The 144,179-nt window shown below is 43.7% G+C and overlaps 2 protein-coding genes across 2 annotated transcripts; one reads left to right on the top strand and one right to left on the bottom strand.

Annotated features, from left to right (window-relative positions):
- Positions 1-28,143: 28,143 nt before the first annotated feature.
- Positions 28,144-30,226, bottom strand: LOC129813998 (relaxin-3 receptor 1-like). The gene has a single exon (XM_055866702.1). It carries the CDS (start codon positions 29,881-29,883, stop codon positions 28,621-28,623), a length of 1,263 nt encoding a protein of 420 aa, XP_055722677.1. The 5' UTR covers positions 29,884-30,226; the 3' UTR covers positions 28,144-28,620.
- Positions 30,227-52,768: 22,542 nt separating this feature from the next.
- LOC129813914 (ankycorbin-like) lies at positions 52,769-121,381 on the top strand. Its single transcript, XM_055866539.1, has 18 exons — positions 52,769-52,999; positions 53,550-53,629; positions 86,139-86,269; positions 91,498-91,586; positions 96,012-96,076; positions 97,259-97,316; positions 98,293-98,363; positions 111,189-111,295; positions 111,532-111,719; positions 112,116-112,144; positions 112,636-112,722; positions 113,175-113,264; positions 113,666-113,821; positions 114,179-114,280; positions 114,489-116,021; positions 116,673-116,834; positions 117,922-117,987; positions 118,087-121,381. Exons 2-18 carry the CDS (start codon positions 53,594-53,596, stop codon positions 118,171-118,173), a joined length of 3,057 nt encoding a protein of 1,018 aa, XP_055722514.1. The 5' UTR covers positions 52,769-52,999; positions 53,550-53,593; the 3' UTR covers positions 118,174-121,381.
- Positions 121,382-144,179: the final 22,798 nt, after the last annotated feature.

Genomic DNA, 144,179 nt, shown 5'->3' with positions numbered 1-144,179 from the left:
TCAGCTCTTCAAGTGTGGACAGCCCCTAGCCAGGCAGTGTTGCAGCTCGAGGTGGGATAGGCTGTAGGATTTTTAGTTCTTTATTTATTTATTTTTATTTCACCTTTATTTAACCAGGTAGGCTAGTTGAGAACAAGTTCTCATTTGCAACTGCAACCTGGCCAAGATAAAGCAAAGCAGTTCGACACATACAACAACACAGAGTTACACATGGAATAAACAAAACATACAGTCAATAATACAGTAGAAAAATAAGTCTATATACAATGTAAGCAAACTTTGACTTTGTGTGATTAATTTACCAAACATTGGAGCACCTTAAATACTGTAAACTGTTATGGTCAAACATATTTCTAAGATAGGGAGAGGTCTGTCCATAATAAAGCGCTGCTCTACTTTCTTGACTTTGCTATCAACAAAACAAGACCTACAGGCCATAGTTTTGTTGCACCCGGACTACTGTCCAGGCATATGGTCAAGTGCCACAAAGAGGGACATAGGCAAATTATAATTGGCCCTGAACAGAGCAGCACGGCTGATCCTTAAATGTACACGGAGAGCTAACATTAATAATATGCATGTCAATCTCTCCTGGCTCAAAGTGGATTTAGAAAAGGGTCTAAAAGGGCCTAGAATGGCCACTTTCAGCATGATTTTCCCAAACATTGTTTGTGTTACAAATATAAAAAGCAAGTTACACATCATTCCTCACAATGAAGTTTTTATGTGAGAACTGTCAGAACAATCTGTGATACCCAAAAATATTTTCAGGCCAAGCTGGCGGGTAAATTCCCTCTTCTTTGGAGGGTGATGGGTATTGATTTAGACAGTTTTGGAATAAACTCAAAAGAAATTAGGGTAAAAAGTAATTTGGCATAGATGATATTCAACTATTCCACGGACACCAACCTACACTGGGATTACATTTGCTATGTGAATTACAAGTGATTTATGACACTTTGGACAGAAACCAGAATATAGAGGCAATCAATAAAGAGAATTGGAAAGTACCTTTACACCTCCATCAAAAATAAAAGGGGAGTTCATCTCTCCACTGTGATAAATGACGTGATGAGCATTCAAGTTTAAAAGGGCAGCTGTGCGCATCACTCCATATTTGAGCTGCAGACAGGTGGTGGATGAGGTTTGCAAACTCTACACATTATTAGCTTTTAATATAAGCATTTACAGCTTCAGAATGCACAATCCACTGTCAGTTCCATGATAACTATCTGGAGGTGTTTGTCTGTTTGTGCAGTCTTGCCAACTCCTATGGTCATTGTAGTTGGACAAACACGTGGAACCAGGCTATATATATATGAGAGAGAGAGAGAGAGAGAGAGAGAGAGAGAGAGAGAGAGAGAGAGTGAGAGAGAGAGAGAGAGAGAGGAGAGAGAGAGAGAGAGAGAGAGAGAGAGAGAGAGAGAGAGAGAGAGAGAGGGAGAGGGAGAGAGAGAGAGAGAGAGAGAGAGAGAGAGAGAGAGAGAGAGAGAGAGAGAGAGAGAGAGAGAGAGAGAGAGAGAGAGAGAGAGAGAGAGAGAGAGAGAGAGAGAGAGAGGAGAGAGAGAGAGAGAGAGAGAGAGAGAGAGAGAGAGAGAGAGAGAGAGAGAGAGAGAGAGAGAGAGAGAGAGAGAGAGAGAGAGAGAGAGAGAGAGAGACTTTTTTGACTTTTGGTCTTTCTTTATTGAAACATTCTCATTTCATTTCATTTCAAACCGCCAATCCCCCCCCCCCCCCCCCTAAAATAAAAAAACTAAATATAGCCTGTACTGCATACATGTACCATACTCACCTTTCTATCTACCACATGATACAAATCACCATACACAAAAACAATACCCTCTCCTACAACCGTATATCCAGAACATCTTCCCCAGCTGTACAGACAGCCCCCCCAACACACCATATCTCCTCAAACATCTCCACACATTTTATCATTTTATAGAACTCAAACTCAACCCTAAGGCGCGCAGAGACCATCCCATTAAACAGTAGTAAAGAGTCTGTTATCCCCCCACCTTTGACCCTGTTTCTCCTTGTTAGCCAAATAGCTAACTTTGCCTGAGCAAACAGAAAATTCAACAACACACATTTCGCTTTCTCCTTACTCGAATACCTGTATCCCATTATAAACATCCCAACAGCAAAAACCACCCCCAATCTCTCACACAGACATTCCAACTGAGACATTAATGGCATTAACCTGGTGCACACAGAAAACACATGAATCACAGTTTCTTTCATTTGACAGAAAGGACACCCCTGCCCAATTCCCGGATCAACCCGTGCCAACCAGCTGTTAGTGGCCAGGGCTCCATGAAGAACCCTCCACTGTAGGTCCCCTGACCTCTTTGGTACTGGGGGTTTGTAGAGCGCCCTCCATCTAAAACCCACCATACTCTCCACCCCACATACCCCCTGCCACTGATGTGCCTTCACTCCTGTTAGGCTTCTAATGTTCCTAACCTTAACGCAGAGGTTGTAGAGGGCTTTACCTCCCACCCCCTCAAACTCCCCCAGGCTCGGAGTGTTAAAATCTAACAAGTCCTCCAGACCCCCTTGCCAGTCCCCAGTCTCTGCCGTCACCTGCAGTGGCGGAAACGTTGGTGGCCCCTCTCCCTTTGGCCTCTCAAACACCCCCCTTACCTGCTCAGACAGTGCCTCCTGGACCTCCTCCAGGAATCTCTCCAGCAGCCTAAGAGACGTTATTCCTGTTTGTTGAGCCAAGACCTCCGGGGTTTTCCACCCCTCCTCTCCCAGCATTCTCAGGTCACCTAGCCTTTGTACACCCCCTGCCATCAGTTGCCTCTGCAGGGTGGCAGACTGAACCGATCTCAAAGGGATGGCTGGGTTGTGGAAAATAGGCTCCTCCCACACCCACTGCCCAGGCTCCACACCCCCTTCTCGTGTGGGCCTTAATAGCTGCCAGGTCCTCAGCACCGCAGAGTAAAACTCTGAGAGACCTGCTGTACTCAGCCTCTCCAGCTTCATGAGGAACAGCTGCCGGTCCAACCCTAATCCGCCAGCTCTCCTCAGCAGTGCGCATGCTGGTTCCCTCCAGCCAACATCAGTATGGTACAGCAGTCTCTGCGCCGCCTTTAGCCGGAAAGCAGCCATCCTGCTCTCCAGTTCCACCAGGCCCTGTCCTCCTTCGTGGACGGTCATGTACAACACTGCTGCCTTCAGCCAGTGATGGCCCGACCAAAAGAAGTCCACCAGCTTGCGTTGCAGGTCTGCAAGCAGACCGGCGGGGGGGTTGAGGACAGCCAGTTTATGCCACAAGGAAGATGCCACCAGGTTGTTAATTATCAGCACCCTCCCTCTATATGACACTTGGGATAGGAGCCACCTCCACCTGGCCAGTCTTGACACCACTGCCTGTGACAGCCCCTCCCAGTTCTTCCTGACCCACCTCTCCGAGCCCAGGTACACCCCCAACACTTTAAGCCCTTCACAACCCCACTGCAAACCCCCTGGAAGCAGAGGAGGAGCCCTATCCCCCCATTCCCCACATAACAGAGCTTTGCTCTTTCCCCAGTTTACCTTAGCTGATGAAGCTCCCTCGTACACCTTCAGACTGGTCTCTAGTTCCTGCATATCTTGCCCATCCCTGACCATCACAGAAACATCGTCTGCATATGCTGAGACTGCTATTCCTGTCACCACACCCATGCCTGTCCAGCACACTCCCTGCAATCTCCTGCGTAGCAGTCCTAAAAAAGGCTCAATGGCTAGTGTGTATAGCTGCCCAGATAGAGGGCATCCTTGTCTAATGCCCCGTCTCACCCAGACTGGCCTACTGAGCCCCCCTCCCACCTTAACCATACATGACGCCCCAGCATACAACAGCTTCACACAGGTCACAAAACTCTTCCCAAACCCAAACACAGACATCACATTAAACAGATACTCATGATCCACTCTATCAAAGGCCTTCTCTTGATCTAAAGAGACCAGTCCAAAATTCACATTAGAACCTCTCGACAAGTCCAACATGTCCCTAATCAAGAACAAGTTGTCCGTGATTGAGCGTCCCGGTACACAATATGTCTGGTCCTTGTGTATTATAGAGTCCAGATGGGACTTCAGTCTGTTAGAGAGGACCTTGGCAAAAATCTTGTAGTCCGCACAGAGTAATGCCACAGGCCTCCAGTTCTTAAGTTCACACAAGTCCCCTTTTTTGGGCAGGAGAGTCAGAGCCGCCCGACGGCAGCTCATCGGCAACTCTCCTACCCCGATGCACTCACGCAAGACGCAAAAGAAGTCCTGTCCAATTATTCCCCAGAATTTTTTGTAAAACTCCACTGGAAGTCCATCGACCCCCGGTGCACGACCGGGGGACATCTGGGTTACGGCCTCTGCCAGTTCATGTGACAACAGAGGAATGTCCATTTCATCCCTCTGTGCCCGAGAGAGCTTAGGGAGTCCTGCGAACAAGACCTGAGCACACATAGGATCACACATTTCTGCCCTATACAATTCAGTATAAAACTCCACAGTCCGCTCCCGCATCTCCCCCACCACAGAGGTCACCCGCCCATCAGAGAGCCGTAAACAATGCATACCCTTGGCTTCACTGCTCTGTCTTTCCAAACCAAAGAAGAAGGAGCTGGGAGCATCCATCTCCTTGAGCATGGAGAACCTAGCTCTTACAAGTGCTCCCTTTGCTTTAACCTGGAAAAAACTGCCCAGGTCCCTACGTAATTCGGCTAAATTAGCCTGGAGGCCTACATTGCCTTGCCCCACCATCTCTACCTCCATCTCACTAATACACCGCTCTAGTTCCCCCAATACTCTCCTAGCCTCTGAGGATGAGAGAGCTGTGTACTGTTGACAGAAAAGCCGAATTTGCACTTTCCCCACATCCCACCATTGACCCAGAGACTCATACTCCTCTCTTCGCTGCCCCCACCTTTCCCAAAAAGTCTGGAAACCTGAGCAAAAAGTGGCATCTTGTAAGAGCTTTACATTGAACTTCCAGTAAGATGCCTGCCGGGGCCCTGGTGAAATAGACAGCCGAGCCATGGTTATGTGATGATCCGAAAACCCCACCGGGAGAATGGTAGCGCCCAGCAGCCTATTGCTCTGATTCCTGGACATGTAAAACCTATCAAGTCGGGCTGCACTCACCCTAGCCCCAAAAACCTTCACCCATGTATACTGTCTTGTGTTTGGATGTTTAGTTCTCCAAACATCCACTAGGTCAAACTGATTAATGATGTCCCTTAACACCCCCACTGACACTGAATGAGGCTCTTCCCCATTTCTATCTGTTGTAAAATCCATTGTACAGTTCCAGTCACCTCCGATCACCAGCATCTCCTCAGGCGCTACTTGTGAGAGTTCCTGTCTAAGACTCCCAAATAGAACCCCTCTTTCTCTCCCTGTGTTAGGCGCATACACATTTATAAAAACAAAACCCATGCTGTTAATTTCTGCTTTAACAACAAGCAACCTGCCCTTACACACCTCCTTTGAGGAGCAAATTTTTACAGACAGACCCGGTGCAAAAAGGACTGCCACCCCTGCACTAAGATTTGTCCCATGGCTCAACACACTTGCCCCTTTCCACCAGAGCCCCCAATCAACTTCATTCACCACATCACTATGCGTCTCCTGCAGAAACAACACATGTACTTTTTTTTGTTTTACATATTCACCCAACACACTCCTCTTTCCCGCATCTCTGGCGCCATTTATATTGAGCGAGCCTACCCGAAGAGTCTCCATAAGAAGTGGGAGAAAAGCCAGCAGAGAAATAGACCAATAGCAAAGCTCAAAAAGCCCCAGTGTCAGAAAGAAATTAACCATTTAAACAGTGTCTGAAGGTAACCCTTTACGCACTGTTGTGACCCACTTCCTCAACCTAAACCGTTTCCTGGGTGAGAGGACACCATGCCCCTCATTTCTCATAGCATGTTGTACTGATCTTACAAACTTTTTAGGATCAGGAAAAAAAGCCTCAAGATTAACTTTTTTCCCCTTAGTCTCATTCAGGAATCTTGTCAGTTCAATCAACGTGTACTTAGACCCCTCTGGTTGACTGGCTGTCAGCTCCGGGCCAATTGAAGAGGAGTCTGAAAAAAATAACTCCTCATCCTCTTCCTCAGACTCACTTTCCTCCTCTTCTCTATCTCCCACCCTGACCACCTGCTCTTTCTCTCTGGTTAGGGCCTCACCCACAGCAACAGGCAACATTTCCATGGTGCCTTTGTCCACACCCTTTTTCCTTTTCCGCTTGACACCCTCCTCCTCCCCCCCTAATCTCTTACACTTCCCCACTATACTCTCCTCATCCACGAGAATAACCTGACTAGACCCAGTATCATCTACACCACCCTCCATAGCATGACTAGGCCCAGCATCATCTACACCACCCTCCATAGCATGACTGGGGCCAGCCTCAGCTACCCCACCATCCATAGCCTGACTAGACTCAGCCTCTGCTATACCACCATCCATATCCTGCCTAGACCCAGCACCCTTTACACCACCCTCCATAGCATAACTAGGCCCAGCCTCAGCTACCCCACCATCTCTAGCCTGACTAGACCCTGCCTCTGCTTCCCCACCATCTCTAGCCTGACTAGACCCAGCCTCCACTATCCCACCATCTCTAGCCTTACTAGGCCCAGCCTCATCTACACCACCATCTCTAGCCTGACTAGGCCCAGCCTCTGCTGTCTGCATCTCCTTACCCCCTGCACTTTGACCTCGATTTCCCCCACTGGCGCTTGTACCCTCACCTTGTTTATGGCCTTTGTGTGGGCACGCAAAACTCTTGTGCCCCAAATCCCCACATTCAAAACACCGTAGACTATCTGTGCTGGCAAAACCTGCATAGAGCCCCTCCCCATGTCTCACTTTAAAGTGCACATTTAGCTGTTGCTCGTTGTTGTTCAGAAACATAAACACTTGCCTCCGGAACGAAACAACGTGTTTAACGGCATCTGCCTGAAATCCTGCTGACAGTACACGGAAACCGCTAGCAAACTTACCAAAACGACTCAGCTCTTTCCTAATTTGATCATCCGTAATAAACGGAGGCAAATTTGCCACTACAACTCTTGTTGAAGGGGTAGAGAGAGGTGAAATTGACACCAACACATCCCTTACAAATATTCCGCTAGCAATTAGCCTACCAACCAAATTAGCCCTTTTCATGAACACAACCACAGCTTTGTTCATTCTAGAAGCAGAATGTATAAACTCAGCTCCTACCTGTTCACCGACCGCGAGCAGAACCTCCTCCACCTTAACTCCGTTCTCAGGAACACACCTGAATCCATGCTGTATAGACAGCGTCTCCTCCGCGCTAGGCTGAGAAGCCATCGCGCACACCACACCTTCCAAACCCCAGGAAAGTTACTCTGTCCTCTTCCACCCTAACTTTGAAAAAAAACTTTGGATACCGCTAAAACAAAACTTGCATTAACCCTCCACCATAGAAAATAACATTTAAGAAAATAATCAAGAAAGTTAGTTAGGATAGAGCCCTCCACACCAAACACTCAAACTCCAAAAACACCCAGCATGCACTGCGAGAGAGAGAGAGAGAGAGAGAGAGAGAGAGAGAGAGAGAGAGAGAGAGAGAGAGAGAGAGAGAGAGAGAGAGAGAGAGAGAGAGAGAGAGAGAGAGAGAGAGAGAGAGAGAGAGAGAGAGAGAGAGAGAGAGAGAGAGAGAGAGAGAGAGAGAGAGAGAGAGAGAGAGTACTGACCTCCTCCTGCCGATGGTACTCTGAGATGAGGTTGAAGGGGATGGCGTACTAGGTGCTGGACATGACTCCGAAGACAGGACGAAGGTGGTGGTGATGTTGGGGATCAGGCTGATCAGACTGATGCCCAGACCAAACACAAAGTATCCCACGAAGTAGAGCCCCTTCAGATCAACGAAGGGCCGCAGCTGCTTCTGGACATCCGAAGACACATCAGACGTAGAAAGAGAGAAGGAAGAGAGGGAGGGAGATTTCATCTTTACACAGTATGTGGACTGGTACTACCAAGTAAGACTTATATACTACTGTATAAGGACACGCAACATGTCTAAGAAGACTGCAGGTATAACTAAATAGAGAAGTGATTTCTTACCCAAGGGCATAACGTAAATTCTATCTGCCTGGGATTTGAATAAGCCATTTCTTATCCCTCCATATCTATTATAGCAAACTGTTGCGATAGTGCTCCTAATTACTTTGCTAACCTTGTATCAAAAATGTGAACGCCACTGAATAAACAAACACGGCATCATTGGTAATTCAGTTACATGGGATGACGATGGCCTGCTGTTCTGCTTACTGGCATTGGATCTAATGCATGCAAATGTGTGTCACTATTCTCCATAGACAGAAGATCAATTTGGTTTGTTCTCCATGCTCTACTTTCAGTGATTGGAGTTTAAATATAAGACAAGTAAGTCTTACTTAATTAAATCAATTACCGAAAAATAATGAAATTATAAGCATCTGCTATGCACTTATGCAGTGACTGATTGAATACGTTCTGTGCTGTGACTTAGCTTAAGGGTATACATTATTACATCAGTGTGTGTCACACAACATATACCACAGTCGCCAAGCAGGTTCTTAGCAAACTTCTGTGGAAAGTTCCCTGTGTTGGTTGGACATGAGCAGACAAGATATGAACTCATAAGCTTGAGAATGAGGAGTGAAGCCTACAGAAAATCTCTTTACAACAAAACAAACATTCGCAAAGGATATTAGCTATGGCTCTATTGTGGACATTGGGTGACTACACGTATACCCTTGAGCTAAATCACGTTGTGGACATTGGATGACTACAATTACATTTTAGTCATTTAGTAGACATTCTTATCCAGAACAACATACAGGAGCAATTAGGGTTAAGTGCCTTGCTCAAGGGCACATCTCCATGCTCACCAAGTCAGCTTAGGGATTCAAACCAGCAACCTTTCAGTTACTGGCCCAATGCTCTTAACCACTAGGCTACCTGTCAATAATGTCTTACTTATGTATGCTGCGACACAACAGGAATAGAGAGCAGATGAGACAGAGTTGATGCAGAGACCCTAGCATCCAATCTCCACCCCCCTCTCATACCGCTCATAGGCTGTAGAATTATGGTCCGCATACGTGTTGCCCTTATACACAATCTGTCATCACACACAAATAACTCAACCAATATTACAAACACTTTATGACCAAGTATGATGATTATCATAATTATGATAATTACATGCACAATGGAGATAAAGTAACCACCACAGCTGAACATGAATTGAACTAGATACTTACATAAATGTGGTGTTTGATTCAATATGTCTCTCCAATCTCTACCCACTCCTCTGACATCTAATCAATAAGTGGTGGTATGGTGGTTGAGGGTGTGTTAGTGCCAGTGGTGATTTTAGCATCTAAATCTTGGTGGGGCAAACTCCCCAAAATGTTTTTTTTTGTGCATGCCAGCAAAGCCGCTACACAGCACTAAACAATACATTAATTGTACTAGAATGGTCACAAACGGTGCCCACCAACTGTTAGGGCCTACATAAAGCTATCCCACAGCAGAGCTTTCTTTTCAGCACCATGGAGTGAATCCTTACCACTGCTACACCTGGCTATCAGCAGAACCTTGTCTGGCAGCGAAACAGATCATTCAGCCTCATTTACCACCTTTGTAAAAAACATAGCTGATATGGCTTAAAGAAATGTGGTTTCTACTGACAATTGAGATGTACAAACTATGGAATAAGAGGATGACGAACGGATAAGAGGCAATCTGTAATTTTGACTAAGACATTAATGAGCGAGCTAGGAAGGACCTAGTCAATAGAACTATTTATTCTGGACTTTTGAAATGTACAGTGACAGAATTCAGAACACGGGCCATTCTTACAGTATTCTCCCTGTACACCAAGTCAGAACTGTAGGATAAATAAAGAGGCATATAAGCAGGCAATGAAAGCTCTCAAAATATTAAACGATTACATTTCTCTAACACAGGCTATAGGATGCATGTGCATCACCAAGTCAAAACAGTAGGCTAAGTGATGAGGGGGGGAAGATTATTAGAGTGAGGCACATGGGCTTCTAACACTTTACTAGACAACATACACTTAGTATTACTTTCTGTGCTACAGTATACATATCTCCCCGGTATATTACATAATTTATGCAGCCACATACAAGACATTTTTGGACTCACCTTGCTGTGCTCACTTGAGCAGGAAGGTGGAGCGGCGGTCCTTGTGGGCAAATTTTGTCATCAAAGTCTGGCATTCTCTGGGTTTAAAAAAACATGGTTGAATCATGACTTCAGTGATCTTCAGGTCGGAGATCTAGAAAGAGGACCGCGTTCCCGACTTGGAATTCCAAGTTGGATGACCATTCAAAATGTATGTCCCCAGTTGGAGCTCGTTCCCAGTTGTCTTGAACTCACTGAATTCTGAGATTTCCCAGTTCCAAGTTTCCAGTAGTTATGAATGCGGAGAAGTCATGCTGGATTGACAGCATGGCCAATGTATTCAACCTTTTCTGGCCCATGGTGTTGAATGCTTATCCTTTTAAGCCTGGGAAAGAGACCCTTAAACCCAACTTATACCACACACCCACTCCGCTGAATAGCAGGCTAGTGATTGCTTTGCAACACTTGCAGTTAGCCACTGATTCCTTCCAAAGAAACAAATTGTTGAATTTGCGATTTCCAACTTGTTGAGTATTGTTAAATGTCCCATGGCCATAGAGCATCGATACATTTTATATAGAATTTCTGTAATTTAAAAAAAAAACATTTTCCAGTAGATTGTCGACGTTATTCATGAAGATGACTGCTTGTCTAGCTTGCTAGCTAAGATTTTGAATGTATGACGTTGACATGATCAGTCCAATTAAAGCTACGGTAGATATAACGTGATTTGACTTCATTTTATCTGTGGCCAATGACCCTGAGCCTTCTTGGATGGGCACTTCTAATTTAACTCTATGGTAGCACCCAAGGGGTTTGACTTTTTGAGCTCTCCCTGTAGATTTTGCAGTGACATAGCGTCCCCATGAGTGACAGAACACTGAGCCAACCAATCAGAGCACAATTAGAGAACATTACCAACCCTTACGCTCCGTATTTTCTGCCCCATAACCACGGAAAGCACTGAGCTAGGCTGAAACACCTGCAGTTTGGAGCTGCCTTACTCAAGAAAGCAAAAAGGAAACCATGTTCATATGCGCCTTTACTAACTCAATGATTTTTTTTATTGTTTGCAAACTGATATGTGACATGTATTAATGGCAAAATAACTTCTTCTTAATAGGGGGGCGCTGTTTTCACTTTGGAAAAAATCGTGCCCAAATTAAACGGTCTCGTACTCTGTTCTAGATCATACAATATGCATATTATTATTACTATTGGATAGAAAACACTCTGAAGTTTCTAAAACCGTTTGAATTATATCTGTGAGTAAAACAGAACTCATTTGCAGCAAACTTCCATACAGGAAGTGAAAATTCTGAAAATGAGGCTCTGTGTCAGGGCCTGCCTATTCAACTGGCTTTTATTTATGGATCTGTATGCACTTCATACGCCTTCCACTAGATGTCAACAGGCAGTAGAAGGTTGAATGGGGTGTCTAGCTTGATGTGAGGCCGAACAAGAGCTTTTGGAGTGACAGGTCTGCTCTTTTGTCAGTTTTCATCTGCGCGCTGGGGAACCTCACATTGTCTTCTGAAAAGCGTTCGATATACACTACGATTTGCTCCGGCTCTGATTTTATTGTATACATATGAGAAGAACATCATAAAGTAGGATTTTCAACGGAGTTTGACCAGATTATTCAACGTTTATTGGGAATCTTGGAATTTTTCATTCCATGCGCCAAGAGATGATGGACACGTGCGCTCCACAATGCTAGCCAAAGTTGCTAATTCGACAGAAGAAATGGACATTCTAAAACCAAACAACGATTTATTCTGGACCTAGGACACCTTGCACAACATTCTGATGGAAGATCAGCAAAAGTAAGAGAATATTTATGATGTTATTTCGTATTTCTGTGTAATATGTTGGCTCCAACACGGCGGAGAATAGGTGAGCGCTGTCTCACAATAATGCATGCTGTATGTTGTAGTAAAGTTATTTAAAAAAATCTAACACAGCGGTTGCATTAAGAACCAGTGTATCTTTCATTTGCCATACAACAAGTATTTTTATGTAAAGTTTATGATGAGTTCTTTGGTTAGTTTAGGTGACTGTCCAAAATATCTCAGGAGATTTTGGTGAATTGTTGCTACGTATTCACAATGTATAACCACGATTTTCAGCTATAAATATGCACATTTACGAACAAAACATAAATGTATTGTATAACATGATGTTATAAGACTGTCATCTGATGAAGTTGTCCAAAGGTTAGTGATTCATTTTATCTCTATTGCTGTTTTTTGTGAAAGCTATGTTGGCGGTGAATAAATAGCTTTGTGTGTTTGGCTATTGTGGTAAGCTAATATAATTCTATATTGTGTTTTTGCTGTAAAACACTTAAAGAATTTGAAATATTGGCTGGATTCACAAGATGTTTATCTTTCATTTGCTGTACACCATGTATTTTTCATAAATGTTTTATGATGAGTATTTATGTATTTCACGTTGCTCTCTGTAATTATTCTGGCTGCTTTGGTGCTATTTGTGATGGTGGCTGCAATGTAAAACTACGATTTATACCTCAAATATGCACATTTTCGAACAAAACATAAATGTATTGTATAACATGATGTTATCAGACTGTCATCTGATGAAGTTGTTCAAGGTTAGTGATTCATTTTATCTCTATTTCTGTGTTTTGTGAAAGCTACCTATGCGGTGGAAACATGGTGAAAACATGCCGTTTTGTGTTTGGCTATTGTGGTTAGCTAATATAAATACATATTGTGTTTTCGCTGTAAAATATTTTAAAAATCGGAAATGATGGCTGGATTCACAAGATGTTTATCTTTCATTTGCTGTATTGGACTTGTGATTTCATGAAATTATATTATATGATATCCCTGTCCCGTTAGGCTAGGCTAGGCTATGCTAGTCAGCTTTTTTGATGAGGATGCTCCCGGATCCGGGATGGGTATCACTGAAAGGATAACATGCAAAACAGGCAAAAGAATAGAGATGTATTTCTTTCAGCTAATAGGTGGGGCTCAAAACAGGTAGGGCTCTGCCCTGAATGATGGATTACCACTTGTTAGTGCGGGTTTTCAGTGAATTTATATTTTTTCCGAAGCACATCTGCAGGACAATTCTCACCACCAAATTAAGATCCTACATACAGTATGTACAATTGTATGAACACAAAAGAGACATTTAAACACATACATGTATGTCTCACGCAGTGATGATACACTTTATTATGGATACAGACTATTCACAATGGTCCAAAGAGAGACACAGTGCGTTCAGAAAGTATTCACACCCCTTCACTTTTCCACATTTTGTTACGTTACAGCTTTAAAAAGGTTTTTCCTCAATCTACACACAATACTCCATAATGCCAAAGCAAAAACAGGTTGAGAATATTTTGCAAATGTATAAAAAAAAAACAGACCCTTTACTCAGTACTTTGTTGAAGCACCTTGGGCAGTGATTACAACCTTGAGTCTTATTGGGTATGACACTACAAGCTTGGAATACCTGTATTTATGGAGTATTTAGGGTATTTAGGGAGTTTCCTCTCTGCAGTTCCTCTCAAGCTCTGTCAGGTTGGATGGGGAGCATCGCTGAATGGCTATTTTCAGGTCTCTCCAGAGATGTTCGATCGTGTTCAAGTCCGGGCTCTGGCTGGGCCACTCAAGGACATTGAGACATGTCCCGAAGCAACTCCTGCGTTGTCTTGGCTGTGTGCTTAAGGTCGTTGTCCTGTTGGAAGGTGAACCTTCACGGTCCTGAAGCAGGTCCTGAAGCAGCCTTCACGGTCCTTTGCGGTCCTGAAGCAGCACTATGGAGCAGGTTTTCATCTAGGATCTCTCTGTAGTTTTCTCCGTTTATCTTTCCCTTAATCCTGACTAGTCTCCCAGTCCCTGGCACTAAAAAACATCCCCCCAGCATGACAATGCCACCACCATGATGCCACCGCCCTCCTGATTCCTGCTTACAAGCAAAAACTAAAGCAGGAAGTATCAGTGACTTGCTCAATACGGAAGTGGTGAGATGACGCGGATGCTACGCTACTGGAATGTTTTGCTAGCACAGACTGGAATATGTTCCAGGATTCATCCAATGGCATTGAGGAGTATACCACCTCAGTCACCGGCTTCATCAATAAGTGCATTGACAACGTCGTCCCCACAGTAAACGTACGTACATATCACAACCAGAAGCCATGGATTAAAGGCAACATCCGCAACGAGCTCAAGGCTAGAGCTATCGTTTTCAAGGACCTGGACACTAATCCATATGCTTATAAGGAATCCTGATATGCCCTCAGTTGAACCATCAAACAGGCAAAGCGTCAATACAAGATTAAGATTTAATCCTAAACACCGGCTCCGACGCTTGTCAGATGTGGCAGGGCTTGCAAATATTTTGGACTACAAAGGGAAACCCAGCCATGAGCTGCCCAGTGACGCAGGCTTAGCAGATGAGCTGAATGGCTTTTATGCTCGCTTCGAGGCAAGCAACACCGAAGCATGCATGAGAGCACCAGGTGTTCCGGATGACTGTGGGATCCCGCTCTCAGTAGCCGATGTGAGCAAGACCTTTAAACAGGTCAACGGATTACCAGGATGTGTATTTAGAGCATGTGCGGACCAACTTGCAAGTGTCTTCACTGACATTTTCAAACTCTCACTGACCAAGTCTGTAATACCTACATGTTTCAAGTGGACCACCATAGTCCCTGTGCCCAAGAAAGTGAAGGTAACCTGCCTAAATGACTACCTCCCCGTAGCACTCACATCGGTAGCCATGAAGTACTTTGAAAGACTGGCTATGACTAACATCAACACCATCATCCCGGAACCCTAGACCCAATTCGCATACCGCCCCAACAGAACCACAGATGACGCAATCTCAATCGCACTCCACACTGCCCTTTCCCACATGGACAAAAGGAACACTTATGTGAGAATGCTGGTCATTGACTACAGCTCAGAGTTCAACGCCATATCGCCCTCAAATGTTATTTAATTTTTTATTTAACCTTTATTTAACTAGGCAAGTCAGTTAAGAACAAATTCTTATTTTCAATGACGGCCTACACCGGCCAAACCTGGACGACGCTGGGCCAATTATGCCCTATGGGACTCCCAATCACAGCTGGTTTTGAAACAGCCTGGATTCAAACCAGGGTGTCTGTAGTGACACCTCAAGCACTGAGATGCAGTGCCTTAGACCGCTGCGCCACTCGAGAGCCCGTAATAACATTTCTGAGTGCATGATATTCAGTTTCACTGGCAGATACTGTAGTATGTTCTATAGATGGTCTTAATCTGCAGTAATTTATGTCTGAGATGATATGAACATGACTGGGCATTCAAAAATATCTGTATCCACTCATCATCATCAATAGTGTCTCCCAGGTCTTCCTCACATTTTTGTTTGACATGTTTTATGTTATCGGGAAAGCCTCTATGAACCTTAAATACAGTTCGGAAATCAACTTGAGGTTTGTCAGACTGCCTTAAAATAGTTTCAAATTTTTACGTTTCTGGCTTGTCCAGTGTTTTCTGCACTGAGAGAAAAAAGTGTTGTATCTGCAAAAGTTCACCTCAGCGACGTCACAGACTGGTCTTACCTGGTTGCTTGGCCCTGATGAGACCCCTGTCACCATCTGATCCTGCTCAAATGAGGCATGACAACGAATTACCTTGGTGTAAATTTATACATTGTTTTATCCAATAATAGAATAAATGGTTCTATAATTGAAATAAGCATTATTCCCAGATCCCAGACTGTAGCCCATCCATCAACTCAAGAAGGAACTTTATGCATTCATTGATTGTTATAATACACTGCAAAATTCACCTGTTCTCCGTAGACTGGTCTTCCCTGGCTGTCTGACCCTGCTGGGACACCTGTCACCATCTGATCCTGCTAAGACATGATGATAATAGTGTTATGTACTGACTGTGCACCATGACAGCATAGCCTGTAGAGCTGTTTATACCGTGCCAGTGTGAAAAGTAGGGAATTAGCTAGGGAAACTGAAAGATCAACAACATTACATTGCTTTACTGATTCCAATAAAAACTCACATTGCGTTGTCAAAAAAAGTCAGAATATCGGTCTTCAATCATTTGGCTGCTGGTTGCATTGTTTGATTCAGGTCTAGTGTGATTGAGGCAAAAATAATAGCTAAAGTTAGTAAGATAGCTAGCTAATGTTTGCCAACTTATTGCTAGCTCTAATGGTACATCAACTGACGAAAACTAGCCAAGTTAATTGCCTTCTGTTGAAACGGGACAAAAAGGATACGAAACATTTCCATACACACCACAGCTGTTAGATACTGCTACCAGACAGACAGCTCGAGCTGCACTGGCTGCGGTAGCTACTAACTAGATAGTTAGTTCATTCCCTTCAGACAGAACTTCAGTCGAGAAAGGATGAAACATCACCATAGCTAAAGTTACATGTCAGTTACACTACTAGTTCAGCAGTTACCTCGCCAGCTACATCAGTTAAATAAAGAGTAGCCAGTTTTTGCTCTGCACGCTTTTACAACTAAGAGAAAATGCTCAACACACACAGCGACAGCAGCTGCAGAGTGTCTTTCAGAAGCTTTGCCTTCACGCAGCCTATCTGCACGCTCTGTGGTGTCCGCATGGTACTAAATCTATCCAGCCTGCTGAAACCGCCAAACAGCCTACCCGACTGCTCTGACGCATCTGCATGGTCCTAAAGCACACCAATGGCGCTTCTGGTATCACAGTGCAATGAAAAATCTGGGGGAGACAAAAATGCAATTTTAAAATGTGGAGGGTCATGTCCCCCCCATCCCCTGTCCCCTGCCCCCCGTCCCCAGTGGAAGTTGCACCCCTGTTAACCTGTCTGGCCCAGGCGTTCTGCTAGCTGAACTCCTCCCACATTCCACTGAAAAGGCAGAGCGCGAAATTCAAAAAATATTTTTTAGAAATATTTAACTTTCACACATTAACAAGTCCAATACAGCAAATGAAAGATACACATCTTGTGAATTAAGTCAACATGTCCGATTTTTCAAATATTTTACAGCGAAAACAGCACGTATATTTATGTTAGCTCACCACCAAATACAAAGAAGGACAGACATTTTTCACAGCACAGGTAGCATGCACAAAGCCAACCTAACTAACCAAGAACCAACCAAACTAACCAAGAAACAACTTCATCAGATGACAGTCTTATAACATGTTACACAATAAATCTATGTTTTGTTCGAAAAATGTGCATATTTGAGGTATAAATCAGTTTTACATTGCAGCTACCATCACAGCTACCGTCAAAAATAGCACCGAAGCAGCCAGAGTAATTATAGAGACCAACGTGGAATACCTAAATACTCATCATAAAACATTTCTGAAAAATGCATCGTGTACAGCAAATGAAAGACAAGCATCTTGTGAATCCAGCCAATATTTCAGATTTTTTAAGTGTTTTACAGCGAAAACACAATATAGCATTATATTAGCTTACTACAATAGCCTACCACACTACCGCATTCATTCATCAAGGCACGTTAGCGATAGCAATAGGCACGTTAGCGTTAGCGAATAAACCAGCAAAAGATATTAATTTTCACTAACCTTCATAAACCTTCCTCAGATGACAGTCCTATAACATCAGGTTATACACTATACACTTATACACGTATGTTTTGTTCGAAAATGTGCATATTTAGAGCTGAAATCAGTGGTTATCCATTATGCTACCGTAGCTTCTTTTCCCCAGAATGTGCGGATATTTCTATTAGACTCTCACCTATTCTGACCAAATAGCTATTCATAAACATTACAAAAAAATACATGTTGTATAGGAAATGATAGATACACTAGTTCTTAATGCAATTGCAGTGTTAAAATTCTAAAAATATCTTCATTACGACATAAGGCTTATGTTATAGCGAGAGAGTGGCCAAAACCTGGGCGTAAAACTACTAGTATACAGTTAGACAGATATATGAAATAGCATCACAAAATGGGTCCTACTTTTGGTGATCTTCCATCAGAATGTTGGACAAGGGGTCCTTTGTCGGGAACAGTCGTTGTTTGGATTTAGAACATCGTTTTTCCCTCTTGAATTAGCAAGCACACTGGCCAAGTGGTGCGAAGCTCTCCTTTCTGAACAAAGGCACACAACGCAACACGCCTAACGTCCCGAATAAATTTCAAAAATCTAATAAAACTATATTGAAAAAACATACTTTACGATGATATTGTGACATGTATCAAATAAAATCAAAGCCGGAGATAGTAGTCGCCTATAACGACGGCTTTTCAGAAGGCAATTTCAGGTCCATCTTCGCGCTTTCCAGAAAACAGGAAATGGATGACTCGTCGTGCCAAGAGGATATATTCCACCTCAGACCAAGATAAACACTTCATTTAGGGGAAGGTGTATGACGTGCATGTATACTCATACGTATCATGCCCATTTATAGGCAGGCCCTTGAACAGAGCATCATTTTCAGACTTTCCACTTCCTGGTCAGAAAGTGTGCTGCCAAATGAGTTCTGTTTTACTCACAGACAAAATTCAAACGGTTTTAGAAACTAGAGAGTGTTTTCTATCCAATAGTAATAATAATATGCATATTGTACGAGCAAGAATAGAGTACGAGGCCGTTTAAATTGGGCACGATTTTCCCCCAAAGTGTAAATAGCGCCCTCTATCCTCAACAGGTTTTAACACTTTCGTGTCTTTGGCTATGCCGGATTAAGTGTTATGACATGCTATTCTATAAAATACTTTCTCCATAATTAATACTACCTGATTGAGCTAATCATGTAAATGTAATTAACTAGAGAGGTGGGGCACCACAAAATAATATTTCTAGAGCTGTTATCTTCCGAATAAACTCTTAAAGACCTAGTAATATTTTACATCAATAGCAGTCAATATTAATCGTCACCTTATTTCAGTCTCATCTGAAAGTTGTAAATTCTTGGTTATCTTCACGAACCCTGGCTAACAAGTTAAATCAGCAATACAAAATTGGGTTTAATTATTTATTTACTAAATACCTAACTAATCACACAGAATTACATATACATAGAATGAATCATACCTTGATTACAAATTACGTCATAAAGGAAAACGTCCCGAGCGGGCGGAACAGACATGACAGCTTGTTACTGTAACGGCTGTCTAATGCCTCCTCCTCGGATGAGGAGGAGGAGTAAGGGTCGGACCAAAACGCAGCGTTGTATGCAGACATAATGGAATTTATTAAAGAAAGACGAAACACGAAAACTCTTACACAAACTACAAAATAACAAACGACGTAGACAGACCTGAACTTGAGAACTTACATGTAGACACGAAGAACGCACGAACAGGGAAAACTAGCCAAACGAACGAACAAACGAAACAGTCCCGTGTGGTGCAACAGACACAGACACAGGAACAATCACCCACCAACAAACAGTGAGAACAGCCTACCTTAATATGGTTCTCAATCAGAGGAAACGTAAAACACCTGTCCCTGATTGAGAACCATATCAGGCCAATAGACAAATAACCTAAACATAGAAACACATAACATAGAATGCCCACCCCAACTCACGCCCTGACCAACTAAACACATACAAAAACAAGGAAAACAGGTCAGGAACGTGACAGAACCCCCCCTTCAAGGTGCGAACTCCGGGCGCACCACCTAAAGTCTAGGGGAGGGTCTGGGTGGGCATCTGTCCACGGTGGCGGCTCCGGCTCCGGACGTGGTCCCCACCCCACCATAGTCAAACCCCGCTTCCGTAGCCTCCTCCAAATGGCCACCCTCCAAATTAACCCCACTGGATCTAGGGGCAGCACCGGACTAAGGGGCAACACCGGAATGAGGGGCAGCTCCGGACTGAGAGGCGGAACCTGGCTGGCAGGCGGATCCTGGCTGGCTGGCTCTGGCGGATCCTGGCTGGCTGGCTCTGGCTGATCCTGGCTGGCTGGCGGCTCTGGCGGATCCTGGCTGACTGGCGGCTCTGGCGGATCCTGGCTGGCTGGCGGCTCTGGCTGCTCATGGCTGGCTGGCGGCTCTGGCTGCTCATGGCTGGCTGACGGCTCTGGCTGCTCATGGCTGGCTGACGGCTCTGGCTGCTCATGGCTGGCTGGCGGCTCTGGCTGCTCATGGCTGGCTGGCGGCTCTGGCTGCTCCTGGCTGGCGGAAGGCTCTGGCTGCTCCTGGCTGGCGGAAGGCTCTGGCTGCTCCTGGCTGGCGGAAGGCTCTAGCGGCTATTGTCTGGCGGAAGGCTCTAGCGGCTCCTGTCTGGCAGACGGCTCTGAAGGCTCAGGACAGACGGGGGGCTTTGAAGGCTCAGTACAGACGGGCGGCTTTGAAGGCTCAGTACAGACGGGCGGCTTTGAAGGCTCAGTACAGACGGGCGGCTTTGAAGGCTCAGGACAGACGGGCGGCTTTGAAGGCTCAGGACAGACAGGCAGTTCAGGCGGCGCTTGGCAGACGGACAGCTCAGACGGCGTTGGGCAGACGGGCAGTTCAGGCGCCGCTGGGCAGACGGAAGACTCTGGCCGGCCGAGGCGCACTGTAGGCCTGGTGCGTGGTGCCGGAACTGGAGGTACCGGGCTAAGGACACGCACCTTCAGGCTAGTGCGGGGAGTAGCAACAGGATGCACAGGACTCTGGACGCGCACAGGAGGCTTGGTGCGTGGTACCGGAACTGGAGGTACTGGGCTGGAGACACGCACCACAGGGCTAGTGCGTGGAGGAGGAACAGGGCTCTGGAGACGCACAGGAAGCCTGGTACGTGGTGTAAGCACTGGTGGTACTGGGCTGGGGCGGGGAGGTGGCGCCGGATATACCGGACTATGCAGGCGTACTGGCTCCCTTGAGCACCGAGCCTGCCCAACCTTACCTGGTTGTATGCACCCCGTAGCCCGACCAGTGCGGGGAGGTGGAATATCCCGCACTGGGCTATGTAGGCGAACCGGGGACACCATGCGTAAGGCTGGTGCCATGTATGCCGGCCCGAGGAGACGCACTGGAGGCCAGATGCGTTGGGCCGGCTTCATGACATCCGGCTCAATACTCAATCTAGCCCTGCCAGTGCGGGGAGGTGGAATAACCCGCACCGGACTATGCACACGTACAGGAGACACCGTGTGCTCTACTGCATAACACGGTGTCTGCCCGTACTCTCGCTAAGATCGGGAAGTTGGCGCAAGTCTCCTACCTGACTTCGCCATACTACCCTTTAGCCACCCCCCAAGACATTTTTGGGCTTGACTAACAGGCTTCCTACCGCGTCGTCGTGCTGCCTCCATTCGCCGGTATCACTCCTCACACTGCGCCAGAGAATCCCAGGCGGGCTCCGGCACTCTCCTTGGGTCGATCGTCCACCTGTCGATCTCCTCCCACGTAGTGTAGCCCAGATCCTTCTCCTGCTTCCGGGATAGCTCCTCAAAACGCCGCCTCTCTGCTTTTGCTGCCTCCAGCTCAGCTTTGGGGCGGCGATATTCTCCTGGCTGTGCCCATGGACCTTTACCGTCCAATATTTCCTCCCATGTCCAGAAATCCTGCGATCGCTGTTGCTTTCTCCCACGCCGCTTGGTCCTTGGTTGGTGGGTGATTCTGTAACGGCTGTCTAATGCCTCCTCCTCGGATGAGGAGGAGGAGTAAGGGTCGGACCAAAACGCAGCGTTGTATGCAGACATAATGGAATTTATTAAAGAAAGACGAAACATGAAAACTCTTACACAAACTACAAAACAACAAACGACGTAGACAGACCTGAACTTGAGAACTTACATATAGACACGTTGAACGCACGAACAGGAAAAACTAGCCAAACGAACGAACAAACGAAACAGTCCCGTGTGGTGCAACAGACACAGACACAGGAACAATCACCCACCAACAAACAGTGAGAACAGCCTACCTTAATATGGTTCTCAATCAGAGGAAACGTAAAACACCTGTCCCTGATTGAGAACCATATCAGGCCAATAGACAAATAACCTAAACATAGAAACACATAACATAGAATGCCCACCCCAACTCACGCCCTGACCAACTAAACACATACAAAAACAAGGAAAACAGGTCAGGAACGTGACAGTTACACAAAAGAAAAGGGTCTGGGTTTGAGTGAAAGAACGGGAAGACTGAGGAACAAAGGGCAAAGCTGTGCTATCGAAAATACAATATCTTATGCATTCTAAATTACCGCCCGTTTGGAAAAGGAAAATGTAATAAATATTTACTCTGAGCTGCGCTTCGATATGTTGGTGGTAGATGGAAGGCCGTGTTGCCCAACCGTGTCCTTTGTCCTTTGAAGAATGTGTCTGCTGCTGCTGGTAAATTGAATACGTTGTAGTAACGTCGTTGTGTGGTAGACGGGATACTCTGTCTGTCTTAATTTACATTTGCAGCTGCTGTTGCTAACTCAACGTCTAGGAGGTATCCCTTCTATAGGGGGGGTATCCCTTCTACGATGTTGGCTTCGTTCTGTAGTTATTATCTGAACCATTCTGACATCGGACCGTCGTCCTCACATCCTCGGAACAGGAAGTTAAATTTTCGTCAATGGCTTATATAGTGGATGGAGAAGGGTGTGTCTGAAAAGTTTATAACCCATGTCTCTTCACAGGGGCTGGCCACTGGTTGAGCAGAGCCCTAAACTTATGAAAACCCAAATCTCTCATTTGGAAGCTAAAATTACATTTCAACTCTTCACAAATACTTTCATATTCAAACATTTGAATTGAACAACAATTCCATGTGAATCCAATACCTCTAATGTGTAGACTTTCTACAGTAGAGTTTATGTCATTCTATCATTGATGAGAATGTGCCAGATGACAACCGAACTGACATAATATACCTTAAGTACCACCGCATATGTTCAATTGGTCGGATTACCAGAATATAGTTCATTTCCCCCCAACTTCTGATGTTCCCAGAATCTCTATGTTAACCAAGGGGTCTTCTAATGTCACAGGGAGAGGAAGAGGAAAGGGAGAGGAAAAAGGGGGGAAGAGGTATTTATGACTGTCATAAACCTACCCCCAGGCCAACGTCATGACAACACCCACCATCTCAGACTGTTCTGAAATCTTTCTGTTAGAAACAGATAGATTAGCATTCCTGCAACTCTATTTTTGTCACGGATAAATAGGAGTGGAAGGTAGGAGTCAGGTGCAGAGAGCAGAGGGTTCAAGAAAAAAAGGCACTTTTATTCCGGCACAAACGGTCATGCCCAAACACAGGGCGGAAAACACTGACCAACTCAAAACACAGGGGAAAAATGGTCCGGAGCACAAAACCACAGCCAACACTAAATGTGAACACAAAATAATCCCGCACAAACTAGAGTGGGCCTAACAAGCTTAAATAGGCTAGAAAATCAAGAAAACACAAATAGGAACAGGTGCAACTAATAAGACTAAACTAGCAGAAAAGGAAAAAGGGATCGGTGGCGGCTAGTAGGCCGGTGACGACGACCGCCGAGCACTGCCCGAACAGGCAGGGGAGCCAACTTCGGCGGGAAGTTGAGTTAGGAATGAGTTAGGAATCCAAAAAAATGATGAAAAGCCACCTACGGACACCCCACGCCAATCCTACCATAACAACCAGTATATAGTATCAGTTCTCTATGTCTGACAAGTATTATGGAGCTGCAGCTCAAAGTATTGTTTCTTCACCCTATGTAACATATTCTCAGTGAATTTGGTGATGTTTAGAGAAATGAGTAATGGAAGTTGTTAGGTTCATGTCCCCCCCCCCCCCCCCCCACATCCTGATATTACCAGGTTCTGACCAATATATGGTGGTGTTCCCTCTATTAGGTGACAATCGGATACTTTTGTTGGCCACTGTTTCAAATGTTGTTTCGCAAGTCAACTGTACATATAGTGCATTCGGAAGGTATTCAGAACCCTTGACTTTTTCCACATTTTGTTACGTTACAACCTTACTCTAAAATGGATTAAATACTTTCCCCCCCTCATCAATCTACACACAATACCCCATAATGACAAAGCAAAAACAGGTTTTTAAAATTTTTAGCAAATTTATTGAAAAATTTAATATCACATTTACATAAGTATTCAGACCCTTTACTCAGTACTTTGTTGAAGCACATTTGGCAGCGATTACAGACTCGAGTCTTCTTGGATATGACGCTACAAGCTTGGCACACCTAAATTAAATTTGGGGAGTTTCTCCCATTCTTCTCTGCAGATCCTCTCAAGCTCTGTCAGGTTAGATGGGGAGTGTCACTGCACAGCTATTTTCAAGTCTCTCCAGAGATGTTTGATTGGGTTCAATCCCGGGCTCTGACTGGGTCACTCAAGGACATTCAGAGACTTGTCCCAAAGCAACTCCTGCGTTGTCTTGGATCTGTGCTTAGGCTCGTAGTCCTGTTGGAAGGTGAATCTTTGCCCCAGTCTGAAGTCCTGAGCGCCCGGGAGCAGGTTTTCCTCAAGGATCTCTCTGTACTTTCCTCTGTTAATCTTTCCCTCAATCCTGACTAGTCTCCCAATCCCTGCCGCAGAAAAATATACCCACAGATTGATGGTGCCACCACCATGCTTCACCGTAGGGATGCTGCCAGGTTTCCTCCAGTCGTGACACTTGGCATTCAGGCCAAAGAGTTCAATCTTGGTTTCATCAGACCAGAGAATCTTGTTTCTTAAGGTCAGAGTCCTTTAGGTGGCTTTTGGCAAACTCCAAGCGGACTGTCATGTGTCTTTTAATGAGGAGTGGCTTCAGTATGGCCACTATACCATAAAGGCCTGATTAGTGGAGTGCTACAGAGATGGTTGTCCTTCTGGAAGGTTCTCCCATCTCCACAGGAACTCTGGACATCTCTCAGAGTGACCATCAGGTTCTTGGTCACCTCCCTTACTATGCCCTTCTCCCCCGATTGCTCAGTTTGGCCGGGTGTCCAGTTCTCGGAAGAGTCTTGGTGGTTCCAAACTTCTTCCATTTAAGAATGATGGAGGCCACTGTGTTCTTGGGGACCTTCAATGTTGCAGAATTGTTTTTGGTACCCTTCCCCAGATCTATGGCTCGACACAATCCTGTTTTACACAGATGTGTGCCTTTCCAAATCATGTCCAATCAATTGAATTTAACACAGGTGGACTCCAATCAAGTTGTAGAAACATCTCAAGGATGATCAATGGAAACTGGATGCACCTGAGCTAAATTTCGACTCTCATAGCAAAGGGTCTGAATACTTACGTAAGTAAGGTATTTCTGTTTAGATTTTTTATAAATTTGCTCAAATTCATAACCTGTTTTCGCTTTGCCATTAAGGGGCATTGTGTGTAGATTGATGAGGGGGAAAAAAAAATTGTATCCATTTTAGATTAAGGCTGTAATGTAACAATGTGGAAAAAGGGAAGGGGTCTGAATACTTTCTAAATGCACTGTATATTACTGTGTTCATGCTTCATAAACAAATCAGCAAAAAGTATTTAAAAATGTATTGTGTAACTCAATTGCGTTGCTTATAGATGATTTGGATATGAGGCACGAAAATGCTAATTTACAGTAGGTACAGTACCATTCACTTGCATTGGACTTGTGCCACGTAAGGAAACTTACATGTCATTTTGTAATTTGGGTGAACTATCCTTAATATTAGGATGTAGGATGGGACATAAACATAGTATCTTCAATTACTAATTTCTCTGAACAGAGGAAAACAAATCCCACAACTCACTGAGAATACAGGACATAGGATGAAGAAACAATACTGTTTGCCACAGCTCCATTCTACTTGTCAGACATAGCAAACTAATACTACACTGAAGAAAAATATAAACGCAACATGTAAAGTGTTGGTCCCATGTTTCATGAGCTAAAATATAAGGTTCCAGAAAAGTTCCATATGCACAAAAACTTATTTCTCTCAAATATCGTGCACACATTTGTTTACATCCCCGTTAGTGAGCATTTCGCCTTTGCCAAGATAATCCATCCACCTGACAGGTGTGACATATCAAAAAGCTAATTAAACAGCATGATCATTACACAGGTGTACCTTGTTCTGTGGGACAATAAAAGGCCACTGTAAAATGTGCAATTCTGTCACACAACACAACGCCACAGATGTCTCAAGTTTTGAGGGAGCTCGCAATTGACATGCTGACTGCAGGAATGTCCACCAGAGTTGTTGCCAGATAATTCGAAGACCCTTTAATCTGGTCTCCCTCTATTCTTTAAATCCTTTGAAGGGTTTTGTAAATGGCTTCAAATGCTGCATTATACAGTTGAATTCGGAAGTTTACGTACACCTTAGCCAACTACATTTAAACTCAGTTTTCACAATTCCTGACAATTAATCACAGTAAAAAAAACTGTTTTATGTCAGTTAGGATCACCACTTTAATTTAAGAATGTGAAATGTCAGAATAATAGTAGACATAATGATTTATTTCAGCTTAAATTTCCTTCGTCACATTCCCAATGGGTCTGGCTTTTTTATGGCGGTTATGGCGCAGTGGCTTCTTCCTTGCTGAGTGGCCTTTCAGGTTGTGTCGATATAGGACTTGTTTTACTGTGGATATAGATACTTTTGTAGCTGTTTCCATCAGCATCTTCACAAGGTCCTTTGCTGTTGTTCTGGGACTGATTTGCACTTTTCGCACCAAAGTACGTTTATCTCTAGGAGACCGAACCCGTCTCCTTCCTGAGCGGTATGACGGCTGCATGGTCCCATGGTGTTTAAACTTGCGTACTATTGTTTGTACAGATGAACGTGGTACCTTCAGCCGTTTGGAAATTGCTCCCGAGGATGAACCAGACTTGTGGAGGTCTACAATTTTTATTTGTTACAATTCCTTTTGATTTTCCTATGATGTCAAGCAAAGAGGCACTGAGTTTGAAGGTAGGCCTTGAAATACATTCACAGATACACCTCCAATTGACTCAAATGATGTCAATTAGCCTATCAGCAGGTTCTAAATCCATGACATAATTTTCTGCAATTTTCCAAGCTGTCTAAAGGCACAGTCAACTTAGTGTATGTAAACTCCTGACCCACTGGAATGTGATACAGTGAATTATAAGTGAAATAATCTGTCTTTTAAACAAATGTTGGAAAAATGACTTGTGTCATGAACAAAGTAGATGTCCTAACCGACTTGCCATAACTATAGTTTGTTAACAAGACATTTATGGAGTGGTTGAAAAACTTGTTTTAATGACTCCATCCTAAGTGTATGTAGACATCCGACTTCAACTGTATATGTTACTGAGCAAGGCAGAACTGTGTGCAGATCAATGATTTCCATTCCACCTCCCTCTCTTCCGGTGTAGATGTTCTCAAAAAGATCTTGATAAAAACATATGAGGCATTCTAATGTTGTGCCCTTAGGCAAGGCTTTTAACCTGATTACTCTCCAACATCAATCCATCTATTAAAGACTAAACCGTGAACCAAGTGGCTCCAGATGAATTCTGCCAAGCACATAAATCGAAATGTAATTAATAAAAATTAAGAAGTTTAACTCCTCTGAAAGAGATTTACACAGAAGCATGTTTTGTGCAGTTTATCGCGTGGTATGCATCCACAGAGATGCAGTATGTCATGCGGTCTGCCCTGAGGGTCTTTGTCAATGATGTGCCCCTTGCAGTGCGAGTGAGTAGGTGTGAGTAGGTGTCTGTCAACCCCCCACCTTTCATAAGCACCTTTACAGGTCACTGCACACCTCTGGCATGCCAATTTTTCCAAGAAGCAATTAGCTCAGAATAAAGGACTAACTGCTGGTGTATGCTCTTATAATAGTCATGATTACAAGTGATGTGAAATAACTATCTCACACACTGCACCTCTAAATTGAAAGACATTGAAGGACAGAATATTCAAATAAATGTGGGGGGAGAGAAGAGGCTAAGATAGCCCACTGTTTGTTTCCACTTCAATTACTCTTATAACATCTTTGCACAACTTAAATAGATTCTGCACAACTGAATACATTCACTACCGGTTAGATATATCACAGTAATTGTAAAAAGGCAGTGCAAGTCATGTAAAATCAAGGAGCATGTGTAAGATTTATTTACCACATCACAGTTGTAATCTATCAAGCTGTGTATGTCAAGATGATCCAGGTCTTTATTTTGATGTGCCACACATAGACATTAAAGCCCACAATTTACATAAGATTAACCGCCTGACTGGTTTTACACATGCATGATGTGCATCTATGAAACACATTTCAAAGAAGGAAATGCCCTTTATTCAGTTGTAACACTATTGATTGGCATTGGAAAAGGTCTCCACAACACATTTCTGAATCTGTCTAGGCAAGTTTTGGCTTCAATCAGTCCAGGGCATGTCACCTCTCACTGATGCGTAAAATTGACAAAAATAGTGTTGATAGAAATAAATAAATACATGTATACATATTTAATTAATAAATAAATCGATCAACACATGAATACATCCAAACAAATCGACTTGGCACCGTTGACAGCTTGGTAGGCTGCATGTATTATTAAGACAGGCTACGTACTGTTCGGGAGCATATCGTTTCTCCCATTGCAAATGACAACACCAGGTGGATAGAAAACCAAAGCTGGCTCTGCCGGACTTAACGGTACCAACGCATGTCCGTGCTCGTCTTGCTCTGGCTTGGTCGTCGCCGTAAATGGTCTCATGTTGGTCACGGATGAAGAAGTTATTTGCCCAAAAAGTTTTTTCAAAGCCTTTCTGAACTCTCTTCTCATTAGACAATACAATATGGGGTTTAGACAGCTGTTAGAGTGCGCCAAACAGACAGACACTGGGAATACGTATGCCTGCGTGGTGTAATATGCCCAACTGAAATGCACAACGTTGAGTTTTATGAGAATCCCCCACGCCGTTAGTGCCTGGTTCGGCAACCAACAGAGGAAGAATGACAGAACCACTATAGTCACAGATTTTGTCACTTTGGAGCGTCTCTTTGAGCTGGAGGTGTTCACATTCCTGGATGTGATGAAGCGCAAAAGCAGCAGGTAGCAGACGGAGATGATCCCCAGCGGTATTAGAAACCCGATCAGTACTTTTTGGCTATGGTAAAGTCCAAGCCAGAATTGTGCGTCAATAGTGTCTGGAAATTTAACAAGGCACAGTTCCTCGTTGGAGACAGTCGCCGTTGTGGAGAACACCGCATGGGGAAAAGCTGCGGACATAGCAGCAACCCATATGACAATGCTCATAAAGCGCGCGGAGCAGCAGCGGTGACGGCGCCGCCTGCTCTTGAGAGCCGATGCAACTGACCAGTACCGTGCCACACTCATAGCAGTCAGGAAAAACACACTTGCGTACATATTCATCGCTGTCACGTAAGACACTATCTTGCACATGGCTTTTCCAAAAAGCCAAGTGAAGTCCAAAGCGTTCTCCACTGCCCAAAAAGGAAGAGTTAATACAAACTGGAAATCAGTCAATGCTAAACTCGTCACGAAAAGGTTAATGGACGATTTCTTCCATACTTGTTTAGACTTCATGAGGTATAAGACAAGGATGTTTCCTATCAACCCCAAGGTACAGACCACAGAGTAAATCACAGAGATTATTATTCTCAGGACGGCGGATCCATCCCCGAATAAATCACCTTTCTCCAAATCAGACAAGTGAGCGTACTCTCCAAAGGACTGGTTCGTTTCATTAAACATGAAAGAGAAGTTCAAGTCAGCAACAGGATATAATCCTGAACCTTCCTCGGTTTGTTCCCCATGCATCTCTGACCTCAGCCCTGCACTGCTGCCGCTCAGAAAATCCATCTCATGCCCTGACAGTTGCCGTGGATGTTATGGGTATCCCAAGTGTTGAGACGCACCTGCTGCAGCTTGGTCTCTCTCACAATGTTATGGGTAGTGTTCTTGTTGCGTCTTGCTGAAACACACACAACAACCTGCTAGATGCCAAATCCGCTTTGAAATGGTCGAATCACGATCCCAGATGACAACTAACATAAAAGTAAAAGTGTTTTCATACATGTATCCATTATTAAGTTTTGAATAAAAAAACTAAATTATTCATTTTTTATCAATAAAACATAATGCGTAAAAGCATTAATATTGTGTGAACGGTTATATCATCATGAAGAAATGAAGGGACCCTTCCTCTGAGTGTTAAGTGGGGTATGACTAGAAATGATCCACCTGGGACGTGTCTTATTTAAACATCGCCGCAGGGGCAGGGGTCACTCTGGATAAGAGCGTCTGCTAAATGACTAAATTGATTGGACAATGTGCCTTTTTACGCATGTGCACTTATGGCGCTGTCCGCAGTGCTGGTTTTAGGTAGTTTGCTTACAAGAGCGACAATGGATCTATGCAAAGCAAATGGATCTATCCAAATCTCTTCTCCCCGCTGCAGTACATCTTTAATGGAACAAAAAGGGAGTCATAAACCATTTGAGCTCATGCATTATATCATAGACCCTGAGCTACAAACTAATATGACCCCACCATGGAAAGGGGAGATTCTCACGAACACGATGGTAGTCTCCTTCTGAAGGTAATCCATACAAAGGAATGGAAATATGGAGGTAGTTTTGTGCCAACAAAATAAAGGGTTAAATATGTGTCCAAGAAAACCAAAACATTTCCTAGATATAGGACAGACACTTCAAAACCTTATTCTTATTATTTATTTTTTGACTGTCTTTTTAGCCATTTATGAATTTGTTATTCAAGCGAAATTCTATATTTTGTTAAATAATTTGTTTAAAAAAAATGTTGATACCCGAAGGCTAAATTATCTATGGCATGTATTGAATTACAGACATTTTGCCGTGGCGTACATTTTCAAAAAAACTGTTTTTGCTTTGTCAATATGGGCTATTGTGTGTAGATTGCTTAGACATTTTTTTATTAATAAAACCCCCCGATTTAATCAATTTTAGAATAAGGCTGTAATGTAGCAAAATGTGCAAAAATGTAATGGGTCTGAATACTTCCTGAATGCACTTTAAATAGAGTCATTGAACACTGGTCACTTGAATAATGTTTACATACTGTTTAACCCACTGTTTATGAATATACTGAATTCTGTCATGGCTCATCCTATATAACTACTGCTGTACACACCTTTTCTATTCATATCTGTCCATATTGTCTATACAAACCATTTATATACGCTGAGTATACCAAACATTAGGAACACGTTCCTAATATTGACAAGGTGTCAAAGCGTTCTACAGGGATGCTGGCCCATGTTGACTCCAATGCTTTCCACAGTTGTGTCAAGTTGGCTGGATGTCCTTTGGGTGGTGGACCATTCTTGATACTCACTGGAAACAGTTGATTCATACCCCGTTAAAAAGCACTTAAGTATTTTGTCTTCCTCATTTACCCTCATTATTAATTTAATCAATTTTAGAATAAGGCTGTGATCTAACAAACTGTAGAACACGCTCCGAATGCACTGTATATATATTAAATATCACGATTTTTCAGGGGGTGCTGCAGCACCCTCAGCACCCCTACTTCCCGTGGCTATGGGTGGTTTGTCCTTTCTTTTGAGCAGTGATGAAAAGTAAGAGTTGAAAGAAAAAGAAAGCAGTTGTTTTTCAAATAAAAGAAATCGAAAGGTTAACTTATGGGTTAACAGAGAACTGTGCTTTGCTGGTAAAACCTTTGAGCAACACAGTGTGATTATATTCACCTCTGAATAAAAAGCTTTGATTTCGCCCCGGGGAGAAAAACATGCATGATACCTGCTCCTCGATGGTAGAAACACATGTCCAAAGGCCATATCAAGACCCTCACATCTCTCTTGCTTTCTCACACACACACTCACGCACGTACGCGAGCGCGCGCGCACACACACACACACACACACACTTTGTGTATTGTGTAGGTGTGAGTGTCTCACTTGAAGGCATGTTTGTTATCATTTACCATCTCCTCTTCAGAATGGCCTCTAACAATAGTTCACATCCAGCAATCCTCTTTCTATCACTGTCACCTGGCAACCTCTGTCACATACTCTTGAGGCATTGCAACTTAAAATAAGTCACTTTACTTCAATTGTACTAGCTTGCTTTAATACACATACTCAGTCGAATCAATTTGTATTCTGCTTAGTAGGACATCATTTTTATTTTCTTGTTTTACCACAATACTTATTGAGGGTCTCACATCACAGGACCCAGAATAAGGGCTTTGGCGCTCTTACTTGCATAAAGCCCCTTGTCACCTGTGGAGACATAAGGCCTTTACTGTGACACAAACTGTAAGTGTACTCAGGGTTGGGTAGGTTACTTTCTAAATGTAATCTGTTACAGTTACTAGTTACCTGTCCTAAATTGTAATCAATAACGTAACTTTTGGATTACCCAAACTCAGTAATGTAATTGCATTACTTTCCCCTTAAGAGGCATTAGAAGAAGACAACAATGTATGTTACCAATTGAATGTCATCTATTGCAGGATACATCAATGTTAAAGTTTACATAGCTGGCCATAAATGGATGTTACATTTTACTTTATGGGTTGGTTGTGTATAGTAGGCTGCTTCTAACCCATCGCTTTCTACTACATATAATAATACGATTAAATAATACGATTAATCTTTACATTAAAATCCAAAGTCTATCAGTATTCCAGTCCTTCCAATAAATGTTATACCCCTTGATCTTCAAGAATAGGACTTGGGAATATGGAAGTATAGATTAGCCAAATTGTTTTACATGAGCATGACCCCAAAACTAAGGACTTATTAGCCATCCTTACTCTGTTGTTTGTGATTTGGTTGTCATGGAGGACTGATTGGGCTCATTGATTCAAGTTGAAAAATGAATGCTGCGCTCATGGAATGGCATGCTTTGTGCACTACTGAAAAGTGCTATTTACATGTGAAAAAAGAATGCCAAATGCTGCATTTGCTAGAGGCCTATTGTTTACCTTTTTGTTGGTGACACTTTGATATATTGGTAATATGCAGCTGTTTAGAGGGCAAATCCAGAGATGAAACAATAACAAAACGGTTGTCCCGCCTCTGTTTCGGTAAAAAAGGTGAGGGATGGGCAGGAAGAAATGTAACCACTTTCAGATTAATAGGACTGACCATCCATGATATAAAAAGTATTGTTTTAACTATGTTATGGGCTATACAGTGCTTGTTTACATTTGTAATGTTTACAAACATTGGAATAAAACAAGCTTATATTTTGGGTTCTCATGTAGTGTGACAGTTGATCTAAGCTCAAGAGGTATATACAGTATGTAAGTTATATTCTTCAAGAATAAATGTATATATATATATATAATTTATAAGTCTAAAAATGTATGTAGCAATTATTGATTGCTCTTTTAAGTCTATCAAAAGTGTGCAGGTTTGAGTATGAGTCCATTAGGCTTATGGATTATTATTATTTTGATCAGCATGAATTAGATTGAGCATGAAAAGTCCCACTTTTATTACATAGGCTTGGAACCACACTATGCAGCTGTTGCAAGAGCCATTTTTTTCACTGGCTGTGTCACATTCCTGACCTATTTCTGTTAGTTTGTTATATGTGTTAGTTGGTCAGGACGTGAGTTTGGGTGGGCATTCTATGTTTTCTGTTTCTATGTTGGTTTATGGGTTGCCTGGTATGGCTCTTAATTAGAGGCAGGTGTTTGGCGTTCCTCTAATTAAGAGTCATATTTAGGTAGGTGTTTTCACAGTGTTCGTTGTGGGTGATTGTCTCCTGTGTTTGTGTATGTCCTTGCGCCACACGGGACTGGTTTCGGTTTGTTTGTTCAGTGTCATTTATGTGTAGGCTTTTTTCCCTGTTCGTGCGTTCTCGTGTTTTATGTGAGTCCGTCGTTCAGATCTGTCTACACCGTTTATTTGTTTTGTTAGTGTATTAGTCGAGTTCGTGTTTTTCGTTAATAAATAATGTCTACAAACTCAGCTGCATTTTGGTTCGATCCCTGCTCCTCCTCTTCTGATGAAGAGGAGGAGGAAAGCCGTTACAGGCTGTCCACTGGTGTCAAAAACAATGATTCACAAGCAGCTTAAACTTCTTGAATTCAACAATTATTGTGTCCAAAAACACATTTAGATTTGTGAACAGCCATCCACAACAACCACAATCAGTAAGGCGCAAATAGTTAAATGAGAGATTAGCAGTGTGATTCACATCAGTGCGCTACTGTATGTAGTCAGCTGCGGTTCTAGCTTGTATGGCTCCCTGAGCGATAGAAAACCGATTGCGCAAAATGTCAACATTACGTTTTTTTTTGTGCGGGGCCCCCGGCAAGATGCCGCCCCGGGTGACTGCCCATGTCGCCTATACCTAAATCCACCACTGGATATCAGTAAAACGTGATATCCGTATCGCCGTAGACTAAACCACTGCTTTCATCCTTATCTCCAAGCATTTATTCAAGTTGGATAATCTTTGGATGCTGACAGCAGTCGTACCATTGGAAGACATAGCTTGGACTGTAGGCTACAAAAGCCTTTTCCTGCGATCCATCAAACACACTTGGTGTGTCATCGTAGTGGTCTTTGACTTGTGGTCAGACTCGCTCAGGCGGAACAAACTTAAAATTGCCCTTTTTTTTCAATGCTGATTTGAATGTCATTGAGAACAGAGAAGTGTCAAAGATTTTTTCCTCAGACATCCTTTCTGAATTTAAAAGTAATCCTTGAAGTAATCATCTAGTTTTTCAAAAGTATCTGTAATCTGATTACAATATTTGTTGCTGGTAATGTAACGGATTACAGTTACTTTTTTGTAATCTGTTACTCCCCATCCCTGAGTGTACGTTATATACAAACATTTACAAAAATGCCTCAGGTGAAAGATTATAAAGTTCAGTTACACTTAAATTGAGTTCTGTCCTAATGCCAACCCAAGGTTATCATGAATATGATTTAGAACTTTACACTATGTATTACATTTATGACAATTTGATCCTAGTCTCTGTTATATCACCTCATGTTCCTCTATGCTGCACTCTCTTTAACACTTAAATTCTCAGGTGACATCGTACCTTCATCTTTAAATCAAATCAATGTTTATTGGTTGTGTTCATAGTTTAGCAGATGTTATAGCAGGTGCAGCGAAGTGCTTGTGTTACTAGCGCCTAATGCAGTAAAAATGTCAAACAAGTTTGTTTTTTATCCTTCAGACTGCATTATTTATTCAAGAGTATGTCATGACAGCGTGAGAATAATCAGTGAATTCTGCTACAGTGCTGAACACAGGGACATCTAAGAGCATGTTGTGGAGAGACACCCAGCTGAAATGTAAAATTGAAGATTTGCCAGTGTGCTTTTGCTCTACTCGCTATGCAAAATCAACCACAAGTCAATGGGTCTAGATATGAGCCCTGGGAAGATGACAGTTGGACACCACCATGTTTTGAAAATACTTTCAGTGAGAGACTTGGAAGAGGAGAAAAAGCAATATAACTTTTTCAGTTGAATAGAGTGCTTTCTCTGCTGTTCTTATTCAGGTGAGTACAGAAAACTACATTAATAATTTACACGATATGAATTACCTAGAGGCAAAATACAGTGTGTGAGGTTTGATTTACTATTTCACATCTAAACTATAATATTTCCATGGCAAAATTATACCCTAGAGATAGTTAGCTTGATCTTTTCCTATTATTTTTTATTTTTGTTCACTTTCCCCAATTTGTAATATTTCGTTAGCAATTAAGTAACGCATTTGGCAGTAGTGAAGAGAAAGCCTAAATGAATTTCAGGTGATACAACACAGGTTACAATAATTGCTTTTTTATTATTATTATTGTTCAACACACACACACACACACACACACACACACACACACACACACACACACACACACACACACACACACACACACACACACACACACACACACACACACACACCAATCCCAGTAGAAGGGTTTGAAGGACATTGTGTAGGTGTCTTACTTGAAAGCGTGCTTGTTATCATTTACCATCGCCTCCTCTTGAGAATGTGGCCTCTAAAAATTGTTCACATCCAGCAATATTATTTTCTGACACTGTCACCTGGCGACCTATGTCATATACTCTTGAGGCATTGCAACTTAAAATATGTCACATTGCTTCAATTGTTCCAGCTTGCTTTGAAAACAGCAGCTTGCTTTGAAAACAGATATTCAGCTGCCAATTTGTATTCTGCTTAGTAGTTTTTATACTGGACCAATTAAAATAATTGGTATTCTCAACAACAACAAAAAGAAAAAGAATACCCCCACCTCCCGAGGACTCTTGATCGACAGCCTGGTCAATTCATTCAGACTATTCTTCTTTCTTTTTTTTTACCTTGAGGCTAATGGATGGCCATGGTAATAGGGTCAGTCAGAGAAGGAGCTGTGTCCCATGGGCATTCAAATGTGTCTCTTATCTTCTTCTTCCAAACTTTGGACCTTCCTGTTCTCTCCTTAGGAAAAATTGCATATACCCCCCCCCCCCCACACTATTTTTAAATGTTTTATTTAACCTGGCAAGTCAGTTAAGAACAAATTCTTATTTACAATGACTAGCCTAGGAGCAGTGGGTTAACTGCCTTGTTCAGGGGCAGCACAACAGCTGTGACCTTGTCAGCTCAGGGATTCAATCTAGCAACCTTTCACTCACAGGCCCAATGCTCTAACCACTAGGCTACCTGCCTATTGGTGTATTGCTATCAGTTTCTTATGAGGTATAATGCCAGCTAGCCTCCCCGTGAGATTTTAATTGTACTGTTATTGTCATCAGATAAAACAGTGAGAGAAAGATACTGTGAATGTTTTGTACACTCTTAGTTTCTATGTGTCTGTCATCTTCAACTCAGAAGTTGGGAAGAGGGTTGATGACCACAAGTTACTCATACATACCACATAGTCCCTATACCTTGTTTGAACAGTTAACCTCACACTCTATACTGGTGGCAGGAAGCCTCGAGGTTAGATCGTTGGGCCAGTAACTGAAAGGTCGCTGGTTGAAATACTGGAGCTGACAATTTGAAAAATGTGTTGCTGTGCCCTTGAGCAAGGCACTTAACCCTAATTGATCCAGGGGTGCTGTACAATGGAGCCCCTGGGAGTTGAAATATGCAAAGAAAATGTTTCCATTACACACTTGTGTGTAACAGGACAAATATAAGCACCCCTCAGTTATTATTATCTTTGTCATATGGCATTTTTCTTGGTCCCAGGTCATCTGACATGTTTTTGTGTCTAACAGCAACTAACATTTGGCCCCTTCAATCGTTATAAAGGTTGTCTGCAGTACATTTCCTCTAGTGATGTTTCTTCGCCAACCATTGTTCATACACCCGGAGCATCTGTAGTTAAAGTAGAACAAAGACATACTGAACTGTAGTTGCTTAGTCTTTTCCTCGTCAATGAAGTGTGTGTGTGTTATTTGACCATGCTGGTAATTTATGAACATCTTGGCCACGTTCTGTTATAATCTCCACCCGGCACAGCCAGAAGAGGACTGGCCACCCCTCATAGCCTGGTTCCTCTCTAGGTTTCTTCCTAGGTTTAGCCCTTTCTAGGGAGTTTTTCCTAGCCACCGTGCTTCTACACCTGCATTGCTTGCTGTTTGGGGTTTTAGGCTGGGTTTCTGTACAGCACTTTGAGATATCAGAAGGGCTATTTAAATACATTTGATTTGATTTGTATGTGTGTGCCCGTGACTCATAGGACAGAAATTATATTTCTTATTGCACAAAAACAAAACAGTCCATATCTGTGTCTACAACTGGAAACATTTTCAAGGACAGTTGAGTTGACAATGTCTTAGATGTCAACTTTGAGTGACCAAGGAACCGGATTGGATGGTATGCTGTACATCTCTGACAGCATAAAGAAAAATCTGGTCATTAATTGTCTGTTTGCTTGTCTATGATAGAACTAATGGGGAAACAAAAATACAAGTGTCTTGAAGTTTAAAAGATCACCACAGAAAGTATAAAGATGAATATGTGTATAATCTGCAGGTATGAGGTAGGCCTAAAACAGTGACAAAGTTCATTAACAATGGATTAAGCAAGACACTTTTATCTCAGGCAGTGCAGCTGATAAGAGATTTGTATACTTCTTCGGGCTACTCTTCTTCAAAGAATTCTGAAATATGATGAAAGGTGATCTACTGGTGTACAAGACCCCTGTCTCTGAACTGATAGAAAGGTAACAACTCAGCCCTAGGTCTAAACTTAAGTTTGATTGTCAGTGTCAAAAACTTTTAAAAGTGCCACATTTTACAGTGTAAGAGTTGTGTCTTTAAATGTTAATATCTTGACACAGCGCTAACATTTCAAGAATGACAATGGATTAAGCAAGACAATATATTTAACATGACACATTAGAGATTTAGAAAAACCTCTGAGACAAATTCAAATCTTCAAACTCATACTGTCACGATCGTCCAAGGTGCAAACAGCAAACTGGTGAGAGTACCCCCTCCCCCCAAATCCTGAACCTATAGGGGAGGGTCTGGGTGGGCATTTCTCTGGTGCGGGATGTAGACTCCACTCCACCTCCGGCTTGGCCCACTTAGGTGGCACCTCTAGACTGGGACTGGGGACAATCTTTTCCAGCCAGGATCTCCTTCCACGTGTAGGATCCTTTGCCGTCCTGGATGTCCTCCCATGTCCAACTCTCCAAAAACCGCTGCTCCCTCTTACCACGCTGCTTGGTCCATTTTTGGTGGGTAGTTCTGTCACGATCGTCTAAGGTGGAAACAGTAGACCAAGGTGCAGCGTGGTGAGCGTACATACTTCTTTATTATAAGATGTCAGCTGCCTCTGATTGAGAACCACACCCGGCCAAACACAAAGAAATACAAATCATAGAAAAAGGAACTTAGAATGCCCACCCAAATCACACCCTGACCAAACCAAAATAGAGACATAAAAAGCTCTCTACGGTCAGGGCGTGACACATACTGCATTTTCTTGAAAATAGTACATTACTGTCTGTTATAAAAATTTAAATAAACATTGTGAGTGAACAGTGTTGACAGGAAGTATCTATGCTCTGCTGTGTCTGACTGAGAAGCAAGCACTGGGTTGAGTCCACTAGCTTCCATAGCCAAAAAGTCAGATTGCACAGCCAAAAAGTCAACATGTGCTTTTTGGTCTTAATTTAAGTTTAGGGTTAGGCCTAAGGTTAGCAGTGTGGTTAAGGTTAGGGTTAGGGTTAAGGTTAGAGTTAGGTTTAAAATAATATTTTAAGAGCATAAATTGTGGAAATGGGTGGGGTTTATTCCTTTGTGCACCGGGGAGAAAGCCCTTTTCTCAAAATGCTTTTAACACCTCTTAGATGTAAAGTTCCCTGTTTCGGCGACCTGCGTGATTCTGGTACCAGTTCAGACCGGCATTTCTGCTTATAAACCAATAAACTGATAAGCTTATAAACTGTGGACACCTTAGATCGAAATGGCTTGCATTGAGCGAAAGCCACCGTTCACATTTTTTGCACCTGTCTGATGTAGGATGTGAAATCTGAAACCACTTGATGCTGGGATGTCCCTCCTACCATTTAATTTTCTCTTACGACTGTACATCAACTCCTGACTGAACCAACTCAACCCTCCCCTAACTCTGACAACGCTGAGTCAATTGCGGGTTGTCAGGGAAATTGTAAGGAGTAAAACGTACATCATTTTCTTTAGGAATGTAGTGGAGTAAAACTAAAAGTTGTCAAAAAATATAATAGTAAAGTTAAGTACGGATACCCCAAAAAACTACTTAAGTATTTTTACTTAAGTACTTTACAGCACTGCGTAGATTACATTTTAGATTACATGTTGTTACATTTATTAAAATAACAGTGTTAAACCTTAAGTAACAGCCTTAGACAAGTGTTATTTCAGAAGATCCACCTTAAATCAAACTTTTATCAACTTATCATTTACACTATTTCAATTTGAGTCTGGTCTGAATGAGACAGTGCATTGGGAAAGTATTCAGATCCCTTGACTTTCCTCACATTTTGTTACATTACAGCCTTATTCTAAAATTAATTAAATGGTTTTCTACACACAATACCCCATAATGACAAAGCAAAAACTGGGTTTTAGAATTTTTTACAAATTTATGAAAAATAAAAACTGAAATATCACATTTATATAAGTATTCAGACCTTTTACTCTGTACTTTGTTGAAGCACCTATGGCAGCAATTACAGCCTCGAATCTTCTGGGGTAGGAAGATACAAAATTGGCACACCAGTATTTGGGGATTTTCTCCCATTCTTCTTGCAGATCCTCTCAAGCTCTGTCAAGTTGGATGGGGAGCGTCACTGTACAGCTATTTTCAGGTATCTCCAGAGATGTTTAGATCGGGTACAAGTCCGGGGTCTGGCTGGGCCACTCAAGGACGTGCCTTTTATTGAGGAGTGACTTCCATCTGGCCACTCTACCATAAAGGCCTGATTGGTGAAGTGCTACAGAGATGGTTGTACTTCTGGAAGATTCTCCCATCTCCACAGAGGAACTCTGTCAGAGTGATCATTGGGTTCTTGGTCACCTCCCTGACCAAGGCCCTTCTCCACAGATTGCTTAGTTTGGCCAGGCGGCCACCTCTAGGAAGAGTTTAGGTGGTTCCAAACTTCTTCCACTAAGAATGATGGAGGTCACTGTGTTCTTGGGGACCTTCAATGCTGCAGAAATGTTTTGCTACCCTTCTACAGATCTGTAATGCAACACAATCCTGTCTAGGATCTCTACGGACAATTCCTTCAACCTCATGGCTTGGTTTTTGTTCTGACATGCACTGTCATCTGTGGGACCTTATATAGACTGGTGTGTGTCTTTCCAAATCATGTCCAATCAATTGGATTTACCACAGGTGGACTCCAAACAAGTTGTAGAAACATCTCAAGGATGATCAATGGAAACAGGATGCACCTGAGCTCAATTTCGAGTCTCATAGCAAAGGGTCTGAATACTTATGTAAATAAGGTGTTTCTGTTTTTATTTGAAACAATTTGGAAAAAATTCTACAAACCTGTTTTCTCTTTTCACTATGGGGTAGTGTGTGTATTTTTTTTTTAGAATAAGGCTGTAACGTAACACAATGTGGAAAAAGTCAAGGGGTCTGAATACTTTCCGAATGCATTGCATACACTGCACTCTGTAATTTTTGGGACAGTGAAGAACGTTTTCTTCTTTAGGCTCTATACTCCAAAAGTTTGGAATTTAAATCAAACAAGGACTCTGAGGTTAAAGTGTAGACTGTCAGCTTTAATTTGTGGGTATTTTCATCCATACCCGGGAACCGTTTAGAAATTAAAACACTTTTTGTACAATCATGTTTCAGATGATTTGGTTCGCAATAGAAACTAAATAAGGGATAATCAAAGAGGGGCTATGTGTTTGTTCCTTGGAAAATAATGAAAAACGTGGAAGGTGTGTAACTGACCTTCCACGGAGTTGCATTATTTTCTACCATGGCTATAATTTAACACATTTGCCACTAGAAATGTGTTCAGTTGCTGGTAGAAATGTGTTCAACATCCACTGAAGTAGCTAGCATGTTTACTAGATAGCTACAGTAGTTGCCGTGGTAACCATAGACTTACTAGTTTGGCTTACCAAACCGTCAGTCCTAGCTTGCTATTATGAAAATCAAATTCAACAATACCAATACTGTTTTCAATTTGACTTTTGATTTTAAAAGCAGCTCAAACAAAACATGTAAAAATGAACTATAGCCATTGAATTCTACCATGCAAATACACTGTGCGTTATAGGGAAATAATACATGTTCTAGAATGGCAATCAGAAAGGAGTATTCAACAATGCCATTGTATAATTAGGGCAATAATTCCCGAGGTGGTATGGCTAAGGGGTGGTCTTATGAACGATGCAACGTGGAGTGCCTGTTTAGAAACATTTAAAAGTGACCACGTGGACAGGTCTGGTAGTCAGCGTCTTGACAAGTTGTTATCTATGTATTTGTGCGTCTGTATCTTTCTCACTCATCATTTTTCACAATTCATTCAGGACTTTCCCTAGTCATGGCAGCATCCACATTCATGTAGAAGTGTTTAGAAACATATTCTATTCTTATTTACAATAAAAGTGACTACAAAATGACACAATACATTATTTATCCATTAATTTCTATTGGGCACAAAATAATCTGAAAGAAACCCAACCAAAACAAACAGTAAATGCATCCAACAAGTTTGTAGAGTCACAAGCTTGATTTATGGGAATATAGGAATATGGGACCAAATACTAAACTTTTGAATACTTGAAAAAACATATAAGTGAATTTGCCACAATACTTTTTGTCCCCTGAAATGGGGGGACTATGTACAGAAAGTTCTGTCATTTCTAAACAGTTCACACAATATGCATGAAAATACTCTCAACGTAAAGCTGACACTCTGCAGTTTAACCTTGTAGTCATTGTATAATTTAAAATACAAAATGCTGGAGTACAGAGCTAAAATAATAAAAAATGCTTCACTGTCCCAGTAATTACGGAGGGCACTGTAAATACTTTAGGTGCTAAAACACATGACACATTTCTCCAGCTCAAGTTCACACATTTTGCAAGCGGCGTAACAGTTGGAAAGAGACCAGAAACACAGTCTTAAGAAAACATCTTTCAAGTCAAAGGTGTCAAAACCAAGGCATTGTCTGCAGGTGGTGTGAACAGCATATTGGCTATGTGTTTGTATTTTCCAAACTTGAAAATCAAAACCACAAGTGAAAAAAAATAACCACGGCAAAAGCAGAGCCCTATCTCATCTCAGCCCCCTCACCCCTCCTGCTGAACTCTCATACAAGGTGCCTTCTTCCATGGACTCAGTGGGCTGCTCTACCAGGCCACAGGATGGAGAGATTCAGCAGAATCATACATTTTGGGGAACACTAGTGCAAACCACCCTCTTGATTGCCTCTGTTTGGAAATTAGCAAGTAGTTACCTTTATGTCCATCTTTCAATATGTCCGTGGCTGTCACGTTGTGTTACTCTAAAGCACTGTGCTGTACTGTATCTACTGTGACACATTGTGATGATGATGATGTCTTCTCTCAGCTTGCTCTGAGGTTACCATCGTGGGAGGACATGACGTCAAGCCTCACTCCAAGCCATGGATGGTGTCCCTTCAGGTCTATAATGAGGTCTATAAAGATGGTGTCCCTTCAGGTCTATAATGAGGTCTATAAAGATGGTATCCCTTCAGGTCTATAATGAGGTCTATAAAGATGGTGTCCCTTCAGGTCTATAATGAGGTCTATAAAGATGGTGTCCCTTCAGGTCTATAATGAGGTCTATAAAGATGGTGTCCCTTCAGGTCTATAATGAGGTCTATAAAGATGGTGTCCCTTCAGGTCTATAATGAGGTCTATAAAGATGGTGTCCCTTCAGGTCTATAATGAGGTCTATAAAGATGGTGTCCCTTCAGGTCTATAATGAGGTCTATAAAGATGGTGTCCCTTCAGGTCGATATAGTCACGTTTGTGGAGGGACTCTGATCCAAGACCAGTGGGTCCTAACAGCAGCTCAAATCAAATCAAATCAAATTGTGTTGGTCACATACGCATATTTAGCAGATTCTATTGCGGGTGTAGCGAAATGCTTGTGTTCCTAGCTCCAACAGTGCAGTAGTATCTAACAATTCACAACAATACACACAAATATAAAAGTAAAATAATGGAATTAAGTAATGTATAAGTATGAGGACGAGCAATGTCGAAGTGGCATTGACAAAAATACAGTAGAATAGAATACAGTATATACATATGAAATGAGTAAAGCAGTATGTAAACATTAATGAATTTACTAGTGTTCCATTATTAAAGTGACCAGTGATTCCATGTCTATGTATGTAGGGCAGCAGCCTCTAAGGTGCAGGGTTGAATAAATGGGTGGTAGCCGGCTAGTGATGGCTATATAACAGTCTGATGGCCTTGAGATATAAGCTGTTTTTCAGTCTCTCGGTCCCAGCTTTGATGCATCCGTACTGACCTCGCCTTCTGGATGGTAGCGGGGTGAACAGGCCGTGGCTCGGATGGTAATGTCCTTGATGATATCTTTGGCTTTCCTGTGACATCGGGTGCTGTAGGTGTCCTGGAGGGGAGGCAGTGTGCCCCCAGTGATGCGTTGTGCAGACCGCACCACCCTCTGGAGATCCCAGCAGTTGCTGGCGGTGCAGTTGCCGTACCAGGCGGTGATACTGTAAGGGGTAGGTTAATTGACTGATAGCCTGTATTAACACCATGGTAATACAGTATCTTATTTACAGAGTTCAGGCAAGGACACCAGGGCGGCAGGGTAGCCTAGTGGTTAGAGCGTTGGACTAGTAACCGCAAGGTTGCAAGTTCAAATCCCGGAGCTGACAAGGTACAAATCTGTCGTTCTGCCCCTGAACAGGCAGTTAACCCACTGTTCCTAGGCCGTCATTGAAAATAAGAATGTGTTCTTAACTGACATGCGTAGTTAAATAAAGGTAAAAAAAAAAAAATAATACACCGTACTGTAAAAATAATAGTATTTTTGCTTTCATTTATATTGTGTGTGATTATAGTATTTAGAAATGGCCAGTTCAGAGGAAAGTATACTGCATAATGTGAATAAGAAAAACTATTCTATGCATTCTCAAGCTGACTTGAAACTTAGGTAAGCTACATGGATGAGGTGAGGTAAAAATTAAGCATTGGGCTGGGCAGTACATGCTAGTCGCTGCCTTTGTTCACACAGATTTTGGATGCCTACAGCACATATTGACATCATGCAAAGATGTGAAGATTCACAGGGCAAGAATGAACTGCAAAGACCACAGCACAGCGAAGACCACAGCAAGGACAAGCACAATAATAACTTTTAACTTTTGTTTTGTTTGCAAAATATATTTCATTATGCAGTAAAACAGATCCTGTCACTTAATAATTTACAAAATCCATAAAACAAGAAAAGCAGCTAGTTTGAAGGATTTATTTTCTCCAACAATAGCACTATTCTCAGTCTACCATTATTTCTAAAACGAATATAGTGCTATTCTTGCATTTCCAAATATTACAACACCAACATCAGACTAAGGATGGATGAAAAGGACTAAACTATTAAGGAGAAGAGAGACTCATGGGAGCAGAATTCTCGTTGCTTGTCACGCGGGACTAGGTGAGCGAAAAACCAGACGCAGAGAGAGAGCCGCTTGGGAAAAATATTCCTTATTTTTACTTATAACAACAAACTGAATAAGCCCGAAAAATCCAGGGCGCAGTGAAAACACTTGCCAAACACCCAACATACACACACGTAACAAAACAATCCCGCACAAAACAAGGGCGGGTCAAACTCCTAATTATAGGGAAGCTCATAAAGAAACAAAAACAACAGGTGCAACTAATAAGACAAAACGAACAGACAAACGAAAAAGGGATCGGTGGCGGCTAGTAGGACGGTGACGACGACCGCCGAGCACCACCCGAACAGGCAGGGGAGTCAACTTCGGCGGGAGTCGTGACAGTACCCCCCTCCTGACGCGCGGCTCCCGCAGCGCGCCGCCACCGGCCTCGAGGACGACCCGGAGGGCGAGGTGCCGGGCGATCCGGGTGGAGACGGTGGAAGTCTCTCAGTACAGTAGGATCTCAAATGTCCCCCACCGGAACCCAGCATCTCTCCTCCGGACCGTACCCCTCCCAGTCCACGAGGTACTGTAGGCCCCTCACCCGGCGTCTCGAGTCCAGAATGGCACGTACTGTGTACGCCGGGGACCCCTCGATCTCCAGAGGGGGTGGAGGGACCTCAGGCACCTCACCTTCTTGCAGGGGACCAGCCACCACCGGCCTGAGGAGAGACACATGAAACGAGGGGTTAATACGGTAATACCTAGGGAGTTGTAACCTATAACACACCTTGTTTATTCTCCTCAGGACTTTAAACGGCCCCACACACTGCGGCCCCAGCTTCCGACAGGGCAGGCGGAGAGGCAGGTTTCGGGTCGAGAGCCAGACCCTGTCCCCCGGTGTGAACACGGGGGCCTCACTGCGGTGCTGGTCAGCGCTCCTCTTCTGCCGTTGTCCTGCTAACTTTAGCGATTCCTGGACGGCTTTCCAGGTGTCCTTGGAGCGCTGTACCCATTCCTCTACCGCAGGAGCCTCGGTCTGACTCTGGTGCCATGGGGCCAGGACCGGCTGGTAACCTAACACACACTCAAACGGGGACATGTTCGTTGAGGAGTGGCGGAGGGAGTTCTGAGCGAGCTCAGCCCAAGGAACATACCTCGCCCACTCACCAGGCCGGTCCTGGCAATATGACCGCAGAAAGTTGCCCACATCCTGGTTTACGCGCTCCACCTGCCCATTACTCTCGGGGTGAAAACCCGAGGTCAAGCTGACCGAGACCCCCAGTCTTTCCATAAACGCCCTCCAAACTCTGGACGTGAATTGGGGGCCCCGATCAGAAACGATGTCCTCAGGCACCCCATAGTGCCGGAAGACATGGGTAAACAAGGCTTCCGCAGTCTGCAGGGCCGTAGGGAGACCGGGCAACGGGATGAGACGTCAGGACTTAGAAAACCGATCCACAACGACCAAAATCGTAGTACTTCCCTGGGACGGGGGAAGATCGGTAAGAAAGTCCACCGATAAATGTGTCCACGGCCGTTGTGGAACGGGGAGGGGCTGTAACTTCCCTCTAGGCAAGTGCCGAGGAGCCTTGCTCTGAGCGCACACCGAGCAGGAGGAGACATAAAATCTCACGTCCTTAGCCAACGTGGGCCATGTCAATAAGTTCGTCCAGCGTGAGTGTGGTGTCCCGACACGCTAGCTCCCTGCGGACGTCCTCCCTAAGGCTACATCGAAAATGGTCTATTAAGGCCCTGTCGTTCCACCCTGCTCCTGCAGCCAAGGTCCTGAACTCCAGGGCAAAGTCCTGTATGCTCCTCGTCTCCTGACGCAGGTGGAACAGCCGTTCACCCGCCACACAACCCTCTGGTGGGTGGTCAAACACAGCTCGGAATCGGCGGGTGAACTCAGGGTAATGATCCCTCGCCGAGTCTGGGCCATTCCACACTGCGTTGGCCCACTCAAGAGCTTGTCCAGTCAAACAGGAGACGAGGGCGCTCACGTTCTCCTCTCCGGAAGGAGTAGGACGAACGGTCACCAGGTAAAGCTCCAGCTGGAGAAGAAACCCCTGACACCCGGCCGCCGTTCCATCATACTCCCGTGGGAGCGCCAGCCGAAGAGCCCCGGAGCCAGATGCTGTAACAGGAACAGGAGGTGTTGGAGGAGGGGGTGCTGGAGATGAGGTGGGAAGGCCACTCCTCTCCCATCGATCCATCCTCTCCATCATTTGGTCCATAGCCGACCCAATTCTGTGGAGAACACTGGTGTGATGGAGGACCCTTTCCTCCATCGATGGGAGAGGAGACGCGGCTGCTCCTGCTGGTTCCATTGTTCGGGTGCGGGATTCTGTCACGCGGGACTAGGTGGGCGAAAAACCAGACGCAGAGAGAGAGAGCCGCTTGGGAAAAATATTCCTTATTTTTTACTTATAACAACAAACTGAATAAGCCCGAAAAATCCAGGGCGCAGTGAAAACACTTGCCAAATACCCAACATACACACACGTAACAAAACAATCCCGCACAAACAAGGGCGGGTCAAACTCCTAATTATAGGGAAGCTCATAAAGAAACAAAAACAACAGGTGCAACTAATAAGACAAAACGAACAGACAAACGAAAAAGGGATCGGTGGCGGCTAGTAGGACGGTGACGACGACCGCCGAGCACCGCCTGAACAGGCAGGGGAGTCAACTTCGGCGGAAGTCGTGACATTGCTGGAGGACTGCAGCAGGACTTTCAGTACAAATCTTATTCCCAAAACACCTGTGGAAATTGGTGGAAAATATTAAAATAAACATACAAAATGTTGAAATATGACTGCTGTGCTGTCATGAGATACTTTTTTGTGGATGTGTCATGTCAAAGTAATGCTCGCCGAAAAGGCTTCAATCAATGTAAGAGCTGACAGTTTATTAAATCCAAAAGTAGAAGCCTAAAGGTGCGTTCAGGCACTATGACAGAAAAGGCTATATGGACACTCCTGACCTGCAAACCAACATTTTATTAGCGAATTGGTTCAAATTAAATTAAAGTTAGGATTAGGGTTAGGTTTAGGTTTAGGGTTAAGGTTAGGTTTAGGGGTTTGGTTAAGGCTATGGTTAAGGTAAGGGTCCGTTTTAGATGTTGTTTAGTCGTTTTACAAGTCAGGAGTTTCTTTTTAGTCTCCCCACTATGACCGAGCCAAGCAATCTCATCTCTAGGCCAAGAGAGGCCAGAGAGTGGCCATCTAATAGCCAGATAGGCAGGCATCGAGGCATTCAGTTGCTCTTAGATGGGACGTTAACATGGGCAGAACGGGTGACCGAAGTGACTTTGAGCGTGATATGATCGTCAGTTCCAGGCGCGCCGGTTTCAGTATCTCAGAAATGGACGGCCTCCTGGGCTTTTCACACACAAGGGTGTCTAGGGTTTACCGATAATAGTGCGACAAACAAAAAAACATCCAGTCAGAGTCTGTCCTGTGGGCAAAAACAGCTTGTTGATGAGAGAAGTCAAACGAGAATGTTAAGTATCGTGCAAGCTAACAGGTGAGCCACAGACAGGTAAATAACAGCGCAGGTCAACAGTGGTGTGCAGACTGGCATCTCGGAACACACAACTCGTTGGTCTTTGTCATGGGTGGGCAATTGCAGCAGACGACCACACCGGGTTCCAGTCCTATCAGCTTAAAACAAGAAGCTGCTCCAGTGGGCACGCGATCACCAACACTGGACAATTGAGGAGTGGGAAAATAATGCCTGGTCCAACAAATCCCAGTTCCTGTTGCCTCAGGATTTGGCATAAGCAGCATGAGTCCATGGCCCCAATCTGCCTGGTGTCAACGGTACAGGCTGGTGGCGGTGGTGTAATGATGTGGGGCATTTTTTCCTGGCACACATTAGGTCCCTTGATACCAATTGAGCAACATTTGAACGCCACAGCGTATCTGTAGCTGTTCTGGAGGCAATGACCCGGTATTAGATGAGTGTTCCTAATAAACTGTCCACTGAGTGTATATATCTCTAGAGACAGAGCATCTTGCACTTTACAGCCCACATGCCCCTACACGATCTCAGCACCATAGTGGGAATGAATGAGTAGAGAGGAAGTTACAGAGCATTACCACCATCTACTGGACAGATTTATAGAAAGCACTTCCCATAGTGTAACAGCACCAACAGTGTAATCCCTGCAGAGCGTGCAGCATTGATGCAATCTCACTCCGGGTATTATGTAGTCCTGACTACAAAGCCCACATAGAAGGAGGGTTTTGGTGCAGTAATTGCCCATCTCTGTTAACAGTCAAACAGAATGGAAAAAAAGGTGTAGACGATACTATTCAATCCCTTTTTGCTCATGCCCCTTGTCAATTGCTAAAGTCTTGCCATAAAACTCTCAGTGGATGATATTTCACTGCTATTACATCATGAATGAGACTGGAGCAATGATGCTCCTTTAATCTCCAGGGTAGAGTTAGCTCAATATCCAACATGCTGAGGCAAAGTTGAGGTCAGACTGGGAGAGGCTGTTCTTCAGTACTGGTCGTTGTGTTGAGACCTATAGGGTGTGCATGTTTTTGTTCCAGCCCAGTATTGTAGGCAGGGCCGGCCCTAGCCTTTTTGGGCCCTGAGCGAGATCTACCTTGCGTGCAAAACATTTTAGTGTCCCTCCTGTTGATGACAGAGAGAGAAAAAAAATGTTTTAAAGAAATTGTCCTTCAATTTTACAATTTTACACCTTTTGCCATGGGACGTAGAGAAAGTGTTGCAGTTTTAAAGCAAGCTTTCTGCAGTTCTACACAATTTGCCATGGGGCAGAGAGATCATTTTGCAGTTTTATAACAAATTTCATGCAATTCTACTCATTTTGCCATGGGGGAGAGAGATTTTTTTTTGCAATTTTACAGCTAATGTCTTGCAATTCTACACATTTTGCCAGGACTAATGCCATATTGAAGATATCTGAGTGAGAGTGACAAAAATCAATCGGAGACAACTGGAAGTCCCCTGTGCACATGACTTCCGTGCCCAGTTGGAATTCGTCCATGATTACTACAAGTTTAGATAGCTGGTTTGACTAATTTACCAATCTAAAATTGTTAGCTGACATACTGTAGCTTATTGAGTGACTGTCAGTGACTGACATAACAAGAGAAAAACTGCTGATGAACAACCAAATTCCAACCTTGCACTAGTCTACTGTTCTAACTATCAACAGTAAGTTGAGAGCTAACTGAGTTCCTATATATATACACTGCTCAAAAAAATAAAGGGAACACTTAAACAACACAATGTAACTCCAAGTCAATCACACTTCTGTGAAATCAAACTGTCCACTTAGGAAGCAACACTGATTGACAATAAATTTCACATGCTGTTGTGCAAATGGAATAGACAAAAGGTGGAAATTATAGGCAATTAGCAAGACACCCCCAATAAAGGAGTGGTTCTGCAGGTGGTGACCACAGACCACTTCTCAGTTCCTATGCTTCCTGGCTGATGTTTTGGTCACTTTTGAATGCTGGCGGTGCTTTCACTCTAGTGGTAGCATGAGACGGAGTCTACAACCCACACAAGTGGCTCAGGTAGTGCAGCTCATCCAGGATGGCACATCAATGCGAGCTGTGGCAAGAAGGTTTGCTGTGTCTGTCAGCGTAGTGTCCAGAGCATGGAGGCGCTACCAGGAGACAGGCCAGTACATCAGGAGACGTGGAGGAGGCCGTAGGAGGGCAACAACCCAGCAGCAGGACCGTTACCTCCGCCTTTGTGCAAGGAGGAGCACTGCCAGAGCCCTGCAAAATGACCTCCAGCAGGCCACAAATGTGCATGTGTCAGCATATGGTCTCACAAGGGGTCTGAGGATCTCATCTCGGTACCTAATGGCAGTCAGGCTACCTCTGGCGAGCACATGGAGGGCTGAGCGGCCCCACAAAGAAATGCCACCCCACACCATGACTGACCCACCGCCAAACCGGTCATGCTGGAGGATGTTGCAGGCAGCAGAACGTTCTCCACGGCGTCTCCAGACTCTGTCACATCTGTCACATGTGCTCATGTGCTCAGTGTGAACCTGCTTTCATCTGTGAAGAGCACAGGGCGCCAGTGGCGAGTTTGCCAATCTTGGTGTTCTCTGGCAAATGCCAAACGTCCTGCACGGTGTTGGGCTGTAAGCACAACCCCCACCTGTGGACGTCGGGCCCTCATACCACCCTCATGGAGTCTGTTTCTGACCGTTTGAGCAGACACATGCACATTTGTGGCCTGCTGGAGGTCATTTTGCAGGGCTCTGGCAGTGCTCCACCTTGCACAAAGGCAGAGGTAGCGGTCCTGCTGCTGGGTTGTTGCCCTCCTACGGCCTCCTCCACGTCTCCTGATGTACTGGCCTGTCTCCTGGTAGCGCCTCCATGCTCTGGACACTACGCTGACAGACACAGCAAACCTTCTTGCCACAGCTCGCATTGATGTGCCATCCTGGATGAGCTGCACTACCTGAGCCACTTGTGTGGGTTGTAGACTCCGTCTCATGCTACCACTAGAGTGAAAGCACCGCCAGCATTCAAAAGTGACCAAAACATCAGTCAGGAAGCATAGGAACTGAGAAGTGGTCTGTGGTCACCACCTGCAGAACCACTCCTTTATTGGGGGTGTCTTGCTAATTGCCTATAATTTCCACCTTTTGTCTATTCCATTTGCACAACAGCATGTGAAATTTATTGTCAATCAGTGTTGCTTCCTAAGTGGACAGTTTGATTTCACAGAAGTGTGATTGACTTGGAGTTACATTGTGTTGTTTAAGTGTTCCCTTTATTTTTTTGAGCAGTGTATATATTATTAAATATATTTATTTTCAAATTGGTCTGGGGCCTCCTATTGGCCAGGGGCTCTAATAATCGACCGCTTAAATCGCTTATGTCTGGGGGCCTTGACTGCAGGACAAAAATCTAACCAGGCTGGTGAAAGCCTTTATGGCAATGTGGATTAGATGGACAGATGTAGGCTGCCACTCTCCGAGGCAGCTTTTGTTGTTTCATTAATCCAGCCAAATGTCTTTGTAACATGGCTTCATGCATGATTCAAATGCTGTACGTCTACCATGAAATAGCCTATATATCTGGTGAGGCTAGATTGCACTGATGTATGGTTTCTAAATGTTTGTATAGCATTGAAGATCAAGAGCCTGATGATATCACAGATGTTCACATGGGATAGACAGAGCATTAAAGCAGACAGAAACCATCTCAGAAGTAAACAATTAATGTTAACAGAAATAGAATAGATTTGCACTGAAGAAAATATGAAAAATAGACAGAAGGGCAGACCACTGTCCATTTCTAGCTTATACAGTAGTGTTGTTATTTTTGCGCATACCTATGGGGTGCAGCCTTTAGGAGAAATTGAATTCGCAGAAATGTAGTGTGCTTTTGCGTGTATGCTATTGCTGTCTACCTATTAGAGAAGTGTGATCAGTCACGTTGGTGTTGTAAACAGTGTTTACCTGTTGTAATTGTTGTCAAATATTACAATAAACACAAGACTATAATTCAATTGCACATTTAGCCTACAAAATGTTTATTCATGATTGGGAATATGCAGAAATATTTGGTCACGGGGGAGGAATGACGTCACCATTTCAACTCGAGTAACACTCAGAGTGAGCTATCTTCCGAGCAAAGCGATAGGCACTTGAATAGTCCAACTTTTAATGTATTCAGCCTGAACCTAGCCAGCATAGCCTATCCAGGCGGGCTATTTGTTGACACTAGCTATTCCTTTTCTGTTTGTTGATTCTATTTTAATATATTTCTACCGACTGACAATTTAGTCAACTCTGTAACGTTAGGCTGTCGAACAGAATATTACTGTGAGTCCCAACTTTTAAAGGGTAAGTGTGCAGTGTGTTCATACATTATTTAAAGTTGATGCTAGACTGAATTGTTAGCTTGCTAGCTGTTCCTATCTTTCGCTAACGAGCAAGCGTGGTTGAATGATACAAATGTATCGGAGTAAAAATAAAATATGTTGCCGTTGAACGTTGTGCACTAATTGGAGCAATTATATACATACATCTATTGCTACAGGCTAACGTTACCGTAACCACCTGAAAATAACCTCAAACCGTGCCATGGGACTCGCAATGGATACTTTGTATCAGCCTATACGTTCTGTCCCATAGTTTGTTTTTATTCATTAGTGCTGGGTAGGCTATTGCGCGGATGAGTGCAAGACACGTTTATATTGCAAATGGTTAATATTACACAGTTACACATGCATAATAACAAGGGCCAACTCTCAAATAAGTTACCATGAAATCAGAGAAAAGTGTTACATTTGTACATGTTGCCTCTCCCTGTTGCACTTTAGAGACTAACTTAATTTTCAGCAGTTAGACTTATTAAAAGTTTAAGATGTGTAACTCATTTTTTTTGTTTCAGAGGCTCACCTGGACAAGTGGGAAACTGTATGGACCAGGCCTAAGATGAAGAGCTTTAAAGCAAAGTTTAGGAAGAGCGATGTAAGAACATGCATTACTTTACAATGGGGTTTTGCGGTGGTGGGTGTATGTTCTTGCCTGACAGAATGTTTTCATTCATTCATCGATCCGTATGGCTCTGTGACTGTCATAGCAATGAAGCCCTCTGCCATAACGTTATTTCAGTAACAGCCTCCATGGGTAGTTGCTCCATAGTTGTGACTGAATCATTTGGGAGTGACTTTTCCAGACTGTGTATCCTAAAGATCCTACAGGGAGTGACTAACTTCCACTGAGTGTGACTCATCAGAAGTCACAGTTAAATAGTTGCCTACTTAAATAAAGTTTAAATAAAAAATTAAAACAGAGACTATAATCAGACGGCATCAGTGCCAGAGAGGAAGTGTGGCTATGAAGGGGGTGATTTAAACACTTTAAATTGGTACATCCGTCATCTTAGATGAGTACGTACCTAATCTGGAAGCTGGGGATAAACCAAAAGTCAGGCAACTAGAGTTTGTTTTCTTTGAACACATTACATTTCATAAATCAATGTACATTTCAGAACTGTTCCAATGTTATTGACAGATGGATTTTTGAGGCAGAATACCTTCACTGAAATATGTAGGAGTTGAAGATTCCTTCTGAGTCACTGGAATACTAGAGTTTTCAAGATGCCCAAAGCAGTTTTGGGGTGTGATTGTCTATTGGAAAAGTACTCTGTGTTTAGTACTATTAATGTGCCTATATGACATACGGAAGATAAGACATACGTAGATTATAAACCTAGAAACCTTTATTAGCTTGTAATGATAAAAGTGAGAGACTATATGCAAATATTATTTCCACAAATAACAGGGTATTGTATCTGATGCTGTTGTTTTAAAACATAACCATTGCTTATGGCTGACTAATGTATTTTAACAGTGGGAGTTGCAACCCGTGGGTGTTTTTCACATTTAGGTTGCTTAGGAACAGTCCGTCTGTATCTCTGTAACCATCTACTTTGATAGTTCACACCCACATAACCACTTCTCACACTTGCTTTGCTATTAAAAAAAAATAATTTTCTGTCCACAAGGTTGGCTACAGTTTACTGTTTCCACTGGTGGCCTTAGTGTTAGTAGATAGAAAATGACCTAAACTGTGATCCGATAGTCTACTCTCATTCTCCCCGGCAAAACATGTCATTGGCGGTTGTGGAAGAGTCTTGGACTGAATACATTAAAACGCACTTTCCAAAGTGTTCAATGGATTTATTATCTTTTGGTTGAATTCTGGTTTTGCATAGAATTCACCCCATCATATGAATTTACTAGTTTTGAGAAGTGCCTCATTAGAGGTTTTCAAGTTGAGCTATTGGCCCTTACATATTCTATGTGGCCTATAGATGGACAGCCTTAGTCAATACCATACCCAATGTGTCATTTGTCTATTGACTGAGAAAACCCTCCGCATATACTGTAGTAGTGGGATTACTGTGGATTACCTAGCTCCACAGACCACGTTCATTTTGCTTTCAGCAATACCACATAATGTGCTTTTTAAAAAGAGCTCATCAAGAGCAATAGAAACAAAATATCCTGATTCTTTTAGGGCTATGTGTCATCCTGACCTTGCAGTGGAATTCATTCCGGGGGCCAGACATTCATTCTTTTCACAAACAAGGAGATCTGGAATGCAAGTATAAATAGTTTTATGAAGACAGCCATTTGCCAAATAGCCCTTGTAATATAATAGTTATTTTATCCAAGGACTACCACAATGTTAGTGTCAAATCAATGCTAAAAGTCTTTCAGGATCCCTTTAATCTACAACGATCTACCTGCAATAGGGATTCAAGTTAATGAACAACTCAGCTGAGAATTTTTAATTTAATTTACATTTATTTTTTATTTCACCTTTATTTTACCAGGTAGGCTAGTTGAGAACAAGTTCTCATTTACAACTGTGACCTGGCCAAGATAAAGCAAAGCAGTGTGACACAAAACAACACAGAGTTACACATGGAATAAACAAACATACTTGATCAAGAATGATAAGGAATTAAGTGGAGTTGTGTCTACAGTAATTAAAAAGTCTTGCTCAGCGCTTCCAGCTGTGTCTTTATAGTTCATACAGTACATCCTAGTCCCAGTTACCCTTCCCTCTGCACCTCCTCCCCGCCCCCCTGTTTCTCACGGCCCAAGTGCATCTTTTTATGTTTTGAAATAGGAGACAGACCAGACAGTAATCCTCTAAAGGCATGTCCTCACCTGACACCTCCAGTCTGTTACAGGTTAGCCTATGTTGCTGCAACTTTATCTTACTGGTTAGGCTAGATCCTGTTGCAACTGTTTCATACAGGTTAGACAGTGTTGCATTGACCTGAGGCTGTTATGAAATGCAAGCGCCTTCAAAACCCAAATTGGAACTGGATCATTTATTGTAGACATGTATTGACAGGGCCAGTTGGTGTAAATGTACTCTCCCAGTTTAATATTAAACACATTTAATATTGCATGAAGGAAACTGTTATATCAGGAAGCAAGCCATGTCTAAAAAGAAGTTTCACCGGTAAAGAAAAAACAACAAAAAACAGTAGCAGGTGTCTTACAGTTCCTAGATATACAAGGTCATACTAAAGGAGAAGAGCTCATGCATTTTTTTGTGTCTGTGAATACATTGTTAGCATTTTAGTCTAAGCCTATTTGGCGACAGCAACAAAAGTGAGAGCCCTGTTTTTCTGTCTCAGTAAGTCCGTCTGTGGTTAATGGCCAAGCACATTCCCAGAAACCAGGTTATATCCAGGCTGCTCCATCCTAGGCACCAATCACAAATCCATAGCTGCATCTTGACCACAGAGCCAATCAGGAGAGAACTTGAGACCTGGCCAAACTGCAGGTGACCAGTCATAGAATCTGTTATTGGTTCAGCAAAAGGAATGAGACTGGCTGGGTGCATCAAGCCTTTTGAAGTACTACGATATTAGAGTCCTTGTAGAGCCCTATTCCTGTTCCAGCTAGCTCCCTTCTGGTCTGGCTAAGTTATCATGCACCACACACCTACACATTTCACAATATTCCTCATTTGAAATAATAGTGAAATATAAATCTTGGGAGCGTAGTCAAGGTCGTTCCATTAATTAATATGAGTATCGTGCTTTTCCATCTAGACTTACCCCCACACCAGGGTATCGCCAGTGTTTTATGTTAATCTGAGCTCTAGTGTTATTGTGATTCCTAAAGACTTGTGGTGAGCAGTATCAACAACCTCTGCATCACTCAAGACTGTTGCTTTGTGAGGAGGTGTTAAAGTTCATAGTTCATTGTTATGTAAATGACAGCTGGAAAGTACCCAGGGCCTTGCCTTGGCTCCAAGTCAGAGCAGGTTGTCGTCTTGGCCAGTGAGACACGGGTGCCGGTCCACGTAGATGGAAACAGAAAAGTCACTTAAAAACACCATGGTAAATCCTTAGTGGAAATGTCCCATAGAGTGTTCTTACACTACCCTTCTCCTTCCCAGACAGACTCTTTAGCTTACTACCATACTCCTACAGTACAGTTTATACGTTACACTGCTCCCAGCTGCCCTGCATTGGCTGCTCAGAGGGATTAAGTAAGGCTTGTCCCAACACACTGCCCCCTCCAACCCTCTCCAGCCTCCAAACTGTGCCTAATTCATGTGTGTGGTGGATTATGCATCCTCGACTCACCAAACACAGCTGTCTGAATGGCTTAGAATGATCTCAGAGCAGACTGTTTCTTATCTCTGTCATCTCACTGAAAGGCCTCTTAATGGGGGACAATGACAGTAAACCAGTGTAGTATGGCATTAATCTGGGCTGCCTGAAGGGGTGTGGGGGGGATGGACCCTGGAGGCTTGTCTTAGGGGGGTCCCAGAGACAGCCCAAACACTGCCATTGAGTCTATTAAAAATAGGACCATGCGATTTCTTTATCTGTTATTTACAGAAGCAGAGAGACAGTAGGGGAACTTCTTGTCAACAACAGATGGCTTGACTCTAATTGTAGGTTGAGCTGACTCTGACCTTGAGCATGGTATAGAATCACTCTGTGGATGTTGGAGATGTTTAGTGTGGCACTAATTCTGTCTCTGTTTGAACACAATAATGGAAAAAAAATGTTAATAAATCAAATGTTCCTTGCCTCCCTGGGCTCAGGCTGGTGTCGGTTACTTTATCGCCAGGAACGAGGTAATGGTACATGCCAATGATCACAGGTACTAGAGCAGAGGAAGAGAGAATTGTAAGCAGTGGGGAGCAGAGAAGTCAAGGAAGGCCTCACTTTAACGTTAACTTGGAGCATATTGTGTTACTGGATCCATGGCAAGTGAACTGAAAGAGTTCAGGTGAAAAGTTTGGCGTGAGATCAATGACAAGGTCATACTGCTCTCTGTAAAGATTTGGCAACCTTGTGTTCATTTGTTGTTCTCATAACCTCAGTCATCTGATTTAGCTGGTATAAGAAGAAGAAGAAAATGCCTTACAGTAACCATGTTACATGTATGAATGTGTGTCTGTGAGTGAGAGGTGTTTTTTCCACAACCCCAATTTCTGAACAGGCATTCAGTCTTTTCAGAAATGTTTATTTATAGAACAGGCTATTTTTGTTAAAGGAAGTGTAGTACTCTGGCTATTTTTTATATAGGCTTCAAAAGTGACAGTTAGGCCTCTGCTCTGGGACGTAAATGTAAGGAAACTCCTGCACAATGAACCTCACTCCGCTAACTGCAATGGTTCAGAAAACCAACATCTTCACCAAGATCACATATGAGGGAAAACATGATGTTGTTCATACTCTTCAACATAGATACATATGCCACGTTATGTCTGTGACTTTGTGTTGTTTGGCTCTGCGCTCTCTCTGACTCAGCGCTCCGTCCAACAACAGTCCCTTGTCTGTACTCTGCCATGGCCTACTCAGCACCTTCACAATAAGTGAAGGCCATCTAGCCAAGCTCAGAGTCAGCTCTGTGGTGATGGGGAGGGAACAACTGGGGGACTTGAGGCAAAAGGAAATGTTGAAATTATAATATATAGCAGCTGTTGATGCCATGGCAATACTGTGTACAGTAGAGTGTGTTTGCATGATTTTAATACTCCACATGTTTATACGCTAAAGTTAATTTGACTAATTGTGCGGGTGTGCATTCAAGCACATTTTAGATGTTTAATACCCATGAGGTGATATATGGGAAAATGTATCATTATGTATGAAAAAAGAACACTGTTGTGCTGTAGTATCTGAGAGTGGAAGTCTGTCTGAAACTTATCATATGGTCTTTGTTTAGCCATGATTTCTCTGTGGTTTCCAGTCCCTTATGTTGGTTAGAGTTTCAGTCATGTAAACGGCTCAAGTCTATTTGAGACTGCTTAAGCAGTTTCAGCTGTTATTTAGTAGAACGGAGGCATTGTTTGGGGACATTGTGCATATGCTTTGTATTAGGAAGTGCTTGAAATGAACATTTAATTGATTGTGTATCGTAAGGCTGTAGATACTATACTTGCCACACTTTCTACACAAACATGCATCGTTGTGGTGGTAGACAGACAATACCCATAGGGACACATTGGAATTGGTGTCAGAACTCCGGTCATCAGCTGTTCCTCCGATCATTGTTTTGTACAGTTTTCTTTGCTGAGACTGAGAGACATACGGCATTGCCTGTAGCAAGCTTTTGCTCCAGTATAAAACTTAACTCACATTTCAATTATGAAAAGCGTACTCTACATAGTCTACATACAATAAGGCATACACTAGATCATGGCTCTGGGGTTTCGGTTGTCTTTGGGGGTCCAGAGCAGAGAAAGAGAGAGTGACTTTTACAGTTGCTGTCTGTCTGCACTTACTGGTATCAGTATAAATCTAGGCTGATGATTTCACCAGCAGGCCATAGTGGAAGTCGTTCAGACCAGACCCCAGTTCTGGATGCTACTGTAGTATAGTGAGAATACCAGAAGCAGCAGGTATGTCTTACAGTATGTTGCTCTTATTGTGTGGAGAAGTAATCATTGAAGAATTGGCACGGTCCAGTAAATCAAATCAAATTTTATTTGTCACATACACATGGTTAGCAGATGTTAATGCGAGTTTAGCGAAATGCTTGTGCTTCTAGTTCCGACAATGCAGTAATAACCAACGAGTAATCTAACCTAACAATTCACAACAACTACCTTATACACACAAGTGTAAAGGGATGAAGAATATGTACATAAAAATATATGAATGAGTGATGGTACAGAACGGCATAGGCGAGATGCAGTAGATGGTATCGAGTACAGTATATACATATGAGATGAGTAAAGTAGGGTATGTAAACATTATATTAAGTGGCATTTTTTAAGTGGCTAGTGATACATTTTTTACATTTTTCCATTATTAAAGTGGCTGGAGTTGTCAGTATGTTGGCAGCAGCCACTCAATGTTGTGGTGTCTGTTTAACAGTCGGATGGCCTTGATATAGAAGCTGTTTTTCAGTCTCTCGGTCCCTGCTTTGATGCACCTGTACTGACCTCGCCTTCTGGATGATAGCGGGGTGAACAGGCAGTGCCTCGGGTGGTTGTTGTCCTTGATGATTTTTTTGGCCTTCCTGTGACATCGGGTGGTGTAGGTGTCCTGAAGTGCAGGTAGTTTGCCCCCGGTGATGCATTGTGCAGACCTCCCTACCCTTTGGAGAGCCTTTGTTGTGGGCGGAGCAGTTGCCGTACCAGGCGATGATACATCCCGACAGTATGCTCTCGATTGTGCATCTGTAGAAGTTTGTGAGTGCTTTTGGTGACAAGACACATTTCTTCAGCCTCCTGAGGTTGAAGAGACGCTGCTGCACCTTTTTCACAATGCTGTCTGTGTGGGTGGACCAATTCAGTTTGTCCGTGATGTGTACGCCGAGGAACTCAAAACTTACTACCCTCTCCACTACTGTCCCGTCGATGTGGATAAGGGGGTGCTCCCTCTGCTGTTTCCTGAAGTCCACGATCATCTCCTTTGTTTTGTTGACATTGAGTGTACGGTTATTTTCCTGACACCACACTCCGAGGGCCCTCACCTCCTCCCTGTAGGCTGTCTCATCGTTGTTGGTAATCAAGCCTACCACCGTAGTGTCGTCTGCAAACTTGATGATTGAGTTGGAGGCATGCATGGCCACGCAGTCGTGGGTGAAGAGGGAGTACAGGAGATGGCTCAGAACGCACCCTTGTGGGGCACCAGTGTTGAGGATCAGCGGGGTGGAGATGTTGTTAACTACCCTCACAACCTGGGGGCGGCCCGTCAACAAGTCCAGTACACAGTTGCACAGGGCGGGGTCGAGACCCAGGGTCTCGAGCTTGATGACGAGTTTGGAGGGTACTATGGTGTTAAATGCTGAGCTGTAGTCGATGAACAGCATTCTCACATAGGTATTCCTCTTGTCCAGATGGGTTAGGGCAGTGTGCAGTGTGGTTGCGATTGCGTCGTCTGTGGACTTATTGGGGCGGTAAGCAAATTGGAGTGGGTCTAGGGTGTCAGGTAGGGTGGAGGTGATATGGTCTTTGACTAGTCTCTCAAAGCACTTCATGATGACGGAAGTGAGTGCTACGGGGCGGTAGTCGTTTAGCTCAGTTACCTTAGCTTTCTTGGGAACAGGAACAATGGTGGCCCTCTTGAAGCATGTGGGAACAGCAGACTGGGATAAGGATTGATTGAATATGTCTGTAAACATACCAGCCAGCTGGTCTACGCATGCTCTGAGGACGCGGCTGAGGATGCCGTCTGGGCCTGCAGCCTTGCGAGGGTTAACACGTTTAAATGTTTTACTCACGTCGGCTGCAGTGAAGGAGAGTCCGCAGGTTTTGGTAGCGGGCCGTGTCAGTGGCACTGTATTGTCCTCAAAGCGGGCAAAGAAGTTGTTTAGTCTGTCTGGGAGCAAGACATCCTGGTCCGCGACGGGGCTGATTTTCTTTTTGTAATCCGTGATTGACTTTAGACCCTGCCACATACCTCTTGTCTCTGAGCCGTTGAATTGTGACTCTACTTTGTCTCTCTACTGACGCTTAGCTTGTTTGATTGCCTTGCGGAGGGAATAGCTACACTTTTTGTATTCGGTCATGTTTCCGGTCACCTAGCCCTGATTAAAAGGAGTAGTTTGCGCTTTCAGATTCGCACGGATACTGCCATCAATCCACGGTTTCTGGTTTGGGAATGTTTTAATAGTCGCAGTGGGTACGACATCGCCGAAGCACTTGCTAATAAACTCGCTCACTGAATCAGCATATTCGTCAATGTTGTTGTTTGACGCAATGCGGAACATATCCCAGTCCACGTGATCGAAGCAATCTTGAAGCGTGGAATAAGATTGGTCGGACCAGCATTGAATAGACCTGAGCGCGGGAGCTTCCTGTTTTAGTTTCTGTCTGTAGGCGGGGAGCATCAAAATACAGTCGTGGTCAGCTTTTCCGAAAGGAGGGCGGGGGAGGGCCTTATATGCGTTGTGGAAGTTAGAATAACAAGGATCCAGGGTTTTACCATCCCTGGTAGCACAATCGATATGCTGATAGAATTTAGGGAGTCTTGTTTTCAGATTAGCCATGTTAAAATCCCCAGCTACAATGAATGCAGCCTCAGGTTATGTGGTTTCCAGTTTACATAGAGTCAATTAGAAGTTCGTTCAGGGCCATCGATGTGTCTGCTTGGGGGAGAATATATGCGGCTGTGATTATAATCAAGGAGAATTCTCTTGGTAGATAATGCGGTCGACATTTGATTGTGAGGCATTCTAAGTCAGGTGAACAGAAGGACTTGAGGTCCTGTATGTTGTCATGATCACACCACATCTCGTTAATCATAAGGCATCTTCTTACCAGAAAGATGCTTTTTTCTGTCGGTGCGATGCGTGAAGAAACCAGCTGGCTGTACCGACTCCGATAGCGTGTCTCGAGTGAGCCATGTTTCCGTGAAGCAAAGAACGTTACAGTCTCTTATGTCTCTCTGGAATGCTACCCTTGCTCGGATTTCTTCTACCTTGTTGTCAAGAAACTGGACATTGGCGAGTATTATGCTCGGGAGCGGTGCGCGATGTGCCCGTCTCCGGAGCCTGACCAGAAGACCGCTTCGTCTACCCCTTTTACGGCGTCGTTGTTTTGGTTCGCCGGCTGGGATCCGATCCATGTTTATTACATACTTGGCACAGCTAGCAGACCCAGGTGCTTGCATGACCTGTGGCTAAATAAGTCGGCACTACAGTTTTTTTAGACAGACGGCACTAAGTCTTTTGATGCGTTATTGTTATTATGTAATTTACAACATTGATACGTTTTTTTGTTTTAGCCTCATACTCAGGTTACTGCTTGAGAGGATGTGGAAGTCTTCTGATGTAGACATTTCCTTTTTGATCTCCCTCTTCCTGATTTATAAAGTGGGTAAAACTAAACAAATAATTTGAGTGTAGCTGAAGGAATTACAACTTTGCGGGCCAGGTTTGTTTTTTCTTTTGGAGACATGGGGGCCTCAGAGGACAGGAAATGGACTCTAGGACAGATTTGGAATAACATTTGATGTGAACATTTACGTTCCCATAATTAATGTCATTTTTTTAAAAATTCTTCAGGCTTCTTAGCAAAATTCTTATGATGATATGTGATGCATTTGTATATATGTGTTGCATTCAAAACTTATTTTGATATTTGCTATGAGGATAAGCATTTAAAGTGATACAATCTGTCACCTAAATGTCTCCCATCCCAGAGACTAAATTGATAACCTGTTGGGGTTTTGACAGACACGTCCAGTGAGGTTTACAGTTCTCACATAAAGTAGTCCCTCTGGACACCGTACTGTAACCGGACTCACCAGGGATAGAGCTGTTCGTGGAAAACATGCTCGGATACATTACCATAATACAATTTCAAAAATACTGTCAGGCTAATTTATGGCAAAATTAGTAGGGATGCATGATATATCGGTCAACATATCGGAATCGGCTGATATTAACAAAAAATGCCAACATCGGTATCGGCCAATGTCTAGTTTAACGCCGATGTGCTAAACCGTTGTCTATATAACTTAGGTACATGCCGTAATGACGCCACATAAAATTTTGCGCCATACGTGCGACACAGCATTCATAACCTAGCACACAATGTCTGCTGTGTGGATCGAGCAGTCATTTGAAAGAGTAAGAACATTTTAGCGAGACATCTCACCCCCTCTCAAAAAGTTAAATCCATTAAAGCCAAGATAATGGAATTCATTGCCCTTGACAATCAACCGTTCTCTGTCGTGGGTGATGTTGGCTTTCGCCGACTGGTCGAGCACCGGTACACAATACCAAGTGCGCTATTTTTCAGATGTTGCCATACCGGAGTTACACAGTAATAGCGTCACTGTTATTAGCTTGAAGACATACATAATATGGAAAGCCATTTGGGTCTTTGTGTGTCAAAAATATACAGTAGCACTGTCAAAGCTGTACAAAAAAGTCTGCAAACAAGCAAACACCGGCCACAAACTATGTGTTTACAATACCGCGTTGGTCATAAAGCACAATTTGTTCGACCGCAACTTCTGGGGTAGCTAGCTTTAGCTTGGTACCTAGCTAGCACCAATACAACCAGCCTGAAAACAATGACCAGTGGAAACTGCAGTAATTTTCATTATTCTTGGCAATGATTTTAGGAATCCTTGTGTGTAAGTATTAGCTAGGTTACCACTTGCTGTTCGCCTATTGAAATTGAACTTCAGTTCATGAAAATAAATAGCTAGCCAGCTACTTAACCCTGTTGCCCAACGCTAACATTATAAGCAGTCGTGCTAGCTTCATCTGGCTAGTGAGGCTCGACTGGACTTGGCACAATAGTGGAATTTGCGGGTTGCCTTCAAAATAAAAGTATATAATTGATAGTGAAGCAAATGAATACAAATAGTAGAATTATGCCATACTTTTATTTTGAATGCTAACTGCAAAGTCCACTATTGTGGCTAATCCTTATTGTGGCTAGCTTCACATAGATGGGTCCGACCACCATTAATCAAATAAAAACTGTCTTGTAAATTTTAGATGATGACACCTAGCTATATAGTTAGCTAGCTAACTGTAGCTACTGAAACAGATTATGTCGTTTTGCTATGTTTTTAGGGAAGAACATTGTTTGCATCCATGAGCTAGCTAGCTTTTTTATGACCAGCACTGTAGGTGCGCAAGGCAACTTTACTAGCATCATAGCATACGTATCGATGAATCGTTGTGACATGAAATAGTGATAATGTAATCAATGTGTAATAACTCCGTAAAAAATGTATGAACGTGTTAAATTATTATGTGACGTGCAGTCATATTCATGTCGTGATTGGTCAACAAGCTTTTTTGACACGTCAAATAGTGTTATCTACTGGTCATTGTTTTCTTTTTTGACACGCAAAGACCCAAATGGTGTTCCATAGCAAAGACCCAAACGGTGTTCCATAGCAAAGACCCAAACGGCGTTCCATAGCAAAAACCCAAACGGCGTTCCATAGCAAAGACCCAAACGACGTTCCATAGCAAAGACCTAAACGGCGTTCCATAGCAAAAACCCAAACGGCGTTCCATAGCAAAAACCCAAACGGTGTTCCATAGCAAAAACCCAAACGGTGTTCCATAGCAAAGACCCAAACGACGTTTCATAGCAAAGACCCAAACGGCGTTCCATAGCAAAAACCCAAACGGCGTTCCATAGCAAAAACCCAAATGGTGTTCCATAGCAAAGACCCAAACGGCGTTCCATAGCAAAAACCCAAACGGCGTTCCATAGAAATCCTGGTTGAGAATGAAATTACTGAACAAATGAACAACGAAACAGCACAGCAAGTAATTGAAAGTAATAGGTTTTGATGATGTTTTACTGGTAATGGGGACATACATAAATGCCAACAAAATTACTTTTTGGTCAGTGTCGTGTGTGTGTGTAACTTTTATTTAACTAAGCAAGTCAGTTAACTTCTTGCCGCACGGATCCCTTTAGCGGGATCATTTTCGTAAACAACCGCTGTATTGCAGAGCGCCAAATTCAAAAATAATGCAAAAAATATTTATAATCATGAAATCACAAGTGAAATATACCAAAACACAGCTTAGCTTGTTGTTAATCCACTTATCGTGTCAGATTTTGAAAATATGCTTTACAGCGAAAGCAATCCAAGCGTTTGTGAGTTTATCAATCACTAGACAAAACAGTAAGAACAGCTAGCCGCAAATTAGCTTGGACACGAAAGTCAGAAAAGCAATAAAATGAATCGCTTACCTTTGATAATCTTCGGATGTTTGCACTCACGAGACTCCCAGTTATACAGTAAATGTTATTTTTGTTCGATAAAGATTAGTTTTATAACCAAAAACCGCCATTTGGTTTGCGCGTTATGTTCAGAAAACCACAGGCTCGTTCCGGTCCTGAAAGGCAGACGAAAATTCCAAAAAGTATCCGTAATGTTCGTAGAAACATGTCAAACGTTTTTTTATAATCAATCCTTAGGTTGTTTCTAACATACATAATCGATAATATTTCAACCGGACGTTAACCTATTCAATACTACAGAGAAAGAAAATGTCGAGCTACATCTCTCGCGCGCAGGATCTAATCAAAAGACACCTGACGCGTTTTGAAAAATCTTGCTCATTTTTCAAAATAAAAGCTTGAAACTATGTCTAAAGCTGGGTCACAGCCTGAGGAAGCTGTTGTTTCCAAAACTGTGTTTTCTATCCTAATCTGCCAATTATATGCATTTTCTAGCATCTGGACCTGAGAAATAGTCCGTTTACCTTGGGAACGTTATTTTTCCAAACATAAAAATTCTGCCTCCTAGCTGAAAGAAGTTAATGAGCACCAATCTGTTTTTAGACCTGGACATAGCACAGTTTCAGCGGCTACACTTTTATTAGATGATGTGCTGTATTGTTTAGACTTTAGACCATAAAAATCATGTGCTGCCTCATTTATTGACCAGTCGAAGGCGTTTGATAGGGTTGATCATTTCTTAAGGTTGTCTGAAATAGGCTAGATCAGGCATCTTGCAATTTGTTCATGGACAGTCTAACGGACAGGACACAATGTGTGCATACCTTTTTTTTAACGATTGTTTTCTTCGTCAAACAATGCCAAACATACACGTACACACGACAGCATACAAACGCACACAAACATCAAAGAACATCACACCTGCCCAGACCCACCTGCTCACACCACCATCTCCAGCGTCCACATCACTCTCTGCCACATTTATTTTATTTTATTTATTTAACCTTTATTTAACATGGCAAGTCAGTTAAGAACAAATTCTTATTTACAATGACGGCCTACCCTGACCTCAAGCTCCACCATTTTGTTTCTCGACGTCACCCCCAGAAGGCATGGATTATTGAGTCATTGTTAGTTTTACACTTAAGACATGACTCTCCGTTGTGCTGTAGAATTTGAGAATTTTGTCTCGTATAATACATTCTATACATTAATTTATACCGGATTAAGCATACATTTTTGTTAATTGTAATTTTGTTAATTATGTTCCAACATTCCCTCCATCTTGTCTTTGTTCCAATAGTTTAAAAAAAAGTCATATGAATATCCTTTTCTGACTCAAATAGATTCCTTCAAGATTGCTCTGATGTCCAAAAGATTTCAAATAGAAATGTCATCATATGAAACTTAAGTTGCATGTATTTGAAAATTTTACATTGGTCAGTCCAAAATTGCTTTTTAATTCTGTCATGAACAACTAATTTACAGTTTCTACTATGCCTTTAGTTTTCCATGTGGACCAATTTATCAGTGAATTCTTTAAACCTATCCAAGGATTGTTCCATAGGGTTGTGTTTTTAGGGAGTGATATTGGTTCTTGTAGAAAATAAGTAAAATTTTCTTCCATATTAGGGGCGGCAGGTAGCCTAGTGGTTAGAGCATTGGACTAATAACTAAAAGGTTGTAAGATTGAATTCCCGAGCTGACAAGGTACAAATCTGTCGTTCTGCCCCTGAACAAGGCAGTTCACCCACTGTTCCTAGGCCGTCATTGAAAATAAGAATTTGTTCTTAACTGACTTGCCTTGTAAAATGTAAATAAAAATATTGTTATAGTGTTCTTAACTATGAAGTTGTTAATGTTCTTAGCTCCATCCTTAGAAAATAGACATGTGAAAAGTGTTTGGATGTGAGCATGCGCATCTTCAAACGTACCCATTGTTCCTCTTTAGTTCATTCAACTATATGTCTCAAGTAAAAGCCTTGGGTGGTGAGTTCATACAATTCCAAATCTGGAAGGTTAAAACCACCCTCAGATTTTATTCTATGAGTTTTAGTTGCCCATATAAAGTCTGTTATGACCAAGTATACACCACCGTTCATAAGTTTGGGGACACTTAGAAATGTCCTTATTTTTGAAAGAAAAGCAACTTTTTTGTCCATTAAAATAACATCAACTTGATCAGAAATACAGTGTAGACATTGTTATTGTTGTAAATGACTATTGTAGCTGGAAGCGGCTGATTTTTTTATGGAATATCTACATAGGCGTAAACACCAGTCTCAACGTCAACAGTGAAGAGGTGACTCCGGGATGCTGGCCTTCTAAGCAGAGTTCCTTTGTCCAGTGTCTGTGTTCTTTTGCCCATCTTAATCTTTTATTTTTATTGGCCAGTCTGAGATATGGCTTTTTCTTTGCAACTCTGCCTAGAAGGCCAGCATCCCGGAGTCGCCTCTTCACTGTTGACGTTGAGACTGGTGTTTGCGGGTACTATTTAATGAAGCTGCCAGTTGAAGACTTGTGAGGCGTCTGTTTCTCAAACTAGACACTCTAATGTACTTGCCAAATCGGTGTCCAAAAATACCGATTTCCGATTGTTATGAAAACTTGAAATCGGCCCTAATTAATCGGCCATTCCGATTAATCGGTCGACCTCTAGTGTTAACATAATTGCAAAAGCGTTTTCTAATGATCAATTAGCCTTTTAAAATGATTAACTTGGATTAGCAAACACAACGTGCTATTGGAACACAGGAGTGATGGTTGCTGATCATGGGCCTCTGTACGCCTATGTAGATATTCCATAAAATATCAGCTGTTTCCAGCTACAATGGTCATTTACAACATTAACAATGTCTACACTGTGTTTCTGATTAATTTGATGTTATTTTAATGGGCAAAAAATGTGCTTTTCTTTCATAAACAAGGACATTTCTAAGTAACCCCAAACTTTTGAACGGTAGTGTACTTTCTTAAATAATGTTTTCGTTGGGGTAATTGGTATTACCGAGAATAAATATAACAAAGTGTGCTTACTGACGGTATCAAATCTACTATTCTGGTTAGAGCCTCAATATTACATAATGTGCCGCATTTCATAATGTGCCGTGGTCGATTTTGGGCCCCGCTCTCATCACTATTTTATAAATAATATTGGTATTTCTGTTAAAACCTGTAACATTCATGTCTATGTGGATGATATTTATCTACTCCTGTGTCCTCTCAGTACAGCAGGCCATTCATGACCTTCAGCATGGTTTTGACTCAATTCAAAAATCGCTTACCATTCTTAAACTAGTACTAAATTCTAATAAAACCAACTTTATGTTGTTCTCTAGGTCTTGTTATATTGACCCTGAGGACATGCATATTTGCACATTGAAGGGAGCCCAAATTGAACACGTTCCCCATTATAAGTACTTGGGTGTTTAGATTGATGATAAGCATTGTAAATAAGAATTTGTTCTTAACTGACTTGCCTAGTTAAATAAAGGTTAAATAAAAAAACTAATAGACCACACACATGTTGTTTATGAAGCATGTGACAAATACAATTCTATTTTATTTAATGTTAACTCTGGGAAGAGGGTGGGGGTTATGTTTGACCCATGTCTTTCTTTTCCCTGACCATCATTTTAGCCACACAAGCCCCTCCAAATAATAACGTTGAGTGTTTCTTGTTTTTCTAGGGCCTGGCCCCGACTCAAGAGAGACCTGGGCCGTTTTACACAATCTCTCTCTGGGCTTTCGGTTTCTGAATTGATGTAGCTAATCATGGTTCAGTTTTATATGCATCCAAAACGGATTGAAAATCTGTTCAATTGTTTACACTTTCACTTTTGCATTAGTTTGAGTCTAAGCATATGCCTCGAACCCCACTCAAACTGATCACCTGTCTCCATGTTCATGTTAGACAAAAAAGCATAGTCCAGCCCGAGTCGACCCATGCCATCACTAATGTGATCCATGTCATTCTACTGATCTGTAGCTAGTGTTTCCATGCTGTTTGATGGGGCTCCCCTGATGCAGCCGGATACGGTATTCTGAGTTAAGAGTTCATTTGGTAAACTGTGGATTAGCTGTTTCTCCAGATTTGTTTTAAATGCGTATAAATCTGTGCTGGTCCCCTATAAGTAGGCCCTAAGCTCTGAGCAGGGAGGAATCTCGTTCCTCTCATGCCTCATGTGCAAGGGCTGATGGAAGATGGCGCCGACAGACATGGCAACTCTGCTTCTAGCTCCCAAGCAACTTTGCAGTATTTTGTTTTTGTGTGTGTTATTTCTTACATTATACAAGCATTTCGCTACACCTGCAATAACATCTGCTAAATATTTGTATGTGACCCCCCCAAAAAAACATTTTGATTTTAGTGCAGTGACTGAGTGTTCTATAAGTAAAGTGCCTTCAGAAAGTGTGAATACGTTTTGAAGGCACTGGTAAGTGTGTTACATTTCATTGCGGGGTTTACTGTTGTTGTCACGTTCCTGACCTTGTTTTCCTTTTGTATAGTTGTGTTTAGTGGGTCAGGACGTGAGCTGGGTGGGCAGTCTGTGTTGTTTGTTCTATGTTAAGTGTCAGGTTTAATTGACCTTGTATGGCTCTCAATCAGAGGCAGGTGGTTTACGTTTTCCTCTGATTGAGAACCATACATAGGGAGGTTGTTTCACATTGTTTGTTGTGGGTGGTTGTCTTCCGTGTCTCTGTATGTTGCACCACACGGGACTGTTTCGGTTTGTTTGTTCGTTCGTTTATGTAGTCTGTTCCTGTTCGTGTGTTCTTCATAGTTTGTAAGTTCTCAAGTCAGGTCTGTCTACATCGTTTATTTGTTTTGTAGTCTGTTATAGTGTTTTCGTGTTTTGTTTTACTTTAATAAAAATCATTATGTCGGAAAACTATCACGCAGCGTATTGGTCCTCAGATCCTTCTCGCCTCTCCTCGTCTGAGGAGGAGGACGAAGTAGACAATCGTTACAGAACCACCCACCTTTCAAGGATCAAGCAGCGGGGAAAAGGGCAGTGACAGCAGCAGCAGAAATCCCAGGATTCATGGACATGGGAGGAGATCTTGAACGGAGAAGGACCCTGGGCACAGGCTGGGGAGTATCGCCGCTCCAAAGCTGAGCTGGAGGAAGCGAAAGCTGAGCGGCGGCAATATGAGGAGGCAGCAAGGCAGCGCGACAGGTACGAGAGGCAGCCCCATACATTTTTTTGGGGGGGGCTAGTAAGGAGTGTGGCTAAGCCAGGTAGCAGACCTGAGCGCACTCCTCGTGCTTATTATAAGCAACGCGTCACTGGTCAGGCACCGTGTTATGCGGTTAAGCGCACGGTATCGCCAGTGCGTGCCCATAGCCCGGTGCGCTATAGGGCACCCCCCCGAAAGTGTCGTGTGAGTGTGGGCATCCAGCCGGGGCGTATTGTGCCTGCTCAGCGCGTCTGGTCTCCGGTACGCTGGCTCTGCGTGCTGTGTCTCCGGGGCGCTGGGAGGGTGCAGTTCGTCCTATGCCTACGCTTTGCTCGTACCGGGCAAATGTGGGAGTGGAGCCTAAGGGAGAGGTGCGCGTAGTAGGCACTAGATCTCCAGTGCTTATCCACAGCCCGGTTCAACCTGTGTCTGCACTCTGGAGGGTACGGGCTGGAGTAGTACTCCAGCCTGGGGGAGTGGTGCCAAGGCTGCGCACCAGAGCTCCAGTGCTCCCCCACAGCCCGGTCCTTCAGGTGCCTCCTCTTAACATCAAGCCTCCTGTAGGTCTCTCCAGCCTGGTGGGTCCTGTGGCAGCCCCACGCACCAGGCTGTCTCTCCGTCTCCTCCCTACAGGTGTGCCAGTCTGCCCAGAGCCGCCTGCACCGCCAGTCTGCCCAGAACTGTCCGTCTGTCCCGAGCTGTCAGAGCTGCCCGTTTGTCCCGAGCCGTCCAGCCAGGACCAGCCAGAGCCGTCCAGCCAGGACCAGCCAGAGCCGTCCAGCCAGGACCTGCCAGAGCCATCCAGCCAGGACCTGCCAGAGCCGTCCAGCCAGGACCTGCCAGAGCCGTCCAGCCAGGACCTGCCAGAGCCGTCCAGCCAGGACCTGCCAGAGCCGTCCAGCCAGGACCTGCCAGAGCCGTCCAGCCAGGACCTGCCAGAGCCGTCCAGCCAGGACCCGCCGTCCCTCAGCCAGGACCCGCCGTCCCTCAGCCAGGATCCGCCGTCCCTCAGTCCGGAGCTGCCCCTTATCCCGGTGCTGCCCCTTATCCCGATGCTGCCCCTTAATTTAGGTGGGTTTAGTTGGAGGGTGGTCATTGGGAGGGGGATACGGAAGCGAGGAGTGACTATGGTGGTGTGGGGATAGCGTCCAGAGCCGGAGCCGCCACCGTGGACAGATGCCAACCCAAACCCTCCCCTTGAGGTTGAGTTTTGCGGCCGGAGTCCGCATCTTGGGGGGGGGGGGGGTAATGTCACGTTCCTGACCTTGTTTTCCTTTTGTATAGTTGTGTTTAGTGGGTCAGGACGTGAGCTGGGTGGGCAGTCTGTGATGTTTGATCGATGTTAAGTGTCAGGTTTAATTGACCTTGTATGGCTCTCAATCAGAGGCAGGTGTTTTACGTTTTCCTCTGATTGAGAACCATACATAGGGAGGTTGTTTCACATTGTTTGTTGTGGGTGGTTGTCTTCCGTGTCTCTGTATGTTGCACCACACGGGACTGTTTCGGTTTGTTTGTTTGTTCGTTTATGTAGTCTGTTCCTGTTCGTGTGTTCTTCATAGTTTGTAAGTTCTCAAGTCAGGTCTGTCTACATCGTTTATTTGTTTTGTAGTCTGTTATAGTGTTTTCGTGTTTTGTTTTACTTTAATAAATATCATTATGTCGGAAAACTATCACGCTGCGTATTGGTCCTCAGATCCTTCTCGCCTCTCCTCGTCTGAGGAGGAGGACGAAGTAGACAATCGTTACAGTTGTGCATTTTACGACAGCACAGCATCCAGTCATGACAATATTACAGTGGTTTTGAATTCCATTCCATGTAATGTCACTTCCTTTGAAACTTGAGCGTTGCATTCCGCTTTACTTAGTCCTCTACTGTAGATCTGTCAAATATAATGTTATTAAGGCATCCACATACTGTACCACTGCAGCAATAGCCCTCTTCCTGTGTGTCTGTCTCATCTACCGTATTACATAGTACAGTTACACGATATTGTTCAGTGTTCTGTTTGGTCAGTTCTTCTGGAGCACATTAGTCTTTTTAAGTTTTATGATGTTCTTCTCTGTTCAGCTGCAGTTTGAGTAATTCTGGTGCAACCACAGTTCCACAGACATCCCCTGGGTGCAAATTAAAGAAAACTGTGAACTCTGGATGTGGATGTAGGTCGGAACGGCAGAGTTTTGAAACTGTGAAATGTTTTTTTTCAGCAGGCTCCTCATCAGAAGGAACACAGTGTATGCAAAACAATTAATAATAACTGTGAAACAACTTTCTTCTATACCTTTTTCTAAATGTGAACATCTAGATGGAGTGTAGGTCTAATGGTCAGGAAGCTAATGTGGACTTTGACCCCAGTCTATATGTCAGAGGTGTTGGAGAACAGAGCAGAGCAGGCCTGTCACCAAATACAGTAGCTACACTGTATCTTTATTCATCTGTAATCCTTGTGGTTAGTGTTAACCCTCCTACACGTTCTGTCTGCAGCCGCTATAGTCCCTTTATCTGGCTGTCTGGTTCACTCCCTTACTTTACTTTACACTGACCAAGTCTGTTACTGTCTGTGTCTTGATCTGGTTCACCTCTTGCTGCAATACCACCTACTACTGATTATTTTACTATACTGACCGATCAATCAAATGTCATCAATCAAATGTATTTATAAAGCCCTTTTTACATCAGTGGTTGTCACAAAGTGCTTTTACAGAAACCCAGCCTAAAACCCCAAAGAGCCAGCAATGCAGATGTAGAAGCATGGTTGCTAGGAAAAAATCCCTAGAAAGGCAGGAACCTAGGAAGAAACCAAGAGAGGAATCAGGCTCTGAGGGGTATAAGAATATAAGAATAGATTATAAGAATACATGGCCATTAAGGCCAGATTGTTCTTCAACATGTTCGAACGTTCATAGATGTCCAGCAGTGTCAAATAATAATCAGGGTAGTTATAGAGGGTGCAACAGGTCAGCACCTCAGGAGTAAATGTCATTTGGCTTTTCATAGCCGAGCATTCAGAGGTCAAGAGAGAGAGAGAGAGAGAGAGAGAGAGAGAGAGAGAGAGAGAGAGAGAGAGAACACAACAAACTTGATCAGCAGCATTACAAGGTAGCTCTTCCGGTGAACAGGTCAGGGTTCCATAGCCACAGGCAGAACAGCAGAAACTAGATCAGCAGCATGACCAGGTGGAACATGTGGACTGGGGACAGGGACAGCCAGGAATCGTAAGGACAGGTAGTCTTGAGGCATGGTCCTAGTGCTCAGGTCCTCTGGGAAGGGGAGTAGAGAGAGAGAGATGGGAGAATTAGAGGGAGCATACATAAGATCACACAGGACACCAGATAAATCAGGAGAATTACACCAGATAGGACAGACGATCCTAGCCCCCGGGACATTGACGATTGCAGCATAGATACTAAAGACTTAGATGGGAGGGGTAGCAAGGCAGAGTATAGCCCACAAAGATCTCCCCCTCCGCATGAGTCAAAACTGGACTGCAAGATCCCGTCAGTGACTCGACCCACTCAAGTCGAGTATAGTGAGAAAAGCCTGGCACAACATAATGCACCGCTCCTAGGGATGGCCTGGGAGAGCGCGAGCAAGCCAGTAACTCAGCCCCCGTAATAGGGTCAGAGGCAGAGAATCCCAGTGGAGAGAGGGGAGCCTACCAGGCAGAGACAGCAAGGGTGGTTCATGATGGATAGGCAGACCATTCCATAACAATTGAGCTCTATAGGAGAAAGCCCTGCCTCCAGCTCTTTGCTTAGAAATTATAGGAACAATAACGAGGCCTGCATCTTGTGACCGTAGCATACGTGTAGGTATGTACGGCAGGACCAAATTGAAGAGATATGTAGGAGAAAGTCCATGTAATGCTTTGTAGGTGAGTACAATCTTGAAATCAGCCCTAGTCATAAAAGGGCTAGCTTTGGAGTAATATTGTCACGAACGTCGTCAGGGTGGAAATGACCGTGCCAAGGTCCAGCATGGTGAGTGTACATTTCTTTTTATTTATGAATGTCGCCAACAAAAACAACAAAACGAACGTGAAGCTGACTAGGGCTATACACGCCACTAACACAGACAACTATCCACAACTCCCAAAAGGAAAAAAGGCTGCCTAAGTATGATTCCCAATCCGAGACAATGATAGACAGCTGTCCCTGATTGAGAATCATACCCTACACCGAATACACCTAACCAACATTTCTCTTCGGTCTCCCTCCTCCAACAGTTCCATCGACTCCCCAACAGTCTCTGGCTCTCGCCTCGACCGACAGCCCCTTGTGCCCCCTCCCAAAAATCTTGGGGTTTCTGTGGCCGCGGACCCTGGTGTCATCGCTGTCCTCCTATACTCCTTGGCGACTCCTGCCAAGGAAGGGTCTCGCATCCACCCATTATTTCCTCCCATGTCCAGCTCTCCTTTACCTCCATGGTACGCTGCTTGGTTCTGTAGTGGTGGGATATTCTGTCACGTTCGTCGTATACATAATAAGCGGACCAAGGCGCAGCGTGAGTAAAGTTCCACATATTTATTAAAGTGATCCTTCAAAAAACAACAAAGAATAAACAAATGTGAAGTTCGTAGTGCTCATAGCACTAAACCAAAACGAAACAATATCCCACAAACGCAGGTGGGAAAAGGACCACACTAAGTATGATCCCCAATTAGAGGCAACGATCATCAGCTGCCTCCAATTGGGAACCATACTCACACCAACATAGAAATTCAAGACTAGAACACCCCCTAGTCACGTTCTGATCTATTGCACCATAGAGAACCCCAAAGGCTCTCTATGGTCAGGGCGTGACACTGGAGCATCAGCATTTGATTACAGGCTAAAAATGGCCAGAAACAAAGGACTTTCTTCTGAAACTCAGTCTATTCTTGTTCTGAGAAATGAAGTCTATTCCATGTGAGGAGTTGCCAAGAAACTGAAGATCTGGGACAACGTTGTGTATTACTCCCTTCACAGAACAGAGCAAACTGTCTCTAACCAGAATAGAAAAGGAGTGGGAGGCCCCGGTGCACAACTGAGCAAGAGGACAAGTACATTAGAATGTCTAGTTTGAGAAACAGACGCCTCACAAGTCCTCAACTGGCAGCTTCATTAACCTGTTTGGCGTGCAAGCCCGACGTCGGTACATTTATGACAACAGCCACTTCAAGTGCAGGGCGCGAAATTCAAAAGATATTTTTTTATTTTATTTAACTTTCACACATTAACAAGTCCAATACAGCATATGAAAGGTACACATCTCGTGAATCCAGCCAACATGTCCGATTTTTAAAATGTTTTACAGGGAAGACAAAATATGTAAATCTATTAGCTAACCACGTTAGCAAAAGACTCCACTTTTATTACTCCATCAGTTTTTGACTCCATCAGTAGCTATCACAAATTCGGCCAAATAAAGATATAAATAGCCACTAACCAAGAAACAACCTCATCAGATGACAGTCTGATAACATATTTATTGTATAGCATATGTTTTTTTTGAAAAATTTGCATATTTCAGGTATAAATCATAGTTTACATTGCAGCTACATTCAGAAATTGCACCGAAAGCAGCCATAATATTTACAGACACCAACGTCAAATACCTAATTACTCATCATAAAACGTTTCTGAAAAATACATAGTGTACAGCAAATGAAAGACAGGCATCTTGTGATGCCAGACAATATTTCCGATGGATAAAGTGTTTTACAGCGAAAACAAAATGTAGCGTTATATTAGCTTAGCTTAGCACAATAGAAACACTTGGGCGCCGGCGACTACGACAGATATATGAAATAACATCATAATATGGGTCTTACTTTTGCTGATCTTTCATCAGAATGTTGAACAAGGTGTCCTTTGTCCAGATGAGTCGTTGTTTGGATTCAGAATGGCAACTTTCTCTCTCCATTTAGCAAGCGCGCTAGCTGGGTTGCACGGATCTCTCCATGTAAACAAACGGAAGAGAACGGAACACGGTAAAACTCCCGAAAAAATGTAAATAATCTGATGAAACTATATTGAAAAAACATACGTTACGATGATATGGTGACATGTATCAAATAAAATCAAAGCCGGAAATAATATTCGCCTATAACGTCAGCAAAACAAAAGGCAACCCCACTGTCCAAATTGCATTCTTCAGAGTACCGGAAGTTGGGTACACGTCATTCCAAGAGGATTTATTCCATCCCAGATCGAGATAATCACCTCCTTTCTTCTCTCACAGCCTTCTTGACACCCAGAGGAAGGTGTTTGACGTGCATGTATACCAATAGCTCTTGTGCCCATTTATAGGCATGAAGAGGAAGAGAGCCTCGATTTCAGACTTTCAACTTCCGGGTCAGGAAAAGTGCTGCAGAATGAGTTCTGTTTCACTCAGAGAAATAATTCAAAACAGTTTTAGAAACTAGAGAGTGTTTTCTATCCAATAGTAATAATAATATGCATATTGTACGAGCAAGAATTGAGTACGACGCCGTTTGAAATGGACACATTTTATCAGGCTACTCAATACTGCCCCTTGCAGCCATAACAGGTTAACCAAGTTGAATTCTTCCCAAAGGTTCTGTACAGCTGTAATCAGACAGCAAAACATTTCTCTCCAGTGGTTATATACATCCTACTTAACCTCTCTTGGGTACGTGAGACGTTAGCGTCCCACCTCTTCAACAGCCAGTGAAACTGCTGGGCGCCAAATTCAAATACAGAAATACAGAAATAAATTCAGAAAACAAAACATATTTTACATAGGTTTAAAGATTAACTTCTTGTGAATCCAACCACGGTGTCAGATTTAAAAAATGCTTTACGGCGAAAGCATACCTTACGATTATTTGAGAACATAGCCCACTAGACAAATCATTACAAACAGTTACCAGCCAAGTAGAACAGTTACACAAGTCAGAAATAGAGATACAATTAATCCCGTACCTTTGATGATCTTCATATGGTTGCACTCAGCAGACATTCATTTTCTCAATAAATGTTCCTTTTGTTCAAAAAAGTCTCTTTATATCCAAAAACCTCAGTTTTGTTCGCGCGTTTTCTTCAGTAATCCACAGGCTCAAACGCAATCAAAACAGGAAGATAAAAAATCCAAATTGTATCCGTAAAGTTCATAGAAACATGTCAAACGATGTTTATATTCTATCCTCAGGTTGTTTTTAGCCTAAATAATCGATAATATTTCAACCGGACAATAACGTCGTCAATTGAAAAAGGTTAACAAGAAACGCACTCTCTCGGTCTCGCGCATGAAAAAGCTCTGTGACACTTTAGGGTCCACTCATTCAGACTGCTCTTATGTCTTAATTTTTCAGAATACAAGCCTGAAACAATTTCTAAAGACTGTTGACATCTAGTGGAAGGCATAGAAACTGCAATTTGAGTCCTAAGTCAATGGATACTGTAATGGTATTGAATAGAAAACTACAAAACCAAAAAAAAACTACTTCCTGAATGGATTTCTCTCAGGTTTTTGCCTGCCAAATCAGTTCTGTTATACTCACAGACACTATTTTAACAGTTTTGGAAACTTTAGAGTGTTTTCCATCCAAATCTACCAGTTATATGCATATCATATCTTCTGGGTCCAAGAAGCAGGCAGTTTAATTTGGGCATGCATTTCATCCAAAATTCCGAATGCTGCCCCCTACCCTAGAGAAGTTAAGACACTCCCTCTCTCCAATCCTTAGTTTATGCCCAAGAGAAAGAAGGTAACCAAATACTAACCCTGATTACTCCCTTAAGGGGAACTGACCTCACCCCTCACCTCCTGACCTCAACCCCTCCTTCACCTAATCCACAGATATCCATCTGTCTTCCCTATATCTACACATCGCTCTCCTCTCCTCCATCAAACACATTCCAAAGCATTCTGGCTTTCTACAGAGAACCCTTAAATCAAATCAAATCACATTTATTTATATAGCCCTTCTTACATCAGCTGATATCTCAAAGTGCTGTACAGAAACCCAGCCTAAAACCCCAAATAGCAAGCAATGCAGGTGTAGAAGCACGGTGGCTAGGAAAAACTCCCTAGAAAGGCCAAAACCTAGGAAGAAACCTAGAGAGGAACCAGGCTATGAGGGGTGGCCAGTCCTTTTCTGGCTGTGCCGGGTGAAGATTATAATAGAACATGGCCAAGATGTTAAAATGTTCATAAATGACCAGCATGGTCAAATAATAATAATCACAGTAGTTGTCGAGAGTGCAGCAAGTCAGCACCTCCGGAGTAAATGTCAGTTGGCTTTTCATAGCCGATCATTAAGAGTATCTCTACCGCTCCTGCTGTCTCTAGAGAGTTGAAAACAGCAGGTCTGGGACAGGTAGCATGTCTGGTGAACAGGTCAGGGTTCCATAGCCGCAGGCAGAACAGTGGAAACTGGAGCAGCAGCACGGCCAGGTGGACTGGGGACAGCAAGGAGTCATCATGCCAGGTAGTTCTGAGACATGGTCCTAGCGCTCAGGTCCTCCGAGAGAGAGAAAGAAAGAGAGAAAGAGAGAATTAGAGAGCATACTTAAATTCACACAGGACACCGTATAAGACAGGAGAAGTCCTCCAGATATAACAAACTGACCCTAGCCCCCCGACACATAAACTACTGCAGCATAAATACTGGAGGCTAATGATCAACCTGTCCATAGCCTAATGATCAGCCTGTCCATAGCCTAATGATCAACCTGTCCATAGCCTAATGATCAACCTGTCAATAGCATAATGATCAGCCTGTCCATAGTCTAATGATCAACGTGTCCATTGATCAACTGGATCAATTTTAGTAAAGCAATGGCTTGTTATGGTGACACTACTTTTTGATAGAGTGCTTTATCTAAATTTGTGCAACCACTTATTGATAAGGGTAAACTCCAACAATATTTATTTTCTTCTGTCTTTTAGAGTTGCCTATAGCACAGGTGGTCTAGGCCTATATTCACTTTAGCAGGCCTATAATATATAGCCTATTACCGTAATTTCCGGACTATAAGCCGCTACTGTAAAGGCAGTCATTGTTGTTCTCCCCCTTAGACGAGAAGGAGCATGGATAGGACCAAGATGCGGATTGAGGGAAATAAGCCATCTTTTAATCAAAACAGCAAACAAGACACTACAAACTACAAAACAACAAACGTGACTAACCTTCAACTGTCCTGTAAGGACACAGGAACAAACACCCACAAAACACCAGTGAAACCCTGGCTGCCTTTGTATGACTCTCAATTAGAGACAAACAATACACACCTGTCTCTAATTGAGAATCATACCAGGCCGAACACAAAAACCCACATAGAAATACAAACATAGACAAACCCACCCAACTCACGCCCTGACCAACTAAAATGAATACAAAACAAAGGAAAACAGGTCAGGAACGTGACAGAACCCCCCCCTTAAGGTGCGAACTCCGGGCGCACCAGCACAAAGTCTAGGGGAGGGTCTGGGTGGGCGTCTGTCCACGGTGGCGGCTCTGGCGGTGGACGAGGTCCCCACCCCACCATAATCAATCCCCGCTTCTTTATCCCCCTCCCAATGACCACCCTCCCACTAACCCCACCTAAATGAAGGGGCAGCACCGGGATAAGGGGCAGCACCGGGACAAGGGGCAGCACCGGGACAAGGGGCAGCACCGGGACAAGGGGCAGCACCGGGACAAGGGGCAGCACCGGGACAAGGGGCAGCACCGGGACAAGGGGCAGCACCGGGACAAGGGGCAGCACCGGGACAAGGGGCAGCACCGGGACAAGGGGCAGCACCGGGATAAGGGGCAGCACCGGGATAAGGGGCAGCACCGGGATAAGGGGCAGCACCGGGATAAGGGGCGGCAGGTCCTGGCTGAGGGACTCCGGCAGGTCCTGGCTGAGGGACTCCGGCAGGTCCGGGCTGAGGGACTCCGGCAGGTCCGGGCTGAGGGACTCCGGCAGGTCCGGGCTGAGGGACTCCGGCAGGTCCGGGCTGAGTGGCAGCTCCGGACTGTAGGGCAGCTCCGGACTGTAGGGCAGCTCCGGACTGTAGGGCAGCTCCGGACTGTAGGGCAGCTCCGGACTGTCGGACGTCTCTGGCAGCTCCTGACTGGCGGGCGTCTCTGGCAGCTCCTGACTGGCGGGCGTCTCTGGCAGCTCCTGACTGGCGGGCGTCTCTGGCAGCTCCTGACTGGCGGGCGTCTCTGGCAGCTCCTGACTGGCGGGCGTCTCTGGCAGCTCCTGACTGGCGGGCGTCTCTGGCAGCTCCTGACTGGCGGGCGTCTCTGGCAGCTCCTGACTGGCGGGCGTCTCTGGCAGCTCCTGACTGACGGACGGCTCTAGCGGCTCCTGACTGACGGACGGCTCTACTGGCTCGGGACAGACGGGCGGCTCTAATGGCTCGTGGCAGACGGACGACTCAGATGGCGCTGGGCAGACGGACGACTCAGACGGCGCTGGGCAGACAGACGGCTCAGACGGCGCTGGGCAGACAGATGGCTCAGACGGCGCTGGGCAGACAGATGGCTCAGACGGCGCTGGGCAGACAGATGGCTCAGACGGCGCTGGGCAGACAGATGGCTCAGACGGCGCTGGGCAGACAGATGGCTCAGACGGCGCTGGGCAGACAGATGGCTCAGACGGAGCTGGGCAGACGGGCCGTTCAGGCACCGCTGGGCAGACGGCAGACTCTGGCCGGCTGAGACGCACTATAGGCCTGGTGCGTGGTACCGGAACTGGAGGTACCGGGCTGAGGGCACGCACCTCAGGGCGAGTGCGGGGAACAGGAACAGGGCACACTGGACTCTCGTGGCGCACTCTAGGCCTGGTGCGTGGTACCGGAACTGGAGGTACCGGGCTGAGGGCACGCACCTCAGGGCGAGTGCGGGGAGAAGGAACAGTGCGTCCAGGGCTCTGGAGACGCACAGGAGGCTTGGTGCGTGGTGCCGCAACTGGAGGCACCGGGCTGGAGACACGCACCATAGGAAGAGTACGTGGAAGAGGAACAGGGCTCTGGAGATGGACTGGAAGCCTGGTGCGTGGTGTAGGCACTGGTGGTACTGAGCTGGGGTGGGAAGGTGGCGCCGGATATACCGGACCGTGAAGGAGGACACGTGCTCTTGAGCACCGAGCCTCCCCAACCTTACCAGGTTGAATGGACCCCGTAGCCCTGCCAGTGCGGCGAGGTGGAATAGCCCGCACTGGGCTATGCAGGCGAACCGGGGACACCACCTGTAAGGCTGGTGCCATGTACACCGGCCCGAGGAGACGTACTGGAGACCAGATACGTTGGGCCGGCTTCATGGCACTCGGCTCGATGCCCAACCTAGCCCTCCCAGTGCGGCAAGGTGGAATAGCCCGCACTGGGCTAAGCACGCGTACTGGGGACACCGTGCGCTTTACCGCATAACACGGTGTCTGACCAGTACGACGCCCTCTTACTCCACGGCAAGCCCGGGGAGTTGGCTCAGGTATCCAACCCGGCTTCGCCACACTCCCCTTTAGCCCCCCCCCAAGAAATTTTTGGGTGAGCCTCTCGGGCTTCCGTGCTAGCCGCGTACCCTCATACCTGCGCTCCTGGGCTGTGGCTGCCTTCTTCTCCTCCCGAGAGCGGCGATTCTCTCCCACCTTAGCCCAGGGTCCTTCTCCATTGAAAATTTGCTCCCAACTCCATTCCTCTTCTCTCCATTGCTTTAGTTCTTGTTCTCTCTCCTCAATCCGCTTGGTCCTGTTGTGGTGGGTGTTTCTGTAAAGGCAGTCATTGTTGTTCTCCCCCTTAGACGAGGAGGAGCATGGATAGGACCAAGATGCGGATTGAGGGAAATAAGCCATCTTTTAATCAAAACAGCAAACAAGACACTACAAACTACAAAACAACAAACGTGACTAACCTTCAACTGTCCTGTAAGGACACAGGAACAAACACCCACAAAACACCAGTGAAACCCTGGCTGCCTTTGTATGACTCTCAATTAGAGACAAACAATACACACCTGTCTCTAATTGAGAATCATACCAGGCCGAACACAAAAACCCACATAGAAATACAAACATAGACAAACCCACCCAACTCACGCCCTGACCAACTAAAATGAATACAAAACAAAGGAAAACAGGTCAGGAACGTGACAGCTACTTTTTCCCCACGCTATGAACCTCGCGGTTTATACAATGACGCGGCTAATTTATGATTATTATTTTTTCACAAGATTCACGCCGCAAAAAAAACTGAGCACCGTCACATAATGTGACGTAAATCGAGCGCTTAAACTTCCCATCATTCTGATTACGGTAGTCATTTTGTCACCCTCATCATGGCAAAGACACGGAGAAATGCATATGATGCAGCTTTCAATTTGAAGGCGATCGATCTGGCTGTTGGAAAAGGAAATAGAGCTGCTGCACGGGAGCTTGGCCTTAATGAGTCGATAATAAGATGTTGGAAACAGCAGCGTGAGGAACTGACTCAGTGCAAAAAGACAACAAAAGCTTTCAGAGAAGAAAAGCAGATGGCCCGAACTAGAAAATGAGCTTGAAGACTGGATCAACACACAGAGAGCAGACGGCCGAGGTGTTTCAACTGTGCAGATCCGACTGAAAGCCAAAACAATCGCCACCGCAATGAAGTTTGACTTTCTTGGTAGGCTACTGTTTACTGCTATTTTTTTTATTTTTGTTACAAGCCGTGTTTCGTTAAAGCCTATTTATTTTTGTTACAAGCCATGTTTCGTTTAAAAGCCTATTTATTTTTGTTACAAGCCGTGTTTCGTTTAAAGGCGGTGTAAAGTTCATTTGTTTCAATGTACCGGTAGGCACTTGCGGCTTATAGACATGTGCGGTTTATTTATGTACAAAATACATATTTTAAAAAAATTCAGTGGGTACGGCTTATATTCAGGTGCGCTTAATAGTCCAGCAATTACGATATATACTAGGTGGTTTGAGCACTGAATGCTGATTGGCTGACAACCGTGGTATATTTAAGCAATAAGGCCCAAGGAGGTGTGGTATATGACCAATATACCACGGGTAAGGGCTGTTCTTAGGCACGACGTAACGCAAAGTTCCTGGACACAGCCCTTAGCCGTTAATAGCTTAATGCTATTATAAACTGGGCACCAACGTAATTAGAGCAGTAAAAATCTATGTTTTTTTCATACCCATGATATACGTCTGATATACCATTTCTGTCAGCCAATCAGCATTCAGGGCTTGAACCACCCAGTTTATAACAGACTGTATACCAGTCCGTATACTAATGGATTAGCTGCTGGTGCATCAAACAAATGTTGGAAAGAGGAGGAGATGTAGACAGATTAAGTTAGCAAATCAATTGCTTATAATAATTAGTAAACACTCCCGCTCTTAGGTCAAGTTTATCTACATGTTAATACATTTTTTTTTTAAGTAGGCCTATTTAAACGGTTTTGACTGTTATTTTATTTTCATGGCGGTCTTTATCCGTAACCGTCAGTTACACGGTTATTCAATACCCATCACAGCCCTACCCCTCTACTCTTTCTGCAGGTGATCTATGCATACCTCTACACTACACTCACGTGGCAGTGTAGAGATGGTAGAACCCATAAGAACTAACAATATAGCTTAACTTTGAAATAGCTTAGGAAAGGACACCATGGAATAGCATCTCCTACCATTCATATACTTCAAAACCTCTTGGCCTTGTGAAATATCTGTCTATTATAGAAATCTTGACTTATGATGACACTTCTATGGAAGGATCATGGCCCTAAAAAAAACTGAATTGATGCGAGCTACCAGACCAGACAGTTTATTTCAAAGGAGCACATACAGGTGCGCTATCTTAATTTGACCCTGCTTCTCACAGCAGGAAAATAATCCTGCAGCAACTGGAAACGTAAATTATTATGTGGATTATTACATTTTTTGTAGGGGTTGGGGCAAATCAAGTCATTAGAGCACATTTTTAAGTGGAAATTACAAACTTTAGATTTTGCATTTCCTGCCATGCAGGAAAATTCTATGTGACAAAAGAGTGATCAAATTAAGATGTCAGATTTGTAAAGCTCAGTACATGCGTCATGCACCTTACTTTCCCTCCTCCTCCTTTCTCTGTCTGTCTGTGTGTGTGTGTGTGTGTGTGTGTGTGTGTGTGTGTGTGTGTGTGTGTGTGTGTGTGTGTGTGTGTGCGTGTGCGTGTGCGTGTGCGTGTGCGTGCGTGCGTGGAGAGAATAGATACTCCTTCCCCCGGTTCATAACTATTCTCTTTCAGACTGAGCCTCCCATCATCCTAACAGTTAAGCCAGTGCCTTACCCCTACGAATAGATGGAAGTGAATGGGTGCATGGCTGCTATAATCAAGCCTGTGTGTATGAGCATGCCAGGCAGGGTAGGACAGAGTCAGTGAGGCCAGCCAGTAACCTCCAGAAGGAACACACAGCCCCCACTATGAGGTCAGGCTGGAGCCCTGTACATCTTGACAGTCAGTCAGGATTACAAATGAGGGAAATTCGTTGTGAAAATGGACTGCAACTGAGTTTAGGACATTAGTCATTTTCAGTGCATTTCAAACGTTCATGGGCTCTGGTGAAATTCATGCCCATGTAAATCTCTGCAGAGAAGCTTTCATTTGAGGAATTGATTTTATGGTTTAGGTGCAGGGGGATGCTGGCTTCCCTAGGCATTGTGTTATCACAGAAATATGATCCAATGCTTTCAGGTGAGAAAGCAAAGGATAAGCAAAAGCGTTTCGAACTGAATGACTGTCGTGTCATGACTGGCCACGGTCTTCAAGGTTGAAAATATGTTGAAAGTGAAACAATCTTCTGTTGATGGTGTTGAAACAGAGCCCTGGTGCAGCATGCCTAATGAAATGTGTGTTCCGCAGGTTATGTAATAGGAAGCTCCCTACTTAAGGATTAGGTCTAAATGGGATAATCACCCTCTATACTAGAGGTTACCAGAGAGACATGGCTGGCCGCGTTCACAGGCTGAATTGCGTTAGGTTCACGGTGGCGTAAAACCAACGAACAGCTATGACGTCTTTCATCTTTTATGCTAATTGTCTACAACGGGTAAGGGGCTGTGGTTTTCGCCACACAGGATTTGAACAGTAATGATTCAGTAATAGATATATTCAACTGTGAATGAGAAGCATTAACCTCTGTAATGTTTTATATCTCTCTCTCCTCAGGCCCATGAATGGAGCAAAAATGATGAGCGCCTCATGGCAGCTGTGGAACATGGGGAGGTAGAGAAGGTGGCCTCCCTCCTCACCAAGAAAGGAGCCAGCGCGTTCAAACTGGACAGTGAGGGCAAGTCAGCGTGAGTATCAAGGGTTGAGGGACAGGGTTTGGTCAGACACAGATTAGAAACAGGGAATTGGGACCGCTTAGGATGTGTGTTGTGCAAACTGAATTAAGGGACATTGTGGAATATCAGTATAGTAATGTTTATTGTTAAAATCAATCACATTTCTGCTCATCTTCCCTGAAACATCTAACATTCCAATATTGATACCGTTTCAGTGCAGCAGTGAAGTTACAGTACTTAGATATTCCCTCAAAATTCTATGATGACACATGTACAATAGTTGATAGTGATATAATTGCCCCAGGCAACTGTTCAGATCGATAAGCCATAGTCCTTGTCACTATTGGAGATGCTACTGTACTGAACTGAACTGCCTTAGATACAGTACCTTGAGACGACTTCTGTTGAAGGAGGAATCAGTCATGTGGAGTTAGATTAGTTAGAGATTTTATCATGGTTAGAGAAAGTAAAAAATAAAAAGTTAGGCAAATCACTGGTTCTTATTGACTGCACCGACAATGAGTTGCTAAGTATAGCACAACAGAAATATAATTATATGCTATTTAATTACTTGAGTCATGTCATCAGTCATCTCCTTTATTCCTTCTCCTTTTGGTTTTTGCTTTGCCCTTCCTCTTATTCCATAATGAATATGTGCTAAAAGCTAAATTGCATTATATTGTAACACGTATGAATGTCAACAGGAATTCCTGTTCTATTTTAGTGTCTTACTCCATGTGCACAGACCTGTGATGGTCAATGGCCTTTCAATGATAGCCTATAAAAAATATATACAATTCCCATAATGTACAGTAGGCATGGTCTCCTTTGTGTGTTTAAGAAGCTCCCAATTATCACACAGCATGATTGTGTCCTGATATTTTCCTGATTTCTATAGGCTCTGAATGGATGTGACCATGGCCATGCTTTCTAACTGGACCTGATAATGTTCATGTTTGACCTCTTTCTGACTTCTACAGATAGAGCTGCACTGCCAGAGACTAGTGAAAGTCAACACCACTGACCTAGATATATTTAGTGATTTACTTTGAGGGGGAATCGCTCACAATGGGCAGCCACACAATGTGTCTTTTAAGTCACCCGTACGAAGAGACCATTGTTTACATCCCTGACCTTCCCAGGTTTCCCAGAAGGACACACACTGACTGGCATGGCATTCCCAAATGCAGGTTGACTTTTATTGGGATGAATCTTGTCCTAGAGGCAGCACTGAGCGATTTCCTCCAGATGGGTCAAAATTGGCTATATATTGTTAAAAATTGTTGTTAAAAATCATGAAAACAAAAATTAGGAATTAAGTTAGCAGTGTGGTTAATTAAGGTTAAACTCAGATTGTATGGCTAGTGACTACCCTGCAGAGCTGCCTCCAATACATGAGTCATCCCAATAAATGCCAACACGCTTTGTAAACAGCCAGTGTCACCATGGATAATTTGTGGATAATGATTGGAACGTATGGAAACTGCTGGTGTCTAAAAGCACAATACATTTTATGATTATTATTACAAAACACACATGCACACACACAGACAATTAGACAAAAACACAGGAATCATGCACGTCATCAATGTAGTCTGAATCATTATTAAAATGTGCCTAATTCCATTCATTGCATGATGTGTTATTGCAAGAACAAAGACATCATCATTAATTAATACTGATTTATTGTCTTCTAGGAGTTAAATTGTGTCCTTCCACTAGTGCTTGTTATTATAAATGAATCATAATATAAAATCAAATTCAATTTTATTAGTCACATGCTCCGAATACAACAGGTGTAGACCTTACAGTGAAATGCTTACTTACAAGCTCCTAACCAACAATGTGGTTTAAAAAATACGAAGAAGAATAAGAAATAAAAGTAACAAGTAGTTGAAGAGCAGCAGTAAAATAACAATAGCGAGGCTATATACAGGGCGTACCGGTACAGAGTCAATGTGCGCGGGCACCGGTTAGTCGAGGTAATTGAGGTAATATGTACATGTAGGTAGAGTTATTAAAGTGACTATGCATAGATAATAACAGAGAGTAGCAGCGGTGTAAAAGACGGGGGGGGGGGGGGCAATGCAAATAGTCTGTGTAGTCATTTGATTAGATGTTCAGGAGTTTTATGGCTTGGGGCTAGAAGCTATTTAGAAGCCTCTTGGACCTAGACTTGGCGCTCCGGTACCGCTTGCCATGCGGTATTTAAAAAAATAAATAATAATAATTTATTTAACCTTTATTTAACCAGGTAGGCTAGTTGAGAACAAGTTCTCATTTACAACTGCGACCTGGCCAAAATAAAGCATAGCAGTGTGAACAGACAACAACACAGAGTTACACATGGAGTAAACAATAAACAAGTCAATAACACAGTAGGGAAAAAATGAGTCTATATACATTGTGTGCAAAAGGCATGAGGAGGTAGGCAATAAATAGGCCATAGGAGCGAATAATTATAATTTAGCAGATTAACACTGGAGTGATAAATCATCAGATGATCATGTGCAAGTAGCAGAGAGAACAGTCTATGACTAGGGTGACTGGAGTCTTTGACAATTTTTAGGGCCTTCCTCTGACACCATCTGGTATAGAGGTCCTGGATGGCAGGAAGCTTGGTCCCAGTGATGTACTGGGCCGTACGCACTACCCTCTATAGTGCCTTGCGGTCGGAGGCCGAGCAGTTGCCATACCAGGCAGTGATGCAACCAGTCAGGATGCTCTCGATGGTGCAGCTGTAGAACCTTTTGACGATCTGAGGACCCATGCCAAATCTTTTCAGTCTCCTGAGTGGGAATAGGTTTTGTCGTGCCCTCTTCACAACTGTCTTGGTGTGCTTGGACCATGTTAGTTTGTTGGTGATGTGTACACCAATGAACTTGAAGCTCTCAACCTACTCCACTGCAGCCCCGTCAATGAGAATGGGCTCGGTCCTCTTTATCCTGTAGTCCACGATCATCTCCTTTGTCTTGATCACGTTGAGGGAGAGGTTGTTGTCCTGGCACCACACGGCAAGGGGTCTGACCTCCTCCCTGTAGGCTGTCTCGTCATTGTCGGTGATCAGGCCTACCACTGTTGTGTCGTCACCAAAATTAATGATGGTGTTGGAGTCGTGCCTGACTGTGCAGTCATGAGTGAACAGGGAGCTTTGAGGGCACTATGGTGTTGAATGCTGAGCTGTAGTCAATGAACAGCATTCTCACATAGGTGTTCCTTTTGTCCAGGTGGGAAAGGGCATTGTGGAGTGCAATAGAGATTGCATCATCTGTGGATCTGTTAGGGCGGTATGCAAATTGGGGTGGGTCTAGGGTTTCCGGGATAATGGTGTTGATGTGAGCCATGACCATCCTTTCAAAGCACTTCAGGGCTACAGATGTGAGTGCTATGGGTTGGTAGTCATTTCGGCAGGTTACCTTAGTGTTCTTGGGCACAGGGACTATGGTGGTGTGCTTAAAGCATGTTGGTATTACACACTTGGACAGGGAGAGGTTGAAAATGAAGACAAAATGAAGACAATGTCAGTGAAGACATTTGCCATTTAGTTGCGCATGCTCACAGTGCACGTTCTGGTAATCCGTCTTGTGAATGTTGACCTGTTTAAAGGTCTTACTCACATCGGCTGTGGAGGGTGTGATCACACAGTCGTCCAGAACAGCTGGTGCTCTCATGCATGTTTCAGTGTTATTTCCCTCAAAGCGAGCATAGAAGTAGTTTTGCTCGTCTGGTAGACTCGTGTCACTGGGCAGCTCTCGAGTGTGCTTCCCTTGGTAGTCTGTAATTGTTTGCAAGCCCTGCCACATCCGACGAGCTTCAGAGCCGGTGTAGTACGATTCGATCTTAGTCCCGTATTGACACTTTGCCTGTTTGATGGTTCGTCAGAGGGCATTGCAGGATTTCTTATAAGCTTCCAGGTTAAAGTCCCGCTCCTTGAAAGTGGCAGCTCTAGCCTTTAGCTCAATGCGGATGTTTGCCTGTAATACATTGCTTCTGGTTGGGGTATATACGTACGGCCACTGTGGGGACGACGTCATCGATGCACTTATTGATGAAGCCAATGACTGATGTGGCGTGCTCCTCAATGCCATCGGAAGAATCCCAGAACATATTCCAGTCTGTGCTCGCAAAACAGTCCTGTAGCTTAGCATCCGCTTCATCTGACCACTTTTTTATTGACCGAGTCACTGATGCTTCCTACTTTAATTTGTGCTTGTAAGCAGGAATCAGGAGGATATAATTATGGTCAGATTTGCCAAATGAAGGGCGAGGGAGAGCTTTGTATGCATCTCTGTGCGTGGAGTAAAGGTGGTCTAGAGTTTTTTCCCTCTGGTTGCACATTTAACATGCTGATAGAAATTTGGTAAAGCAGATTACAATTCCCTGCATGGACCTTGCAGTTGATGTACTTGAGGAAGTGTAATTGGTGTTGAAATATGGCCTATCTGAGGAAGCTGTTGTAGAATACTGAATTACTCCTGAAAGTTATCGGTCTGTGCCAAGCATATCAAACATGTTCTTCAGGCAAGTGTGTTTTAAATTGCTTTCCATTCTGAGGGGAATACATTTCATGAGAAAGGTCAATGAAATAGTCTAAACACTTGCTTATCTCAGTATTCCTATATTAGATAATCCCTGTTCATTAAATAGGTGACAACAACTATTTGGAAGAAATGGTTTTGCTTTTTCTTCCAAATCTGCTATGCTGTTTCCTGTTTCAATGTCTGTTCAGTGTAGTGAAGACATCCTCTATAGCAGTGGTAATTGCTCTGTTTTCATGTTCTTCAGTGGAGTGGTCCTATGGGTCACCCGGCTGCCTGTGTTAGCTCTGTGTGTGTGTTAGCCCCGTGAGTCTGCGTGATGGCCTAGAGAGCAATGCTCATTGATCCACAGCAGTGCACTAACCCTGTTCTAACAACACATGCGAAAGGCAAAGCTCAGAACATAATCAGTACATTGGCGAATGCTGAATAAACTCATTCTCTAGCACAGAATTCAATAGTCCCCACACTACTTAACCTTTTCTTGATGTTTCCACCTTAAAGAAGCAGATCTAGCCAGTGAAAATTAAATTGACCGATGTCAATGACCTTTATTTTCTTTTTGTAGAAGGAATTGTAGGGATTTCTTTTTTCAGAATTGATTGCTGTACTTTCTGTTTATTCATCCAATGACCTGTTGAATCTCCCTTCTGTTAGACTGATTATGTTGTTGCTCTGTGCTGTCTCTCTCTCCCCATACAGTCTCCATGTGGCTGCTACCCGTGGTCAAACTGAATGTCTGGCAGTCATGCTGGCCCATGGAGCGGACACATCTGTCATAGATGCCTCAGGTTAGTGGACTACAAACCTGGTACTGTGCCTGCCCAACAATGAATCAAATGGCCACCCGGACTATTTACATTGACACCCCCCCCCCCCCCCATTTGTTTTTAAACTGATGCTAGTCGCTGTTTATTATCTATGCATAGTCACTTTACCCCTACCTGCATGTACAAATTACCTCGACTAACCTGTACCCCCGCACATTTACTTTGTACCGGTAGCCCCTGTATATATCCTCGTTATTGTTATTTTATTGTGTTACTTTTTATAATTTTTTACTTTAGTTTATTTTTTTTATTTTTTTTGCTATTTCTTGAACTGATTTGTTTTTTAAAGGCTTGTGAGTAAGTATTTCACGGTAAGGTCGACACCTGTTTTATTCAGCGCGAGTAACAAATAAAGTTTGTTTTGATTTGAGATCGAGATGAATATTTGAAGGCAGAGCTATTTACATAATGTGAATATATCCTGAGCATACTGTAGGTGAACATTCCCTGTAGAACTAATCTGCCCAAAAACTTTTCTCAAGTATGATTTTACTGCTAGTGGTTACAGATATGACTGCTAGTGGTTATAGATATGATGCTAGTGGTTACAGATATGACTGCTAGTGGTTACAGTCATGACTGCTAGTGGTTACAGATATGACTGCTAGTGGTTATAGATATGATGCTAGTGGTTACAGATATGACTGCTAGTGGTTACAGATATGACTGCTAGTGGTTACAGATATGACTGCTAGTGGTTATAGATATGACTGCTAGTGGTTACAGATATGACTGATAGTTGTTATAGATATGACTGCTAGTGGTTACAGATATGGCTGCTAGTGGTTATAGATATGACTGCTAGTGGTTACAGATATGACTGCTAGTGGTTATAGATATGACTGCTAATGGTTATAGATATGACTGATAGTGGTTATAGATATGACTGCTAGTGTTTACAGACATGACTGATAGTGGTTGCAGATTTGACTGCTAGTGGTTATAGATATGACTGCTAGTGGTTAGAAGCTAGTGGTTACAGATATGACTGCTAGTGGTTACAGACATGACTGCTAGTGGTTACAGACATGACTGCTAGTGGTTACAGATTTAACTGCTATTGGTTACAGATATGACTGCTAGTGGTTATAGATATGACTGCTAGTGGTTACAGATATGACTGCTGGTGTTTACAGACATGACTGATAGTGGTTGCAGATTTGACTGCTAGTGGTTATATATATGACTGCTAGTGGTTAGAGGCTAGTGGTTACAGATATGACTGCTAGTGGTTACAGACATGACTGCTAGTGGTTACAGACATGACTGCTAGTGGTTACAGATTTAACTGCTATTGGTTACAGATAGACTGCTAGTGGTTATAGATATGACTGCTAGTGGTTACAGATATGACTGCTAGTGGTTACAGATATGACTGCTAGTGGTTACAGACATGACTGCTAGTGGTTACAGATATGACTGCTAGTGGTTACAGACATGACTGCTAGTGGTTACAGATATGACTGCTAGTGTTTACAGACATGACTGATAGTGGTTGCAGATTTGACTGCTAGTGGTTATAGATATGACTGCTAGTGGTTAGAAGCTAGTGGTTACAGATATGACTGCTAGTGGTTACAGACATGACTGCTAGTGGTTACAGACATGACTGCTAGTGGTTACAGATTTAACTGCTATTGGTTACAGATATGACTGCTAGTGGTTATAGATATGACTGCTAGTGGTTACAGATATGACTGCTGGTGTTTACAGACATGACTGATAGTGGTTGCAGATTTGACTGCTAGTGGTTATATATATGACTGCTAGTGGTTAGAGGCTAGTGGTTACAGATATGACTGCTAGTGGTTACAGACATGACTGCTAGTGGTTACAGACATGACTGCTAGTGGTTACAGATTTAACTGCTATTGGTTACAGATAGACTGCTAGTGGTTATAGATATGACTGCTAGTGGTTACAGATATGACTGCTAGTGGTTACAGATATGACTGCTAGTGGTTACAGACATGACTGCTAGTGGTTACAGATATGACTGCTAGTGGTTACAGACATGACTGCTAGTGGTTACAGATATGACTGCTAGTGTTTACAGACATGACTGATAGTGGTTGCAGATTTGACTGCTAGTGGTTATAGATATGACTGCTAGTGGTTAGAAGCTAGTGGTTACAGATATGACTGCTAGTGGTTACAGACATGACTGCTAGTGGTTACAGACATGACTGCTAGTGGTTACAGATTTAACTGCTATTGGTTACAGATATGACTGCTAGTGGTTATAGATATGACTGCTAGTGGTTACAGATATGACTGCTGGTGTTTACAGACATGACTGATAGTGGTTGCAGATTTGACTGCTAGTGGTTATATATATGACTGCTAGTGGTTAGAGTCTAGTGGTTACAGATATGACTGCTAGTGGTTACAGACATGACTGCTAGTGGTTACAGACATGACTGCTAGTGGTTACAGATTTAACTGCTATTGGTTACAGATAGACTGCTAGTGGTTATAGATATGACTGCTATTGGTTACAGACATGACTGCTAGTGGTTACAGATTTAACTGCTATTGGTTATAGATATGACCGCTGGTGGTTATAGATATGACTGATAGTGGTTACAGACATGACTGCTAGTGGTTACAGATATGACTCCTAGTGGTTACAGACATGACTGCTAGTGGTTACAGATACGACTCCTAGTGTTTACAGACATGACTGCTAGTGGGTATAGATATGACTGCTAGTGGTTACAGACATGACTGCTAGTGGTTACAGATATGACTGCTAGTGGTTACAGATATGACTCCTAGTGGTTATAGATATGACTGCTAGTGGTTACAGATATGACTGCTAGTGGTTACAGACATGAGTGCTAGTGGTTATAGATATGACTGATAGTGTTTACAGACATGACTGCTAGTGGTTGCAGATATGTAATCACACTCCACACCGCCCTTTCTCACCTGGATATAACCTGCCTAAATGACTACCAACCCATAGCACTCATGTCTGTGGCCATGAATTGCTTTGAAAGGATTGTCAGGGCTGACATCAAGACCGTTATCCCAGAAACCCTAGACTCTGATTTTCAGATTTTTTTTTTTGATTCCGTCTCTCACAGTTGAAGTGTACCTATGATAAAAATCACAGACCTCTACATGCTTTGTAAGTAGGAAAACCTGCAAAATCGGCAGTGTATCATATACTTGTTCTCCCCACTGTATGTGAGAATGCTGTTCATTGACTACAGCTCAGCGTTCAACACCATGGTGCCCACGAAGCTTATCACTAAGCTAAGAACTCTGGGACTAAACACCTCCCTCTGCAACTGGATCCTGGACTTCCTGACGGGCCATCCCCAGGTGGTAAGAGTAGGCAACAACACGTCTGCCACGCTGATCCTCAACACTGGGGCCCCTCAGGGGTGTGTACTTAGTCCCCTCCTGTATTCCCTGTTCACCCACGACTGCGTGGCCGAACACGACTCCAACGCCATCATTAAGTTTGCTGACGACACAACAATTGTAGGCCTGATCACCGACAACGATGAGACGGCCTATAGGGAGGAGGTCAGAGAACTGTCAGTGTGTTGCCAGGACAAAAACCTCTCCTTCAATGTGAGCAAGACAAAGGAGCTGATCGTGGACTACAGGAAAAGCCGGGCTGAACAGGCCCCCATTAACATTGACGGGGCTGTAGTGGAGCGGGTCGTGAGTTTCAAGTTCCTTGGTGTCCACATCACCAACGAACTATCATGGTCCAAACATAGCAAGACAGTCGTGAAGAGGGCATGACAAAACATTTTCCCCCTCAGGAGACTGAAAAGATTTGTCATGGGACTCCAGTCACCCAAGATTTGTCAAGATTTGTCAGAGACTCCAGTCACCCAAGTCATAGACTGTTTTTTCTGCTACCGCACGGCAAGCAGTACCGGAGTAGTCTAGGACCAAAAGGCTCCTCAACAGCTTCTACCCCCAAGCCATTAGACTGTTGAAAAATTCATAAAAATCGCCACTGGACAATTTAGATTGACCCCCCCCCCCTCTTGTACACTTCTGATACTCGCTGTTTGTTTGTTACCTATGCATTGGCACTTCGCCACCACCTACATGTACAGATTACCTCAACTGCCTGTACCCCCGCACACTGACTCGGTACCGGTGCCCCTGTATATAGCCTCATTATTTTTATTCTTATTGTGTTACTTTTTATCATTGCTTTTTATTTCAGCCTACTTGGTAAATTTTTTCTTCTTCTTGAACTGCACTGTTGGTTTAAGGGCTTGTAAGTAAGCATTTCATGGTAAAGTCTACACTTGTTGTATTCGGCGCATGTGGCAAATAAAGTTTGATTTGATTTGTACTTGGGAGTTGAATGCAACGAAAATATGTCTTACCTGGATGTCTTTTTCTCCTCAGGTTTTAGTGCTTTACACCTCGCTGTCAAAAACAACCATCAGGAGTGTGCCAAAAACCTTATACAGGTAAGATGGAGCTACTGAATGAATGAAACTGCAAACATAAATGGTGACCGATAACTCACTCACTGACTGTATCGGCTGAAGCCATTGATTTGTTCTTGGGTAGGTCATTTCTATGCCGGAGAGCTTAAACAGTTGTGCTTGTTGTTGAATCACAATTTAAAAATGTACTCTGACCATTGTGAAGATGGGTTCACTGACTGAGTGTAACACAGTCTTGTGATGGGAGGCATGTGATATCTGTCTGTGTTCTGTCTGGTGATCCTCCTGTCTGTCCTAGTGTATCTGCTGATCTAACACATGACCTCCTCTCTATCTTCCACACAACCCTGATATGACCTCAGTTTAGCCATACATAAGATCACAATATAAAAGGCTTATGCAGGAGCAATATTGATAGCCTGTGGAAAACAGTACAGTACAGTACCGTACAGTACAGTACAGTGGACAGCTGGTTCAAGTCCTATTGTAGTTCAGGGATTTTTGTGTAGTTCAGATATTAAGAATACATTATCTGTGCATGAACTGTTGTTAGTTAGTATTATTCAGCATGTCATAACTGTATGGATACAATTATTTATGAAGCTGTCAGACTCAAGGCTGCACCACACTCACTGTCCATACAAGATTATACTTTGCCATCAATCAGAATGGCTAACTCTTAATATGATCTGAGTGAATGGTTTCATCTACTCAATGCTAATATCAGTCATCCTTATACCTTGTTTAGAGAATGGATCTAACTTTTTGAGCAGCTCTGTGGTACATGCAATTCAAAGCTTTGGTATAGCAATTATGTACTAAAGCTATTTTTGTGATGATATGTAGCCTATTTTCAGTGGGTTAATTGTATGTCTATCTATGCTGAGATTGAGACCATTTTCTGAACAGTTGGGAAGCTGAAGTCAGATGTAATACATATCCTTCCCTCTCTGGTAATACCTGTCAAATTAATGGACAGCTAAGCCATTGCCCATACAGATTGACTTGACACACAGTCAGAAATCTGATGCAAGGGCACTCTCATTAACTCCAAATTAAAATGCATCTCAAAAACATCTGACATACTCTTAGCAAACACAGTTCATTAAGGCTCAGTCACATTTTTCAGATCAACCATCACAGTGATAAAAAATAATAATATGGTCATATAGATGTTGACCTAAACCTGTGTTTTCCCACCAGAGTAAATGTGTGCTGGATGCTCTGGACTGCTCAGGGAAGACAGCTCTTCACCATGCAGGTAAGACTTGGTTAGAAATAACTTAATGAGTGTTATACCTATGATTACGGGCTCTATAATGCCTACATAAAAGTATGAAAAGTTATGGCTGGGAAATTGTAATTTAACCATTAATTAAAGATTCAACCTGAAATTAGATTAATTTGTATTACTTAAGTTGACACCCATCAAACTAGGAGGATAACACGTCTCAATGATTCTTCTTCTTAGACGCAAAGCAGCAGATAGCGAATCTACTAAGCACCTGATCCCCATTCCCCTGTTTCAGTTGCGGTCCTCCAGCTGCAACTATGACAGTACCAATCTATCTCACCATCCATCCATTGCACCCTGCTGTACCTCAGCTAAAAGGCCTGCTTATGATTACAGAAGATTAGCTGCAGCTCTAACACCAGACTACCCATTATGTGTCTCCGTACAGTAGATGACAGGAATGTTTCTAAGCCTGGAGTGAACCATACATGTACTGTACTCTTGAATGGCTCAAAGAAAAACATATTTCGCTGTACACTCACTGTGACACTAGTCAATGAATAGGCAACTTAGTTAGACAGATATTAGATACAGGAGTGCTGTTCCAGTTGTTAGTGTTTGTGAAATTGGAGGCGTACTGGAGAGTTTCCTACCATTTTAGAGAGCTTTCAGCCGGCAGGGGATGCTTTTATCTTTGGATGAAAGACCTGGATCAAAGAGAACTGTATAAAGGGACCATATCAATTACACAGGAGACTCTCTACTGCCAGGTTCTGCCTAATTATCTCCAGGGTTCCAACTTCCAGCTATGAACAACTGTAGGATAATTCCACCATGTTGGACACAGTGGAGTTCTATTCAGGCAATGAACGGCTATAGAAGTAGTCATGCCTGGCTCCTGTGGGAGATCTTTGACATGTCGTTTTGTATTAGTGCCATATATAACTCCATGGTAGACAAGACATTTTAGGAGTTCTAATGATTCTCTTATTTTCTCCCTCAGCTGCCAGTGGAAACATTGTGATTGTCCAAACCTTATGTGAGCGCAAGTGTCCGGTGAACGTCAGAGACATGGTATGTATGCCATTCAATCAGATACAGTCCAGTTCCCTCATTCAGTTTAAAGTAATTGTTTGTATAGGGCTTATTTGAAGGTCTTCAACTCAAACTAAAGAAATAGGGAAAATACTTCCACATAAATGCAGCATGCAGCAGTCCTATTGTACTGGTTCTGCTGTGCCTTAAACATGACAAACAAACTAACATCCTCTGAATGACTGACTGTGTGGGGGTATGCATGTGAGTGTATGTTTCTTGGGTTGATGTCATGTTATTGTGGTGTTAACTGTGTGTTTGATGTGGGTTTGCTGTGTGTGAGAGACATGCATTGCGTATTTGTGTTGTGGTAGCTGGGCTGCGTCCCCAACTAAAGGAAATCTGGGTTGACCGAGAGTCAACCTGTCTCTGGACCAATCGATTAGTTGAAATGTTTAAACTTATTTGTCCATATATAGACAGACACACCCTATGTGTTTGAAAAAAAAATGCCTACAAATGCTTGTATGATGCTTTAAGCACACTGTTTGATTAAATAATTAAGAAACACAAATGACTCAAGAAAGAGCCCAATTGTCACACTGTGTTAAAAAAAATGACAACGGATGACAACGAATGACTGTGTGCCTGGCGCACGTTGTCTCGCTCTCCTCCCTACTGCAGCTAAAAGGCACCACAGCACAGCAAGTGTATTGCACTGTCCATGCTAAAGCTGCAACATCATTTCAGCCATTTAGTTTCTTATTTGTTTCTGACTGAAAAGTTCTGTTTCCGAAATCCCTAATTTGTTTAGGAAAAACATTCCCTATCCCCTCAACCCTTGCTCTCTTTACGTGAAACATGTAAACCATCGCATGCATGTGACCAATAGGGCCTGACATCAGTAAATGGATTATTACAAACCCTCAAACACAGTAACACGTGATAGCAAATTGGATGCGGAGCATGTGAAGAATAAACTTGAAATGGGCAAATGTTTACTGGTTGCTCAGGAGGGAATGTGGAAGTCAGATCTGTGGAAGACATTTGACTTAGTTGTGGAAACTACTGGAAATCAAGAAAAGGAGGGTATAGGAGCAAGTCTTGCATGAGTATTATGTGTGCAAACCCTGCTGGAGAGCCTTCTGTATGTACTCCTCCATGGCCTCTGTCTCAGCCACCGATAGAGGGTAGACGCGGATGCGCAGTGTCGCAGAGCCTTTAAGAAAGTCGAGGGCAACCACAGGACTCTCTCTTCTGGCATCCGGGTGACCAGTTGGTTATTTCCATCCTCAACCAGGAGATGGTGGGATCATGACGAAGGGGCCACGGGAGGCCGAGCAGGACTTTGTGCATTGGTGCGGTGATGATGAGGAAGGGAAGGCTCTCCTGGTGCATGGATCCCATGGTGAAGGTGAGTGGTGCTGTGACATGGGTGATAATGCCGGATCCCACTGGTTGATTATCCAGAGCTAGGACCGGAAATGGAGAGGAGAGCGGGTACGAGGAGAGTTTCATGAAGGAGACGAGGGCCTGGTCGATGAAGTTCCCTGCGGCACTGGAATCCACTAGAGCGGTAAAAACAACACATGTGGGACACCCAACCAGTGAAATGGGAACCAGGAGCTGTTTTGCTGCAAATTATGATGATGGAGTACTTACGCCTTTCCTGGGAGTCGGATGATCAGGTGACCGCCCCTCTGCTCTTATGGATCCCGGGCTGGGACGTACCAGACATCGCTGAAGTTGGTGCCCCTCCTTATCACAATATGCACAGAGCCCCAGCTGCCTCAGGCGACGCAGCTCTGCTGCAGGGAGGTGTGTGGACCATATCTTCATGGATTCAGGCTCTCTCTCTGAACGGCCAAAGGAGGGAGGCGAGTGGCCAGGTGGGCACTGGCGCTCCCGAAGAAGGTTATCTAGACGGATGGCCATCGCGATGAATGCATCCACGGATAGGTTGTCCTCCCGACACGCCAACTCCGTCTGGACCTCTTTGCGCAGTCCTCTCCAGAATAGATTTTACAATCTCGGTCGACCAACAGCCTATCGACCAAACAATTGACCAGCCGACTAAATGGGGTCAGCCCTAGTAGCCGCGAACTTGTGGTCTCCATTGGGGCGAGGTTACATGTCTGTGGTTTCTTTCAGCTCTGTGTGTAAGGGCTGTCGCTCTCCTCATCCTCGGACGAGGAGAGGAGAGAAGGATCATCAGACCAAAATGCAGCATTAGGGAAATAAGCCATCTTTTATTTAACACGACGATGGCAACACGAAAAAACAAAACACTTTCAAAAATATAAAACAAGAAAACGACGTAGACGAAACCTGAACATAAACTTACATAACTAAACGTAACACTTACGGACAGGAAACAGACTACATCGAAACGAAACGAACAACCGAACAGTCCCGTATGGTGCAAGACATAACACAGATACGGAAGACAATCACCCACAAACAAACAGTGAGAACACCCTACCTAAATATGACTCTTAATTAGAGGAGAACGCAAAACACCTGCCTCTAATTAAGAGCCATACCAGGCAACCAAAACCAACATAGAAACAGATAACATAGACTGCCCACCCAAAACACATGCCCTGACCTAAACACATACAAAAAACAACATAAAACAGGTCAGGACCGTTACAGAACCCCCCCCCCTCAAGGTGCGAACGCCGGGCGCACCAGCACAAAGTCCAGGGGAGGGTCTGGGTGGGCAGTTGACCACGTGGTGGCTCCGGCTCTGGACGCTGTCCCCACACCACCATAGTCACTCCCCGCTTCTGTCTTCCCCTCCCAATGACCACCCTAAAACTAACATCCCCTAAATGAATGGCCAGCACCGGGAGAAGGGGCAGCACCGGGACAAGGGGCAGCACCGGGACAAGGGGCAGCACCGGGACAAGGGGCAGCACCGGGACAAGGGGCAGCACCGGGACAAGGGGCAGCACCAGGATAAGGGGCAGCACCAGGATAAAGACCAGCACCGGAACAAGGGGCAGCACCGGGACAAGGGGCAGCACCGGGACAAGGGGCAGCACCGGGACAAGGGGCAGCACCAGGACAAGGGGCAGCACCAGGATAAGGGGCAGCACCAGGATAAGGGGCAGCACCAGGATAAAGACCAGCACCGGGACAAGGGGCAGCACCGGGACAAGGGGCAGCACCGGGACAAGGGGCAGCACCGGGACAAGGGGCAGCACCGGGACAAGGGGCAGCACCGGGACAAGGGGCAGCACCGGGACAAGGGGCAGCACCGGGACAAGGGGCAACACCGGGACAAGGGGCAACACCGGGACAAGGGGCAGGTCCCGGCTGATATACTCTGGCAGATCCTGGCTGAGGGACTCTGGCAGATCCTGGCTGAGGGACTCTGGCAGATCCTGGCTGAGGGACTCTGGCAGATCCTGGCTGAGGGACTCTGGCAGATCCTGGCTGAGGGACTCTGGCAGATCCTGGCTGAGGGACTCTGGCAGGTCCTGGCTGGACGGCTCTGGCAGGTCCTGGCTGGACGGCTCTGGCAGGTCCTGGCTGGACGGCTCTGGCAGGTCCTGGCTGGACGGCTCTGGCAGGTCCTGGCTGGACGGCTCTGGCAGGTCCTGGCTGGACGGCTCTGGCAGGTCCTGGCTGGACGGCTCTGGCAGGTCCTGGCTGGACGGCTCTGGCAGGTCCTGGCTGGACGGCTCTGGCAGGCCCTGGCTGGACGGCTCTGGCAGGCCCTGGCTGGACGGCTCTGGCAGGTCCTGGCTGGACGGCTCTGGCAGGTCATAGCAGGACGGCTCTGGCTGGTCATAGCAGGACGGCTCTGGCTGGTCTTGGCAGGACGGCTCTGGCTGGTCATGGCAGGACGGCTCTGGCTGGTCATGGCAGGACGGCTCTGGCTGGTCATGGCAGGACGGCTCTGGCTGGTCATGGCAGGACGGCTCTGGCTGGTCATGGCAGGACGGCTCTGTAGGGAGGAGAAGGAGAGACAGCCTGGTGCGTGGTCTAGGCACTGGCTGCGCTGGAGAGGAGGAAACAGCAGGAGAGAGAACCCGGAGAGACAGCCTGGTACGGGGGGCTGCCACCGGAGGACTGGTACATGGAGGTGGCACCGGGTCTACCGGACCGTGAAGGAGGACACGTGCTCTTGAGCACCGAGCCTCCCCAACCCCACCAGGTTGAATGGTCCCCGTAGCCCTGCCAGTGCGGCGAGGTGGAATAGCCCGCACTGGGCTATGCAGGCGAACCGGGGACACCACCTGTAAGGCTGGTGCCATGTACGCCGGCCCGAGGAGACGTACTGGAGGCCAGATACGTTGGGCCGGCTTCATGACATCCGGCTCGATGCCCAACTTAGCCCTCCCAGTGCGGCAAGGTGGAATAGCCCGCACTGGGCTAAGCACGCGTACTGGGGACACCGTGCGCTTTACCGCATAACACGGTGTCTTACCAGTACGACGCCTTCTACCTCCACGGTAAGCACGGGGAGTTGGCTCGGGTATCCTACCCGGCTTTGCCACACTCCTCGTGTGCCCCCCCCCAAGAAATTTTTTGGTCTGACTCACGGGCTCCCAACCGCGTCGACGCGCTGCCTCCTCATACCAGCGCCTCTCAGCCTTCGCTGCTTCCAACTCCTCCTTGGGACGGCGATATTCCCCTGGCTGAGCCCGGGGTCCTCTACCGTCCAGGATCTCCTCCCAAGTCCAGGAGTCCTTTTTGCTCTATTGAGCACTCCCTTGCCGCTTGGTCCTAGTTTGGTGGGTGATTCTGTAAGGGCTGTCGCTCTCCTCATCCTCGGACGAGGAGAGGAGAGAAGGATCATCAGACCAAAATGCAGCATTAGGGAAATAAGCCATCTTTTATTTAACACGATGATGGCAACACGAAAAAACAAAACACTTTCAAAAATATAAAACAAGAAAACGACGTAGACGAAACCTGAACATAAACTTACATAACTAAACGTAACACTTACGGACAGGAAACAGACTACATCGAAACGAAACGAACAACCGAACAGTCCCGTATGGTGCAAGACATAACACAGATACGGAAGACAATCACCCACAAACAAACAGTGAGAACACCCTACCTAAATATGACTCTTAATTAGAGGAGAACGCAAAACACCTGCCTCTAATTAAGAGCCATACCAGGCAACCAAAACCAACATAGAAACAGATAACATAGACTGCCCACCCAAAACACATGCCCTGACCTAAACACATACAAAAAACAACATAAAACAGGTCAGGACCGTTACACTGTGTTGTTTTTCCTCCTCCTCTTTGGGATGCGTGAGGCCACATCCCTGCTGTACAAGATGTCTCCCTCCCTCTCACCAGCTTCACTGACCAACTCTCCCAGCACACATTCATCCACATCTAAAAATGCTCATGTTTTTTCCCCAATTACATTAATTGCAGCACAGGGGTCGTAAAAAGAGCTGTGAGGACTTTTATGTTTTTTTAAATATTTTTTTTAACAGTTATTCTGATCCAGTAATCTACTATGGAGATACATGTTTAAGAATGTATAACTTGGTATTATGAACTGGGTGGTTTGAGCCCTGAATACTGAATACTATTCAGACCGTATACCACAGGTACAACAAAACATTTATTTTAACTGCTCTAATTAAGTTGGTAACCAGTTTATAATAGCAATTACGCACTTCGGGGGTTTGTGATATTTGGCCAATATACCATGGCTAAGGGCTGTGTCCAGGCACTCCGCATTGCGTCGTGCAGAAGAACAGCCTTAGCCCTGTTATATTGGCCATATACCACACCCCCTCGGGCCTTATTGCTTAAATAACCAATACAGCACATTCAGAACCTCTGATTCAACTCTGCCATAGAGAATCATACTCTTCCTTTAGTGAGGGTTCGTGTTACATAAAATCCTCCATACTTGATTGTTTTAAACGTTTCTCAAATCCTGCATTACCAAGTTTATAACACCTGAGAGAAAATTATACACACAACAAGATAGGAATTAGAAAACTATTTTGTTAACAAAGGAATCCATTTGGCGCAATCAAAGATGTTAGCTTTTGTTGCAGAAGTATAAGAATAAGCACTTGTGTGCTGTAGTGTAGATGAAAAAATTCTCTCCAATCAATCTGTGGGTTCTTATCGATCCTCCCTAGTCCTAAAATAGCAATGAACACTGTTATTCTCCAAGGAACTAACTGGATTCTGTGGAGGGTCCTGAAAGGGAGTCACACACCAGTCAGAGCATTTAAAAGTCCATTGTTTTCTCGCCCCACTCAAAGCCTGACACGTCTTCATTACTGTGAGCTTGTTATCATGTCTGAATCCTTTAGATGATAAACACACAAGATGACTGTGTTGTGTCTCTGTCAGAGAGCTATTGCTGCAATCAAAATTGTCTCTCAGAAACAATCAAGTGTAATGGTGTAGTGCTCCACAGTGTGATCTATCCATCAGATATAAATGGGCTTTGATGCCATCTGAACAGAGGTACTTTAGCTGTGTGGGCAGAGCCTGCTGTTCAGACAGAGAAACAGTCGGGGGCGGGAGATAGGGAGCAGTAGGTATCCTTGTTGAGAGGTTTTGTAACTTTACAGAGTATGACCACACTAGAAGGTGATGGAGACGGTCGTCAGCAAGGTCAGGTCAAAGAATGTAATTTAGCTGCATTTAACATTCAGTGGGATGAGCTGTAGCTTATGTACTGTGGACATGCACACACACACACATACATTTGTTTTACTATCCTTGTGGGGACCGAACAATTGATTCCCATTCAAAATCCTATTTTCCCTAAACCCTAACTTTAACATGTTACTTCGGGATTTTGACAATTAAGCCCTGTATCTACTTCCTCATAGTCTGATGAACTATTGGATACCATTTATAAGTCTCTGCGTCCAGTATGAAGGAAGTTAGAGGTAGTTTCGCGAGCCAAAGCAAACTAGCGTTAGCGCAATGACTGGCAGTTTATGGTATCTACTAGCATGCTAGCAGTTACCATAGACTTCCAGTCATTGTGCTAATTCTAGTTAGAAACTTCCTTCAAACTGCACGCAGAGACATACAAATGGTATCCACTGGGTAAGTAGATAAAGGGCTTAATTGACTAATTATCCCTTTAACCCGAACATTAACCCCTAAACCTAACCATAACTCCTAAGCATAGTTCTAACCCTAATTATAACCCAAACCCTAAAATAGCGTTTTTCCGTGTGGGGACAAGCAAAATGTCCCCACAAAATGTCCTTGTTACACACATAGAGTTTTTAAACATTCACGGTCATGGAGGAGTGGATGTTTATAGTGTGGTTGTCTGTAAACCATGTTCATGTCAACGTACCGATACAACACACAGAGACAGAAGTATCTCAGTATTATACAGGATGGTGATGAGGTGTAGTCACTCATGCCTTGCCTTTCACTTGCAAGAACAAACAGAGTAGAATAAAGGGGATCTATAGACAGTGGGACACATACATACAGTGCCTTCGGAAAGTATTCAGACCCCTTGACTTTTTCCACATTTTGTTACGTTACAGCCTTATTCTAAAATTGATTCAATAGTTTTTTTCCCCCTCAATCTGCACACAATACCCCATAACAAATACAGGTTTTTAGACATGTTTGATCATTTATTAAAATAGAAAAACGGAAATATTTCATTTACATAAGTATTCAGACCCTTTACTCAGTACTTTGTTGAAGCACCTTTGGCAGCGATTACAGCCTTGAGTCTTCTTCAGTATGACGCTACAAGCTTAGCACACCTGTATTTGGGGAGTTTCTCCCATTCTTCTCTGCAGGTCCTCTCAAGCTCTGTCAGGTTGGATGGGGAGTGTTGCTGCACATCTATTTTCAGGCCTCTTCAGAGATGTTCAATCGGGTTCATGTCCGGGCTCTGGCTGGGCCACTCACAGACATTCAGAGACTTGTCCCGAAGCCACTCCTGTGTTGTCTTGGCTGTGTGCTAAGGGTCGTTGTCCTGTTGAAAAGTGAACCTTCTCCACAGTCTGAGGTCCTGAGTGCTCTGGAGCAGGTTTTCATCAAGGATCTCTGTACTTTGCTCCGTTCATCTTTCACTCGATCCTGACTAGTCTCCCAGTCCCTGCCGCTGAAAAACATCCTCACAGCATGATGCTGCCACCAACATTCTTCACCGTAGGGATGGTGCCAGGTCTTTAGGTGCCTTTTGGAAAACTCCAAGTGGGCTGTCACATGCCTTTTATTGAGGAGTTGCTTCCGTCTGACCACTCTACCATAAAGTCCTGATAGGTGGAGTGCTGCAGAAATGGTTGTCCTTCTGGAAGGTTTTCCCATCTCCACAGAGGAACTCTGGAACTCTGGAGCTTTGTCAGAGTGACCATCGGGTTCTTGCTCACCTCCCTGACCAAAGACTTTCTCTCCCAACTGCTCAGTTTGACTGGGCGGCCAGCTCTAGGAAGAGTCTTGGTGGTTCCAAACTTCTTCCATTTAAGAATGATGAGGCCACTGTATTCTTGGGGACCTTCAATGCTGCAGAAATGTTTTGGTACCCTTCCCCAGATCTGTGCCTCGAAACAGTTTTTGCTTTGTCATTATGGGGGGCTATTGTGTGTAAATTGCTGAGGATTATATATTTTTTTTAATCCATTTTAGAATAAGGCTGTAACGTAACCGAATGTGGAAAAAGTAAATGGGTCTGAATACTTTCCAAAGGCACTGTAATTGATGTAACATTGTGGCTTTGCTAGGACCCTGTACCCACTCCTTCATGATGTACCCACTCCTTCATGATTAACCCTCTCCATCTCTCTGTGTCAGGCCAGACAGCCATAGCCACAGCTCTCTTTGTTAGGCCAGACAGCCTTAGCCACAGCTCTCTGTGTCAGGCCAGACAGCCTTAGCCACATCTTTCTGTGTCAGGCCAGACAGCCTTAGCCACAGCTTTCTGTGTCAGGCCAGACAGCCTTAGCCACAGCTCTCTGTGTCAGGCCAGACAGCCTTAGCCACAGCTCTCTGTGTCAGGCCAGACAGCCTTAGCCACAGCTCTCTGTGTCAGGCCAGACAGCCTTAGCCACAGCTCTCTGTGTCAGGCCAGACAGCCTTAGCCACAGCTCTCTGTGGTGCACTGTGCTGAGTGCTGAGATTACACATGGCTTAAATGTCAGATTGTTACAAAAGCTTCCTGGGCCCTGGCAGACAGCCTCTGCTCCGCTGGCCTCAATCACAGATGCCATCCTGTGGCTTTATTTAGGCATGAGGATCAGACCACGTATTTCTCATCCCCCCAGGCTGCGAGAGTATGAAAACATTCACACTCTGCGGCTGCCGGAGCTTTGTTTTTTTGCCGTATAAATCCTTAGAAACCTGCATAATAGCTGTGCCCTTTGTGATATATGTTAGTAGTGTACCATCAAGCAAGTCTGACACATTTCCAGTGGACTCTGACATATCTCCTATCCCCATTCAGATTCCCCAAGAGTGTCAAATGTCATATTTGTCACACCTGCACACAATGGCTAGTAATGTTTCCTCTTTCCTACCAAGGTTGATTTTGTCCTCTCTCACCTATAGACATACAAACACTTATTAAAACTGTACAGTGTGGTCTGAAAAGATTCCCATGTTATTTACCAAAGGTCATTTTAGTGAATAAGAATAAGGTATGAGGTGGATACTGGCCTTTTGATGGCGGCTTATGTGGCGTTGATATGAGTCAGAAACTTTTATTCTAGTGTTCAAATTGACTACAAAGTGTACATAACATAATTTTGGTCATAAATTCAGTATCGTCCAAAACTGAGATTTGCGAGATAATTCATTAAAAAAAAATTATGTTAGAATGAATGGTACCGTAACAGTTTTCCTTGGGTTGGTTTTAAATCCTGCCCAAATTCCCACAGATTGCAACACCCAACTAATCATCAATTTGGAGCACAGCTGCACGCCACCCTGATCGGGTGGCACAATGCCGATGTCCCTATGGGGATAGTTAGGGACCATTAGTAAATTACACAATGTACATGGGACAACATTTGAAACTATCAATAGCTCCACACTTCAATGACATAAAAACCACAAACAACTATAAATTGTAGGAATTCATATACATATAGGACAACAAAAAGGTGTGCAATATGAAATAATTGTCCAATTTATATTGTATAATTTATTGACATTCTCTAACAGACCCTACAGACAGGCTATCCAAAGTCAAACCAACTTTTGCCACGGTTGCACACCGACCGGCTGAACCTAATTGGCGAAAGAATTTGGCTAGCTTGCTAGCTAGTCTAGGCTACTTCCAGGCAAGACCTGGTTAGACTGTTTCAAGTTATCTAGAAGGGTGAGTGACTGTAACTGTGTACTGTTTTGGCAGAGTGAAAGTTCAAACGCTTCTCACTTTCAAACAAACACACGAGATACCCACATCAAAGCACGCCTCAAAAACCCAAATCTCGTTCTCAGTCGCATTTCCTAATGAGGAGAATTGAAACCGATGCTAAATCAGGAAGTTCAGCCCCCCTTTAAGCAGCTCTGAAGGTTCCATTTTATACACCAAGAGTCATCGGAGGTCATTCTTGGTGTTTAAGTGCTGTCAGTGTTTTCACACTTGGCTGTCAGAAGCCTCACCACGTGGACAGGTCTGGTAGTCAGCGTCTTGACAAGTTGTTATCGATGTATTTGCGCGTCTGCATCTTTCTCACTCATCATTATTCATAGTTCATTCAGGACTTTCCCTAGTCATGGTAGCATCCACATTCATGTAGAAGTGTTTAGAAACATATTCTATTCTTATTTACAATAAAAGTGAATCCAAAATGACACAATACATTATTTACCATTAATTTCTATTGGGCACAAAATAGTCTGAAAAACAACCAAAACAAACAGTAAATGCATCCAACAAGTTTGTAGAGTCACAAGTTTGATGTTATCATTGTGTGCTAGGAATATTGGACCAAATACTAAACTTTTGACTACTTCAATAGACATATAAGAGAATTTGTCCCAATACTTTTGGTCCCCTAAAATGGGGGTGCTATGTACAAAAGTGGTGTAATTTCTAAACGGTTCACCCGATATGGATGCAAATACCCTCAAATGAAAGCACTGTCACGTTCCTGACCTATTTCTGTTAGTGTGTTGAATGTGTTAGTTGGTCAGGACGTGAGTTTGGGTGGGCATTCTATGTTTCTGTTTCTATGTTGGTTTATGGGTTGCCTGGTATGGCTCTTAATTAGAGGCAGGTGTTTGGCATTCCTCTAATTAAGAGTCATATTTAGGTAGGTTGTTTCACAGTGTTCGTTGTGGGTGGTTGTCTCCTGTGTCAGTGTTTGTCGCACCATACGGGACTGTTCGGTTTGTTTGTTCATCGTCATTTATGTGTAGGCTATTTTCCCTGTTCGTGCGTTCTCGTGTTTTATTGTAAGTTCGTATGTCCAGGTTTGTCTACTCCGTTTTGTTATTTTGTTAATTAGTCAAGTGTATTTCGTTTCGTGGTTTTTCCGTCTTGTTTATTAAAATCATGTCTTCACAATCCGCTGCATCTTGGTTCCATCACTACTCCTCCTTTTCGGTTGAAGAGGAGGAGGACCACCGTTACAAGCACTTTAACTTCATCTGCACTTTAACTTCATAGTTATTTTATCATTTCAAATCCAAAGTGCTGGAGTAAATAAATAAAAAATAAATATATATATATATATATATATAAAAAACTGCTGGAGTACAGAGCCAAAACAAAACAAAATGTGTCTCTACTTTTGGAGCTCACTGTATCACCAGAGAAATCACTCAACCTACGGGTTGTGATGTGTGATGTGTCTCTGGGGAAAGTACGTTGGTGAAATTATCTTTCAACTGACTCCTGGTTTTAATCTATGGTAGAAGTTTGAAGTTACGAAGTTAATTTGAAGTTGAGTATGAAGTCTAGGGTCAGCCATTAGTATTTCACGTTTTATGGTTGTCCTTGTAAGTGTTTTCAGAGAGCTTTCAGGGATATTATGTGATTTTGAAACATTTTCCATCTACCAGTGAGACAGTAGATCCATATGATCCTGTTAAGTAACGAGTCAACGCCCAGTGCAGTGTGTAATGTTCCGTGAAGCAAAGACTATGCCTGTAGATATTGCCTGACTCTGCTTTTGATGAGGTGTCAGTTTCCTGAACCTTGTTAATAAGGCAAGCCAAACCCTGGGAAAGAAAGGTAGAAATGAAAGGATATACAGAAAGGAATATAAAAAAAAGAAACACATGGGTGGCTGCATTATTTGATAGTGAGGACTGTCTGCGCATCAGAGGAGAAGGGGTGGAGGGGTGTATGTGGGTGTGTGTGGCTGCCTGGTAGAGAGAGAGGGGGTGGTAGAGTAAAGTTTTTATTTCTCTCTTTCTCTCTTTTTCCCTCTCTCTGAGCTGTGGGGGAGAATGGCTAACTCAGCGTGCCAAAAGGATACAATAAAAGGACTTGGCTGCTTTACTTTCATGTGTTTCAGTGGAGGTTGGAGCTATAAAGTCATGCTTCTACTTTAGCTGGATGCTGAAGGATGTAGCCCAGCCTGTTACCGCTCATAGTGTTGTCTTTGGAATTGCATTGTGGTCATGGACTACATGACTGAAACAGCTTGTTTCTAGTATGGTATGCTTTCATTGCAGCAGACCAAACAATGTACTATCTTCTAGTGTACACCAGCTGAATGTACTGTAAAGCTTTCATTCCAACCACTTCTTCCTTTCACTTACCGAGAAACAAGGTCATGGAGCCTTTTACAGTACATTATGTGAACTTCAGTATGTCAGTACAGTATGCAAACTTCTGTTCCGTGTTACTATGATCAAGGCATCTGAACACACTGTATGCAATATACTGTTAGTGAACTATGATGTGTGTGTCCTGCAGGATGGCCTCAGCCCCCTGCTGCTGTCCGCCAGACACGCCCATGCTGATGTTTGTAGCAGCCTCCTGGACTGGGGAGCTGACGTCAACGCGTGTGATAAGAACGGCAGGTAGGGAAGGAGTCATATGTCAGATCACACTTGCATTCTACTTCATATCTTCATTTAATCATTACAGGGTTGTCTTCAAGCACATTACATTATAATACCCTGATGGTGATGTTGTGGTTGATGGTAATGATGGTGATGAGGATGAAGAAGAATATGTTAATGATGAGTATTGTGATGGTGGTGGTGATGATGATGATGATGATGATGATTATACTATTTCTGACTGTTTGATACAGGACAGCAGTGATGCTGGCCAGTGAGAGCAGCAGTATGTCTGTAGTGGAGGTTCTGGTCCAGAGAGGAGCTGCTCTTCAGGCTGTGGACTCTTTGGGTCATGACGTTCTGCACTACGCCAAGCTGTCTGGCAGCAGTGAGATCAGGGCCGTCCTCACTGCCGAGTTGCACAGTGCACACTCAGACAGCGGTGAGATAGGAACTGTCTTTAGTACTGATCGAGCCTACTATGAGGCAATTAACCAGACACTCTAGCAGACTCCTTCAGGCTTATTTTCCCTTCAAATCCATTTGAGGTGACTGAAAGTTATGAAATTCAAGCTTTCGGATGCATGTAAATGGTTGTAACGTGAAGCATTGTTCTATTGTTCACTCTGTAAAGTTATAAAAAGAGAGATGCTTTGATTAGAAGAACTTCAGGCTTTTCTTTTCTCCATAATCAACCCAGATACGTCATTGACCTCCTTGTGGTCAAGCTTTGAAATGCAACTTTTCAGTTGGCCTGTCATGCAGAATTTATCCAACACTGCCATCTTCAGGCTGTGTCTTGAATGTTGTTCTTCCCCTCTCTCCTCCCTATACACAGACATCCCAAAGTCCCCCAAAACTCCTCAGGTAAGTTAGGTCAGCTTGTGCAGTCTTCCTATCTTCTTCTAAGCTTTACAACTGCAACCAGTTTTTCCTAATCATTAAACCTACACACATTTAACTTGATATCAATGTGATAAATGACACCTATTAGTCTAATCAGAAGGAATAGTACACATTAGACAGTCAAACCAACCTCTTTCCACTGTAGTGTTGTCATTGACAACCTTATCTTGAATGAGAGGATAGCTTTGTTTAAACCTTATGTTTCTTTTACGTAATGACTCGTTTTGAAATGCACCTCAAGCAGCATGTATGAGCACGAATATAACAACAATAGCTAAACAGATACATCTTCAGGGCCTTGTTACTCCTCGATAAATACCTTCTCTTTGATCACAAATCCTCCAAATGTTTGATTATTCTTCTCTTTGACTAACTAACCTAACTAAAAACTGCTGGATCGTTCTGTTGTTTTTGTTCTTCTCTTTATTCCCACTCCTTCACTCACACCTCAGCATGATCAAGTGGCTAGGTTAGGTGGCGATCGAAGCACAACTCCCAAAAAACGAAAAGCACCTCCACCTCCCATTAGCCCTGTGCAGGTAAAGGCATGTCTCTGTCTGTCTGTCTGTCATCATGTTGGTCAGTCAGTCTGTCTGTCTGTCTGTTGGTCTGCCTGTCTGTGTTTGGTCTGTCTGTCTCCCTTCTGTCTGTTGTCTTCCTTTTTTGGTCCGTTTTGAATGGTCCTCAGCCCTGCTTGTGTCAGATACCATTTTACTCTTAATGAAGTTCTTAAACGTTATAATATGTGTTTACCTTGTCAGGTTCTGTTTGAATTCACGTGTTTTTTTTCCCGGAGCCTCACCCTACTGTCTGCTGCTTTTATTCAAGGACTCTTGATTCAGTGCTGTATTAGTTTTGTTTAGTTTAGTTTAGTTTAGTTTTTCTGTCTGTGTGAGTGTGTTTGTATGTGTAGATAGTAATTACTGTGTCTATGGTGCAGAACGCAGGAGTAATCAATAAGAAATGTAATTCATGTTTCCAAACTTTCTAGATGTCTAGTCCCAACTCTCCAGCATACATGACCCCAAATGAAACTCCACTCTGCAGTAAAAGTTGTGGATTTCAAATATTTAATTATAAGGTACATGCACTTACAATCAAGAACATTTCTTATCAGTCATTAGGCCTCTCATTTGGTTGTTTTCCATCATGTTTTATTTTCTGTGTAACCAACTTTTGTTTATGTTGGTTTTGCTTACTGTGCTCTCTCTCTCTCTCTCTCTCTCTCTCTCTCTCTCTCTCTCTCTCTCTCTCTCTCTCTCTCTCTCTCTCTCTCTCTCTCTCTCTCTCTCTCCTTGCATATCTTTCTCGCTCACTCTTTCTCGCTCTCCATCTCCCTCCCTGCATAACTCTTCCTCTCTCACTCGCGCTCTCTCTCTCCCTGCATAACTTTCTCTCTTGCTCTCTCTCTCTCTCTCTCCCTGCATAACTCTCTCCCTTCCTCTTCCCCTCCTCTTTCCTTCTCCTATCTCTTTCTGTCAGGAAGAGGAGTTGCGCGGCGTGTCTCAGAGGGAGGAGGTGGAGAAGCTACACGAGGAGAAGTGCATGCTGCTGGAGACCATTGAGAAACTGAAGCAGATTGTGGACCAGACTGTGACTATAAGCCAGACTGAGACGGAGCCGGGGCCGGAGCCCAAGGCGAGTTACATCTACAGCGCAGGCCTTTAATATTTATATATTTATAATTTGCCTGCGCTGCTTTGATCCCAGTCCACTAGCTTTCTCGGTCCCATTTCTCTCTCTCTGGAATCCATTTACACAGCACAGCAGCTCAAAAACCCACACTGTAATCTAGTCAGTTACAGTACAAGTTAACCACCCGCTGCACTACTTTACTTAACACAGTCTGAACTGTTGACTAATATTACTACATGTACCTCAGATATTACTAATGGAAGTGTGATGTAAATTTCATGAGATGTCCCAAACCCCTAACATAATATTCCCTGGTGGTCCAAACCATTGTATTTTAACTGTATAATTGTGTTGATACAGGCAGAGGACTGTGGGAAGGCAGACTCAGCTCTGGTAGTGGCCCTACATGCCAAGATTACAGCTCTGTCTCTGGAGAACCAGCAGTTAGCCCAAATACTCAAGGTAAGCCAGATACTCAATATAACTTGTCATCCCAGGGACGTAGATATCCCAATATGGTGAAATATGGTGATATCCCAGTGTGGTGTTTACTGTAATTAGGCCTTCTACCTAAGAAAGATCCACTTAATAAGATCCGAAATAATCAACTAAATCTTGTTTACTTATCTTTCCCCATCTCATCTTTCCTTCTATCTACATCTCTCTGTAGAAGCGTCCGTCTCCCCAGGGAGGTGAGGTTGGCCAAGAGGACTCGTCCCGCCCCAACAGTATGAACTCTAATGCCTCCTACCACATCACCCACAAGTCCCCCAGCGAGCCCCTGCTCCAGCCCCAGGGGACGGAGGAGGAGGACATGTCTGAGGGGTCTGTCCTGGAGCTCAGTAACTCCTCCCTGAGACAAGAGGAGGAAGAGAGTGGGGAGCGGGGGAAGGGGGGAGGCGAGGAGGAGATCCGACTGCTGAGGGAGACCCTAGGGAGAGTCCACTCCAAACTGCAGGAGACGCGGAAGGAGAACCGCACGCTCCATGCCAGGCTCAAACCTGAGCAGGGGGAGGTGACAGGGAGGGAGGGGGAGATGCTGCTGGAGAGTCTAGCAGAGCTCCAGGCCAAGCTGACGGAGACACAGGAGAAACACCAGCAGGCCAGAGAGGAGGTGCTGGCCCTCATGGCACATATTGAAAGAGGAGGTGGTGGAGGGAGTGAAACGACAGAGCAAGAGCTCCAGAGACTGAGAAGCTCTCTGGAGCAGGAAGTGAAAGAGCTGAGGTCCCAGCTGGCCCAGTCAGAGCAGCAGAGGGAGAGTGATGTAGGCCGGATCAGGGAGCAGGAGGCCAGGCTGAAGGCAGCAGACGACAGCGGTGATCGGGAGAAGAGCCTGCTGGTGGACCGGTACAAGGAGGCGCAGGAGGAGATCAGGATGCTGCAGGAGGCTCTGAGGGGGGCGGTCCCCGTGGAGGCAGCAGCTAAAGACTTTGAGGAGATGAAAGGCAAGCTGGGGAGCGTGATCGATGGGCTGCAGCGCCGCCTGCTGGAACTATCCAAGTCCTACAGTGAGGCCAAGAGTGAACTGAGCTCCACCAGGAACCAGCTGGAGGAGATCCGGGCTGTCAAGTCTAAGCCTGGCAGCCCTGTAGCCTCCCCAGACAAGGAGCAGGCCATGCTGAGAAGCAGAGTAGAGGAGCTGCAGGCATCGCTAGCCGACACACAGAGCAAGTACTCAGCCTCTCTGGAGGAGATTGCCCTCCTGAAGCAGGAAGCTGAGGCTCAGGAGTCAGTGGCGTTATCTGACCACACCCAGATGGTGTCCTCTCTGGGCAGCGCCATCAAGGACTTGGAGGCCCAGGCAGATGCTCTGAGACAACAGCTGTCACAGAGGACCCTGCAGGTGGACACCCTACAGAACAGACTGACCATGGAGAAGGACCACACACCGGACGACTCTATATCACGGCTGGAGCACGAGCAGATGAGAGAGGGCCTGGAGAAGGAGGAGGGCAACCTGACACAGCTCCTCCAGGGGGCACTGAGGAAGCAGGATGAGATGGCTCTGGAGGCGGCTGCAGCGTGGCAGGAACTGAGAGAGGGGAGGAGTGAGAGGGAGGCCCTGCAGGAGCTGTCCATCAGCAGGGAGAAGGAGAACCACACTCTGAGCACCAAGCTCAGAGAAGCCCAGGATGCAATCGTTCAGCTGAAGAAATTGGTGGAGGAACATGTCAGCTCAGAGAGAGAGAAGAATAAGAAGGTTTGTTATGTACTGCTTTCTGTTGGTAGAGTGCTTTATACAACGTTCAATGGTAATGAATAGCTCGCAAATTCCCTGGTTTGGCAAAGGAAACACTTAAAGACCCAGTGCAGTCAAACACGTGAATTTCCTGTGTTGTATATATATTTCCACACTAGGATTGGAATAATACTGTGAAATTGTGAAAATGATGATAATGCCTTTTTAGTGTAAGAGCTGTTTGAAAAGACCACCATCAGTCTGTGTTGGTGGGATGGAGTTTTGGCCTGCCTGGTGCCATCACCAGGTGTTAAATTAGTTAATAACCCAATAAGAGTTCCAAACCCCTATGCCAATAATAGACAGTTTACAGTTTTCCCCTCCCCACTCAGACCATTCTTGCTTGAGAAATTGCTCTTTGCTAATAAATTAATTTGTATTTCTTTTTGAGCATTTTAATTGAAAGCAATCAGATACTTTAACAGTAAGGTACTTAATTGCTACTGAGAAATGATTTCATATTGAGATAAAAACCTCTGCATTGAATCTTTGAAGAGTTTAGAGAGGTATCCCTCTATTTTGCTTTCTTATGACATTTTGTTTCGTCTTTGGTTATGATAGAAAAGCAGTTTTGTCTAAGCACTTTTATTGATCCCCATGTTTGTGTCTCAGATTGATGACCTGTCGAGAGAAGTGGGGAAATTAAAGGATGCCTTAAACAGCCTATCCCAGCTGTCTTACAGTGCAGGCTCAGCCAAGAGACAGCAGACCCTGCAGCAGCAGCAGCTGGACAACCTACAGCAGCAAGTCAAGCAGCTGCAGTACCAGCTAGGGGTAAGTCATACTCGTTCAAACTAAATATAATATGGCTTATTCAACCAACAATCAGTGTACTGCATTCAACCTCACTCAGAAAGCATCAGAGACAATAGACAGGATATACCATTTCACACGAATTCCTAAGACTAAATACTTTGCTGGAACATCTGTCAGACAGTTGGAAGCTAACAGTTGGGTGAGTTACTGTGAATCTCTGTACTGTCATGATTAGCCAATACCTTTAGTTTTTTAGAGCCAAGACATCTAATGTCCTGATACAGGGCAGCCTCCTCTGGTCCAAGACATAATGAGTCACAGGCGTGTGTGGACTGGGCGGCCACACTGGATCATACTCCCACTGGGAAAAAACTGGTTGAATCAACGTTGTTTCCACGTCATTTCAACAAAAAACATTATATGTCATGACATTGAATCAACATGGAAAACTGATTGGATTTGCAAAAAGTCATCAACATAAGGTAATTTCATCTTTTAACCTAAATCCAATTACATGGTGAAATGATTTGTTGATTTCACATTGAATTTACATTAGTTGACAACTCAACTAAATGTACATTTAAAATAGACGTTGAACTGATGTCTGTGCCCAGCGGGCTGCATGTCCCTATCTGTGGCTGCTTTTCACAGGCTGCAGTACACACGGCTTCTTAGTTATTGACCACCCTGTTTCTTTGGAAGTACTTCGATAGCTATGACTAAAGACAATGTAGATGCTGATCTAGAAAGTCTACTGAAGGTTATGCGTTTTTTCTATGTCACTGCTGGGGGTTTGCCTGAATATGCAGTCTTAGTTTTTTATGGTTATCTTTCATAATTCTGAGCAATTTCAGCATGGTTATATAGCTGATGAAAGATATTTCACTAGCTAATTGGGCCGCAGGTAGCCTAGTGGTTAGGAGAGTTGGGCTAGTAATCGAAAGGTTGCTCGTTCGAATCTCTGAGTCGACTAGGTGAAAAATCTGCCAATGTGCCCTTGAGCAAGTTACCTAACCCTAATTGCTCCTGTAAGGCACTCTGGATAAGAGCGTCTGATATGTGTAAAAATAAAACCCTAAACTGTTTCTGCATCTCTTTACTATAGGAGTCAAAGAGGCAGCACCATGAGATAGTGTCCGTCTACAGGATGCATCTCCTATACGCCGTCCAGGTATGTTTTTATGCATACTGTGTACTCTGTATATGATCTCATATTAAACGTTGCAGGTGTAGTTTTAATGTTATGTCACCATTACTTTATTCTTTACAGGGTCAGATGGATGAGGATGTTCAGAAAGCCTTGAAGCAGATTCTGATGATGTGCAAGATGCCAACAGAAGCCAAATTAAGCATCTGAAATGGAACAGCCTATCTGTTTACTGACCATGCGGGAGAGGAGACTCAAGGAAACTATATCGTTGGTCTCCTAACCTATCTGATCTATCACACTACAGTGCACGTGTGCCCATCAAAAGCAAAGATAATGATAAAACATTTAAATAAAATACATTCTTCATCTGTCTACAAATGATGTCAGAGGGGAGCTATAAAGACTTGTTGTCAATAGATTCGACAGCCATCCTACCTTTGAACTAGCAGTGTTCGTTTTGTAATGTTTTTTAGTTTTCTAGTCTGGCTAACACCTAACTCGAAGTCCTTCTGACTTCACAGACTGAAAAGGCTATTTTGATGTTGTCGGCACGACCACTCACAGCCCCTGAGCGCCGTCCCTTCCAATACAACTGTTGGGTTTTCAAATCCAAACAACGTGAGGTCTCAACCCCCCAGGAAAGAAGCCATTTTTGAGAGAACCAATCAAAGCTCAACCCATTTCTGTGCAAATACTGCATTCACAACAGACTCCTCTCCAGACCATTGTGTCACAGCTCTCTTTCGGCTGTGTACCATGTGAGTCGCGTCAGCCAGGCTAATGGTTTTCATGATATAATCAAAATGATTTTTTAGATCTCTGCATGCAACTTCCAAAATCAACAAAAGAAGAACACTGCTAAACGCTTTAGCGACACTTCAAATTATAAAAGTAATATTTTCAAATATATGCAAGATTTTTCAAGATACATTTATAAATGAAAACAAAGTTTGGCAGTTGTATTTTTTTAACAACCCTATTTGGTGGTTTTTGTATGAATTCAATATTGTGTGTGATAACCTAGGCCCTTTTTAGTGTCTGCAATCTGTGAATGCCAATTTTACCCAATTGTGGGTTTTGTCCTCATTTACACCATATTCCCTTGGAGTATTTTTAACTCAATATGACTTTATGAACCGAATTGACTTTTAAAATAATGAAACCCACCTTTCGTGGCTTCAACAATTATACTTATTGAGCAATAATCCAGTACTTGAAGGGTGATGTGGTATCAGAGCTCTGGGTAGTCTCTCTGAGGACAGAACATACCCATGTGACTAATGCACTTTCCTCATGCTGTCCTCCCGTTCAAACTCTATAGTCTGCAAGAATATATAGCTTCTGCAGATTACCTGTTACACCTTTGTTTTGTGCTAGCTCTTTCTGTGTTGAAGCCTGACAGATGTCTTGATTTCTTGAAGGGTTTAAAAGTTATATTGCAGTGTTCTTCTTCCGTCCTTTTGTAATATCATTATAGTGTAAGCTGTATCAGGTAGTCATATAGTTTCTTGATTTTTTTGGGATGAAACATCCAACCATTTCAGTGTTGGTATGGCAGCATGTGAGGCTCTTGGGCTGTTGAGCAAGTTGCTCAGCCTCATTCAATCCATTTCATCCACCTACTTACTATACCTGAGCAGTACAGTATGTATTGTATTGCATTGTGAAATGTGAAATTCATTACGCATAAGTAAGAAAACTCTAATCTCTCGGTGACAGGTGCTCGTAACATACAGTAAATGGTAGTAGCATCTGTCCACAGACTGTGGGATCTGACGACTAATGAGAAACTTTGTACCGGTATGCAGATTTTTTGTCACTGATCATTTGGACAAATCACAATTTCGCAGGTGCCCACATCTTTCAAATTTCAAAAGGGGAGGGGATATTTGACCCCTAGACTTGCTCGAAACTGGCTGAGATTATACGTATAGAGGGGCGAAGACTTCGCTAGCCTCGTTAGTACCTTTTCTAACACATCTCCCCCCAAAATTTAAACAAGCATCTGACATAATCACTCAAGATTTTAGTTCCGTGTGTCCTAGATAAGTATGGCTCCAATGTGTCTGTGGTGCTGTTTGTTGTACTGTATTAAGTTTAAATCAAGTGCTGTATGATCTCATTGTAGCCTGGTAAGTGTAACAACTGCACTATTTCAGCCCTTCACTTCCACTGTTATCCTCTACAAATCATGTCTTTTCAACAGCCTAGGAAATCTGAACTCTTTTCAGTACAAGCAACTTTACGGTTGTACAACTGCAATGTTACAAGGAACAATGCAGCAGATGCATCCAATGAAAAATAGCTGAGTATGTTAGTGGGTTGAACACACAGGATTGTCACAATTACATGGAATGTGACATATCTTACACATAGTGTACACCCATAGAATGATCACTGTGATTGATGTACAATTACATCAGAGCTGTGATATGCAGGATAGCTCCAGATATGGATGACATACTGTACATAACACAAACCCACCAAAGTGCTGTACTTGATGTTCTTATCATACATTTCTGCTCTTAAGGCTCCTCTGATGCTGCACTGTAAAAAAAAACATTTTTTTAAACCTGGCAGCCAGTTACCTGTAAGTTACTGTAAAAAAATATATATACAATATGTTACCATAAATTCCAAATAAACTTTGGTTTAACAGTACATACTGTACTTTTTGTTAGTTTTACAGTAACTTACAGGTAACGTACAGCTGCCAGTAAGTTACTGTAAAAACAACAGGATTTTTTTTTTTACAGCTTGTGTTCACTCATGCAGCCCAATTCTGCTATTTTCTCCAATGGAGAAAAAAAGAAAGACCAATTTGTGGCAAAATATCAGTATTGAGCTGCCTGTGTAAACGCAGCCTAAATGATTTAGGATTATGCACTACATCTTCATACTACTCATTGGAATACATTTAGAAAAGATTACCTTTACAATATCTATCAGTACTTGATCTTTCAGACTAAGTATATGGTAAAGACAGGAGTGAAGTTGTCCTTTTATCGCAGGTCACTAAGGCTCTGTTTAGACAGGCAGCCCAATTCTGATATTTTTTCCACTAATTGGTCTTTGGACCAATGACATCAGATCTTTTCACATCAAATTATTTTCAGAGCTGATCTGATTGGTCCGTAGACCAATTAGTGAAAACAATATCAGAATTGGGATGCCTATGTAAACGCAGCCTAAGAGTTTCTCAAATAACTCTTGTTAATAAGGTAAAAAGAAGACTCCTCTCTCAATGACAGAGAGGTTAATAAGCGTTGCCTGAATGTTTTACATTTAGAAAGGGATAAGGAAGGATACATGTCCTTTGTGTTTCCTGTTTTCCAACTTGTTTTTGTAATTCAAACTGATTTTTGTGTTTGTTTGCCAATTGCTTTTCACCCACTTCAATAAATTGTGAATGCCTCGCCTGTTCCCTTATCCATAAATATGGCATTGAATGGCTGTGGTGATGATTACTTTTTATTTCAACCCGCCAGAGAGCGCAAGGGCCCTTGATCAATTGATCATTAATCAATTAGGATGATAGACGTAATCAATGATGATGACAGAGGGGCTTCTGCCAAACAATAAAGAATGGCTAGGCTCTGATTTCAACACGCACACACACACACACACACACACACACCACTTTTGGTGATGTAAAGCAGGTGGAAATAATTTGTTCTCTGCAAAACTAGCTTGTTATTTATAGAAGTTGTAGAGCATTAGATGGATGTTGATATGGGTAGTTGCTTAGGTTACCCCAGGCATGGATAGTTGTGTTTGATAATGACAGTAGACTGCATTTACAGCCCTGATGACATCCTCCTTTTGTATAAAAGTCTGGACCGTCACAATGCCCCATCTCATGTCATTATTCACGTCTGTTCCTCTCAGGCCTAGATTCAATCCGTACCGCGGAAGATCTGAGCTATAGCGCAATTTGAATTTATAGGCATTGTTCCCGCATTCGCTGAGACCGCATTCACGGTAAACTCTGCATATGTCGGCTCAATCAGAAATTACCTTACAATTGCGCTGTAACACAGATCTTTCGTGCAACGAAAAGTATAGCCCTCAGTGTCCAACACTGCTTTAGCTATTTCTTTATTATTATTAAAAATCAAGCTTTATTTATACAGCACATTTCAGACATGGAATGCAAATAAAATCTTAAATATTTCCTACACAACAAACATAAGAGGATAAAACACTAATGAATAACAATAAAATCTGACAGATTAAAAAAAAGTACACTAAGGAAAAGCAAAGCTAAAAAGGTGTGTTTTAAGATATCTTTTAAATATGTCCACATTTTCAGCCCCTCTCAGGTCCTCTGGCAGGCTATTCCAGAGCTGTGGGGCATATTAACTAAAGGCTGCCTCTCCAGGCCTCTTGGTCCTAGGCTTTGGAATAGTTAAAAGGCCTGTGTCGGAGGACCTGAGGGACCTACTGGGTACATAACTTAAAAGCATGTCTGACATGTATTGGGGTGCACAAGTGTGGATTGATTTAAAAACCAATAGAATAATCAATTCTAAAACTCACAGGCAGCCAATGCAGAGACCCTAAAATCAAATCAAATTTTATTTGTCACACGCTCCGAATACAACCTTACCATGAAATGCTTACTTACAAGCCCTTAACCAACAATGCGGTTCAAAAAATAGTTAAGGAAATATTTACTAAATAAACGAAAGATAAAAAATAAAATAAAAAGTAACACAATAAAAGAACAATAACGAGGCTATATACAGGGGGTACCGGTACCGAGTCAATGTGCGGGCGTACAGGTTAGTCAAGGTAATTTGTACATGTAGGTAGAGGTAAATTGTCTATCAGTGTGTGAGAATTGGAGCTGTCCTCCACCCCCTTTTCAGATTGCTACAGAACCCTCCTCTTTTCCCCTCCAGGAGACAGAAGGAGCATTTGGAGGACTCATGACTCACTGACTGCTGCTGTAGTCTCACTGACTGCTGCTGTAGCCTCACTTGACTGCTGCTGTAGCCTCACTTGACTGCTGCTGTAGCCTCACTGACTGCTGCTGTAGCCTCACTTGACTGCTGCTGTAGCCTCACTGACTGCTGCTGTAGCCTCACTGACTGCTGCTGTAGCCTCACTGACTGCTGCTGTAGCCTCACTGACTGCTGCTGTAGCCTCACTGACTGCTGCTGTAGCCTCACTGACTGCTGCTGTAGCCTCACTTGACTGTTGCTGTAGCCTCACTGACTGCTGCTGTAGCCTCACTGACTGCTGCTGTAGCCTCACTTGACTGCTGCTGTAGGCTCACTGACTGCTGCTGTAGTCTCTCCCTCCAGCTAGCTGCTAGCAAGTCATCATGTGGCATAGGAAGATATTGAGGCTGAGATGAGAATCAGATTTATCCTGAAGACATTCTATTGATAATTGAAATTGATAATGTGCTTCAGAGAAGTGGAAATAAGGTTATTGTACCCTGTGGACATCTACTGTAACTTATGCACAGCCATGCTCCTGCTGACACACACTAATTGTATGTCCATATGATTGTGCCTTCAGACGAGCATGACTTGTATCTGCGGTTCTTTATGATTGTAATCTACCCTGAAAATGGTTTTCTAATAGCATTCTAATTTCTCCTGAAACTTATATTAACATCACTGCTATACCTCGGTACAGGAAAGCTGTTCTGTTAAAAGATTGAGGGAAGTTAGGAGATGGGCTGACAAGGATGGAGGGCACTCTACTTCCCCACAGGCCTGTGCTGACCTCAGGACATTAACAGCTCCTTTTGGTATGCACCCGACACACTCACGTCAACAGATTTTCCTTGCTGTGCCGTGGTCTCAGATGTGCTGCCAGCTGAATTTCGGGTAATTTATCCGCTCCATTTTCCTCTTCCCAGTGGCACGACCCTTTAGAGTTTCCTCCCCTGGCCCACTATCATCCCCCTAGGGCTAGAACAGAGAGCCACCACTATAAACCACTCCAACAGACTAGTACACATCTCATGACTCATAACAATAGATCTTTATAACCTCTCAATAATTGTTGTTTTTCTGGTGGGCTAATGGCTGAATTGTTGCTAGGAGAGGCAATGATAAAACCTGTAGAACTTCAAGGATTTAGGTCAACCACACTCCCATGTAGGGTTGCAAAATTCCCAGGTTCCAAAACAGGTTTTCTGGAAAACCTTGGAAATGTGGGAAAGTGATTTTGCAATCCTACTGCCATATTTCCTCAAATCAGGCAGTTTCATGCAGGCACTAGGCCAGGGATCATCAGCCGCGGGCCAATTTTTTTCTTGAGTGGATGGTCGGGGAGCCGGAACATAATTACAAATAATTTGTAGACTGCATTGACCGCAAGAAGCCCAAAGAGATATGTTTGACTAAAACATAATAATTTCAAACCTTGCTTACATTTGTATATGATCACGTGTCTCTCTATTATGCATGGGAATACTTTGGAACAGATTTCTTAAATAAAAATTACTTGGTTGATTTCCTGGTGTTTTTACAGTCTTTTATGTCCAACAATAAAATATTAGAATAATTAAAAAGAATTGTGCTCAGAAAACTTGGGGGGCCAAATAAAACCACCTGCAGGCCATATTCCCCACCAGTTGGGGAACCCTGCACTAGGCCTTCTAGTGCATTGAAGCCAGTGCAAGATTGTGAGGTCCAACTCAAATCATTAAAATTAGTTTGACGAAGTTCAGGAAAATGGTTTTAGAATTATGGTTCGCATGCACTATGTTAATGGTGTCATTGAACATATATCTTTACTTCACCAGTGAAGAAGTCTACTATTTACCATATACTGTATTAAACATCTCTTTGGGAATGTGGAAACATCTTCATAGCAATTCTCTCAGCCTCTGGTAGGTGGCAGTATGGACTTACCAACATTATGGTCACACACAATATTGGCTAAATTATAGACAGAAGTTCAACTTTGTGTGAGTTATTGCTTTGTGAAGTCATCAATCTCAACTGCAGTAAAAGTAAGTCATACTAATCAATACCCTGTCTCTAGGCTTTGCATCTGGACTTTATAGGGACATAGAGGAAATTTGGGGGAAATAAAAAATATGAAAGATGTGTTGATGAAGTTTTCAATAAAGTCAGGTAGTCTAGTGGTTAGAGCGTTGGACTAGTAACCGCAAAGGTTGCAAGAATCCTGAGCTGACAAGGTAAAAATCTGTCGTACTGCCCCTGAACAATGCAGTTAATCCACTGTTCCTAGGCCGTCATTGAAAATAAGAATTTGTTCTTAAACTTGCCTAGTTAAATAAAATTATAGGTACAAATAAAAACTATGCTTGTAGAAAGATGATCTCTTGTCTCTGAAAAAGTTATAAAGTTGTCCACGAGAGAAATTAGCTGGGTTAAAGTTGATTATTTCTACTATACAAAACTCCTATTGTATTGTTGTAATTCATCACCCAATAATTTATGACGTTTTCAAATCAGTCAGTGTTGCTACTGATGTGCTGTCAATATTTGATTTCCAAAACAATGGTGTTGTCTTCAGCACAGCACAGGCCCATGATTTTCCCAAACCTCCAGGGATATCTGGGCAACCGCATTTGATTGTTGAGTAATTTACTGATGTCCGCAACATTTCCTGCCTCTGTTCATTATGCCTCAACCGTGCCATCAAAAGTTGTGCCTAATAGACTGGCCCAGAATCAGAACTGATTAATGTATTCACTTTACAAGATGCATGCTGCTAAATTGCTGCAAGATGGATGGCCAACTTCTTACCCATAGATCACACATAGTGTGGTGGTGCTCGCTCATGAACCCAGGTCAGGGCGATTGAGTTCCGCTGCAAATTTGTGGGATCCTTGAGCCTGCTCTGGTACATTTACACACAGGTAGGTATTTGAGTTATAATGTGGGTTTGAAAGATCTATCCACAGCGAATGGCAAATCTAATCATATACGGGCAAATGGCTTTCTCTCTTATTTCTGTGTAACGACTGTATTCATGTGTGAGTGTTCACTCATATAGCCTAACTTTATGTATTATTTAGGATATCCACAATACTCTGCAGACATGCCTTTTCCCTGGGACGCAGGCTTTGAGAGTACGCAGGGCAGAGACTCACTCATCACAGGTAGTCAGCACACTGTGCTGCTGAACCAGGCAACCTACCATTGCCCCCTGGATCCTTAAATCCGCACACAGCATCCACATCAAGTTCTGATGAGCCTAAATTGAAACGTGCCACAACTGGATTTCAAAACAAGTAATATTTTATTATTAATGACAAAGAGAGCTTCAAGCTGAGGGGGACTTCTCAAAGGCTGGGCTTAAATAGCTCAACACACGGTTTCTACTAAGGAAGTTTCTCTGAGCAGGGAGAACCGGAGAATGCCTCTGATTGTCTCATTAGTAACTGCTCAACACACAGAGCTTACCCTGATCCCAAGCCGACCCCACACACACTCTGTTAGACACATGCTGTTAACAGAGGTGCTACCGCCTTGAACTAAAACCCTGGTCCCCTTTGACCTTAACCACCCGCCGAGGTGCCACTCTAACCCTAACCACACCAGCCCAATGTACCTTGTTTGAACTCAGGGTGGCACATATAAAGCAATTAGCGCACCCAGCTCCCTAAGAAATGGCTTCTTTAACATCCAGTTACACCTGATTCACCAAAAAGGTGTGCAAGCTGCATTTGCACCGAGTCAAAAAACAAGCAAACAGACACCTTGGGGGAAGAGGTTTAAATGTTTGCAACCAAGTGACAAAGAATTTATGGACATACTTAAGGTCTAAGAGTCTGACACCTTTGCCAAAGTGTCTATGAGTGGCTTACTAAAAAGGTGAGAAGTGAGTGTACTGTCTGGAGGGGGGAATAATTGTGCTTTTAAAAAGGCCAGCGGTGTCGGTGCAGTGTTAGCAAACATGTGAAGGGAACCCAGGGAGCAAGGGTTCGCTTCTTTGGCGTGGAGGGAGACTGCCTGGTTGGAGGGGGAAGGTGGAGGGAGGCACACCGCCTGGTTGGAGAGGAGAGGTGGAGGGAGACACACTGCCTGGTTGGAGAGGAGAGGTGGAGGGAGACACACCGCCTGGTTGGAGAGGGGAGGTGACGGGAGACACACCGCCTGGTTGGAGACGGGAGGTGGCGGGAGACACACTGCCTGGTTGGAGGGGGAAGGTGGAGGGAGGCACACCGCCTGGTTGGAGAGGAGAGGTGGAGGGAGACACACTGCCTGGTTGGAGAGGAGAGGTGGAGGGAGACACACTGCCTGGTTGGAGAGGGGAGGTGGCGGGAGACACACTGCCTGGTTGGAGAGGGGAGGTGGCGGGAGACACACCGCCTGGTTGGAGAGGGGAGGTGACGGGAGACACACCGCCTGGTTGGAGACGGGAGGTGGAGGGAGACACCACATGGTTGGAAAGGGGAGGTGAAGGGAAACACCGCCTGGTTGGAGATGGGAGGTGGAGGGAGACACAACACCTGATTGGAGAGGGGAGGTGGAGGGAGACACCGCCTGGTTGGAGGGGGATGGTGGAGGGAGACACACCGCCTGGTTGGAGAGGAGAGGTGGAGGGAGACACACCACCTGGTTGGAGAGGGGAGGTGGAGGGAGACACACCGCCTGGTTGGAGAGGGAAGGTGGAAAGAGGCACAGACATCTGTCCAGGTAGCCGTGTATATATATATATTTTATATATATATATATATATATATATATATATATATATATATATATATATATATATATATATATATATATATATATATATACACTGAGTGTACAAAACATTAAGGACACCTGCTCTTTCCAAGACATAGACTAACCAGGGGAATCCAGGTGAAAGCTCTGATCCCTTATTGATATCCCTTGTTAAATCCACTTCAAATCAGTGTAGATGAAGGGGAGGAGAGAGATTAAAGAAAAACTCAATATTAGGAAGGTGTTCTTAATCTTTTGTGGACTCTGTGTATATTTTATACACAATAAAGAAAATAAATTATAGGTCAACATTTCCCAGCATTGATTAATCCCCTAGAGTCAATGGCCCCGCCGCAGCGGAAATCTAATTAGCATAATAGAAACATCCCCATCAAAATCCAGCTATTTCAGCTGGAGATATGTTTTTTTTTGCAATCCACTGCATCCACTGATTTTGCCTCTCTGCATCTGCAGTGAAAGGTGGCAGAGCTAGAGCAATGCTTGTCAGACCATGATACATTATGAAAATCAGTCTGTAGCGTCTGAACGGTTAGGCCTAGAAAGTATGGAAAGATGAAAGACGAGACTCATGAAAACGATGGTGTTCTCCGTTTTGCTCTACGGCCCCCACAAGCATCATGGGACTCATCTGAAGTCGGTACAGCTGATCTCCCAACTTCTGTCTGTAGCCTTCTAACAGTTTGGACTGCACGATAATATGACCCATACATGGAAAGGTGAGTTTCTCACAAAAACGTACGTCAATTGTTTTGCTCTAGGAAGCGCACAAGCCTCATAACACTAGTCTGAAGGTAGCTGGACACCAGTTAAAAAATTTATGGAAGTACAGTATATATAGAGATAGTTTAGTGCCTAAAATAAGGGGTTAACTACATGTAAAATATATATATACTGTACAGTACCAGTCAAAAGTATGGACACAACTACTCATTCCAGGGTTTTTCTTAATTTTTTACTACTTCCTATATTGTAGAATAATAGTGAAGACAACAAAACTATGAAATAACACATATGGAAGTATGTAGTAATAAAAAAAGTGTTAAACAAAGCTAAATATATTTTATATTTGAGATTCTTCAAAGTAGCCACCCTTTGGCTTGATGACAGCTTTGCACACGCTTGGTATTCTCTCAACCAGCTTCATGAGGCAGTCACCTGGAATGCATTTCAAATAACATGTGTGCCTTGTTAAAAAACAAATTGTGGAATGTCTTTCTTTCTTAACGTATTCGAGCCAATTGGTTGTGTTGTGACAAGGTAGGGGAGGCATACAGAATATAGCACTATTTGGTAGAAGACCAAGTCCATATTATGGCGAAAACAGCTCAAATAAGCAAAGACAAACGACAGTTCATCATTACTTTAAGACATGGTCAGTCAATCAGGACAATTTCAAGAACTTTGAAAGTTTCTTCAAGTGCAGTGGCAAAAACCATCAAGCGCTATGATGAAACTGTCTCTCATGAGGCCCGCCACAGGAAAGGAAGACCCAGAGTTACCTCTGCTGTAGAGGACAAGTTCATTAGTTACCAGCCTCAGAAATCGGCAGTTAACTGCACCTCAGATTGCACCTCACAGAGTTCAAGTAACAGATACATTTCAACATGAACTGTTCAGAGTAGATTGCTTGAATCAGGCCTTCATGGTTGAATTGCTGCAAAGAAACCACTACTAAAGGACACCAATAAAAATAAGATACTTGATTGGGCCAAGAAACACAAGCAATGGACATTAGACCGGTGGAAATCTGTCCTTTGGTCTGATGAGTCCAAATTTTTTATACTTACAGTGGGGCAAAAAAGTATTTAGTCAGCCACCAATTGTGCAAGTTCTCCCACTTAAAAAGATGAGAGAGGCCTGTAATTTTTTTCAAACAGGTGCCATTAATACAGGTAACGAGTGGAGGACAGAGGAGCCTCTTAAAGAAGAAGTTACAGGTCTGTGAGAGCCAGAAATCTTGCTTGTTTGTAGGTGACCAAATACTTATTTTCCACCATAATCTGCAAATAAATTCATAAAAAATCCTACAATGTGATTTTTCTGGATTTTTTTCTCCACATTTTGTCTGTCATAGTTGAAGTGTACCTATGATGAAAATTACAGGCCTCTCTCATCTTTTTAAGTGGGAGAACTTGCACAATTGGTGGCTGACTAAATACTTTTTTGCCCCACCGTAGTTCTAACTGCCGTGTCTTTGTAAGATGCAGAGTAGGTGAACGGATGATCTCTCAATGTGTGGTTCCCACAGTGAAGCACGGAGGAGGAGGTGTGATGGTGTGGGGGTGCTTTGCTAGTGACACTGTCTGTGATTATTTAGAATTCAAGGCACACTTAACCAGCATGGCTACCACAGCATTCTGCAGCGATATGCCATCCCATCTATTTTGCGCAGGGGGACTATCATTTGATTTTGAACAGGACAATGACCCAACACACTTCCAGGCTGTGTAAGGGCTATTTGACCAAGAAGTAGAGTGGTGGAGTGCTGCATCAAATGACCTGGCCTCCACAATCACCCGACCTCAACCCAATTGAGATGGTTTGGGATGAGTTGGACCGCAGAGTGAAGGAAAAGCAGCCAACAAGTGCTCAGCATATGTGGGAACTCCTTCAGGACTGTTGGAAAAGCCTTCCAGGAGAAGGTGGTTGAGAGAATGCCAAGCTTGTGCAAAGCTGTCATCAAGTCAAAGGGTGGCTACTTTGAAGAATCTCAAATATTATATAAAATATAACACATTTTGGATTACTTTGTTTCACGATATTTTTATCCCAATGGTTGAACTCAACTATCACTATAGCTTTGACCAATTCCCAGAAGTTTGTAAGACCCTGGTTAATGAAGAATTAGACAAAGCCCCCAGTCTGCCCCCAATAGATCAATCCTTTATTCAGAGAGTACTCTGAAGAAAAAAATGAGAACACAGTCATGTTATAATCCCCCCCCCCCCCCCCCACTATCTTCTGCAAGCCTAGCCATTTCCAGCCGTTCCTCTCCTCCCTAGTTTAGAGGGGCCTTGGAAGGGCCCTCTTTCCTGTTGTCAGTTTTCAGAGTTATCACAAGTCGACAGTTCAGTTGGCCTTGAATGTCTCAACTCTACCCAGCTTATATTGCGAAATAGTAACACAATGGTCTAGTCACACACATTATTAAATTATGACTCTAACACATTTCATACAATTATATGAATTCAGGGTGGAATACTTTAATCATTACTTTAAACATATACATTCCTTTATCACTATGTGATTCCTAGTTTTGATATTTTCACTATTATTCTACAATGTAGAATATAGTTTTTTTTAATCAAAGTTTTGACTGGTAGTGTATATATATAGGTTCCTGATCAAAATCAAATAGCTAAATGATCCTTGGTATGACCATCTTAACTTCTTTATGATAGGGGGCAGCATTTTCACTTTTGGATGAATTGTGTGCCCATAGTGAACTGCCTCCTACTCTGTCCCAGATGCTAATATATGCATATCATTATTACTATTGGATATAAAACACTCTGAAGTTTCTAAAACTGTTTGTTTGATGTCTGTGAGTATAACAGAACTCATATGGTAGGCAAAAACCTGAGAAAAAATCCAAACAGGAGGTGAGAATTCTGAGACTTGTCAATGTTCAACTCATCGCCGATTCAATTCCCTGTAAGATATGGATCTGTTTGCACTTCCTATGCCTTCCACTAGATGTCAACAGTATGTAGAACGTGGAATGAAGCATATGCTGTGTTGTGAGGCCGGATGGGAGGGGAATGCCAGTTACTGGTCATGCGCTTCCTCATGATATCGCCTTGCGTTCCATAACTTCCCTAGGAGGGGTGCGTCACTTGAGTGGGTTGAGTTACTGATGTGATCTTCCTGTCTGGGTTGGCGCCCCCCTTGGTTTGTGCTGTGGTGGAGATCTTTGTGGGCTATACTCGGCCTTGTCTCAGGATTGTAAGTTGGTGGTTGAAGGTATCCCTCTAGTGGTGCGGGGGCTGTGCTTTGGCAAAGTGGGTGGGGTTATATCCTTCCTGTTTGGCCCTGTCCGGGGGTATCTTCGGATGGGGCCACAGTGTCTCCTGACCGCTCCTGTCTCAGCCTCCAGTATTTATGCTGCAGTAGTTTATGTGTCGGGGGGCTAGGGTCAGTTGGTTATACCTGGAGTACTTCTCCTGTCTTATCCAGTGTACAGTGTGAATTTAAGTATGCTCTCTCTAATTCTTTCGTTCTCTCTTTCTTTCTCTCTCTCTGAGAACCTGAGCCCTAGGACCATACGTCAGGACTACCGGGCATGATGACTCCTTGCTGTCCCCAGTCCGCCTGGCCTTGCTGCTATTCCAGTTTCAACTGTTCTGCCTGCGGTTACGGAACCCCTACCTGTCCCAGACCTGTTGTTTTTCAACTCTTAATGATCGGCTATGAAAAGCCAACTGAAAATTATTCATGATTATTATTTGACCATGCTTGTCACTTATGAATTTTTTTTAACATCAGTTCTGTTCTAATCTCCACCCGGCACAGCCAGAAGAGGACTGGCCACCCCTCATAGCCTGGTTCCTCTCTAGGTTTCTTCCTAGGTTTTGGCCTTTCTAGGGAGTTTTTCCTAGCCACCGTGCTTCTACACCTGCATTACTAGCTGTTTGGGGTTTTAGGCTGGGTTTCCGTACAGCACTTTGAGATATTAGCTGATGTACGAAGGGCTATATAAAATAAACTTGATTGATTGATTGAACTTCTACAGACATGAAGGAATGCTCCGGTTGGAACGTTATTGGATAATTATGACAACAACATCCTGAAGATTGATTCTCTACTTAGTTTGACCAGTTTATTCAACCTGTTATATAACTTTTTTTTATATAAGTTTTCGTCCGAGTTCGCCTGCATTTGCGCGAGCGTTTGGACATGTGCACTAAACATGCTAGCAAAAGTAGCTACTTAGACATAAGTAATGGACATTATCGAACAAAACAATGATTTATTGTGGAACTAGGATTCCTGGGAGTGCATTCTGATGAAGATGATCAAAGGTAAGGGAATATTTATGATGTAATTTTGTATTTCTGTTGACTCCAACATGGCGGAGAAATGTTGTTATGTTTGAGCGCCGTCTCAGATTATTGCATGGTGCTTTTTACGTAAAGTGTTTTTGAAATCTGACACAGCAGTTGCATTAAGAACAGGTGTATCTTTAATTATATGTAAAACATGTATCTTTCATCAAAGTTTATGATGAGTATTTCTGTTATTTGACGTGGCTCTCTGCAATTTCTCTGGATATTTTGGAGGCATTTCTGAACATGGCGCCAATGTAAACCGAGATTTGTGGATATAAATATGCACATTATCGAACAAAACATAAATGTATTGTGTAACATGATGTCTTATGAGTGTCATCTGATGAAGATCATCAAAGGTTAGTGATTAATTTTATCTCTATTTCTCCTTTTTGTGACTACTATCTTTTGCTGGGAAAATGGCTGTGTTTTTCTGTGGCTATGTACTGAGCTAACGTAATTGTTTGGTGTGCTTTCGCCGTAAATCCTTTTTGAAATCTGAGCTTTAATTTGGTGTCTTTCATGTGTGATTTCATGAAATATAGATTTTTATAGTAATATATTTGAATTTTGGCGCGCTACATTTTTTCTGGCTTTTGGCCAAGTGAGACGCTACCGTCCCACATATCTCAGAGAAGTTAAAACAATTCCATATGTAAGCTAGACTCTTAAGGATTAAGGCTCAGAATGTAACAGTCCTGACCTGTTTTATGTTGTTTTTTATGTGTTTATGGTCAGGGCATGTGTTTTGGGTGGGCAGTCTATGTTATCTGTTTCTATGTTGGTTTCGGTTTGCCTGGTATGGCTCTTGATTAGAGGCAGGTGGTTTGCATTTTCCTCTAATCAAGAGTCATATTTAGGTAGGGCATTTTCACTGCTTGTTTGTGGGTGATTGTCTCCTGTGATGTCTTCGTTATGTTCGATGTATTCACTTTTGGAGCTGTTTGGCTGTTCGTTCGTTTTGATGTACGTTCCTGTTCGTGAGTTTACGTTTGTTGATGTGAGTTTATGTTCAGGTTCCGTTGTACGTCGTTTTCTTATTTTGTAGTTGGTTAAAGTGTTTGTTTTCGTGTCATCGGTTTTCGTTATAAAATAAAGATGGCATATTTCCCTGACTCCGCATTTTGGTCCGAAGATCCTTCTCTCCTCACCTCTTCCGAGGATGAGGAGAGCGACAGTTATGACAGAATCACCCACCAAAATACAGAGACCAAGCGGTATGGGAATGCTCGACGGAGCAATAAGGATTTCTGGACTTGGGAGGAGATATTGGACGGTAGAGGACCTTGGGCTCAACCAGGGGAATATCGCCGTCCAAAGGAGGAGAAGAAGGCAGCCACAGCCCAGGAGCGCTGGTATGAGGAGGCAGCGCGACGACGCGGTTGGGAGCCCGTGAGTAAGACCCAAAAATTTCTTGGGGGGGGGCACACGAGGAGTGTGGCAAAGCCGGGTAGGATACCCGAGCAAACTCCCCGTGCTTACCGTGGAGGTAGAAGGCGTCGTACTGGTAAGACACCGTGTTATGCGGTAAAGCGCACGGTGTCCCCAGTACGCGTGCTTAGCCCAGTGCGGGCTATTCCACCTTGCCGCACTGGGAGGGCTAGGTTGGGCATCGAGCCGGGTGCCATGAAGCCGGCCCAACGTAGCTGGTCTCCAGTACGTCTCCTCGGGCCGGTGTACATGGCACCAGCCTTACAGGTGGTGTCCCCGGTTCGCCTGCATAGCCCAGTGCGGGCTATTCCACCTCGCCGCACTGGCAGGGCTACGGGGTTCATTCAACCTGGTAGGGTTGGGGAGGCTCGGTGCTCAAGAGCACGTGTCCTCCTTCACGGTCCGGTATATCCGGTGCCACCTCCATGTACCAGTCCTCCGGTGGCAGCCCCCCGTACCAGGCTGTCTCTCCGGGTTCTCTCTCCTGCTGTTTCCTCCTCTCCAGCGCAGCCGGTGCCTAGACCACGCACCAGGCTGTCTCTCCTTCTCCTCCCTACAGAGCTATCTGTCTCCCCAGCGCCATCTGAGCCATCCGTCTCCCCAGCGCCATCTGAGCCATCCGTCTCCCCAGCGCCATCTGAGCCATCCGTCTCCCCAGCGCCATCTGAGCCATCCGTCTCCCCAGCGCCATCTGAGCCATCCGTCTCCCCAGCGCCATCTGAGCCATCCGTCTGCCATGAGCCTGCAAAGCCGCCCGTCTGCCATGAGCCTGCAAAGCCGCCCGTCTGCCATGAGCCTACAGAGCCATCCGCCAGACAGGAGCCGCTAGAGCCGTCAGCCAGACAGGAGCCGCTAGAGCCGCCCGCCAGACAGGATCTGCCAGAGCCGCCAACCAGACAGGATCTGCCAGAGCCGCCAACCAGACAGGATCTGCCAGAGCCGCCAACCAGACAGGATCTGCCAGAGCCGCCAACCAGACAGGATCTGCCAGAGCCGCCAACCAGACAGGATCTGCCAGAGCCGTCAGAGAGCCATGAGCAGCCAGAGCCGTCAGAGAGCCATGAGCGTCGAGAGCCGTCAGAGAGCCATGAGCGTCGAGAGCCGTCAGCCTGCCATGAGCGTCGAGAGCCGTCAGCCTGCCATGAGCGTCGAGAGCCGTCAGCCTGCCATGAGCGTCGAGAGCCGTCAGCCTGCCATGAGCGTCGAGAGCCGTCAGTCTGCCATGAGCGTCGAGAGCCGTCAGCCTGCATGGACCTGCCAGAGCCGTCCAAACAGGACCTGCCAGAGTCCTTCAGCTGGGATCTGCCCCTTGTCCCGGTGCTGCCCCTTGTCCCGGTGCTGCCCCTTGTCCCGGTGCTGCCCCTTGTCCCGGTGCTGCCCCTTGTCCCGGTGCTGCCCCTTGTCCCGGTGCTGCCCCTTGTCCCGGTGCTGCCCCTTATCCAGGTGCTGCCCCTTGTTCTAGTGCTGCCCCTTGTCCCGGTGCTACCCCTTGTCCCGGTGCTGCCCCTTGTCCCGGTGCTAGCTGTTTATTTAGGGGAGGGTAGTGTTAGGGTGGTCATTAGAGGGGGTAGACAGAAGAGGGGAGTGACTATGGTGGTATGGGGACAGCGTCCTGAGCCGGAACCACCACCGTGGTCAACTGCCCACCCGGACCCTCCCCTGGACTTTGTGCTTGTGCGCCCGGCGTGCGCATCTTGAGGGGGGGGTACTGTAACAGTCCTGACCTGTTTTATGTTGTTTTTTATGTGTTTATGGTCAGGGCATGTGTTTTGGGTGGGCAGTCTATGTTATCTGTTTCTATGTTGGTTTCGGTTTGCCTGGTATGGCTCTTGATTAGAGGCAGGTGGTTTGCATTTTCCTCTAATCAAGAGTCATATTTAGGTAGGGCATTTTCACTGCTTGTTTGTGGGTGATTGTCTCCTGTGATGTCTTCGTTATGTTCGATGTATTCACTTTTGGAGCTGTTTGGCTGTTCGTTCGTTTTGATGTACGTTCCTGTTCGTGAGTTTACGTTTGTTGATGTGAGTTTATGTTCAGGTTCCGTTGTACGTCGTTTTCTTATTTTGTAGTTGGTTAAAGTGTTTGTTTTCGTGTCATCGGTTTTCGTTATAAAATAAAGATGGCATATTTCCCTGACTCCGCATTTTGGTCCGAAGATCCTTCTCTCCTCACCTCTTCCGAGGATGAGGAGAGCGACAGTTATGACACAGAATGCTTATATTCTTGATCAGACAGAGTTCTAATCGCACCTACCTCTGCAAACGAGTGGAATCACGAAGTGGTTTGTTCGTTATATTTGTCTGCGTCCCCCGGATTTACCTCCAGGATTTACATTTTTAGCAGCACATTCACCACTCTCTCAAACTGATAAATCCGCCATCTCGCAGCACAGTTCGAGGGCCCAAGACGTGAAACAAACTACCCCAACTTGGAGTCAGCTCAAGTAGGCAACTAGATATCCTGCTGACTGTGTGTTTGTGAGATGCTGGACAAACTGCCATTTTATAACTGTTCTGTGACTCCTGTGGTGTCTACAGACATCCCTCAAACAAACAAAAACAGATTCTCAGGGAATATGTGCACAACTGTTACAGATGTAGGATCTTAATTTGAACCATTTTACTACAGAAGGAAAATAATCCTGCAGCAACAGGAAATGTGAAATATTATGTGGATTTTAATCAATGAAAAAACATTGTAAGGTTTGAGACATTTTTCATTTGGGCAAATCAAGTCTGACATTTTAAAGTGGAAATTGCAAACTTTAAATGCCTTTTTTTTCCTTCTGTTTTGGAAAATTCTCAGCAACCAAAGAGTGATCAAATTAAAATCCTACAATTAGTCACTTATAGATACTGTACTGTACTGTATGTCAGTCAGTCAGGTGGCTAGCTGTCGGCAAAGACTTCTATTACAGTAACATTGAAGGGCTCTGGCTAGTATTGTCACAGCCGTCAAAAGGAGTGGACCAAAGTGCAGCGTGGTGAGCGTACATTTTCCTTTTATTTAAAATGTCGCCAACAAAACAACAAACTAAGACACAACCATGAAGCTTACAGGGCTATAGTGCCACTAACAAAAGTCAACTACCCACACTGAAAGGAGGGTAAAAGGGCTACCTAAGTATGATTCCCAATCAGAGACAACGATAGACAGCTGTCCCTGATTGAGAACCATACCCGGCCAAAACATAGAAATAAAGAAACATAGAAAACAAAACATAAAATGCCCATCCCAAATCACACCCTAACCAAACCAAATAGAGACATAAAAAGGCTCTCTAAGGTCAGGGCGTGACAAGTATTACTTAGCCAGCTAGAAGAATGAAGTAAGAAGCTAACATTAAACAGAGCCTACCTCAGCAGGACTAAAAAATAGGATACTATGTTCTCATAATAACTTTGCTTTACAAAGAATAGGCGACTGAGACAGACAGTGATGTCGCGCTCACTGGTAAGGCTGAGGTAGGTTGTAATGCATGCAGGAGGAAGCAGATGAGACCGAGAGAGCGAGAGGAAGCAAGCAGAGAGAGTGGCTAGTACAGTGGTTTCCAAACTTTAGGTCGGTCCTCATGTGGGGTTCCCTGAGAAAAAGGAACTCCTAATCTCTTCAAACAAGTTAGGAACTTAAAAAATAAGATCTGTTTAAATATGAACATCTCCACATGGCCCATCTTCCCTATAGGCCGATATTAAAATGCAAACAATACAGTTCTAAAAATGTCTTTTGTTTTTTGTTATATCGGTAGTTGTTTGTCTTATCTCTGTCGCCCACTGGAGTTTATAGTTTACCCACCACCCACTTCCCACATTTTTTTTTACCACTACACCCCTGATATTAATACAGACTAATAAGTAATATACAAATAATTAAAGTGAATGTGATTACACGTTCATCTGTGTGCTCCATTGATGTCTGTTTGTGCAGAGCTTGATTAGTAATGGCTTGGAATGGAACATTATTAGTACATATTACCTCAATTACCTCGACTAACCGGTGTCCCTGCACATTGACTCTGTACCGGTACACCCCTGTATATAGCCTCGCTATTGTTATTTTACTGCTGCTCTTTAATTATTTGTTACTTTTATTTCTTATTCTTATTTTTTGTAGCCTTTTTTAAAACTACATTGTTGGTTAGGGCTTGTAAGGAAGTATTTCACTGTAAGGTCTACACCTGTTGTATTCGGCACATGTGACAAATACAATTTGATTTGATTTGATCATGAATATGAATGCTTTCTAATTTGAGAAAAAAGAGTTGATGTTTTTATGCAATTCAATCATTGCAACTGACTGAACAGTCGCTGATGCTAAGTGTCCGTGTGAATAATTTATCATATTTTCTCCCTAATAGCTAATAGGCTAGGTGTTTGTAGATCAACTGAGGTGAATGAACCTACAGCAGCCAAGATAGATATTGGCTGGGTCATTTTAGCTTGTTTTTGCTGTTCTCCAAATAGCATTTGAATCGTATAGAAATGTATGAAATTAGCTTGAACTTTTTAAAACAATTGCTGAGATAAACCCCCAGACCACTAAAACTCAAACCCTGGTTAAGGCCCTGCTGGAATCCTCTAACAGGGGCAATGGAGACAGGAACAAGCTTGACTGGGGTAGAGTCTAACGGGACTGGAACAGGTTAGACAGGGAAGGTTAAGGTTGGGGTTAAGGTTCAACAGGATAAATTAGGTTAAGGCAACTAAGACCGGGGTGACCTTGTACGTGGAGAACTTTCACTGAGGGTGAGGTCTGGCAAGGACAATTATTCATCTTACAGCAGGTATTCTGTGTCCGACTGACATATCTAATCAATTTCTGTCCTTCAATGGGCTTTGAAAGTATTTATTCCAGACGGTCGTACCCTGTCATCTGCCAGCTTGCGGAGGTGATGAAATGGCTGTATTTTCTGGTGAGGTTGAGTTTATTCTCTGTGGCATAGGGCCTGCTCTGCTTTGCTTCCAGACTGGCACATCACCAGGGTTCTTCCTCTGCAATATTGAAACTTTGTTCCAGTGGGGATTAGTTGTTCTCTGTGAATTTATTCAGGGCTTTAGGAAGAGGGTTAGAATCAGAATCCGCACGGATTTGAGTCTGACTCTGGAATGCATTACAATTAGCTCCACAGATCTACTAGCATTTCCGTCTGAAACCTGATTAGACTGAGGTGTAGGAAGTAATGCCAAGGAAGAGAGCTTTTACTGCACTAACAAAGCAGTTAAGGTCATGATAATTCGTTGTATTATAATCATTGGGGAGAATCTTCCCCATCTGCCCAATTTTAGATCTCAACATAATTGTTGCTCAGCACCACCAAATCGAAAGCCTGGTCTAAGGTTGAATGTTGTCCAGGGGCTGAGGGTACTGCATCCTGTTCAATACTGGTCATGTGACCAGGATAATTGTCCCTGTCCGGCTCGAAGGACCATGAATAAGACTGGTGAGGAGGCGGTTTAAGACATGCTGAATTACCCCATGTCCCTGGTGGAGAGAGATGTTAATTGCCTAACATCGGCCACACTCACACTTTTAGACTGTAGCACTGGAAGTGCAATGGGTGTGAACCAGAGATGAGTAAGCAGAAAATGCATATTAGTGAGTGAGAGATTTCTTGAAATGGTTGCTGTTTAACTTAAAGTCAATGCTAAATCCTTTGACTCTCAAAGTATTTCCCTTACACCTTTGGTTAGATGTTAATGCTGTATAGATTGTTAGACATTAACATTTTCCAATTAAGCAGGCAGCTGTGGAGCAGATGGTTGACCTGACTCAGACTAAACACACACTCTCAGAGGAGTCCGGGCAACCAGAGCCTTATTGTGAGCTCACATTAACATCCCCATCAACAGCTCTGGAAATATTCCATTCATCAGACAGGCCCTTTTATGCACGCAACTGTAAGGGACCACACATCTTCACTCCTAGTCCATTTATAGAAGGTAGCCTTGGGCAAGCTGGAACAGCTCATAGGAGCAGGAGCCGTTCTCCTGTTTCTGTAGCATGACGCATCTTGATGTACAAGTACACCCCCTGGAGAGGACGCTAGTATATCGCAGGGCCTTATCCGCAATCTATCTCCTTAATGCAGAGTGCCAAGCAGAGACACATCATGTCCCATTTCTACAGTCTTTGTTATGCCTTGGCCAGGGGTGGAACTCCCAACCTTCCAAACTCAGGGTGGACACTCTAACCACAAGGCCACTGAGTCAGTCCATTTATAGAGCTCAATATTTCATAGCACCATAACCAGGGGTACACCAACAATATGCATTATAACTTGCTTTATTCCACAGTATAGTGAATAATTGTTTGTGAATGTATAATCTGTATCTGTAATTAAGTTTTAGTTAGTGGGTATTAAAGTACAAGACATTATGTCAGTTCATTTTTACTTATACCTCTCCAGACTGAGTTGGTCAGATCCTGTGTCTCATACAGGCTTTGGCTAGGTCACAAGCCTAGGGGAAAGCCAGACCACAGAACAGATATGGGATCTTAATTTGATCACACTGTTGTTGCAGGAAGCCTGTTTCTCTGTGTACTCTGTCTCTCCTCGCTCTTCCCTCTCAGCAGCAGAGCTGTAAGCCTGTTTCTCTGTGTACTCTCTTCCCTCTGTGTGTATTTCTCAGCAGCAGAGCTGGGCTGGGCTATTCCATGAACCTCAACTAGGATTACACACAGAAATGAGTGGTAACAGAAACTTTAGTAGGACTACCATGTTAGATTTACTGTTTGTTTTGTTCAATGAGAAGAATAAGAAAATACGTAAAGTAACAAAGTAACTCCATGATATGTCATGTACAGTACCAGTCAAAAGTTTGGACACCTACTCATGCCAGGGTTTTTCATTATTTTTACTATTTTCTACATAATAGAAACATAATAGTGAAGACATCACCACTATGAAATAACATTTATTGAATCATGTAGTAACCAAAAAAGTGTTAAACAAATCAAAATATATTTGAGATTTGAGATTCTTCAAAGCAGCCACCCTTTGCCTTGAAGACAGGTTTGCACAATCTTGGCATTCTCTTAACCAGCTTCATGAAGTAGTCACCTGGAATGCAGGTGTGCCTTGTTAAAAGTTAATTTGTGGAGTTTCTTTCCTCCTTAATGCATTTGAACCAATCAGTTGTGTTGTAACAAGGTAGGGGTGGTATACAGAAGGTAGCCCCATTTGGTAAACGACCAAATCCATATTATGACAAGAACAGCTCAAATAAGCAAAGAGAAATGACAGTCCATCATTACTTTAAGACATGAAGGTAAGTCAATCCGGAAAAATGAAAGAACTTTGCAGTCGCAAAAACCATAATGCGCTATGATGAAACTGGCTCTCACGAGGACTGCCACAAGAAAGGAAGACCCAGAGTTACCTCTGCTGCAGAGGATACGTTCATTAGAGTTACCAGCCTCAGAAATCGTCACCTTAGATTGCACCACAAATAAAAGCTTCATGGAGTTCAAGTAACAGACACATTTCAACATCAACTGTTCAGAGGAGACTGTGTGAATCAGGGCTTCATGGTCGAATTGCTGCAAAGAAACCACTACTAAAGGACACCAATAATAAGAAGATAATTCATTGGGCCAAGAAACACAAGCAAAGGACATTAGACCGGTGGAAATCTGTCCTTTGGTCTGACGAGCCCAAATTGTTTATACTTAGTTCTAACCACCGTGTCTTTGTGAGACGCAGAGTAGGTGAACGGATGATCTCTCAATGTGTGGTTCCCACAGTGACATACGGAGGAGGAGGTGTGATGGTGTGGGGGTGCTTTGCTAGTGACACTGTCTGTGATTTATTTAGAATTCAAGGCACACTTAACCAGCATGGCTACGACAGCATTCGGCAGTGATACGCCATCACATCTGGTTTGTGCTTAGTGGGAATATCATTTGATTTTGAACAGGACAATGACCCAACACACCTCCAGGCTGTGTAAGGGCTATTTGAGCAAGAAGTAGAGTGGTGGAGTGCTGCATCAGATGACCTAGCCTCCACAAACACCCGACCAAAACCCAATTGAGATGGTTTGGGATGAGTTGGACCGCAGAGTGAAGGAAAAGCAGCCAACAAGTGCTCAGCATATGTTGGAACTCCTTCAAGACTGTTGGAAAAGCATTCCAGGTGAAGCGGGTTGAGAGAATGCCAAGACTGTTCAAAGCTGTCATCAAGGCAAAGGGTGGCTTTCACTTTTCGCACCAAAGTACATTCATCACTTGGAGACAGAACACTTCTCCTTCCTGAGCGGTATGACGGCTGTGTGGTGTTTATGGTGTTTATACTTGCATGGTGTTTATACTTGCATACTATTGTTTGTACAGATGAACGTGGTACCTTCAGGGCTTTGGAAATTGCTCCCAAGGATGAACCAGACTTGTGGAGGTCTACAATGTTTTTTCTGAGGTCTTGGCTGATTTCTTTTGATTTCCCATGTTGCCAAGCAAAGAGGCGCAGAGTTTGAAAATAGGCCTTGAAATATATTCACAGGTACACCTCCAATTGACTCATATTATGTCAATTAGCCTATCAGAAGATTCTAAAGCCATGACGTCATTTGCTGCAATTTTCCAAGCTGTTTAAAGGCACAGTCAACTTAGTGTATGTAAATGTCTGACCCACTGGAATTGTGATACAGTGAATTATAAGTGAAATAATCTGTCTGTAAACAATTGTTGGAAAAATGACTTGTGTCATGCACAAAGTAGATGTCCTAACCGACTTGCCAAAACTATAGTTTGGTAACAAGACATTTGTGGATTGGTTGAAAAACAAATTTTAGTGACTCCAACCTAAGTGTATGTAAACTTCCGACTTCAACTCTATATGTGCAATATATCTTATTTCTCTAAAGATTTAATATCATTAATAAGAAGTGAAAATGTATAGAGTTGTAAAAAATGTGGGTGTCTATCTCATCTTAGTAAATAACGCTTAGATTCCATTTACAAACAAAGATACAAAATTGTCCCATAGGCTCTGTGGTGTGAGTGGAGGCCAAGGAGTGAAATACTGTTCCTAATAATCTCTGAAATGAAACCATGAGATATTTTTGAACTGTCCACACACTCCTGGCTAATGCCTGTGGATCCATTCCAATACAATTGCTCAATTATCGCTTTGTCACATCTGAACCCTATTACTCTGCTGGCTGTGTCCCTGCGACTCACTCACAGCCCATTATATTTATGTTTTATTTTCAGTCTAATTCCTCAGCTGAGGGTCTTTCGCCTTTAATGTTATTAATGTTGGGCTTTGAGCCTTTGAAATGGCTTCCTCAAGAAAATCTGAAAATAATTAAAGAGTGATTAATTATGTTTTATGGGACATTACGTTTTCTCTCTCTCTGTCTGCCTCTGGAGAACTTGGCTTTAAGTAATATGCCTTAATTACAAACAAAAACAAATATATTAAGTACATGTGTTATGTTTCTACAGTACTGTAATGGTGGCAACAAATCAACATGGGAAATTCTTTTAGAATGACAAAGAAAAATTCTGATCCAAATAGAGACAAATTTCTACTCTCTTGCTATAATGATGTCATGTACTGTCTAAACTACAGATGTAGGTTCTTAATTCGAGCCAGTTTGCTACAGCAGGAAATGAGTCCTGCAGCAACAGGAAATGTGAATTATTATGTGGATTGTAATTAATGGACATTTTTGTAGTGGTTGATATATTTTTCCTAAGGGAATATCAAGTCTGAAATTTCTAAGTGGAAATTACAAACTTCAGAAGCCTTTTAAAACCTCAAATACACTACAAGTTAAAACATTTCTGCATTGCAGGGAAGTTCTCCGGCAACAGGGTGATCAACTTAAGATCCTACATCTGTACTAGTAATCATCATTTGATGTAGGTAAAGTAATACACATTACCTGCTTTGATTAATTTTAGCTGCAGAGGCAATGCATCAACATGTAGTTATTTAGATGGACGGTTCTAGGCTTTTATGGTCAACAGTGCAACTCCCTCCAAATTAATCATGCCATCTGCACCATATGTTTTTAATGATTTGGAAGAGTTACAGTCTATC

The sequence above is a fragment of the Salvelinus fontinalis genome, chromosome 2 (assembly GCF_029448725.1).
Source record: "Salvelinus fontinalis isolate EN_2023a chromosome 2, ASM2944872v1, whole genome shotgun sequence".
Classification (NCBI taxonomy): domain Eukaryota; kingdom Metazoa; phylum Chordata; class Actinopteri; order Salmoniformes; family Salmonidae; genus Salvelinus; species Salvelinus fontinalis.
This window is presented reverse-complemented; position numbering and strand designations above follow the sequence as displayed.

What these genes read in the sequence shown, in the direction of transcription:
- LOC129813998 (XM_055866702.1), bottom strand. Translation starts at nt 29,883, where the DNA reads ATGGATTTTCTGAGCGGCAGCAGTGCAGGGCTGAGGTCAGAGATGCAT.
- LOC129813914 (XM_055866539.1), top strand. Translation starts at nt 53,594, where the DNA reads ATGAAGAGCTTTAAAGCAAAGTTTAGGAAGAGCGAT. An exon ending in GCGTGTGATAAGAACGGCAG is followed by an intron (nt 111,296 to 111,531) that starts GTAGGGAAGGAG and finishes TGTTTGATACAG; the next exon opens with GACAGCAGTGATGCTGGCCA. An exon ending in CTCCCATTAGCCCTGTGCAG is followed by an intron (nt 112,723 to 113,174) that starts GTAAAGGCATGT and finishes CAAACTTTCTAG; the next exon opens with ATGTCTAGTCCCAACTCTCC.